The following is a 144,179-nucleotide window of genomic DNA, read 5'->3' as shown; positions in this document are numbered from 1 at the left end:
CATTATCGTAATGGGAAAGTTAGAGTTGCTGAGACGATGCCCTGAAGCCTGCACGCTGATTGGGGTGTGATTGCTATCTGTATTTATATGTAGAAAGCAAAGTTCACTCTCAGTTCAAGATGGTGGCGCCTGCTTCCCTTCATGCTACATAATTCTTTTGCAGGGAGAAGGCAAGAAGAGAGAGGAAACATGTGAGTGCCTAACCAGCCGTGTGTGTGTGTGTGTGTGTGTGTGTGTGAGAGAGAGAGAGAGAGAGAGAGAGAGAGAGAGAGAGAGAGAGAATTTCCAGAGTGCACAGCAAACCCCTCCCTTTCCTTCCCCCCTCAACCATTCCTCCCCAGCCACCCCAGTTCAGGTATACTTGCCTTGATACGCACCCACCCCAAGGAACTACAGGAGAATGGTAGTGCAGATCATCCTTCAAGGCAGCTGATGGTAGAGGAACGCTGGAGAGAGAAGAGCAAAATCATTATACAGCCATTTCTGGAGAGGTGTTTGGACACATTACATAGCTAGATGCAACTCTGAGGCAAGATGCAAGTCGTCTACCCTTGATACTTTCTCCAACAAGAGGGTCCTGCTCAAACTTCCACAAGGGACATTTTCGCAAATCAATATACACTGGAGACTTCATAGAGCCTTCTCTGCCCTCCCCTAAAAGTCATCCATAGGTGTAAAATTCCATACTGGCCACTTCTGAAACCAAGAACTGTCACCTGAAGCTAAGAGGCAGGAGAAGCAGCTCTGTTTTCTGTCCAGAAGAGGGCACTGTGGCACTAGGTAGCCAGGGTGTGGCCATATAAGAATAGCCCCTCACACAGAGGTGACAAAAGACTGACTGGCATCACAAGGTTTGTATGTGATGGAATTGAGAATGTGGTCTCTTGCTTAGGCTAGGACTTGCAGTACTGGTATTCCCCACAATACCGCTTTTGTTACCTTCAATTTCAGGTAACATGCTGACCAGCATTTGTCCACCACTAAACACACCACTGCTGCCTATTCCCACTTGTTAAAGGAATGCAAGGACAGGGGGAACACAAGTATGATGGAAATCGGCCCAGGTTCATTTTCCTGCTGCTCCGGAGAAGACCCAAACCAATGGCTTCAAATGGCAAGAAAGGAGTTTCTGTCCAAACATTAGGAAAGACTTTCTGATGGTAAGAGTTGCTGGACAGTGGTAACAAACTGCCTTGGAAGGTGGTGGGCTCTCCTTCATTGGAGGTTTTTAAGGAGAGGTTGGGTGGCCATATGTCATGGATTATTTAGCTGTGATTCCTGCATTGCAGGCGGTTGAATTACATGACCTTTGGGGTCTCTTCCAGCTCCACGATTCTATAGGTCTTGCACGAGGCAGAAACATTTCCCCCAGAAAAGAATCCATATAGCCTCCTTGCAGTACGCCTAACGCCACACCTTAGTGGTGAGGAAGGCAGCACCCGGCATCTGTACCCACAAACACCAGCTCTTTCACCAGCTGGGTTTCTCACCCCTTGATAGTGCAGGTGCAGGGAGCCTGCAAACAACCACCCACATGGGCCCCTCCAGGTGTCTATTTCTGTGGTGTAGCCATAATGATTTGTGCTCATGTTGTCCTAAGCAATGGGTAGTCCTAAGCAATGCCACTTTCAATATCGTTTGTGCCTGCAAAAGTTTCAGGGTGGACTTTCATGGGGGTATTTCATGCTAAGTCACCTCTTTTGTGTGCAACCCATTTATGCCATTGTTGGGAGGGAGGAGCCCTGAGCAAGTACAGGATCTCCAGATAAGAACATAAACAGAGCCCTGCTGAGAGCTAGTGTGGTGTAGTGGTTAAGAGCGGTGGACTCATAATCTGGTGAACCGGGTTCGCGTCTCCGCTCCTCCACATGCAGCTGCTGGGTGACCTTGGGCCAGTCCCACTCCTTTGAAGTCTCTCAGCCCCACTCACCTCAGAGTGTTTGTTGTGGGGGAGGAAGGGAAAGGAGAATGTTAGCTGCTTTGAGACTCCTTAGGGTAGTGATAAAGCGGGATATCAAATCCAAACTCCTCCTCCTCCTCCTCCTCCTCCTCTTCTTCTTCTTCTTTTTCTTCTTCTTCTTCTTCTGGGTCAGACCAAAGGCCCATCTAGTCCAGCATCCTGTTCTCACAGTGGCCATCCAAAGGCCTATGTGGAGTTTGCAAGAGGGACCTGAACACAACAGCTCTGTCTCCTCGTGTGCTTTCCAGCAATTGGTTTATAGAGGTCTACAGGCACCAACAGTGGAGGCAGAACATAATCTTCATGGCTAGTGGCCATGGATAGCCCTGTTTTTCCATGAATTTGTCTAACCTCCTTTTGAAGCCATTCAAGTTGCCAGCAGTCACGCCTCTTATGGGAGCAATTTCCATGGTTGCCCTGGGTGGAGAAGTACTTTCTTTCGTGTGTCCTGAATCTTCCAACATTCAGCTTCATTGGGTGGCCCCAGGTTCTAGTATTAGGAGAGAGGGAGAAAAAACTCACTTTCTAGACTTTTATAGTCCTAAAATGAGAGTGCTGATGACTTAGCTTTTACAGTGAAAGCTGCTCCTATAGACACCACCTTGGGCATGTTATCCATTTCCGCAGTGGTGCTTTTCACACGGGCTGAATCCAGGTCCTGGAATCAGTTCGCTTTTGCACCAGCCGGTGGTAAATTTGTATCAGAACAAGCCAGGTGGGCAGTGTGCATTATGGCACAGGCAACCATGGGAAATCTGCATGACTGAACACATGGAAATGCATGCAAATTAGACATGGCTAAATACTTCCTCTCATTCCTCTCCCTCCCTCCCTGTAGGGTGGCAACCCTAGCTGTGTGCAGATGGGGGATAAATGTGGATAATGATTAACCCTGTCTGTGCTGGAATGTGTTAGCTCATATTAGTGCCTTGAGGTCTGCATTCTGTTAAAGCCTATTATCACATCTCCCTATCATAGACTACTTTAGCCATCGATCATGGACTTTTACTAACTTGCTCCTGAGCGCTCCATGCAATGTCTCTTTCTGATGGTTTCAGTCACATGGTCAAAGTTCTACCAATTCATCTTCAAACCTTACTCTGCCCTATGGTATGCAAGCAAGCAAGCAAGCAAGCAAGCAAGCAAAGAGAGACATGTGGCTGGTTATATTGGCCACCACAGTATTGAACAGTGTAGCAAAAAGCAGGGCATCCTGAACCAGTCCCTTGGTATCCCAAAAGTGCGGAGGCAAAGAATGGAGGAGAACATGGTGTAGCTCCAGTGGCTGGCTTCTTCTCCTGCTGTCAAGGAGAAGTAGGGTTGAAGCAGCCTCCCGCTGATGGCAGCACCGGAGGAGGCAGAGCAGGAGCCAATGAAGCCATGTGGCCACCGCCCCAGGCTCTGCCCCTGGCTCCTTCCAACATCCTGATATGCACACGATGTTGTGCACAACATAGCCCTTGCAAGCTGGTGCCTCTAGCACTCATTATACAGTGACCAAACATTAGAGGGACCATGTGAAAGTAAAAGGCAGATAAGACAGATGATGGAGAAATGAGAATGCAAGAAGTACAAAGCTATCGGAGGGAAACTGGTAGTCAGAGGAGAGCATGATGAAACTATACTGGTTTGTTTCACCAGAAAAACCAAGGATCCCCAATGAATGGTGCCAGCTTTCTCATGCCAGTGAGACACAGGTTTGCTATCCTTGAACACTAGGGCTAGGGTCGCCATATTTCAAAAAGTAACAATCAGGACACCCCAAAACAGGCATCCCCAAATTCAGCCCTCCAGATGTTTTGGGACTACAACTCCCATCATACCCAGCTAACAGGACCTGTGGTCAGGGATGATGGGAGTTGTAGTCCTAAAACATCTGGAGGGCCGAGTTTGGAGGTGCCTGCCCCAAATGTTGGTGAGCTTTTTTCTTTCTTTCTTTTCACCCTGTGATTTTTCGATTGATCCAGGATCCAGGACAAAGTGCTGCCTTTTGGAAATTCCTCACAGCCATCAATTTCACCTTTGAAATCCTGGCCATGTCCTGGAAAATCCAGACGTATGGCAGTCGTGGCTCAGGCTGCATCTACAGTAGACACATCAAAGAAGCATTTCACATTTTTTTTTTTTTTTAATAATATTTATTAAAGTTTTCCAATTAATTACAAATTAATAAAACATCCAATTTCAAATCTTTTTCCAATTACATCCTTTCAGGACTTCCCCTTCCCTCCCCCCCTTGTATTCCCAATCTCTCAAATGATCTCAACAAGTTCTTCTCCTCAATTCAAACTTGTTATCCTTAACCCAAATTTTTTTTTTTTTAAAAAAACATTATTTTCCATTCCCCTAAAATCGGCTTATTCCCACCACGAGTTCCCCCCTTTAGAATACCATGTAGATGTATATAGCCTAAATAAAACGTAGTTTACGCCTTTAAGGATTCCACATTTCCCACCCCCCTTTTTCCCGGTTGCGTTCCCAATGTTCCTCAATGTCCGATATTTCCACGTCTCTCTAAATCATAGTCCTTTGCCAGTCCTCTTTTAGTTTCGAATGTCCAATCATGGAAGGATTCTGTCTCAAAGAGAGGCCCATTTTTTCCATCCAGATTTTTATATCCAGGAGTGAAAAACTCCAAATTATAATCCTTAAGCTTGTCAAATCTGGATGTCCCAAATGTCCCCACTTTTAACTTGGTCCAATTCTTGTTATTTTGTTGTTCTTATTGATCACACTCCTCTTTCTATTTCTTTCTGTCCCTGTTTTCCTGCACAAATGTCCTAATTCCAAAAGTTAGTTCCTTTACAGAGGCTTGTTATTCAGAAACAAAACATTACGTCAAGTTCCTTTCATTCCACAACAGATGATTCCATTGTCTTCTTCGGTGTAGTGGCCTCTGTAGTCATAATAATGTTCCATTTCTGCAGTTTCCCAGGAGATAAACAGTTCAGTTCCAATTTCCAGCTAAAACTTGTAATGTCCCTCGGCTCCTCTAGGTGGATTGCAAAAGCTGAGTTCTCTTCCAGATCGCATCCATTAGCCCTAGTAACTTTGTAATCCTTATTTAAAACAATTTGTATCCAATTTATAACAAATATAACCAGCAAAGTCCTTGTAACATAGTCTCTATCTTATTTTCCGCTTTGACAGCTCTTTGACAGCTGTCAAAACTTGCCTTTCTCCTCTCCAAACTCCGTCATCGATCGCTCCCGGGGTTCCAGGGGGGGTTGTTTTTAAGTCCGAATTCTACTTTCCTCCTCCAGCTCAATCTCATATTCTTCACTCGTGAGGTTAAAAACTTGCCAAAATGATGTTACTCCGATCTTAGTTATCAGATCCTTTGCTTTGACCCTTCTACAATGGAGGGGGTGGCTGACTTCCTTTTTTGCGCCTCCCCCGCTCGCTCCGAAATTTTTAAAATTTTTGTCCCTCTTTTTAATCCAAGTTCCAATTACTTACAGGTTGTTCTTTTAGGTCCGAATTTTCAAAGGAAGAAGCCAGCGCTCTCCGCCGAATGGCATGCGGCTTCGCACGGCAGGGATAGCAGAGGACTCAAAACACCACGCTTCTCCCCGGCACCCGATCCGTAGCCTTTAAAAAGGCTCCTTCACGAGTCGGGAGGGCGCTAACGGTGTCAGCCGAGTCTCCATGTCCACGGCCCCCGTGGCCGTGGTTTTTAAGGGTCCCCGCATCGCCGGTGCGGTAGGACCCAGCCCCTGCCGTGCAGGCTCCCTCCGGAGCTCGGAGGGAGTCCGCCATTCGGCGATGGCGCCGACCCGGAAGTCACGAAGCATTTCACATTTTAAACTTTGTACGAGAAATCGCATTAGCAAAAACAGAACTCCATAGCTCCATCTAGTGTCACAGTGTTATAATGCATATACAACCCATGTAAAACACTTTTTCTTTACCAATCTAGCTGAGTCCTAGGACTCTCTGAGTGGAAGCAGTTTGAGAACGGGGCTCAAATGATTGACTAAGTTAATGTGTCTCCTATGGTGGGAGGTAGTTCCATGCATAAGGAGCAAGGCAAGAGAAAGGGCAGAACCTGGAGGAAGAGGTCTTCAGATAGTTCAGGCTGGCAGGGAAAGATGAGTGGAAGCCATAGGGAGAGGATGTGTTAGGACTGACCAATGCTGCTTAGAAGTGTATTATGGCATTAAGCCGTAAATAAATAGAGTGGAGAGTTAAGGCAAGTAAAGATGAGAAGCTTGTTCAGGACCTGGGGATACGAAGCCAGGGTAGTGATTTAAGATTGCAGTACATATTATATACAGGAATAGAAAAAGAAAATACCTAGTTATGCATCATTTCAGCGAGGGCCCATTTCACCATGCTACAATGGAGGAATTAAACTTGTGCTTGTACACATTACACTTTACATATGTATACCATGCTAATTCACATACAAAGTTAACAAAGAAGCAAAAGAAAATAGGAGTAGAGAGAGGAATGGAAAAGAAAAACAAAACAAAACTCCAATCAGCTCACATTAAAAATACAATAACCACCAATACAGCCCTTTTAATTCAAATATATAAGTTGATATAAGCCACCCACATGTCCCTATAGGTATCTTCACAAGCTTGATGTTTATATGTTCAAATATAGCAAGGGTGTTAGTACTTTGAACTATTGTGTAATAGGGGGCCACTAGGGGCGCATCAGAAGATGGCTGACAATAACATCTCTCCGACCCACACAAGGTAATTTGGAGGCTGTGATGGGAGTAAATAGCCTCCCTACCCCCCCAGGATTGTGGGGGGGGGGCGCCCTTGCCTGCTGTGCCCTATACCACCCCCGAATTTGTGAGGATGGGGGCACTAGGCAGAATGCCCTCCTGTGCATTTCGGCGCTCTTTGACGCTGCCTCTGATCTGCGCCTCTAGCTGCAAGAACTTCAAAAGAAATGATTAGGATGAAGCGAATGCACATATTTCAAGGAAGGAGGGGGAGTAAAGACTGCTAACAGAAGAGATCTCTCATAAACAAGACGAGTCGGAGGAACATGAATCAATCAGATGAAGATACACCAAGACTCGGTATGGCAAAGGGACTGGATGGGGGAGGGAAAAAAACTTTCCTTTCTTTCCTCTATGTGATTAAACAAGAATCCCCCCCCCCCTCACAAGTCAGAAATGTTGTTTGAAGGACTTAAGCTGTGGATTTACGTCTGTGTGGAGATAAACTTTCTAACCAAAGCATGTTTTAAGAAGAGCGTGGAATGTATAAGGGCTTTGGAATGACGCAGTTAAAAATACCGTCGCCATATTGGGAAGTTCTGTCAGAGGACTTAAGTCTGGGAGGAGAAATAGAGAAATAGAGCTGTTTTTATATTGTGGGTGAAACTCCTCAGAGGGACTTAAGAGCGACAGTTCTGTGATTAATGATGGAAAGAGCGATGTTATCTATGAATGCGATGATATATGGAAAGCATCTCGATTTGAGGATTGGACGAACGGAAAAATTCACACAGGATTATTATTGGTGTTTATCGGCTTAAGGAGATTATCAGAAGAGATCATAAAGAAAAAAGAGAAAATATACGAACAAGATGAGATGTGGAAACAGCAAGATAAGACTGGATAGAATTATGAACTTTGTTTGGACTGATTTGGACATTAACGCAGTAGCAAGAAGATGATCAGAATCCCCCTTCGGATCTTGAAATATGGGTCCCCTCAACAAAATTTAAAATTTGGCTTTGTAATTCGGAATTTATGTGATGTGATTTGATTTGATTTGATTGGCCGGTTAATAAAAAGTATTTTTTTTAAAAAAAAGAACTATTGTGTAATAGATGGTGCGTGTTTATCCTTCCTACCATGCTAATTCCTGCATGGATTATGTACCATCTGCATCTGTATTTTGTAATGTGCCAAGCTGCCCTCTGAACATATATCTTACTAAGCCCAAATACTACAGAAATATCCCAGCTATAACTGATTCAGAATAGGTGTTATGGTGAAGCAACAAGATGCACTGTAGCTCAGTGGCTCTGCCTTTCCCCAGCTTACCTTTCCGAACAGCCCATCCATAATGTTAAAGCAAAAACTGAAACAATTTACATGGAGTTTAAAAACCACAAAGCACTTTACGACCATTATCTCATCAGTCTTCACTCCTTTTGCCCCTTGGAGTATATAGTTGCCACCTGGCTGGTTTTAGGCTAGCCTGACTGAGTCTCTCCCCTCCCCTTTTTTGTAATTAGACTTATTTTTTTAAATCACTGTCTGACTGCTAGGCCATGGGCAATTTTAAATGTGCATATGTTTAAAGGAAGTAGCATATACAAATGAGTTTGCAACCCTATTAAAAGCAGACTCCGGGTGCTTCCAGACGACCTGTTTATTGAACATTCATCTGGATTTGTTTGCAGGGAGATTAAATGAAGTTGGCTATTTAAGGAGCATTCACTCTTGCAAACAAATCAGTCTGCAGGAAGGCTAGACAGCGTTGTGGCAAAGCAAGTGCTATATACCCTTGCTGCTTTCTAGTGTATTTTTCCTGTCATTTACCTTAACACAAAAAGTCCTGATATTTGGGAAAACAGGTTTGTTGCCAAAGAGGGATGGAATGCCTAACTTTCTCCCAGGAAGGGGATTCAATCAGCCCATGGTGCTTGTTTCCTTTGTCCCTGTGGCAACAATAAGATAGCAGTGTCTTCATGAACAAATGTGAGCACAAACTTCAGCCCACTTTCAGATCTGTTTAATTTTTTTCTAGGGAAGGGCCTATATCAGGGGTAGCCAATGTGGTGCCCTATAGATATTGTTCAACTCCCAACATCCTCAAGTCTATCGGCTTCACTGGTTGGGGCTGATGGAATTTGGAGTTCAACCACACCTGGAGAGCCCCACATTGGCTATTCCTGCTTATACATTCCAAATAGACTTGCTGCAAATATTTTTTATTTTTTGTCACCTTCTGCAACTTTTAGAGGAAGATTGCTGCCCGCATGGTCCAGTTGAGGCAAAATAAGGTAAAGGTAAAGGGCACATTGCACTTCTGTGCCACATTGCACTTATTTTTCAGACAACCTCACCCACGTTTCCAGTTTGCTACTGGAGCACTGAAAGACAAATTCCCCTGCAGATGTGCAACCGTGACGGCTTCAACTCAAGCCTCTGACTTTCCTCCGTCTTTTGCAGGGATCAACCAAACTCCCCTAGCTTAGCTCAGCGGGCACCCCCCTCCCCACTTCCCTTCTAACTTCATCCCTGGTTTCCATGGTGTAACCAGACTCAGCAGCTTCTTACACCTGCTGCTACCTGCTTCGCTGACTCCGCTGGAGCCCACAGATGTGCGCACGTGATTAAATGCGAGAAATGGAAGCTTAGTGGAGAAATGCCACTGAGGGGGCCCTTATGGTTGTGGAGCAAGCACTACAGCTGGAATGAGATTTCCCCCTGCTCTCCTCACTGATTTGCATGATCACTGGAGGGTTGGAGGAGGGAGGAGGGATATTAAAGAGGAAGATGCTAAGTCAACTTGGCATGAAAGAAAAAGACACAAACAAATGTTTTGCACTTTAGCAAAGGATGGCCTGAGTTATTCCAGGTCAGTGGAATATCCTGCAAGGAGTAGAACCTGGAAATTAAACTGGGGAAACTGTGCTGTGGTGGGAAAGAGCTGAAGTTAATAATTCCCAGGCTCACTCATTAGCAAGTAAGTCCTACTGAACGCAGTGGGACTTGACTTCTGCATAAACATGCTTATGATTGAGTTGCAACCAAAGGTTCCAAAAGAAATCTGCGCCCTGTTGTGGAACATTTGGCAGAGTGGGGATGGGGCTTTTAAAGACATTCTAAACTAAACTAAGGGGCTGTTGCCCCCCTGACTCTTGCAAGCTACACTACACTCATATACACAGTGACCTGCGAGTCCATCCCATTGAGCTCAATGGGAATGTACATCAGAGTAGACATACCTAGGATTGCACTGCAATTATGCTTAACATTTAATATTGCATTTAAGAACATTCACATTGCACCACATAAATTACCTTGGTGCAGTTTGTACAACAACCCAGTATCCTCCTCTTGCTCCTAATGCTCTCAGTTTGTACAACAACCCAGTATCCTCCTCTTGCTCCTAATGCTCTCAGAGAAGCTCACAAACAAGTAAAAGCAATAACATATATAAATCAATATAAAACTTAATATAAAGAGCACAACTGCAGCTGTTTTAATTTCTGAAGTTTTGTTTTTTTTTAAAAATAGGGGGGAAATCTAAAATGTCTGGGTGAATAGAAATGTCTTTGCATGGCACCAAAATGACATCCAATCTAGTGCATGACTAGCATCTCTGGAAAGTCAGGGCACTCAGTGGAAAAGAACCAGTCATCACCTGCCTCACCTCCAAAGACAGGTGCATTGGGGTAGGTTTGTGTGAACACCTTGCACATGGGAAGACAGAGGCTGAAAAAAGGTGTGTCTTACAAAAGACTTCATAAGCAAGCTCGTGACAGATACAGAATTCATACTGGAGACTTCCAGATTTGTACCTCAGCCTCTTAGGCTCAATGCTTCACCGTCTCTCTTAGCCACTGGCATCATTCTTTGTGACTGGTCCAATTGTGTTGCGCGGCACATGGTTCACCAGACAGCCAAAGAATGTGCTAAGCCTCAGCAATGTACATGGTGTGTCACAAGTAGGATGGAGCGCTGGTGGTGGTCAGAACCCATGTTTCTTCCGTGGGAAAGGTGATGGAAGGATGGAGAGGTAAGGGAGAGAGAAAGGTGCTAAAACAACAGAGAAGTGGGAGGAACAGGAGAAGCAAGGGTAACAAGGTAATTGCCGCCCGCAAGAGGACTGGATAGCCAGTGGCCGCCGCCAGCAGCCCCAGAGAGGAAGCAATAAATTGCAGAAATGATAAATAGTTTAATGTCCATATGTCTGTGAGCATATGGCTTCAGAATTCCCAATGCCACACACCTGCTCCCCCCCCCCAAGTCCTCTCCTTACCTCATTAGCAAAGGTTATGAGTGGGGGGTCAGGATTATGTATCAAAATTCAATAAGAGATTTTGAGGGTGGGGATTCAGACACGATCCCAGGCTCCCACACTCTTTCCCAACCACCTTGGGAAAGGCCATGAAACTGGCAGGTCCTCTATTAGGTTCATTCTGAGAGCCTCCCTCTCTTTCTTTTACTTTTATTTGGGAATGGTATGTGACATTCAGGTTCCCTTTTATTTCCACAATAATTAAAATGTCCATGTCATGTCATCACCTGACGAATATTTCAAAAACTGATTTGGTGATGATCTCTGTGCATGTACTTCTCCTCCAACATCACCCACGGTCCCTTCCGAAGAAAGTAAGCTAGGATCCTTTATAAGCAGCTGCCAATCTGTCATCTATCTGTATAAGTACTGTAGTGAGATGTTTTCTTCTAGTGGTTTCATCCTCTCTTTAATCCCTGCAAACGCCCACACAAAGTCCTTCAATTTCCACTAGCTTCAGGTGCCCTTCTGCTTACACCTTTTAGCATGAAAAGTTATTAAGCTCTCTAATCTGCCTCCTCCTCTCATCTCCTATGTCCTGCATCTTCCCACCCTACCATAAATCTTAATTGCATCTGTGATTTCCCCCCCTGCAGCATTAATTAATTATATTTAGGCCTTTTACCAGCTGTTGCTACAAACCAACCTCCCCCCAGCCCAAGGCAGGTGCCTATTACTTTGCATAAGCCCAATCAGTGTGTGTGTGTGGGGGGGTGTGCTCTCTCTCCCCCCCCCCACTAATTCATCCACCTTACTTGTTAACATGCTGTCTTCTCTGTCTTGAGATGGGTCCTCTACCTTCAGTCTGTTCACTCAGGATTTCAGCTCATTTGACCCATTTGGAAAACACAGCAGTGGAAACAATACCTTTGTCATAAGAGTAAGTGCTCCAAATGATGGAAGCAAGGTTTTGAGTGGCACAGAACTCCTCTTCAGGTGTTCAAAGCACATAAATAGGGCATGAGGGAAGGAGCTATCACATATTCAAACTAATGTTTACCTGGGTAAAGTGAAGGATTTAAAATGTTTTAATGTTTATAGCCAACGGAGTGCACAATCCATCTGGCTTTGCTGGAAGGAAAAGTTTACATCCTTTCACAAGGAAAGAAGGGAGCAAGCAATTTCAACAATAAAATAGCACGAAAACAACCAGTTGAAACAACCACATCTGCTGAGAGTGAAGGCAGAAAGATTCCCAAGACTATAGATCTGTGCTTTGTTCCCTTTTCCATATATCCAGCTGGAAATTATTACAGCCTTAAAACCAGCCTTCAAATGTGTGTTGCTGTGATTGCACTGCAAAATCTAATGACTCCAGAACCCTGTGAATATCTTTATTTCGGCCTGTAACTGTCCTGACTGTCCAGAAAGCCCTGAAACTACATGGTTGGTGCCTGCTAACATTGTAGTAACCAAAGAATGGGTAGTTGGGGGCAGCGGGGGCTTCAATAGTTGGAGAGTCTATCCTGATGACTCCAGTCCCTTGCAGCTATGATCCTCTGCTCCTGAATATTTGGTAAACTTATAACTGCACTGAGATGCTGAACAGAGGGAGCTATGAGTATTTGGGACTTTAAAAGGTAATGGAGGAAGGTGGGTTGAACAGATGGAAAAGCAATGTTCTTAAGCAAGGCTGGCCCACCCATGAGGCAAGGTAAGGCAACTGCCTCGGGCGGTAGGATCCACAGGGGTGGCAGTTCCAAGGAATGCATTGCCTACTGTCACCACATGCTCCTTGGAGGCTGGATCTTCCACCTCCACAGCATCCTCTCAGTGAATAGGAGGTGCTGCTGGTCTCACCCCACCCCTAGAGAATAAATGGTGGCGGCTGCCCTCTGAGGTCTCCTGGACTTGCCTTGCAGGATTCATAATGGGCACATTTCCCCCTGCAATGGCCTTTGATTCCCAGTTCAACCATTGGGTAAGGATGATTTGATTCCTTGCTTTTTCCTGATATAGATCTTCGCTTCCCCTTCTTCCCTGGCAAAAGGGGAGAGCTCCACTTTGTGGTTTGCCTCAGGTGCCAAAATGCATTGGGCCAGCTCTGTTCTTAAGTCACAACAACCTTTCTTTCCTGATTTGTAGTGTACCAATCCTTGGAAGAAATGATAAAGCCAAAGCTTTGGGGAAAATGAGAAAATCCAAGTTTGTCTACTGGGACAAAACTTAGGAACAAACAACATTGGCACAATTTATTTCGGTGACACAGTTTGTAGTTTCCGGCTGCCAAATGCAGAGGTTTGGACAAGGAATTTGACATCTAGTTAGAGATCTTCATATGAGTTTTCTGTGTACTAGACTCTTGTTGCATCCCTGGATTTAAATTCATAGCAATTCACTCTGAGGCAGGCATGATATCCTGAAATGCATCCTGTTTACACCCCCGTCTAGCTCAGTGCATAATCCTTCCTGCTCTTGGCTGCTAATATGCTATAAGATATTTGTAGCCTGCTGTCATATCCCGCACTGACTCATTGTTCCCATAAGCAGTACTTAAAAAATAAATAAGTCTATCTTTGTAAGTTATCCTCTCCAGCCCACTCATCCACTATATGATCTCTTCACTCCAGCATCTCTCACTGTGAAGGACACCAAACATTTGGCAAATCTGTGCCTACCCTAGAAATGTGGAGAGTTGAGAAGTGGGTTGTGTGGGTTGAGAGCTATCTGTGAGCAAAAGGGATTTTTGAAAGGTAATTAAGGAAGGTGATTAGAGCTGTCAAAAGGATGGACAATCAATGGATGCTTTCCCTCAAAGCGAGTGGAGCCAGCAGTAATGCGCTGGCATCTTTCTGGTAAACAGCATGGAATGCAACCCAACATTCTAAGTTTAGCAACAGGGAGGCTTAGGGAGAGGCTGGGGAAACCCAGCCAGATGGGCGGGGTATAAATAATAAAATTATTATTATTATTAAAACAGTGTTTGTAACATACGTGTGGAATAGAGCAGCTCTTGTGCACTGCCTCCCTGTGTTTTGCTTCAAACATAAAATGTTTTATGGCTACATAGCAAAATGTTTTATGTGGTTCTACAAAACTGTAACCCATGCGCGTGACAAAGGTCTGTTCCCCACATGCCACCACGAGAGGTGGCTCTTAAAAAGTACGAATTAACACTGGTTAGAAATTTGTTGCTTTAGCTAAAGGTCAGAGCATCAGAAAGCCAAAGAATACATGCTGCAAAATGCAAGATAGAAAGTACACAAATAGCAATAAGAGTCCTATCCATTAACGGTGGCTTGTTCTGTTCAATAGAGCTATTGAAGCTGTGAGTGCAGAGGAGGCAACATTAACATCATTTGGAAGGATAAAATACAAAGGCTGTTCACCAAGCGATGATTCACCATTCAAGCACTGAGGGCAGGAAGAGAAACAAATGGCTCCACTGCTTTCTTTGAGAGCGAAAAATGGATGAAAAACCTCTTTTATTATTTTTTCCAGCACTGGCATGTACTCTTAGACATATACTTCCATGAGCACAACACTCAAAAGAGGGATCCTGAGAAGCAGAGAGATTGGCAGCTGAGTTCTTGGCAAGTCTTGGTTCCAGGGCTTTTGGACTTTATAGAGTGCAAATGGGAGCTCTGTGGTTAAGGCAGAGTAGATTTTTAGCGTTCTAGCATTACAGTAGTTTGAGTAAGCTTATTCCCTACAAAATCAAAATGCTTTATTCTACCAGTATGAAATCAGATAAGATGGTGGCATTTATTTATTTATTGATCACTTGATGTATATACTGCATTTTAGTTGAACTCGAGCTATTAAAACATCAGCATTATATAACTACTCTACTGAGGTTTGGGGTCCCAGGGGAAGTGGCAATAATTGATTACAAAGACCTTGCCAAATCAGGACCTGGCATCTCCCGGTACCAGCTAGGTTAAGGGAGATGCTGTTCCATTTGGGGACCAGACTCATTTAAGGGTTTAAGCAGGCTGGCAGGGCCTTCTCTTCCAATGACTTCACCCCCTTAAAAGTCCTATAAGCAATACTTAAGGAGCCCATACCCTATTTTGCAGTAGCATGCGCCTGCACAGAAGTGGAGCAGGAGAGACTGAAGGGGACTCTGAAGATGATGGGGAAATTCTGTCTTCAGGCCAGGGCACCAGAGATGGTGATGCTAATGACTCCTCTCTTTAGTGCTGCAACTAGTGCATCATCTGAATGGGCTTTAAAGAAGACTGCAGTGCCTTCTGAAGATCAGTTTGGAGATGGAGACTACTCTGGGTTGCACCAGTATGAATTGATGGGAGGAGGATGCTGTGTCACTTGACTATTAAAGTTGAAGACGGTTTTCAACAGGTCTCTGAGCTTTAAATGAAGTGGATGTTCAGCCTGGAAGATGAATCTCATTTTTCAAGGTAGAAAGTGCCGTAATTTGAGTGTTGGGAAAATGCAGTATTCCTACGTATAAAGTGTGACCTCAAAGGATTGATGTGGGGATTATGTACAACAAATTGGTTGCAAGTGTTGTATAAAACGTCCCATGTGGAAAGGAGCCTGAGCAGGGAGCCCAGCGCCACGCAGCTTCCACTCCTGCTCAGGAGAAGCCAGCCCTTGAAACTGTGCCACACTTGGCCTCCTCCAGCCCCTCAACATTGAGGGGGCTTGGTCCCATGCCAGCAAATATTAAGGGGGGCCCTGCACCCCGAGGAGTTGGTGCGCCTAGTTCCCAGTAAACTCAGACTGGGCTGGGAGAGTATCCTGTTGAGCCTCTCCCAATCTGTGCAGACAGTACTAAGCTAGATGGTCAAGCGGTCTGACTCTGTACAAGGCAGCTTACTAGGTTTCCTATGCAAGTGTGGTCAGGACTGCAGCCATGGCTGTCTTGTTTTTTTTTTTTGTGTGTGTGTTTTGGAATATTTTATTAGTTGAATATAAGAACAACATATAATCAAATACATGCAATCAAATAAAGTTTTCCCCTACCCCCCCCAAAAAACAGCCCCAGCTGTCTTGTTTTTAACTGTTTAACCAGCTAATTAAAATATTACAGCAGTTAAGCCAATTTGACATTCTGAGGCTGTTAAATAAAGGCTGCAGTTTCTCTTCACTACGTGACACATAAATTAGTTGTGTGAACAACCATCTTAAACTGCGTTGCCTGACTCAAGGTGCGAACCTAGTTTGTTTGTTTGTATACTACTGTGTCTGAATGGAAAAACTTTTATAGGGGGCAAGTTCAATTAGAACCTGAATAAAACTGGTATTTTAAATTTGTGGTGAGTGTGTTTAATCAATAAATATCACTAGTGAACAAATAATTCGAGAAAGGTTCTGTCAGTTTCCATCCATATGACAGATAGCTCTTCAATGCTGCTTGTGATAAAATATCCTGTTTCACATTATTCAAAGCATGCTGGCTATGATGACTATGCAACAATATCAAATGCAGAACTTGGTGGGTACAAAACACCCAGGATAGGTTCTAAAGATGTGACAAACCAGAGTATCAATATCAACGCAGCTGCCATTTTTGGATGAACTCTGAGGAACCAAGTCTGTTTGGCAAAGAGTTTTCAAGCCTACTTTGCTGGCAGAAGACAAAAGTCAATGATCACACCCACCCACACCCCTTGCCTATTGTTTTTTTTTGTGAAAGTATAGCTATATTCTGGTCCTAATGTAGCTGTCATGTGTAGACATGGTTCATCTCTCCTAGAAACCTACAAATCACTGTCCTTGAATTCACCCTGAGGCAGTGAATCCTTTTAGCTAATTAACACAGAGTCTGAGAAAGTAAAACCTGCTAATTCACTTCATTTTTGTACAGAGATCTGCTCCTCAAAGAGCAGGGATCAATGGTTTTTGTTATGACCAGATACTCTTGAGTGTTTTTAGGCACAAGAACAGCAGAGAACAGGATGGGCCATTGAACTGATCCAGCAGGTGCTTCTAATGTCCGTATATTCTTAAGGAGAAGTTTGGGTCAGTAGGTGCTGTGGAGAAGGGACTCAGCCTGGATCTGTGCCAAGGGACTGGAGTTTTAGGGGAGTGTTGAATCCCTGCTTATGGACACTGGAAGTACGGCCAGAAGCAGTCCCTTAGTCTACTGCCCCACCTTTAGCAGATTCTACATTTTCAGCTTGTTTCCTTCAACCAAAAGAATGAAAGCAAGACATTCCTGCCTCTCTGAAGTGCACTACGCTCTGTGGTTGGAAGATTGATTCCGTGTTTCACGATGTGATTGCGCCAACATTTATTTCTAGATTTCCCTGCCAATAGTATCTTGAGGACAGGGCGATGTACAGATGGAATGGTGGCGGGGTGACTGATGACCTTCCCGACTTGACTTGTACCACTGTGGGCAAAAAGACAGGTGTGATGACAGGGAGCTTAGATGAGAGGGTGGCAGGGCTGCTGCAAAGGGCAGGGACATCAGAAAGGTAGGAGATGATAGACGCTGGTGTCATCACCAACTTTTCCTCTTAGCCTCTTGCTGAACCCAATTACCTTAACTGAAAGGAACGTGTTGTAATATGACAGAGTTTTCACTTTGATTAAAGACCTCCAGCCTCTTTTGCAGGTGGCACATCTCATAATTCATGGTAGAGATGGCTGAATTCTATAACCAATGAAAGGCTGGGTTTGTTCTCCTCTCATTCCCTCCCTCCTTCCCTCCCTCCCTCCCTTTCCCCTCCTTCATCCACTTTCCAGTCAAGACCAAACTGGGTTTAACTAGGCCTGAATAATTTAAGAGAGTTATTATGCTCCTGTGTTTTTCCCTTACTGTCAACTGTAAAATCCATACAGTAGCTTCAGGAAATGGGGGTAATTTGAATTGATAATAGGAAGCTCTAGAAAAAGTCATCTATTGCCGCGCAATGGTGGAGCAGATGCGTGCTAAATCTTGTATAATGAAAGAATATGCCGATGTCAATTATGTAAGAAAACGACTTTACAGTGGTTTGAGGCAATGGGTTAGCATTCTGCCTGATATTATCACATAAAGAAACACCCATCAAAACCTCTCATAAATATGGAACGGCAAGTAAGATTACATTATAAATTTGAATGTTATGAATGTGTATGAGCAAGACAGATAGAGGCAAGGAAGGAAGCCCACCTCACAACTGAATAATAAAGGAGGGCTGTATTTCAGAATTTACATAGAGGCATTAAGAAGAGCACAGAGGAGACAGCAAAAACTCCAGTACTGCAATCTTCCAGCGTTGCCAAAATACATTGCTTAAAGTTGGCGTCTTTAAATAGACTGAAGTCGCACCTTGGTGGCACGTGAGCAAAAAGTAGCGGGAAATTAACCTGGTGAGCACCATTGCTCAATTAGACGGATGTCTGAATCTGACTTCCACTGCTGGTGTTCCCTTTCTTTCATTTTAAAATGCTCTGACATCGCCTTTCATCACATTGGCAAATCGCTGAGGAACTTCTCTGTTGGTAGAACCAATCTTTCACTGCAGGAAGTTACTTTCCAGGAGGGAGAGGGACTGTGTACTGCTTGACGTAATGGCTGAATGTTAAACTGATGCTCTCGCAGTGCAATGCTGTGTAGGTTTTCCTGGGAAGTCAGTCCCACTGCATCCAATGAGGATTATTCCCTGGTAAATTTACATAGCACTGCAGCTTTAGGTTGCTGCAGTATACCCTCTTACCCAAGAGTAAAACCCACTGAACTCAACTCAACTCAACTCAACTTAATTTTGAATAGACATGTGTAGGATTTGCTGCCAGAGTATTAGGAGAAGGTAAAGCCTAGGTATCTGAAGAAGTGTGCATGCACACGAAAGCTCATACCTAGAACTAACTTAGTTGGTCTTTAAGGTGCTACTGGAAGGAATTTTTTTTATTTTGTTTTGACCTAGGTGAAATGTTTTGGAAAATTGTTTGTTTGTTTGCATTAATAGCCAACGTCTTTCTCCAAGGAGCTCACGGTGGCATGTACATGGCCCTCCCCCACCTCATTCAATCCCCACAACTCTGTGAGGTAGGTTAGGCTGAGAGGCAGGGATTAGCCCAAGGTTGCTTGGTGAGCTTTATGGCTGAGTGGGGATTTCAACTCAGTTCTCCCCAGTCTTAGTCCAACACACTAAGCAGTACACTACACTGTGAACAAAAGATGGCAATTCCAGGCAAAACGGTTTGTGTAGAAGCAACCTTAGTCAGCCACCCAATCATATAGTTGTACAATCAGGTGTTATCTAGGGCAATAGCTAAAATCAAATTCGAGGGGAAAGCAAGTTTCTCTAGCAAGTACTTGCCTTCTGCTCTAGGCAGCCACACAAGCTGCAATCAGAGGGTCTCAGGTCACATGAACTAGATCAGGGTTAGCCCTTCAGTGGTTGTTGGTTTTTAACTCCCGTTATTCCTCACCTTTGGCCACGCTGATGGGATTTGGAGTCCAGAAATATCTGGAGGGCAGCACGTTGGCTAGCCCTGATTTAGACACACTGAATTCTTGTGCCCTTCTAATGGCTGCAGTTTAAGGATTTTGCAATTGTAAATCTGGGAGTGTGAGATGACGGTACAACCTGACAGCTCGTCACACCTTTGAATGTTTTATGGCTTCAAATTGCAGCTGCCTTTATGAAGATAGGGGGAGCATGGGGTGGGAGGAAGCTGTTTGCATCACAGCAGAAGGATATTTAGGGCTCTTCATACCTGGTTCTTAAACTGTGTACACAGCATCTATTCAATGCACCCCCAAGAATCCTGGGAACTATGGTTTGTTACGGATGCAGGGAATTGTACTGCTATAAGGGATAAACTACAGCTGCCAGAATCCTTTTGGTGGGAGTGGGGAGAAATGTGCTTTTATTGTATGGCGTGTGTCCAACCTTAGGTTCATTACAATAACAGTGTTTTCAGCTGCAATCCTAATTCCACTTACCTGGGAGTAAGACCCACCGAATTCAATGTGCGGCTTGGTTAGGATTGCAGCCTTAGAGTGAGTTAAAGAGTTCACTGAGAAATAATTTAGTTCAGTTCTCTTTTACTTTGGTTATAGACAGTTTGCCATAGGAGATTTCAGGCCTATCATCACAACAGGGGACTCATTGCTTATTAGTAAGTCCAGTGTGAGCAAGCACTTTAAGCCTTAAACCTAACTACTCAAAAGAGAAGACCATTAGTCTATAGCTCTACAGACACTAAAGGTGGCAAAGGAAGTAGGACACAGGGGTGAGTTATTCTCTCGCTTGCACACAAGTCTTCTGTCTGCTGTGGGACAGTGAGTCCTTAGGGTGCTTTCATACATTTTAAAGCCAAACACAGCAGTGACCTGGTCTAGAATATGTTGGATGGAACTGGTTACATGGCTCTCCTGAGCACACTACTCCATAAGCTGCTATCAGCAGTGACACTGACCCAGGTTGCTTTTAGGTTGGTTAAAGGTAACGCGATAACAAGATCCGAGCCAGGAATTAGTCTGTGAGACTGCTTCAAATGCCAGGACTCATTGCAGGGTAAAAATTTAATATTAAAGCTGGTTCCCGTCATTCTGTCCCACCTTGTCAGCGGCATGTCATGGCATGACCAAGAAACAGCACCCAGGAGATGCAGGAGGGGGGCAAACTGAACATGAAAAATTAGAATCGGAAAAATTAGAATCGGAAAAATTAGAATCGGAGAGAAACTGAAATTGCCTGATCTTTCCATTCTTAATGTAGAAGAGGGGACAGGACTGATGCTCAGGGAAGTCTAAGAGAGATCACCAAGCACCTCCCTAGAAGCCACCAGCTTCAGATGGGGGCACATGGAGCAGGGGGTGGAATATAATTTTGCAATTTTTGTATGCTGCTATGGGCTGCTTTTGTGAGGAAAGCAACAAAGAAATAATAGGATAGATGATAGATAGATGATAGATAGATAGATAGATAGAGAGATAGAGAGATAGAGAGATAGATGATAGATAGATATAGCTAGATGAGATGAGATGAGATGAGAAGAGAAGCTTCACAACTGGTAACTTTGAATTAAAGTATAGAGGGCTGGAGGGCAGAAGGGAGGAGGAGGGGATTGCTTTGAACTCCCAGCCAGGTTTTGTAATGCAGATTAATCTTCTGCTTGCTACCTGTTTTGGTAAATTCATTGTCTGTATCCCAGTCAAGATAATGCTGGCAGTGCTGCACAATGAGTGACCTGCTTATGTTGTACTGATAGGCCAGCTTCTCTGTTTTGCTGCATTCGGGTTACCATGAGGTCTGTCTGGCCCTGCAGCCTTCTTCTTTATTCCATGAGGGGCAAACATAGGACATTCTATATAAAGACATTTTGGACTGACTTGGGAGATACCAAACATCATGTGGACTGCTATCATTAAATGGGAATGCAAACAGCTGTAAACACACAGTAAACTCTGGTGTGGAAAAGCCTGTGCAAGATAAATGTATGGCATTTCTTTTGGCACTGCTTTTGGGAATTGGCAGTTGTTGCACAACAGAGGATTGACAAAATGTGGTACTGATGCAGCCCAGCTGTGCCCAATACAAAGTATCCAAAATCAACAAGAAACTCGAAATTTGGAACATGCATTTCCCAAGTCTTCCTGCTTTTACGTCTTCTACGTCATTTACATAACGGTTGGGCTCTTCCGATGCAAAAGTTAACTGTCTCCCGTGATAAGTCCTCAGAATGAGCATCATTTCCTGGCTCCTGGAACCATGCAGCTTGTTTATGGGCTGAGTTTGCACATCTTCAGTAGCCACCCGTTCAAAGCAGGAGCCCTCCATTTCTCAGCAAGAGCCACCAGCTCTTCCAAGACCCAGCACCGGCCTGATTTGCAAGGCTGGCAAACTGTGGGGGACTTTAATCTTGGCTGTGACAAATGCAATAAAGGGAGCCATTTGATGATCAAACACAAGGAAGACACATTTACCAACCTGCAGCGGAAGGAAGGTTGGATGAGACTGTCAGAACGGCCGTGATTTGTGCCAGCGATTGGAAGGGGAAGAAAGACAGCTCTGGCTCCCTCTGGTCCTCTCTGGTCCCATGTCTCTCTCTTTTCTCAGATAAAACAAAGATGTTGGCTCTTAAATGTAGCTAACTTAGACGGAGAATGACAGCTTATCTGTCAGGCTAACATACGACCTTGTGTAGCAGTTATTGCCGGCAGCACAAAGCTGGATAATTTAATATTCTAATAGAATTCGAACGGCCCTTAAACTAACAGGGATAACAACTCTATTAGCTGGTACACTGAAAGGAGGGGAACAGCAAAAAGGCACTGGGAAATAACCAAGGATGCATCAAACTCTGACTTTGATCAAGGGGCTCCCCATCACTAAGTTTGTCCCCAGCTCCTTTTCGCCAGTACTGTACCTGCAATCTATTCCTGGGAGAAAGGACAACCTTAATGAGTAAGTGCCACAACACAGTTGCAAAATCAAGAGTCAATATTCTGGCTCCCTGAGGCAAAATGCAGATGTGGTGTAATACTGGTGAAACTTTTCTGACTTCAATTAAGTGGATGTTCTGAGCCCCACAATCCCAACTGTTCTGAGTTGGCAGCTGCTGTCTGATGATGAGGAAGGTGTGGAGGATGACAAAGATGAGGAGCCTGAGAGGGAGGGAGGGGTTCCCATACCTTTCCTTTGGAGATCAGGGAAGGGAAGACAGTCGCACAGGCTTTCTGTCCTACCCCATCACCTAACTCAGTGGTTCCCAATTAGCTAATTACTGAGGACACCCTATCTTTCAAAAGCCAAGCCACGGACCCCCTACCTTTGAAAGTTTTGATAACTCTATGGTAGTTACCTCTGCAAAGCAGTTTTTTGAACAAAATGTGGGGTAGGCCCTAAGAAGCAAAGGATTTTAGGTATACTGTACTGAAAAACAGACTAGGGTTGAATGATCTCTGGTTTTCAACACCGTGCTATATCAGCGGCTAAATATCGTGATATTCTGATATATCACAATGTCTGAAATTGGAGATTGGGCATGGGGATGAGGGAAGGAGCAGCTGTGGAGATCGGGCAGGTGGGGTAGGAAGAGGAAACAGCATGGTTTGAGTGGGAGGGGATGGGGGATGGATCAAGCCACTGTCAGCAGGGCAGCCAGTTGTGGCAGCCAGTGAAGATGCGCATCCACTCTGGCTGCTGCTGCTTTCCTGCTGACTGAGAAAAGCTGCTCTGTCTCAGGGCCAGGAGAAGGTAGTGCCATGGTGCCTTGAAATGAGGGCGATCAGCTCCCCTGGTCTCCCTCAGCATGAGGGAAGGCAGCTCAGAGCAGCAGCATTATCGGCTGAGATCCTCGTGTGATATTGGCAGTGCCTTGAAATTGGCTGCCCTGCTCTTCCTCACGTGTATTGCTGTGTGTTGCTGGGTCAAAATTGTTATCATGGTCTGATTTCAGAACCAGTTTTGGCCAGTATATTGAAAAACTGCACAACGCTAAAACAGACCATAAAATTTGTAACAATACCATGCAAAAATGGCAAAAATTACTTGGGGGAGGAGGCAAAGGATGGGGCCGCAGGCCCCCTGGGTGCATTCTGCAGAACCCCCAGGGGTCCCGGACCCCCAATTGGGAACCACTGCCTTAACCAATAGGGGAGAATATTAAACAGCCAGGAGAGGCAGCTGGACTGATGGAGGATGAGGAGCCAGAGGAGCTCACCCCTTTCTTGCTGCTGAGAACTCAGAGCTGTTGGCAGAAGACCATACCCCTCAGAGAAGCATGTGCCTCCAAGAACACCAATCTCACAGGGAGAGAGAGTCTCTTGTTTGTGTGTGCCTGTCCCACCTTTAAAAGCTGGTGGGAGGGGGCATGACTCATCATTGAGGCATCTTTCATCTGGTTTTGGACCCCGGATATTGTTCTTGAACTCAATAGCCATGCCTTAGTTTAGGGTTTCCCAAAGTTGGATCTCCAGCTGTTTTTGGACCACAGTTTCCATCACCCCTGACCACTGGTCCTGCTAGCCAGGCATCATAGGTGCTGTAGTCCAATGGCTGGAGACCCAAATTTTTGGAAACCCTGCCTCAGATGATCAGTACGTGTCATCTGACCCATACTGTTGCAAGCCTTGGATAAAGTGCAAGTGCACGTGTGTGAGGGCGCGCGCGCGCGCACACACACACACACACACACACACACAGGCCTCTGTCAGTGCTTTGGGATGGGAGTCTGAAGAGTGCTCCTTCTCAATAATACAGTAGCAGCAGAGGAGCAACCTGGGGAGCAGGTGGACAGGTGAGCGGGCTCCTAGCCACTCTAAGTCAAAGTGGAGAGGCACAATTTTTGCACATGCACACATGAGCCTGTACCCTTGGCAGGGGCCAACTTAGCCAACCCTAGGCCAGCTCCTGCAGCCAATGCATAGCAAGATGGACCAAGGGTCTGATTCAGTATAAGGCAGCTTCCTGCATTCCTATGATCACTATCTGGATGGCAGATCACATGCTGAATGCTTTGCCCTGTCTAGAGGAAAAAGCATGGTGTAGGGTTCTTACAGATGGAGACTTAATATTGGGAATTGGTTGCTGAGGTATTGCAAGTGGCTTGTTGGCAACAGGTTTCTTTAATGTACTGGATTTTCTCCAGAAAGGGGAAATTCAGATTAAATGGGGTAGTGGTAGTGGAATACAAACTGGAATTTTTATAACAACATTGTGTGGATTCTGCGAACAAACAAACTTTGCATGCACAAGGAGCACTGCTCCACAATTGAACTCCCATCTCAAAGCACCCATAATAAATAAACAAACATACGGTATTTGTAATATTTCATATTTTGCCACGGAAGCATGAAATGTGCTGTCGAAGTTCTCTGGTGAGTCTTCCTCTCTCCTCTTTCCATCCTTCCCTAGTTTTCACATTGTCAAAGAGAGAAAACAGAGACGGCATTTACTCACATTCCCCTCTGTATCACATGCTTCCATGCAAAAAGGAAGACTAGAAGTCCACATTGTATGGGAAACCCAATCAAAGAAGGAGCAGCATAAACCATACAAAATATAATTTTGCATAATATTCTTTTGAACCATGAATTTGGATTTATGGGTCACAGAATTTGGATTGGAGGTGGGGCTGTGGGCTGTCATTATGGAGGAAGAGGTGAATTAAAAGCTCTTTGCACCTGAATTTGCAAAGCAGGATGCTGCTGACAATATACTGTAAAGATGTGGTGTTCTTTCGCATAAAGAATAAAATTGTTAGCAATGTTAGCCACAGCGTCATAATCTCTGAGCATCTGTATTAACCCTATTATGGAGATGAATGGAGCAGCTTATGCCCAGAGATATTGCAACAGACTCTTTGAGGACACACACATTCTAGGTCAAGCCCATTAAACTAAATCACCTCTTTTAGCTTTGGTTTGCAAGGTGCAAGTGATGGAGAATCTATTCCCTTGGCTGTGCCAACAGTTAATCAGTGTCCCTGAAAAAGAGAGACAGGAAGAAGAGTAGCCCATGCCATTTATTTGGCCAAATTCTCTTGGTGATGTTTTTTTTTCTTCCTAGTGCTTGGAATTTCACCAGACTTCATGGGAGTATTGTCAGACTCACACTGAGTTTCAATTAAAATCTATCCGCTTTAACTTCCAGATCTTACTTCCTTCTATTTCAGTCCTCTATACCAGATGGTTGCCCCACCCCCACTAAGGCTGGATCTAGACATATAAAAAAAAAAGTTTCAGGAAAACGCATTATAAAGCTCATAATGGGAAATCACGTTGCCAAAGGATTGAACTCTACAGCGCCATCTGGTGTCATGCTGTTATAACAAATTTAAAATGCTTAAAAAACACACAAGGGACGCGGGTGGCGCTGTGATCTAAACCACAGGGACTAGGGCTTGCCAGTCAGAAGGTCGGCAGTTTGAATCCCTGCGACAGGGTGAGCTTCTGTTGCTCAGTCCCAGCTTCTGCCCACCTAGCAATTCGAAAGCACGTCAAAGTGCAAGTAGATAAATAGGTACCGCTCAGGCGGGAAGGTAAACAGCGTTTTTATGCGCTGCTCTGTTTCGCCAGAAGCAGTTTAGTCATACTGGCTACATGACCCAGAAGCTGTACGCTGGCTCCCTCGGTCAGTAAAGCGAGATGAGCACCACAACCCCAGAGTTGTTCACGACTGGACCTAACGGTCAGGGGTCCCTTTACCTTTATCTAAAAACAAAAACAAATACATAATATAGCTGAGTCCTAAGTCATAAAATCATGTTTGAGTTTGGTCGTGCTTTTTCAGCTGCTCTTCAGCCTTCACGTCATTCCTATATTCAAGGAGTAGGGAATCTTTGGCTCTCCAGATGTTGCTGAACTACAATTCCCATCACCCTTGGCCATTGGGCATGCACATTGAGGCTGATGGGAACCGTAGCTTTGCATCAGGGCCCAGGGTTCCCCTCCCATTATATTTTCCTTGCCCCCTCTCCAAATGTTCACAAAATACTATTCAAAAAACAGAACAAAATACTAACTGAGGAAACTATTCAATAGACTCTTACTGGTGCTATATGTAGAAGAGTCACTTCTTCTATGAATTCCTAGAATTATATTAGACCTCTCTGCTGTATTCTTTCACTAAGGCTTTGTGTTTGGCAGTCCACCTATTAGAATACCAATCAAACAATCTTTATTGCGGTCAAATGCCCTAAGACAGGGATGGGGAAACCTGTGACCCTCCAACTGTTGTTGAACTCCAAGTCCCATCAGCCCCAGCCAGCATGGCAAATGGTTAGGGATGATGGGAGTTGTAGTCCAACAAGATCTGGAGGGCTACAGGCACCCCATCTTCACCCTAATGCCTTTTCAGGATCAGTGGGTTCTTAGATACAGCAGTTTCAGTTGTTTCACTCCGGGTTAATTTTTTTGTACTTAAATCCCAATTATGGGAACTAAAAAACTCGCTAGAGTTCCCTAATGGACAGTGCAAAAAACAGAATTTTTAAAGAACTAGGAGGCAAGTGGTTCTTCATTGAGACCATACAGCTTTGGAAGTCTTTGTCTTCATGGTCTGTTTGTATCCTGATCTTCTTGACCTTCAGAAGAATGTCAAAAGCTTTCTTAGAGTAGCTTGCACTATATAGTAGGGCAGGGAACCTGAGGCCCAAGGGGGTAGGCAGCCCTCTAGTCCTCTCCATCTGGCCCTCCCCATCCCTCCCCAGGGGCACCCCCTGCTGCCCTACATCACATCTTCCTTAAGTGCTTTTGCCTGACTAAAATGTGTCTTTGAACTCTGATAATGCCTCTTGCATACCTGTCAACTGTCCTGGAAAAACCAGGACATCCCCTTTCCCCACCACGAGAGCACAGTGGCCATTTTGGGTGCTGCAATCTCACACAATTTTGCACTGGAATCTTGGTCCAAAAAGTGTTTTTTGGGGAGTCGTGATCTCTCATGGGTCATGCGATTCACACAGGAGTGCAGCCCCAGAAGATAGCATCCTGTGTTTTGTTGCAACATGTTGAAGGGTATGCTTCTGGATCCCTGGCTGGAAGATGCAGAGAAGTGTGTGAGTGTATGTAGAAACTAGACTACTCTACAAAGAAAACATTTCCATTAATTGCTCCTCCCACTTTTCTTCTACATCCCCACCCACCATTGGCATGTGGCCCCCGGAAGATTGCCCAGAAGGGACTGTGGAAAGCATTCCCCACCCCTGCTGTAAGGGCTGGAGCTCTGTCATGAAGGTCATCTCTGATTTTCCATTATGCCATCAAAAGGGTGCATGCATGAGAGATGGTGGAGGCAGCGGCAGTAACATCCATGGCCAAAAGAATCCTCTGAGCACAGCACAGGGTAGATAAATAACTGAAATAACCTAATTGAAACCACATGACTTTGGATTATGAATCAAAGCAGCTACAGCAGAAGCAGCAAGTGAAGGTGAACAAGGTCCCCCAGCAGGTAGGTGGCAGAGCCAGGAAGAGAATCCAGTTGCTTAGTGTCAGAACCTCCTGTGCTGTTAATTGGACACCCACGGAGCTCCTCTTTGCTCCTTTACAGGCACAGCGAGTGCTTCTGCCTGCAGTTTGCATTGCTGAAAACGCGAGATGCCGGCTGAGGGTTAGAAGGATGCAAACCTGCACACAGACGGATCTCTAGGTGTGTGCACAGCACCCATAAATAAGGGGAATGCCACTGGATGTGATCATTGTTGTGCCCCAGGGAGGGAACGGCTATTAGAGCACTTACTGACATAGCAGTGTGTTACCTTGATAAGCCTGCTGGAGCTAGCGGTGGCTACAAGAACCAGAAAATTGCTGATTACTTCCTTCCCGCTGGGGCTGTTTGGAATTACCTGCCAATGCATCCTTGCAGTGCAGAGGGAGCGCTGCTCTGCATGGGGAAGGAGAGGTGTGGTGGAAGGAAAGTGTCTCACCACTCCTGTACTCCCGTGATGAATTGCAGGCGAAGATTCTCCCTTGCTAATACTTCTGTTGGCACCGTGGCGTCGCTTCCCCCTATAGGGCCATTGCAGCCCACCAGCTTTGGAGGAAAGGAGCGTGTCAGTGCTCACCTGAGGGGAGATGGGTGGGATCTTCCTAAGGGGCTTTCCTCATGATTACAAAAGAAAAAGACAAAAAGAAGGCCCAGCCAGGTGCTATTCCTAGTGTGATACTCCTGCAGGCCCCAATCTAGCAAAAATAGTACAATATCCTAGCCCCGTGTAATAGATGGAGAGAGCAAAACTAATTACTCTGGGAGCTCAAATTCAATAAGTAGCTTTCAAGGAAAACATGCTTTCCAAAACCATTTCCTTGGTATGTGGATGTCTGATGGGGGTGGAAGAAGGATGTGCCATTGGTGTGGGTTACTGAGAAGTTCCTCCTAATTGATGGCACCCATTTTTACAGGCTCCTTTGACACAAGGCCAGAACTAGATGTTGTGATACTTACATAGCTGCTTCCCCACAGAGCACGTGGTTCTTTTCCCCCTTTGTAATGTCACAAGGAGCTTAGCCATGTCCTGATCTCTGGTTATTGTGTGTTTCCCCACACCCCACATGTCATTGCTGAGGGTGCAAAGCAGGCCACTCCTGAGGGGTTGCTGAGACTGCATGCATCTGCCACAACAGCAGCAAGAATACTTATTGCAAAGTACTGGAAGACACAAGATTTACCCACCCGGGAAGAATGGCAGATGAAGGTGATGGACTACATGGAACTGGCGGAAATGACTGGCAGAATCCGAGACCAAGGAGAAGAGTTGGTGGAAGAAGATTGGAAGAAATTTAAAGTTTATCTACAGAAACATTGTAAAATTAAGGAATGTTAGAAGGATGTTGGAATGAAGTAATGTGGTTTTAGCAGAAATGATATAAAGGATTAAGTAAAAATGGATTGTTAATTGGTGAAAGAACAGAATGTAAAATTATAGTATAGTAAGATAAATCATCAGGATAGAAATAAAGATGGAAAGGATTTGCTGAAATATCTAATTGAATTAGAATACAAAAAAGGGAGGTGTGAGGAGGTCAAGGAAATAAGCAAAGGAAAGAAAGTTATGTAAAGGATTGATTTGTTTTTTTTCTTTAATTATCTGCATTTTTTCTGTTTTTTTTTCCCTTTGTTCTTGTATTGTTCTGCATTTTTATTTCTGTTTAAATATGTTCTTTATTTTTTCTTTTCGTAACCTTTAAAATCTCAATAAAAATCTATTGGAAAAAAAAGAGAGAGACTGCATGCATCACCACCAACACATACATAAGTGTCAGCTTGTACTTCAACACTGCTGTTAGAACAGCATCCGCCACGACACTGGAGAGCAGCAAGCTAGCTTAGGAGTTGCAGAACAAGCATCAAGAGAACTTGGGAACAAAGGCAGTGGCCTTACATTGAGCCACAGCAATGGTCCATCTAGCTCAGTATTGTCTACACTGACTGTAGTGGAGGCTGGTTTGTTAAGGCAGATGAGGTATGGCCCCACTAACTTCAGGCTGCCTTTAGCCAGTCATGCACTTGCCTGCTTTCTTACAGCACCAGCCTCCTCATTAAAAGCAGCCAGTTCCCAAAAGCCTATTGCCACTTCCCGCATCTGCCTCCTGTGGAGACCACTTCCCTCTTCCTAATGGTAAGGCCAAACCTGGTACAAGAAAGCCCATAACTGCTTGACATCTGGAAATGGGTAAGTTGTAGTAGACGTTATTGAAAGCGAAGGGGAATGAGAAATATGGGCTTTGTTTTGATGGCAGCTGTACATATATATCATAGCATCTACTTGCAGCCTAAGTCTTTTTGAAATTCGCCCTGTCTCGGTGAACAAAATACTCTTGAGTGGGCCCTGCAGATACAAGACATAAGTTTTATGAACAGACAGGAGATAGCACAGGAGAAGGCGGAAAAATATTTCATTACTGCTTCATCTTGATACTACTGTATCCTGACAGACGGTCGGGGGAAGAGTTTGCTGCAAGGGCTAAGAAGAATGTACCAGCTGGGTCAGAAGGGAGTTTAGATTTGCCTGCCCATAGCTCAGAACTGAATGAACAGGTTCTCAGCAGGACACCTGGAAAGCAAAAAGTGTGCATGGTGGCAACAGAAACACCCTTGGAAGCAGGCTGCAGGTGAACAAATAGCTGGGCAGGGAAGCTGGTCTCAGTTTTGGAACTGGTATCCACAGGATAATAGATCTTGATGTGTAGCATGGTCCCCTCCAGATGTTGCACTACAACTCCCATCAGCCCTGGTCTTTGGCCATGCTAGCTGGGTCTGATAGGAGTTGAAGCCCAGCATCACTTGGGGGACATCACACTGGTTTCTCCCATATAGAGTGATGGGCTGGGACCTGGGAGACCATGGTTCAATCCCCACTCACCATGCTACTCCACTGGGTGATCTTGGGCCACTCACTGTCCCTCAGCCTAACCTACTTCACAGGGTTGTTGTAATCATGGGGAGAAGAAGAATCCTGGATGCCAGCTTGAGCTGCTTGGAGAACAGGTGGAATATAAATGTAACAACAACAACAACAACAACCATGATTAATAATATAGGGAATATTTACTGGTAAGCCTTGAAAGCTGCCCATAAAGGCCAAGGGAAATGATGGAAAGGCCGTTCCGTGTACAGGTGCAGAGAACTCCCCTCCCCTCCCTATCCACTGATAGAGCCAAGTGTCACTTTACAGGCTGCCTAATCCCTTTGGTCATGCTGCTCAAGTCAGGGGCCACTTGGGCCAAGACCAAGGTTTTGACAGCTCCTTGAACGTCATGCACTGTGTGCATCAACCCCAGGGATGCCTGATTGACAGGAGCTTGGGGCACCTGCACCTGGGACCTTGCACCTGGGAGTCTCTGAGTCCTGCCTCCTCTTTTCCAGATGGACGTTTTGATTTCTCTGTGTGGGTCACCCTCCACATTTCTCCTTCTTCCTTGTTCTGGGAAGGATAGCCTGATTTTTTCCTGAACATCTTGCACCCTGACAGGTGTCATTCTCAGGTCCAGAGAGATTTTTTTGTCCATGTGGGTGGCTTGTAAAAATAAAATATGCCCTGCCAAGTAAGCTCTTCTTTCTGTGGTTTTTGTTTTTTGTTTTGCCTCCACGCGTAAGCCATAATGTAGTTTGCTCCTTCCTTGTCTCTGGTACCACTCCTTGATCTGGCCCCTGACAGTGAGGGACAGCAGCTGCTCACATTTACCTATAGGAGGTAAAATCCAGCAGGAAATGCCATCGCACCAAGCCTTTATTGGGGACTTTACTAAACTGCTGCACCCCGCAGCGACCAACGTAATACTGGCTTCACTTTCCCAGAGCCCAGCTGCGTGCTGTTGCCTAAGAACAGCCTCATTGCCCTATACGGAAGAACCTGGACCGCCAACCAGGCACGCTCAGAAATAGAAGCTTGTCTGGGTGGAGAGATTGAGTGACAGGCATCATTCTTGGCAGCTTGGGCAGCTGGTACCCCCAACTGCGCGGCGGCCGCCAGTCACATGCCTGCACATGATTCCCATAGAATTGGAGCTGGGCGGCAGGTTGCCATATGACACAAAACTTGTTTGACCTTGGTAGAAGAAAACAGAGCAAGAGTCACAGGTACTGGGCTGGAATGGATCCTCAAAGTAGCTGCCTCTTTCCAATAGGCATGCTAACGTCAGGAAAGAAGAGAGGTCAAAAGTTATAAATGTGATATAGGGGATGCCTGGGAAGGACACAGTGTTTAGTAGCACTGCAGTGAAGAGTCCACCATGTTGGAAGTTCAGCAGAAGGTTGGAGTTGGTCACAAACTGAACACAACCTAATGCTGTTCTGGAGTGGAACCAAAGAGAGCACTGCATGAGTGGCTGCAGTGCATCATTTCAGTGGCTCTACTTTCATCAGCCATGGGTAAGCTTCTGCCACACTTTCTGGGTCTTGGGCCCTGCCATTTGAAGAAGCTGGGCTTTCAAGGGTCTACTTCAGAAGATGGTCCCAATGAACATGCACTGTGTGTGGCAGCTGACCTCTCCTCCTTCAAGCTCCCATGTGAAGGCAACATTCACAAAGTGTGTCTGTTTAAAAGGGAAATGGAAAGTCTCAATTTTGTTAATACCAGGTAGCGGCCACAGTCTGTTCTTAATCCATGCCTTTCTCCATTTCTCGTGGCACAGAAGATCACAGCCTGGATCCCAAAGGTAGACACTGAAATCCACGGGACTCATGTTTTTTGTTATTGTTCCTGATAGTGATTCACAAATTAGAATCGATAATTTATTGCAAAGTTTCAGGAAAGCTATGGAGTGAGTCCATCATCTGACCCGCACAGCCTGCTATGATGACCCTGTTTTATCATAAGAAGAGCCTGCTGCATCAGTCCAGTGGCCCATCTAGCCTGAGAAAAAGAAGAGTCTAGGCTTGCTCCCATTGGTGAATATGGTGAAATATGTGGAACTACGCATGGATCCACAGTCTTGTAGGGAGAGGTGAATTTTAACTGGGTGGCATACAATAGCTTAGCTATTTATTTAAAAGCACTTGTAAACTGCTTAGTGTTCAAAAAAAAATCTCCAAGTAGTGTGCAAGATAACAATAAACAATATCATTAAAATAGAAAGGGAAGCCTAAAGCCAGTATAACAGAAGTATAAAATCATAGTTAAAAACAAATAAAAACAGGGCATGATCTTATGGCTCCAAAAAGCCAGGGCAAAAAATAAAAAGTTTTCACAACACAGCTGAAGCAATGGATACTTTCTGCTTTATGAATGACAGAGGAAAGGGCATTGCATAGTATAGGGGCAATAATGCAAAATGCCCATTTGGGGGTCAACCACCACCATTGTTTCTGTACAGTGCATGAGTAGAATTTCTCCAGATGATCTGAGAGGACAGCTTTTCAGTATGAAGTGGGGAATGCATGTTGAGCCAGCAACTGCTGTGGAAAAACTGAAGCCATGATCAGTTCTCCCAAATACATACAGTCCAGTTCATACCGACCTGCATTTCTATGCTGCCATCTATACAACCATGTGGAGGAATTTAGCAGTGTGAACCAGCCCTCCGGAGCCATTTCTTTCCTCCAACTAAAGCTGCTCAAGGAGGAGTCTTTGAATGTAGTAAAATTCTGATAATGTCAGGGAACTTGTCCAGTAGACCTCAAATGGAAAACATTAAGTTTTGCTGCTTGGTGTTGTTTTAAAACCTCACTCTTTCTTTCCCTTCCTAAGCAAAAGCTGCTATTTAGTGCCCAACGCTGCCCTTGGTCTCTCTGCATTCCATCTGGAGTCATCACGGATTGTTAGGGGACCTCTCCTGCCTGCCTGTGCCTCCAGCTCCAGCCCTTCCAGAATTCCTGCCCTCTGACCTTCAGTGTCAATTGATCTCACAGCTGCCCAACATGGAAAATGTCAATTGTTTTTCCTGACCTGCTTTAAGCCTTCGGTGGAGAGATTGGAAGAAATTAATGAGCACAGACGTGAACTTTGCCAGGCGTAGATTGCTGAAGGACTGAACGAGCGAAAGCAAACAACAGGAGATGGGATGAAAGTCAGCTTCGTTCTCTTTGGAAGCCCTCCCTAGGTCTGGTACATGAGAGAAGCAGTTTTGGTAATCCCAGGAGCTTTTTGGAGATTCTGAATGCTCTTTTGAGGTTCTTCGTCTTTCACCTCCCAGCTAGAGTGACTGTACGACATTTCCTGTGTGGCCCCTTCCAAGAAATTATGGAGACACTGCAGGATCAGGCCAATGGCTCTTCTAGCCTGACATCTTGGATCAAGATCCAGTATTCAGCCATGTGCACATCCCATAACTACCTCCATTGGCCTCCCACCACAAGCACCTACATAACTCTCAATTCCTCCTCCATACAACTCAGATCCTTTCTAGTATGCCTGCATTGATTGAGGAGACATGCCCCACGCCATCTCCTCTATGCTTACAATAAGTGTCAGATCCAGGCCTTTGGGCAGGATACATTTTGTGCACCCCAGCTCTCTCAGTCAGTCCATTTCTCCAATGCAACAAGTCCAGGGAGGTCTTATCAATGGGGCCTCTCCTAGGATGTGTGGGCTTTGGGCAGATGCCCAGTACTGCAGAATCCTTGATGCCTGCCCTGCTTAGGCCTTGGTGTTTTATTTATTTAAAGCATGCATTTATCAGCCTTCCAGCCTAGGGATGTTGAGCAGAGCTGAACAGGCACATGGACCTATCTGGGGCAACAGTGTTATTTTAAGTATGTGCCTCCACTACCTCCCCAACATGAATATCTTTAAAACATTTTTAGAGGTTTTAAATGCTTTTAGATCATTTTTTTTTTAAAAAAATATGTTAAATATGTTTCTGTTTTATTTTAAATTGTATTGATTTAACATGTTGATGCTTACCACTTTGGGCTTCTTTCTGATGATGAGCAGGATTCATAGTTAATGGATAAATACGTAAGTGTCTTAAGAAGTCAACATTCTGTTCCAGACGTTTTGTGCTATGGGAGAGAAATGCAGGGGCCTTCTCTGTTTAGGATTGTGAGCAACTGTGAAGAGCGTTTCTTAGTGGACGTGGGAAAGGATTGACAGTGGGAAAGGAGAGAACAGGGCAAGACAGACTGCTTTTGTTCCGTTCAAAAATTTTCAGAAAACTCATTGACAAAGGATTGATTTAAGATTGAACAGTTTCAAATATGGGGCAGCAAGAAAATGAAAAATTAAGGCTGCAGTTCCATACACTTACCTGTGAGAAAGCCCTGTTGAAAAGAGGAGGAATTACTTCTGAGTAAGCACACAAAGGGTTGTGCTGTCATCAAATTCTTAGTTGCTAGTGCATAACTCTGTGCTTAAGATCGGTAATCACCCCCGTGCCTATTGACTTTGCAAGAAACTACTTCCTGGTATGAATTATAAAGCCTTATTAATATATTTTAGATCTCGCAGTTTCTCCTAACTATCAGATTTTGTCGCAAGCTTTGTACTGTTGCACCACTTAAGCAAGCTTGTTTCCCGTACTGAAGACGGTGCAGCTCTGATTCCTTCCAGGAGGTGGCAGCAGTGGCATACTAAGACCTCCCAATGAGTCTGCATTGTGCCCCACAGTATGATACCTATGCCATCACAGTACCACCTTGTGGCAAGGCGATGAACTCACTAAGAATGCCTCCATGGTTTTTGTGTTCCACTGCGTTCAAGTAACACCAAAAGAGCTCCCACTGTGTTTGCAAATAGACAGAAGTGCATTATGAAAGCCGGCTGCATTCTGAAAAGCTGCTGTAGTACAAGTCAATAAAGGAAAAGGGTAAGACAGAAAATGAGGGAGAGGCAGAAAGCGACCCTAATGGAGCCTCAACACTAGAATCTGCCTCTTCCAAGGACCCGGCACAACGTTTGAACCACTGGTGCTAAGCTAAACATAAATTGCACCATCCAAACGTGTTTTAGCTGCAAGTAAAAGACCAGTTCACACGTCTTCCTGGCATGTAGGTTATACATATGACAGTGTATAGGAGCAGACCTCTGGGGTCATGCATTTCATGTATGTAACCTTCAATGTGAACTAAACTCTGCATGTAGAAGTGTTTGTTACCTCCTGCAAAAATAGTGGGCAAGACCCTGCAAACAGACAGCCTAGGAACATAAGGAAGCTGCTTCCTGTTTGGATGTGAATAGATGCTAGGAGAGGATATATCTATTAGATTTTATCCTTCTTTCCTCATGCATGTGAGTTCAGCAGAGTGCCATCCCTCTGCAGCTTAAAGGGAAGCTTAGATAGGCTAGTTTTAGCCTTTTAGTTTAAGTAATCCAGGATGCTTTAAGGCAGACTGGATTCTTCTGGTATTTCCCTGTTTTCTCCCACTTAATAATCACACAAGCAGTCTTGTAAAAGGGGGAAAAATTTTTTTTACTCACTTTTACTTTACTTGTTGACGACCAGCAGATACAGCAGCTTTGTTCAGGCAGACTTAAAATGGTTACAAAGACATACTTAGGTCTAGTTTGAAATGGCTTCTGAGCTTGGAGCTCAGACTTTGCAGATGTTCTCAAATTGCTGACAGAGCAGAAAGAGATGGAAAGAAGAGAGAACATGCCTTGGCAGGTAAGAGGATATATAGCTGCACAGTGGGAGTGTCTCTCACAGAGTCCTCTCTAGCAAGTTTACAGGAAAATTCTGCGAGCTTTAGCTCCTTTCAGGTGCCTGTCTAGCAAAACACGAATTGTTGGTTTGACTGTGCTTTAAATATCCCACACTTCATACCAATTCAAACTATTAGTTCATCCAGATCAGTATTGTATACTTTGACTCAGTGGCGAAGCTGCATGCTCCTGCATCAGGGGCGGAGAGCAGGCGGGGGTGTGGCTGGCGCATGTCCCGGGGGGGGGGCGTGGTGCGCATCCTGGGGGCATGGAACATCGCCCATGGGAGCATGCCGTGCGTCCTGGGGATGTGGAGCGCCAACTGCGGTGGTGTGGCACCCGGCGCAGGGGGGGGGGCTACGTGTGTTGGGGGGCAGCCGCAATGGTACCCCCTCCCCGATGGTGCTGGGGGCAGTGCGCTCCCCCTGCCCCCGATCCTCCACCAGCGCCTTGACTGTCAGTAGTTTTCCAGGCAGAGGTGTTCCATATCACCTACAACTGGGTCCTTTTAATGGGAAAGATCAGCAACTGGCTTAAATCTGGGGACCTACTGCTTTGGCTGCCCCCTCATCTGAACAGGCGCTGTTGTGTGTAGCTGGTTTGTGTGATGCAGTGATTCACATTTTTCCAGGGCTATGAAAGCATTCAGTTCTGGAGGATGGGCAAATAAATAGACAGTAACATCTGCTGTACACATCTGTGATGACCCAGTTAGATACAAGCATAGGCCTGCGGGTAGTGAGTACTGTATGTGTGGGGAAAATATTCTGTAGAGCTTAGAAGTGGAATGGCCAATGCATGCACCCACCAACACCTTCCTTGGGACCTAAAGTGTCTCCTCCTTTCCCTGTACCACTCCTACATTTAGGGTAAGGTTACCAGATTTTTTTTCAATGAATCTGGGGACAAAATAAATAAATAAATAAATAAATAAATAAATAAATAAATAAATAAATTCTACACATTCAGGACATTGATGCTGCAGCGATGGCGGTGGCAGAGGGGTGGCTGCCACCTTGACCTCAACCCCCATGTTTCCCCTTCCTCCAAGGCTTCTATCTCCTTTATCTATGAGCCTGGGCAGCCCCTGAGTTGCTGGTTCTTTGGTGGTGGCGGCAGGGAAGCGGTGCGCGGTGGGTCAGGCATGGAAGGTGGAGAAAGAGGGCCGAGAGTGGCGGTGGCAGCGAGGCTCAGGCAGCGCAATGCCTCCCTTCCCATTGGAGCAGCTCCAATCCCATTCCTACTTGCGTGCAAGCAGGAAGGGACGGGGATCCACCAGCTGGGAAGGGAGGCTTCCCGTTGCCTAACTGAGAGATCCCTGCCCCCTCCTGCTTGCATGCAAGCTCTGATAGGCAGTGTGAAGCCTCCCTTCACAACTGAGAGATCCCTGCCCCACTCCTGCTTGCACGTAAGTAGGAGTTGGGAGGCTGCTCCGATAGGCAGCTTGAAGCCTCCCTTCACAGCTTAGTTGCTGGGGTCAGGGAAGGTGGAGGCAGCATCTTAGAGCCCCTGCACCACCATCGTATGGGGACTTCCGAGCAGCTCCTGAAGCCAGCCAGCGCCAACTGCTTTGGGCTGCTGAGACTGCCATTGTTTCCCGGGGACATTAGATGAAATCCGGGGACATTCCGGGGATGGAATATCCAGGGATATTCACAAATCTGGGGACTGTCCCCAGGAAACAGGGATGTCTGGTAACCCTAATTTAGGGGGCTGGGGTTGGGGGGAATTCTTCTGTTGGGTGCATCACCCCACCCAAGGCAATCAGATTTGAAAACTGACTCCAATAGAAGAGTTTTTTTCCAAGATTAATTGTTGCAGGGTGTGTGCTATACAGGGTAATTGCAAGTTAACTTTTCCCTACCTAGCTGCACTCTCTAGGAAGTTCATATTCCCCACTCCACAATTAAGCTTTAAAAAACCACATTTTTGAAGCCTAATTCTTGAGGTGGGTGGAGAGTGAGCCTGTTGCATATATGCATGGCAGCAGCACATGCATGGTTGTGGTGCATGCATGTGGTGCCCACAGCAGTTTCTCAGGTTCCCACATGTGCCCACTGCTCCAAAAAGGCTGGAGAGCCTTGGGACCATCATGCACACCCTTGTATTCTACTCTGATTTCTCTGAAATAACCTCCACCTTCTAAAGTGGAAACTGGGGCCTTCCAGATGTTGTTGGACTCCATCTCCCATCAGCCCCAACCAGCACGGCCAATGATCAGGGATGATGGAAGCTGTAGTCCAGCAACATCTGTGGTATAGAGATGAGAACCCCCATATCATGCATAAGCAGGCATAGAAGGTCTAGGAAACATCCAGTCACCATTTAACTCCCTTGGTTGTGGGCAAAACAAAATGGGGATGCTGCCAATTTCATCTGAATTTGAAGTAGACTGGTGTGGATTTAAGGCAGACGGACTTGGGTTTGAACCAGGAGCAGGCCTAACCAAAATGCTTCCGCAGAAGATCTAACATGTTCCACTCTGGGAGCCCAGCTAGGCCTCTCTGCATGTATGCAGAAGCACCTGGCACATAACCTTGCACAATGACTTCATTACACCGTGTGCATGCATTGTTGAGGTGATGACTCTGCACATGCACAGATGATTGTAGTAAGCCATGTAGTCAAAGACATCCTTCATGAGCAATGCACGGGAAGCATGTCCATAAAAAGGCCTCTGTCTATTCCAGGGTCTGTTTCTGAGTCTGCATTCTCATTCGAGAGTTCCCAGGTTCTACTGATTCAAGATGTGACAGGATAAAAACCCAGCTCCATCTAAACATTTCCTGCATGGAACCCAGTAGTTCCATTCATAAAAAATTTTGAGCAAGGACTTTGAAGACCCCTGGAATCAGGCCTCAGTCTAAGCATCATCCCATGAAGGCTGTGTGTGTATGTGTGTGGGTGCCATGAGGCCTGCTTTACAGCCCAAGTCCAGTTTAAATATAAAGAACCATAAGAAGGGTGAGCAAGGCTTCAAGCTGTCCATCAGCAGTTAGCACCCAGAGAGAAGACTGAGCTGACACACTGGTCACCTTTATGTAGATCTATCCATATTAATTAATATACGTGAATATGGATTCTCTTTTGTCCCGGTGGTGCATTTCTTCTTTTTTGGTGATGCTTAAGTGGCTACTCTGTGCGTGAGTGTGTGAATGGGCCAAAATGAGTGTGCTTCTGTGAATATTTCCATGCCCCTTGAAGAACGCCCCTCAGTTTTGGTGATTTTTTAGGGGAGTACTTGAAAAGGTGCAAAGGTGTCCATAGGTGAGAGAGGGAGTGCGTTTCTGTTGTGTTTGGTCAACTGGGCTGATGCTCCTTGTTTTGCTATGCAAAATAGTGCAGTGAAACAACTGCAGCACAATGCAGCAAGGCAAAACAGAGAGCATCAGCTTGGATGCACATCTGAGTGTATTATCTATCTATACCATGGGTAGGCAAACTAGGCCGGGGGCCGGATCCAGCCCAATCACCTTCTAAATCTGGCCCACGGATGGTCCAGGAATCAGAGTGTTTTTACATGAGTAGAATGTGTCCTTTTATTTAAAATGCATCTCTGGGTTATTTGTGGGGCCTGCCTGGTGTTTTTACATGAGTGGACTGCGTGCTTTTACCGTATTTAAAATGCATCTCTGGGTTCATTCATTCATTATTTTTTCCAAAATATAGTCCATTCCCCCACAAGGTCTGAGGGACAGTGGACCGGCCCCCAGCTGAAAAAGTTTGCTGACTCCTGATCTATACCATCCTCTGCCAAAATGGCACCCTCCAGATATTTTGGACTACAACTCCCATCAGCCCCAGCTGATGCGAGTGAAGGCTGATCTGCACTATATTGTTGTCAATGGAATGTGTGTTTGAATGCACATTGTGCTGAACATCTAAATATGCATATATCTTAATGAAACCACATCTGATTGGCTTTATGACCAATGATGTCATCACAATCACTATGGATTGACGGGGATCTTGTAGTGAAGGAAAATGTACTGTTCAGGTTTCAAAATGAAACAGCAGCAAATTGAGGGATCAATGCCTGTAAGCAGGTAGATTTGAGGGAGGGGGTGTGTTTGTAACATACTCCTCACCTTGAAAATATTAAAAGGTGAACATTCAGCAGAGTTCTGTCACATAGCTCACATCTACACTGCCCACTTCAGGCACCTGATGAAGTTGGCTGCGAAACCTCATGACACAATCAGTGTGTTAAGTTTTCAAGGGTTCTGCAAGACACTGTGTTTTTCGCTGCCACAGTCTTAACACAACTCTTTACCTGGAAGCGTGGTTGTTGCGTGTGCCTTGTTCTTATTTCATTTATACCGATCTTTGCTTTTTGCCATGGACTAGCTGGAGAGTGGTGAGAGTCACCTAGAGACAGTCTCTTCACATGAGGCCAAGGCTGCCACGGTGCATGTCAGAGATGATTTAATCAGCAAGAAAGTGATACGGGAGCCTCCAGAGCTGACATTAGGGGACAGGTAGAGGAGAATGAAAAAAGGGAGCGAAGAGAAGTCAAGGTTTACACCCAGGCAGCGGGTTGAGAACTGTGTTGAGGGGGACACAGCACCAGAGGTCTGCAACTGCACAAGCAAGGGTGTGAAGAGGGGCTCAAATCTAGGACAGGCCACCTGAATCCATGCTAGTTTACTTATTTATTTTATTATTTACAGGCCACTTTTAGGTTATTCCATCTAACACGGCTCACCATATATTAAAACCCAAATTATGGCAAACCATAAAATCATATAGAACACATTCTGGTTGCACTCAGAAGCCTACATCTATTTCATTTAAAATGAGTCTCAGAAATCTTTCCTCCCATTATATACAGTAATCTAGACACGTAAACATCATGAAAACTATGCATATATACAGCTGGATTATATGCATGATTGTCCCAACTCAGGAAAGGAAACTAAGGCGCCAATCCTACACTCACTAACTGGGATTAAGCCCTACTATACCCAGTGGGATTTATGATCAAGTAAACATGAACAGGATTGCACCTCTGAGAGTCATGAAAAACATCATCTCAAGGCTTTTCATGACATAGTTATTAGCAGCCAAAATGGAATGCCAGCTACTTTTTTGAAAAAGAAGAAAATATGGTATATAGATCACATCATAATATCAATCAATCACTCCTTTTATTTGTATTCCACTTTTCCAAAGTTAAAACCATGCTCAAGGTGGCTTACAACCTATAAAAAATTTACATAACTACAAACGTAACAGAAGTAGTCATAAACAGTACACAAAATGTCAAAAAGTACACAACCAAACAGAACAATTTCCACATAAATAATAGGATCCAAAATAAAGATGCAAAAAACACACACGTAAACAACAGCAATATACCCCCCACAAGAAAAACCCCTAACCAATACCCCAATCCAAGAGTCTGTTCAGCATCCTCATCTTTTGTAGCTGGAGTCGGTCAGGGCCCCACCCTCACAGGCCAGGTTTGGTGGGGAAGGCCAGCAAGGCAGGGAGCAGGTCTTCCAGGACTCATAGTCAAGATGGTCTCCCTGATCTATACACCAATAGATCTATTAACTGACAAATGCACAGAGGCAAAGTTTGAAAAGGACTCTTAGCTGCTGCCATGCAGGTGCACTTTGAGACTCCTTCCAGAAGCCTGTATGTTTATGAGGCAGTAGCAGCGGTAGCAGGGCCTGTGGGTGGGTGGTGAGGCAAACAAATGGAGGGAGGAGGTAGTAGCATAACATGGGGGCCACAGGGCCGGTTGCCCGGGGCGCAAAATTGTTAGGGGCACAAAATTCCAACACCTGGTGCTGGCTCAATATAACTGCGCATTTCCATTGCTGGCCTCCGTTGAAAATGACTTCTCCATGCAAACTCTCCAGACAACAGAACGACTCTTCCTTTCTTATCCCTGCAGCTGATATCTCCTGGGTGATATGGAGGCCATTAGGCAGTTGAATGTCACGAGCTAATGGCTAGATGGCCAAGACATTGGTCCTGTACTGAGGATAGACCTGAACATCTGTGTGGAAACAATGGTCAAGAGTTGAAGCTTTCTGTTTGTGATATGGTCTGTTATTTACTTCTTTTCCATCTTCATCATGGTCACTCCTCCATTTATATCCCCCCTGTAGGAGGTTCAATAGTGGACGAGGTGGTCCGTTGGTTTATCCCAGCAAGATCTGTTAAAACACAGAAGGCCTGTGGCCTAATCTTCTGGCTGGTGGGACAGCAGAGAAAAACAGAGAGAAGAAATATGTCCAGAGCCCATTTGATGGGGGCTCTACGCTTCCTCCTTTATTTTCTCTCCCCCTCCCACCTTTTGTTATTTCCTCCGGGAATGGGATCCCCACCCCAACCCCCACCCTTCCATTTCTTTTTTATTCCAAGGGCAGGCTTAGTTGTGCGGCCTTGAGGAAGTTAACCTCCTTTAGCCTCCGATTTCTTTCTTTCTGTTTCTTTTTTTAAAAGCCGTGCGCGCACACAATGCACAACAAACCAGAAATCCCCTGGAGGGCTGGCAGCGGGTGTATTAATCTCACCCAGGTGCACCCGGGCGCGCTCACACGCGCAGGCTGCCTCTCTGTCAAGTCCCTTTTGTGCAGCTCTCACTCATCCTTACACCTCTTCTCTGTCTCCTTGCCTTTATTTATACTAAAACTGCTGCCAGAATAAAACATCCATGTAAAATCCAATTTCCTCTGAATCTCTCTCGGAGACGAAGCCTTCAGACTGAGTAGGTAACCTCTACAGTAATTGCCTGAACCACTCCTGTTTGCTGGAAAGGTGAGATCCATTTTTCAATTATCTATCTGCTGTGACAGCAGCCAGCCACCCAGCTAAGAAGAAAGGGAGAGAGAGCGAATCCAGCCAAACAAGAGCCGTCTGTGTCAATCCCAGCAAACGGGAGGTAGGATAGATGCGGTCACAGCTCCCACCATCAATATCCTCTAATATAAATGTCAGCGATGCCATTTTACCCACACTCATTTCCCACACTGCTGATTACATTATCGTCTAATAGAGGGGGCGCCAGTCTCACTGCTTTCTCTCCTAACCCTCCTCGCGGTAATGTGTCAATAGCCTGCCTCCATGAAACAAGTCAATTTTCTGCAGGCTTGGCAGAGGAATAAATCTGACGGATATCTGGAGAGCTGGAGATATTTATACACGCCTGCCTCTTGCTCCCTGTCTCTCTCTTTTTCTCCCCCACCACACACACCTCCATGTGTGTGTGTGTGTTTGCAAACGCATATCTGTGTCCTCAGCAGAATTGAATGATTTTCAGCCCAGACTCAATAAGAAGAGAATTTAAAGCAGTCCCACAGCTTGGCTTCCAGTAACAGCCGTACACGTTTATTTTCTTTCGCTTAACAGGAAAGAGAGAATTATGGTGGGATTTATATGACAAGGGCGACGCTACCCAAACGCTTTTATCTGAGCGTTGCAGGAAAGGTGGGTGGGAAGGAGAGAGCCAGGAATGTATCGGACAGAGGGCAGCCAAGGAGGGTGGGCAGGGAACAGGGTAGGGAGGTGAAAGAATGTGTGTGTGTGTGTGTGTGTGTGTGTGTGTGTTGTGTTATTTTTGAAAAACAGATGTTTGCAAAAACATAGGGTGGAGAGGAGAGTGTGTGCCTTGTGATGAAACAAAAGCTAGTAGCAAACCCAATGCAAGTTATGGATTATAGCCTTGACAAGGGCTTGATACATTCACAGGTTTTTATAGCTGGATGAGGTCAGAGATAATCTAGTTTAAAGCTGCAATGTGAAGATAGCTTTAAATCACACCATGTGGCATCTGTTATCGTGTGTGTGTGTGTGTGTGTGTGTGTGTGTGAGTGAAGTGGTGGTTTGTGTGCAGTTTGAATGCCAGGACAGTTGGAGAGATTTTTCTCTATGCAAGCACCAACATTTCAGTTTCTAAAGGTTTGCTCGTGGAGAAAATTGTCCTTCTGACTGGGTGTTGGGTGGTGACACAGGGAGGTTTATCATAGCAGCAATGTGGAACAACTTAGAGAGGCCTTCACATGGATGAATCCACTGACCCTAACTTTTCATCTGGCTTGTACATTCAGGAATCTTCCTCTTCTTACCGGAAGAAGCTTATAAGCAAGTTGTGCCAAACTAGATTTGCCTTCTAGCTGGTTAACTGTAACACACTGTACAACTGAAACACGTAACTTCCCTTAAAGAGCTGGGAAACTGCAATTTATCCCTCACAGAGCTGCAATTCCCAGCACCCTTAACAAACTAAAGTTCCCAGAGTTCTTTGAGGGAAGCCATGTGTTTTAAATGTATGGTTTTTATACAGCACCAGGCAACTGGATCCTGGAGTTCAACTAGTTCCAAATTGATCAGTGCAGCTTTTCCTTGTGGAGGGATTGTTCACTGGGGCTGATGGGAGTTGTAGTTCAGCAAGATTGGAAGAGCCAAAGGTTCCTCATACCTGTTTTAAGTGAAGATGCCAGCGATTGATGCCTGGGATCTTTGGCGTGTAAACCTGTGCTGTCCCATCGGTTATGGCCGTTCATCTGCGCACATCCTTGATACCATCTTATCAGCATTTGTTAGTCTGTGGCCCAGACTAGAGGGATCAACTTGGGGCTGGTCTTTTTTCAAGGATGTCGGCAAGACAGGGTAAATGTTGTTAAGATATGTGCTGATAAAGTTGTAAGCTATATCTTTGAAATGAGCAGGTACAGGCCACATGGACAATCAAGACAGAAGTGCACAAACTAGAGGGGTATAATCCTTGAATGTCATCACTGGGTCTCAGCCTGCAGGATGAATGCATTCTAATGAGGCTGGTGGAGTTTCTAGCCAAGTGACACCCCAGTAAGGGATGACAAAAGAGCTGGTCAGTGGAGCATGTTGATATGGTATGCATGTGCAGTCGTGGCTTGCAAGCATGCAGCTGTATTCTAAGCCTCTGCTCTGCATCTAACTCATAGATCTGCTCACAAACAAGCCTGATGGTGGAAAAATACTAAGATGGATCATGTGTAACCAGCAAACTTCTGTTGTCATGGGTGTTTTCATATCTCCATTTTTAAAAATAATTTTGTATTTTTATAAAATTAAAAAAGATTTCCCCGATGCAGCTTTTTAAAGAAAAGGAAAGCAAAACCAGAGAAAGCAAGGAGAGTACCTGCTTTTAGAATATTTCTTCACTGAATTTTTTTTGGGGGGCCTTGTTTTCCACACATGCATTTCAATGACCTGCATTGAATATTGTTGTGATTACAGAAAGGAAGAAGCAATTGACCTCCCCACCGATAATGTCCAGGTCAAAGATGGCCAACTTTTGCCTCCTGCTCTGCAGTACCTTGTCACGCACAGAAAAAATGAGCCTAAAAGGCTCGTGGCAAAGATAAAAGGATAAATGCATACAAAGTGGCATGTGAAAGCAATAAGCTATCAATTAACAGTGATTGATCTCCCTAATCATAGATAAATATTAGCAAAGCTTGGCTGCCTAGTAATTCTGTGTTTATGTTTGTTCTGCTATGCTAGCAGAGAGCAGGCACTGTTTTAGCCAAGTGCTGACAAGCTGCCATTACATAAATCGGATTTCTCTTGACGTGGGAGCAACCGGCACAATGCAATGAGAGAACATGTGGCGAACGAGCAGTTGTGAAATAAGAAGAGATGTTTTCTTGCTTTCAGAAACATCTATTAGCTGCCGTTGGCACCATAGGGTAGGCTAGTAAGTTGGTGGTGGTGAAGGCATTCGTCCAATTTTTCAAAGGGTATCCGTTCCCGACATGGAACCTCAAGGCCGCTTCGTTCTTTGCTTTCTATTTTCACCGTATATGGAGATAATCTTTGTGTAGGAGAAGTCATGCGCTTCATCAAGTGTGAATTGGGGTGGGAGTATTTGCTTCACTGTCACAATATGGACCGGACAGCTGGTGCTGATCAGCTTTTTGGAGGGAAACTGCAGTGTAGGAAGAAGCCTATGCAGATCAGCTTTTCAGAGCCATCCAGGACTACAGTTTGCATCAGCTTCCAGATTATGTGCACCACAATAAGGAAGCAAGTGTGAAGATCCACCACTGGCCTCTGCAGGGCAGAATCAGAGGTACCTAAGGATGTACCATAGCCTTCTTCACTCCAAGGGTTGTTTCGCCTATCACAGTGGGGGAAACAGCATACACTGTCCTGTGAAGGTGCCCTCAGAATTTATGCAGAGGAAAGCAACATCTGACCACTTCAGAGATGTCATGAATGGCCCTCCATTTCAGTCTGCTAAAGATTTTGAGATTTTGATCTACAGAGATCACTCAGGTGGCTACCTGAGTCTTGTTCTAAATGATCTGGGTTATTCTGATAGCATTGGGGATCAAGAAACAATTTTCTAGCACACCAGGCTGAGATTCTTCAAACTCCCCTATGAAATATAGCACGCTTAGCTACATGTGGCATGTTTTGATTATTTGCAGTGTCTTGTAGCTACAGATCTCAGTCTCCCCTGCTCTCTTTTACTGCCCCACCACAATCCACATGGATCACAGATTACTTTCTCCATGGTTTGCACTGTATGGAACTAACTAGACTCACGAACCCTACAAAAGAGGTTCCTCATGAGGCCGGAGGAACATTGCCTGGCTGTGAAGCGTCAAGGCCGCTCCCTGCAAGGCTCTTTCCACCTGCCCTAGGGGGCAGGGTCCACACTCACCAGCTCTACAGAAGAGGCTTCTCATGAAGACAGAGGAACATTGCCCAGCAATTGTTTTATTTGTTTTAATATGCTGTACACCACTTTGAGATTTTTATTAAAAATATAAAGCAGTATAGAAATAAAAAAATTTTTTTCCACCAACAGGCATCGAGATATGAGGATCTCAGTTCCATGATTAAACAGTTCTTCCAACGTGTCTCTCTCTCTCTCTCTCTCTCTCTCTCTCTCTGTGTGTGTGTAAGTTGCCTCAGAAAACAAATTTATAGGCCTACCTTTCTTCCTAGGCAGTTATATAACAACCTCAGAACAGGAATACATAATTGCATAAGTCAAGTCAGCAACTACAGTTTGAACACCCAGCCATAGGTAGGTTACAGACATGACTTTTCCCCATTTTATGTCCCCATTGCAAAGCTATGCATATTACCCTTCTGTGGTTCAACTGACTGAGTCATGTGAATTTCCTGCAGTTCAGCTGATCACCTGACAAGTCACATGATACTCTTCTAGATCATGACTAGCCTGATCAAATGCAAAAGAAGTCAAAACCCTTGCACCTTTAATTGTTGCATAGGGAGGAGGGCATTTCAGCAGGTGTAACTTGCCTAGCAATTGTGTCAAGCAGAGATAGTCAATGTGGGGTCCTCCAGAGGTCTTTGGACCCTGATGCCCATCACCACCAATGGGTGGGGAGTTATTGGAATTTTAAGTCCAACAGATTCTCCAGGGCACTGTGTTGGCTACTCCTAACCGTTCAAGAACCCTGTTCTCTTTTTTAACCAGACCAATCTAGTGCCGAGCAGCTTTGTATCTGCATTATCACATGAATGTACATTTGAAAATTGCACAGGTTTATTTTCCGTCTTCCCATGAGGCATAGTGGCCCCACTAAGGATAAAGTTGTGTCCTCATGTTTCCTTTCTTTATCTACATAGGGACCAAGCTGAGAAAAATCTTTTAACTGCATATTTGCCCTCTCACCTAAACGGGTGCAAAAAGGCAAGGAACCTGCGCCCAACCTGGGATTCGAGGGTTTCCTTACTCATTTATTCCATCCCCAGTATAGTATATTGCTTAAGGGCAGATATGGGGAATGAGCGTTTGGCCTGTCATTCATTCCACACACCTTGGCTGTGTCCACAGTGGCCAAAGGTGTGTTTGCAGTGGCTGAAATGGCATGGCATGTTTATGGCAGCCCCAGCTGCTGTGGCAAGGATGAGTGCTTTTGTGCTGGATGGATCCTGGTAGCGTTGCTCCTTCTGAAAGACCAGGTGCTGGAGCTTCTCTGGGAGCCAGGGCAGTGGGCTTGCTGGCCCCCAGGCCGGTCTGGTCTGATCTGGTCTCTGTGTAGGAAGACAAGATTTTGAGCATTAAGGCAGAAGGCAACGATGACAGGAATCTGCCAGCTCCCCTTCCCTTGCCTCCCAGCACACAGAATGCTGACATCCCCTTTTTGTTTAGGCTGACAGCAAGCACCTGGCATGCTGTGTGCAATATTGCTGCTGCGGCTGCTGCGGCTGCTATTCTCCCCCCACCGCCCCCCCTCACCCAGCACACGCACACACATACACACAGGCGCACACACTTCCCCCGCAGGTTTAAATAAATGCAAACATATGCTGCCATTAATGGGAGAATCACTCCTGTAAACACGAGTTCCTTTTTATTCATGGCTTCCTCTGCTCTCCCCTGCCAACTCCTAGGGGAAAAGAGAGGTCAAGTAGGGACTATTCTCATCCTTTTATTTAAACCCTCCCTCCCCCTTCTCCGGCTCAGAACAGGCAAGAGGAAAAATGAATTAAGCTAATTGGTGCGAGGGGGAGCTGGGACAATAGCCGGCCGAGTCCTACTGGGGATTCTTTGGCTTTCAGGGGCTGCATCGATTCAGACACACACAGGATTTCAGTCTCGCTTCCCTTTCCTTGACTGATTCTTTGAATTGCCTTCTGGATCTAAGGGATAAAGGGTAACAATCCACTGGGAAGTGCTCTAGCACAAGCACCATTAAAGGAAGTGGAATTGTGTGAGACCACTGTCTGGCTCTCTCTGCGTGTGTTTGTTTGTTTGTTTGTTTGTTTGTTTGTTTGTGTCTTGCTCAATTACCAGAAGCATTTGGTCATTGTATAAATGAACTTTCTGAACTGGATCCCCATTGCCTCCCTACCCCTACCCCTAATTCCTTGTGTTGCTGGATCACTCAATATTGCAGCAGGAAGTATAAAGAAATTGAGGGAATTTAAGCTGAGATTCACCGGTTCTGCTGAACTTTGCATAGTGAACATTGTATAGAGCTGAGTGGTTTTCTAGCACTTTTGATGCTGGAATGGATGTGGAGACCCATTACAGTGGTATGTAAATGCCAAGAATTAATCTAGTTACTGATATGCTCAAGTCAAATCAGATGCCAGAAAATGCTACCTGGCATGCCAGGTCTAAATCTGCCAAGCTAAAGATACTGCTGGCACCTTGACCATTGAGCCAAAGGATTCCCAACAGCCACTTGCTAATCGTATCTGGGGTTGCTAGTGAAATGTGAAATTGCCATAATTCAGAAGCATGTTCTGGAGGCCATCCCTTGTGGACTTGTATGGGGAACCTTGAAAGGTTGTTATGGGTTTGGGGCCGGGGATGAGGATGACGGGGGAGAACCAAGGCCCCCTGCAAAAAACTTAACTATGCATGCACCCAGGTTAAAGGATGTGCTGATAGCCTCATGAACCCACTCCTCACAAGGCAAAGTCATTGTCATAATTGCCCTCTCCTTCTTGACAACAGTTAGAGCTCAAGGATCACCCGGGTAAAGCTTATTGCTGTGTGTGCCAATGCGAATTTGTTCTTTGTCAGATCTGGATCCAAGCCTAGCAAGGTCCAGCACATCACTGCCGCTTTCCCTTTGCTTCAGCACACTCACGGCCTTGCCTTTTGTCCTGTATTCACCTCCTTCACATGACAGTACCTAGGTCAGGCACCCACCCATCATCTCCCCTCTGTAGTAGTGGTGACAGGGACAACACCCTCACTAGACCTGAGTCTAGGCCTGGAGCTTTCAACAATGCAGGCTTTGTCTGGAAACAGGGTAACTCTAGATCACTAGAGAAATGCCGGTTGGTGGAAGGTATTCAGGTCGGAGCGAAACAGTATAAACTTAAAGCATTTGCAGATGACCTAGTATTGACTTTACAGGAGCCAGAGCCTAGTACCAAAAGGGTATTGCAACTGATTTATGAGTTTGGTCGAGTGGCGGGATTTAAACTTAATAAGCAAAAAACCAAGGTTTTGGAAAAAAACTTGACTTCTGTAGAATCAGAAAGGTTTCAGAAAGAGACAGAATTAAATGTGGTTAAAAAAGTAAGGTACCTAGGGGTAAACATAACAGCGAAGAACATGAATTTATACAAAGATAATTATGAAAAATGCTGGTCTGAAATCAAAAGGGATTTAGATGTTTGGTCAAGACTGAAACTTTCCTTGTCAGGACGTATTGCTGCTATTAAGATGAATGTATTGCCAAAAATGCTGTTTTTGTTTCAAACTTTGCAGATTGTGGATAAAATGGAGTGTTTTGGGAGGTGGCAGAGAGACATCTCTAAATTTGTCTGGCAGGGCAAAAAGCCCAGAATTAAGTTTAAGATATTAACTGATGCTAAAGAAAGAGGGGGCTTTGCCCTGCCAGACTTAAAGTTGTACTATGAATCAGCAGCTTTCTGCTGGTTGAAAGATTGGCTACTTCTTGAAAACACTGATGTTTTAGATTTGGAAGGATTTAATAATGCTTTTGGTTGGCATGCATATCTGTGGTATGACAAGGTTAAAATACATAAGGCTTTCAAGAACCATGTTGTCAGAAAAGCAGTGTTCAATGTCTGGTCAAAATATAAAGACTTACTGGAAAATAAGACCCCAAGGTGGCTATCACCAATGGAGGCTAAGGCCCCGAAAAGACTCAATATGGAGGCCAAATGGCCGAAGTATTGGGAAATAATAGAAAAAGATGGAGACAACTGGAGGCTGCAGAGTATGGAGAAACTAAAGGGGAAAGTGCGAGATTGGTTTCATTATGCTCAGATTAAAGAAGCTTTTAAGTCAGATAAAAAGTTAGGATTCCAGGTGGAAAAATCAAAGTTAGAAACAGAACTGTTAGAATCCAGCTCTAAGATACTTTCAAGAATGTATAACTTGTTGCTAAAATGGAATACACAGGATGAAACGGTCAAATCAACTATGATAAAATGGGCACAGGACATAGGGTACAACATCATGTTTGCTGACTGGGAAAAGTTATGGACCACAGGTATGAGATTTACGGCATGTAATGCCTTGAAAGAAAATATTATGAAAATGATATATAGGTAGTACATGACTCCAGTCAAGCTTGCAAAGATATACCATTTGTCTGACAATAAATGTTGGAAGTGTAAAGAAGCTGAAGGAACATTCTTTCACCTCTGGTGGACTTGCCCTAGAGTGAAGGCTTTCTGGGAAATGATATACAATGAGCTGAAAAAGGTATTTAAGTATACCTTCCCTAAGAAACCAGAGGCCTTTCTTTTAGGCATTGTCGGCCAGAGTGTGCAAAAGAAGGATCGAACTTTTTTTATGTATGCTACAACAGCAGCAAGGATACTCATCGCCAAATGCTGGAAAACCCAAGATTTGCCCACACTGGAAGAATGGCAGATGCAACTGATTGACTATATGGAACTGGCGGAGATGACTGGCAGAATCCGAGACCTGGGAGAAGAACTGGTGGAGGAAGACTGGAAGAAATTCAAGGACTATCTACAAAAATATTGTAAATTGTATGAATGTTAAGAAAGATGTAAGATTAGCAATAGTTTGGCTCCAACAAATTAGTTATAAGGAATACAAATCTAAATGCAATTGAAAGAATAGACAAATTTTGGATAAATAGTATGTTATAATTAAGTCTCCAAAAGAGTGATTTAAATTTTAAAATTTGAGATTTAATATTGGAAAACTACATTATATGAATTGAAACAAGTTAATAATTTGCTAGCAAAATCTATGAGTTTAGAATGCAGGAACAAGAGATGTGAGGAAGTCCAAAGATGAGATTGAAATGTGGATATTGGAAAATACTATGTTAATATGCATGTTTTTTTATTGTTTAAACAAAAATTTAATAAATATCATTATAAAAAAAAATAGATCACTAGAGAAATGTTGGTGATTAGATACAATGGTGAGAGGTAAAAAAATATGGTTGGTTGGAAGATGAAATTGTCAATTTCTGTTTCTCTCGGGTTGTTGTTTTTCAATTTTCTAGTCTTAAGTCAAGTTTGCCACACTTTCATATCAGTTTGTGATTCTTTGTTTGAAAAATCTTCATAAATTCTTCTTTTTTTAGTGTGCATTTCCCCTAATATAGGTACGTAGTCTCGTATGCAATTCTGCCTGTTATACACTTGCATGAAAATTTCTCTAATACAATGTATTTTTGTATATTGTTTTCACTATTATTAAAAAATATATGCATTTCCCCAATATATACTTTTTGTACACATTTGTCAACTGGAGGAGTCATTGCAAACTTTGGAGAAGTGTGAATTTTGAAGAATCACTGAATTTTGGTTTGTATATTGATTGAAGAAATGCAAATCAGGTAAGCTTGCATTAGAAAACAAACCGAAACTTAATTCCTCTCTTCTTCCTACTGGAATATTTGGGGTGGTATTCAACATGGTTGAGATAGGTTTATTTATTTCGGTGGTTCCACTTTGAGTAAAACTTAGTTGCATCTGACCTAAGATGTTAGTCAAATATTTGGAAAAAATATAATGCAGGTCCCTGCACCAAAATACAAAGCCATTCTCACTATTAAACATCTCTGAGCCAAAGAGTTCATGATAAATATATATTTATAAAGTCCTCGGTAAGAAAAAGTATACTACTGACCAGTATGTATGTTAATTGGTAACTTACATACCTAAGCATGTTAATTGGTAAGTGATCCCCATAGTAACCCTTACTGCTGAGAGTCTGCTAAGAAGATACTTCTCTGTACCCTTTGACACCTGAGATGTATATTTTCAGAACCCCCCCTGCTTTTGGTGATTGCATTTTTTGGTAATGGTATGTTTTTAAAAGGGGACGCGGGTGGCGCTGTGGGTAAAACCTCAGCGCCTAGGACTTGCCAATCGCATGGTCGGCAGTTCGAATCCCCGTGGCGGGGTGTGCTCCTGTCGTTCGGTCCCAGCGCCTGCCAACCTAGCAGTTTGAAAGCACCTCTGGGTGCAAGTAGATAAATAGGGACCGCTTACTAGCGGGAAGGTAAACGGCGTTCAGTGTGCTGCGCTGGCTCACCAGATGCAGCTTGTCACGCTGGCCACGTGACCCGGAGGTGTCTGCGGACAGCTCTGGCTCCCGGCCTATAGAGTGAGATGAGCGCACAACCCTAGAGTCTGGCAAGACTGGCCCGTACGGGCAGGGGTACCTTTACCTTTACCTTTACCTTTTATGTTTTTAAAAGCATTTTTAGTGTTGTATTTTAAATTGTTTTAATGCTCCCAGAGACCTTCAGGTGAAGGGTGTGTAAATAATAATAATAATAATAATAATAATAATAATAATAATAATAATGTTTCTCTCATTTTCTAATTTTTCCAACCTTAAGGTAAGTTCTTCAAATATCCACATCAGTTCATATATATATATATACACACACACACCAGCATTTTATTGTGAATTTCTCCCTAATAAACATGTTTTTGTATGCCATTCCATTCTGCCTATTCTTGTTTGCAAATGAATTTTCTGTAACTTAATTTATTTTTGCGTCTTGTTTTTACAAATTTATGTGTTTTTTGCACACATTTCTTAGCTGGAGAGCCGCACTGCAAAATTCAGAGGAGTGTGAATTTCAATGAATGGCAGTGTCTTGGTTCACAAATTGTTCCTGAAAGTGGGATTTGCATTTAAATATGAAGTGAATTGCATTTCTCCCCCTTCCTTACTCCCAAGTAAGTCTGCATAGGATTGTAGCATTAGGCTGGAGTTAGTGGGACAAGTATGGAGAAGTGTGTTGAACTGCGGCATTCATTAACGGCCGCTGATATTCCCGCCTTCATAAATCTGTCTGGTCTTTTACTTAACCCAGTTATACAGCTGGCCATCACGTCATCCTATGGAAGTGAGCTCCAGAGAACAATGCTGGACTGTGCAAAGAAATGTTTGTTCATTTCAAAACTTGTTAGTATGTTAATTTTACCAGGTGCCTTCCTATGAGAGGTTCATGGGAAGCAAATGTTCCTCATTTGCTTTTTCTCAGCTAGTGGAGAGAAGTATCCTCAGCTATTGTATTCCTCTGAAATTTTAATGTCTGCTCTTAGCTGCTCCTAGTTTATGTGCCTTTCACAACAGAATGGTGTGGTGGAAAGGGGTAGAGAATCAGTTAATTAATCCCACACTTTCTGCCCAAAAAAGGGCAGAGCCATACACACCAAATCTATGCTGTGATAGCAGCTGCCAGAAGTGGAGCCAGAGAGAAGCTGTGGCCTCTTTCAAATACAGTTCTTGCCACTGTCAAGAGCCCTCCTAGTTCAGATTGACCATTCATCTAGTTCCAACATACAGTTTCTAACAGTGGCTGGCCAGATAACTCATGACAAGCAGGGCAACAGCCACCACCCAACATATAGTCCCACCACTGAGTGTAACTGAAGGCTCTGTGTCAAGTTGAAATGATCTGTTGGTGTCATTTTTGGACAGGACTGCTGTTCTTTCTCAGTCTCCAAATATTTGCTAACTAGTAAACACATGAAATTTGTTTTAGCTTGTGCAGCCGCAAAACCTGGGAAACAGTTTGCAAAAGCGGATTCTCTTTTATAATTCTGGTGTGCCCTTTTATGTTGTTTTTGCATCAACCTATGTTGATAGCAATTTATAAAATTGTGCCTTGACATCTGCAAACAAACAAACTCCAATAAACCTCAGAGCATGCTGGCTAGTTCATTTCAGCAAGGTAAGTGAGCCCTGCAGTGGCCAAAATGGTACACTTCTTCTGTCATGTACCAACATGCAGACCTTTGCTTGCTTGGTCATTCTCATTTAGGGAACATTTGAGTGATGGGACAGGATAAAGGGGGTGGCCGGGATATGAGGTAGTGAATGTGAACACAGGGGTAAGTGCATGGAAAATATTTTCAGCCCCGCAATATAGGGATCCCATGCCCTTTAATCTGGCCCTGATGCACCCTCAGACTTCTGTATCATATCAAAGATGGCTGAAATACGTCCCCAAGCCTGGGATCATCGACATACAGCCTGGATGTGATGGAGAGGAAATGCCACTTCTCCTTTTGGGGAATGTGGTGTTTGCTTCCACACACTGCTGTTTACTGCTACTTTTAAGCAGACTCTCACCCCCCTCCTTTCATCCTCCGCTGAGAGCCCTCCTTTAGTCTCTCATCTCCAGACCTGCAGGTCTGTCAGCCTGCGATGCCTAACTCCAGCTGTGAGCATTTGGAAGGGCAGCCTATCAGAGGGCGCTCAGATGCATAACTCCAGATCCTAAATGACACTTTGGCACCATTTCCCTGATGTTCTGCCTTCTCCTTCCCTGGGTTCTTATAATGTGCCTTTGCTCTACTCGTTGCTGGTAATGAGGCCCCGCCTAATTGCCATTCAGTAAACTCCAGTTAAATTAACAGCTTCATCAGATGAGTGTCAACAGCTGCTCTGTGACAGCCACAGCTCTCCCTGATCTCCCAGTCCTAATGCCCATGACATTCAAGTCATTGACTGACAGCCAACAAATCAAAATCTGGTGCTGCTCTCTATGGCCTGAACTGTCACCCAATGGCCAGTGCGTCCCTGTGTCCATGCATATAAATATACATGCAAGTACATGCATGTGGGGGGGGGAGGAGAGAAAGATTGTAGGTGCATTTTAAGGTGACTGCATGAATGCCAGTAGAATGGAAGATAGGCTATGGGAAACACAGCACAGGTGTGCAGGTGGAAAGCATGTAACTTTAAAAAATAATAATTATATGATACAGTTGATGGAATTGTTTTCCATGACATATCTCAAAGCCATTTTGCAATAAAAACATCGACAATAGAAACAATTACTATTCTATATGAAAAACAGTAATAACAATTCAGTCTGTAAAAACAGCTAAAAACAATTTTGTACATAACTAATTTTACATCTAATGCAGGTACAGAGCAGAATAAAGATCTCCACTTAAAAGGCTTGTTGATGAAGGTATTCCATAGGTGCCGAAAAGACAATAGATACACACACACACACACATACTGTAAGGGAACTGTCACCTTACAAAAGACCCAATTCCTACATCATATGGAACAGATCTCCTGATAAGATGGTATCTGAAAGATGCCTGCAGATACCTTTTTCTGGAATGCATTGATTGGGTATATAAAGGGTGACATTATTCTGGTTCCAAGCTGATTATGGTTTAGTACACCACAACCAATGCCTTGATCTTAGCTTGGTGGTGCAATTCCTTCAGCAGTGGCATAATATGGTGGTGATACTTGCTCCCCTAAGCAGTTGAGCCACTGCATTTCGCACTAGCTGAAGCTTCTGGGCTGACTTCAAGGGCAGCCCTACATAGAGTGCATTGAAGTAATCCAACCTGGAGATATCCAGATTTATATAAGATCAATCACCTGTAGATTTCCCCCAGTGATTTCCCTTTAACAACAACATCATCAAAAGCAACCCAAAAGAAGCCTGTAACGACTGCAATTCTGTGGGAAGGGGAAGTTTGAAGGGTCAGCAGCAAGGGCCTATGATCTTTTTAGCTCACAATCACCACCACCCCTCTCAGGTGGTATCTTTCCCGCAGAGAAAAATGTGGATAAGTTCTACCACCCCACAGGTAGAAAAGTAGCAGAGTGAGTAATTTCCAGCAGAAAAAGGCAGGACTAGAAAGGGTTAGGCAACACCCCCATCTCTGTTTCTCTGTGCAAAATAACAGCTTCATCAGACTGCATTTATACTTTTTTTTCAATGTGGTAAGGAAGATGAAATGTTTTAATGCCACATCTCATTAGAGCATTAATGACATCACCTGGCATCCTTTGGCTGCCGCAAGTGCCTCAGCACCCTGGCACAGCCCACTGGCAATGGCCCCTATCCAAGGCTGTGGGTTTTTCTGATGGCAGCAGTGTCCCGTTGGGGGCAGCCATTTTAATTTCCCACAAAGCAATGCTATTTCAGGCTGTAGGTAGGGAGGTCAACAGTAGGTGGAGCCAGAGGCAATGATAGGCAAAGTCAACTACCGTAGTTATAATATTTTCCCAGTCCTCCTCCCACAAGGGCTATAACACTGAGGGCTTATCCATGGAGAAAGCCACTCTTTAGCACTCAGTTGGAGCAAAGGGCAATTCAGGCTTTCTGTGAATTGCCATCTGTTCCGGTTTAGAGCTAAAGAGCAGGTTTTCCCTGGGAAAAGAGTGGGGCAAGGGGGAAAACACTCAGACCCATGCTTTCTAGGTATGGAACAAGAGGAAGTGTAGACAAGCCCTGAGACTAAGGAGGAAGCTGACAGCCCACCCCATGGACAGGTTGCAAGTACGAAGGAAGGCAGGTGGAGCCTGGCTGAAGGCAGACTGAGCTTGCTGGGGCAGTTGCCCATTGGTTGCATTGGGCCAGCCACCACTGCCTGCTGCTGTCTTTCCTCCAGGAGGAATATTCCCACTCTCAAGCCATGTGGGAATATTCTAGAGCTTGAATGAGAAACAAAAGGAAATCAAGCCCGACACAAAACTGCAACCTAAGGAACAACCAAGTTGGGATCTGCAATATTCAAGAAATAGGAGGCTGCATATATGACTAATACACCATAAAGATTACTGTAATACATTTCAGAACGACAAAATAAAAACAAGCAGCCTAATGAATGGTCACTCGGAGACAGGTTTACAGATATCATTTCTTATAAAACCTACAACCACAAACAGCCCTCTCAGGGCAAATTAACACAGGTCACTTCTATATAACAAACAACCAAATGTGCTTTTACCATATGCTTTTCTTCTGCTGTTTAATAAGGTCTTAATAATCCCAATTCTCCCATAAGCTAAAAACCAATAAGACCTTGCCTTTCAGCCCCGCATTTGCCAAAAACAATAAAGCAACATTAGTATCTTGGTTCTGTGCCACCTACAAAATAGACAAAAATTAATTATAAAAATCATTATAATTCTTAAAAGTTCAGTTCCCTCCCCGTAAAATACCCCAGACTCACCACTTGAGAAACAACTTCCGATCCTTAACAAGGGCAAGAGGAAAAAGCAAGCAGAAACCTGTCCCTAGGAGAAAAGGTAAAAGCAAAAGAAATGATGGCCACAATGAATTGTATGCCCAAGGATAGTTGGGACTGTGCCATTAGAGAAACCTTGCATGAGCTGGTCCTCAGTGCTGCATTCCCCATCCCTCAGAACATGAAAAGTGGAACACTTTAATTGCAATGGCACGTTCCACATATTGGTAAATAAACTCTAGCTAATATTAAGAGAGAGCTTTGTGCATGGGAAGGCCACCGCAAGCCATTTGAAAAGGTCACCTACATTATCAACTCCAAATCTAATTAGTTAATGCTTATCTGTAATGAAGGCTTCTTCCCACAGAGCAATCTGGAAGGCTAGAGTGTTGTGAATCGCCGTGAAAGGAGTTTCCTGAAGTCCAGGAAGAAAGCCGAATTGGATTCTGCAATTCCAAAAGCCGATCTTTACAGAAGAGCTCTTTTTTCAGAAGCAGGGACTTCTTCTGTATTTATTCAGTTGCATATTTAAGCCTTTTTCTTCCTTCCTTTTTAAAAAAAGGATAAACTTAATTTGGCTTTTAGCCAAACAATTAGCATATGACAACTGTCCTTTTCAGCAGCAGCCAGCTTGTACTCACAATCTGAAAGTTTCAGGTCGCAATCTTAACTATACTTACCCAAATGTCCAGCTGAACTCGGGGAGAAATCTTTTTCCGCAACCTGCAAATACAAAAGCACAGTTATTCCTACAGATATGTAAATACTTGTCTTTTTATTCTTCTTATTCTTCTTTCTGCATTGAAAACTTGCCATGAGAAAAACAAATCAAATACTGTGGCATGTTTGATGGGGCTCTGATCTTCAGGAGGATGCAGCAAATCACACGAATGTTGAAGTGGGTGAGGGGGTGATTGACAAAAGAGAGGCAGGCATGTCTGGGACCACCCAGGGAGCTCTGTGGCTCAGTGGGGGTTTGGACTCAGTCCAAGGCATTGCTTAGCCGAGCAGAGTGTTTTCAGCACTATAAGTACCAACTGTGAAGCCATGGGAAGCAGGACAGAAGGAAAAGCCTTTACTGAGAGCAAACAAAATCAACACTGCAGCTGGGATATGACCATCGTAGGGAGAAAGGACAATTTCATTCCAGCATCTCTCCCTTAGGGTGGCCCTATGCTCTTCTTAGCAGAGGACAGCCATCTAACTGATGCTGTCCTCTGTTTGAAGGACTGCCACGTCTGGTTCAAAGATCTGAAAAAGAGAAAGTAGGAGCTGGAAGATGCTCTGCAAAAGTTATCACCTGGGTGGCAGCAGAGTTTTTCCAAGAAGACATTTCACCTGTACAACTTCCCTCTCAGGCACCCCACTCTAAAGAACCCCCCACCAAAAAAGCCCCCTGAATGAAGCAAGTGCCATGTTACTTGCTTATCAGAGGCAGTTTCTCCATGGGAATCTGTAGTTCTTATTGGCTGTACAGTGATGATTCATTTATGAATCTGCCTTAGTTAAGAAACTTACAGGCACAAAACTAGAAGTGCTTGAAGAGTATTTACAAGGATGCAATGAAGCCTTACTTGCCCAAAATGAAGGTAAAGAGGAGGAGGTTCCAGCCAAAATGAAGGGGCTTTAATATGTTTTGGGCGGTTTGCTTTAAGCATAGAAACCAAGCACATTCTTCCCTGATTTACGGTAATTTATGTGCATGCTGTCCCTGCCATTGCCTGATGTTTAAGTCCTTAATTAATACTTGCCCCTTATATACCTATGGTGAGATACATTGTATAATCTCTGTTTAAATTGTAGTAACAATGTTCCAACTTCTATCCATACATATAAATTACCATATTCAAGTTTTATGTCCAAATCTGTGTCTTCTTTGGGGTGGTGGTGGTTGTGCCTAAGTGGCCACCCTACTCCCAATTTACAAATACAGCACTGCTCTGTGTGCCCGAAGGCCTTTCTCCCCTGGCCTACAGTCTAGGGCTAAATACACACCATACATTTAAAGCACCTTCCCAAAGAATCCTGGGAATTGTAGTTTTTAAGTATGTTGGCAATTAAAGCTTTGTGAAGGGCAAACAACAATTTCTGGGATTTTTGCTTTAAATTTATGGTGTGTAAAGCATCTTTGGATTCTCAAGACAGTTGAACTGCAACCTTCAGACTCCTACTAGTTACCGTATTTTTCTGTGTATAAGGTGATGCTTTTTGCTAAAAAAAACTAGGCAAAAATTGGATGTCGTCTTATACACGGATAGTGAATGTGGGGGACGGCGACGTGTGATTAACGACAGCAGCAAGCAGGAGATTGGCAGCGGAGATTGGGTGGGTGATTGGTGGCTGTAGCAAGGCCTGCTGGCGATTGGCTGTGGCAATTGGGCAGGCGATTGGCAGCTGCGGCGAGTGGGCGAGTGGGCTGTTGGTGGCAGCGAGCAGGCAGAAAATTGGTGGCTGTGGTGAGGTGTGTGATCAGCAGTGGCTGTGGCAAGCGATCGGCAGTGGTGGGCAGGCAGGTGAGCAATTGGCGGAAGTGACCTTCCCCACCCCCCAAAAAGCTAAACTACTTAATTTCTTAATTTGGTGTTAAAAAAAAATGGGGGTTGTCTTATACATGGGGCCATCTTATACATGAAAAAATGTGGTATACTGATCTCTCCTCCTATCTGGTCAGCTCATGCTGCCCAGTAACAACAGGAGGCAAAATAAACATTTTCCATACTTAGACGCACACACACCCTGACTCTGCCCCATACTCTCCCTTGTCCCCTCCCCCCCCCACTTCAGTGGGTGAAAGGGGGGACACCTCCCCATTTTCAGTCCTCCTCCTCAGTGGGATAATTTACGATACAGGTTAAATTCTCTTAGTGAGCTCACGCGCCAAACTCCCCTGTTCTTTGTTTCCCATAGCAGGTGGCATTACCACGAACAGGGAACATGCTTCAGTCTCTCACATGGTGTTTTACAATCTCCCATCTGTGGCAAGACACAGGTGGACAGCTTTGCGATAACGTGCTGTGCAGCCCTATGGATTTTCACAGCAATCCATTTCTCTGTATTCCAAAAGGCTGCAATGGGATTTTTGCTTGTAGCATCTGCCTTCAAGAAAGGAAGGATACACTTTCCGAAGCATGCCCATCAATCCTCAGAGCTGCCGGTTCACCTGGGAGCAGCTGGGAGAGATTCACTTTCTGTATTAGAAGGGGAGCATGAGCAGGATAAGGGGGAAGGTAGGAGGGGATGAGTTTGCTTGCCTGATGTGACAGCTTAGGGACATTCATCCTTGGAAGCTGCCTTAGACTTGGGGCTCATCCTGGCCCTGCTGCTTTCCCCTGGGGAAATGCGCGGTTCAGTGCTAAATCAAAACAAACAGCAATCGGATTTTCTGTGGATTGCCGTTTGTTCCTATTTAGTGCTAAATAGCAGGTTTTCCAGGGGAAAGCAGTTGGGCAAAAGCAAAACCGTTTGGGCCCATGCCTTGAAAGCATGGGACAAGCAGAAAACCACTAGTCCCCATGCTTTCTAGGCTCTGGACAAGTGGGAGTATGGGCAAGCCCTAGATCAGATTGTTTGGCCATGGAATCCAGCATTGTCTTCTTTGACTGGCAATAGTTCTACATGGTCCCAGGCAGAGGTCTTTCCCATCATCTGCTGCTTGATCTTGTTCACTGGGGATGACCCAGACTGAACCTGGGACCTTCTACATGCAAAGCATGGGCTCTGCCAGTGAGCTATAGCAGTGCACATTTTGCCTCAGAGATCTTGGGTTCTAAGCACCTTGACCTGGGCAGGGAGGGAGAACCATTTACTGATTTTCCTTGGTCAGCACAGTATCTTGAGCCAGCCCTGCAGGCAAAAGAAAGAAAGAAAAAGAAATCTCATGCTCAATGTAATATCCATTCTGGATGTTATTCAAACTTCATGCACGCTCAGCAACAGAAATGAAATGAATAACTGTGTCCAATTTGTCTTTCTGCACAAAATATTTCCTTTTCAAAGTATATTTATGTGTGTGAGAGTATTTCTTGATTCTCACACTTCTCTTTGCACTTTGAATCTTCTAAGAAAGTGGGACTAAATTTGTTGGTCCTTTTAGAAAGTTTTGAAAACAAAAATTTGCATTATTTTTTTAAAAAGTCTAATTTAAAAGTGGGGTCTTGCATTCCCTTACTCATTCTTTCTAAAAGAAAAAAAAATCACTCCTCTTCCTCCTTCAGTTTACTTGTGCTTGAATGGCGAGTGGAGGAGAGCCAGAGTCACCCCTTTTGGGCCAACCCAATGCCAAAGCACAGCCATGAAGCATTTTCACTTGTAAAACAAGAGACAGAGGAGGCAGTGTTGGTAAATAGCCCATTAACACACTGTGTCACTCCATTAACTTCAAAGAGTAAACATCTCCTTTATTTTCCCTCCCACTCTCAGAGTGGAGATTGTGAGATTCTGTAGTGTCCAGGGCCAGTCATGATGGCTTGCAGAGGAGTAGAAATAAAATCCGCATCTCAGGATTTCAAAATTTAAGGCCCTCTTTATGCCACATGAAATTCAAGGCCCCAAATTTTCAAGTAAAACCCAACATTTGTAGTCCATTAAGTTGGAATGCTTGAATCTGAAATTGGTTTCTCTCACTCCAATGCACAACACCAACGCACATGCAGGCACTGCCAAAGCGCCACGCTGACTAATATTATTATAAATAATAATTGTTTGTTTATTACCCACCCTTCACCCTAAGGTCCCAGGGTGGGTTACAGCATTAACAAAAATATTAAAAACAATTTTAAACAACTTACTAGCTTTGTGGGCAATTCCACTAAAATGCTTTCTTGAGCTGTTCTTGACCTAACCACTGCAGGTGGCTATCAGGTATATATAGTTGATGTATGTATGTATGTATGTATGTATGTATGTATGTATGTATGTATTTATTTATAGAGGTATTTAATATCTACTAGCCTATGTAAAAATATCAAGTTGGCATACAATATACATTAGTATATGATAAAAGATGAAACACCGGGGGGGGGGGGTAGCTTTTAAAAAAATCATTAAAATGACTGGCTAATTGAAACAATTTAAATAGCTGAATAGGTTAATAGTGAGCATATCTGCTGGAAGAGTGTTCCTCAGCATGGAACCAGCAACTTGACTTCTTGTTTGTTTGTTTGTTTGTTTGTTTAATTGGTATACCACCCCTCATCCGTAGATCTCAGGGTGGTTCAAAACAAAAAATTCCGATATAAAACACAAAATAAAAAATAAAAAAGATTTTAAAAAAACCAATAAGCCAATAAACACCCTCTCTGCTCCCAGCTCCCATTACGAAATTTTATTTCATAAAATTTGTGCTTGGTTTTTTTAAAAAACCCCACTGAAAGTGGCAGTTGAGGCCTCTGTAACACAGTGGACAAAGAACTGTGCTCCACCAGATAATCTCCAGGTGATCTGGATGATGTATGCTGGAAGTAGCTGAAGAACTATTCTTTCAAACCACTCAGCCACAGAATGAGATTTCCCATCCGTCCTACAAATCCTGCACTCATTCTCCTGACACTAGTTTGGATTAGATAGTAAGGCTCCATGCCAACCATCCACATAGTTTCTGCTAGGCTACACTATATACACATGCCCGTGACAGAACTCAACACTCTTCTTTGAGTGTCTTTCTTCAGGACTGGCTTTATTTCATTCATTTCTTGTGTGTTCTGCTTTTCCCCTACGGAACTCCTAGAATGTTTACATAGGGTTTCCAGGCAGCCTCCTATCCAGCCATTGACTGCAGCCAGACCTGCTTAGCTTCAGCAAGATGACTGCATTATGCGCTTTCAGCCTGTGCCATGAGGCTTTGAGAATTATCAACTCGGGCAGCACTCTGGAGCGCCATCCGAGCCTGAGAGCAAAGAATGGCAGCAGCTCATTGTGGCAGCCCTCTCATCCAAACCACCGCACTCAGCACCCTCTGTGGCAGTGGGACAGCTGCGGAAGATGGAGTCTAGACTGCCCAACTCCGTTCACCTGGATGGCTCGGTTACAAATGGCAATTGAGCAGAAGCCATGATGCTGTACCACAGTCAAAGAGGGAAGGAGATGTTGCGAACATCTCATTTTACAAAAAATTGCACTATCCTCACAGCTTCTCCTTTGCCAGTGACATCTGGCTGCGTCTCCAGGCTAAGCTCCTCTCCCATACAGCTGGAAAGTCTAACATTTGCAGAAATGACAGAACGTGGAATCAGGCGCATGGGCTTGGATGCAGAAAGACCTGCTGTTGGACTTGGAGAAGCAGAGAGGAAAGAAACATGTCTTTGATGTGAACAATACAAGCTCTTAATTGTGATTCCTTTGAAACAGCAAAAAGGGCTGCATTCCACACTGTCCATGACAGGACATAAAACACCATCCCTGATTTCTTTCTCTTTTATTTCTTGTGCAAAGTGTTTGAGAACCTGATCTGAGGCTTCGGTTTCATGACTTCCCTCAGCAAACGTGACTTTTCACAGGGAAAGTGGCAAAATCCCACTTCCCCTTTGTTTCTGTGGGAATTGGCTCATGCTCGCAGCCTCTCTCACGCCTTATGCCTGTTATCGGATCCGACACGAATGCCTGCAGCTCGACCATTTGATCCCTTCCTATATGGCTAATTTCTCCACCCCTGCCTCCCTCTGCTTGGTCAAATTCACAGGTTGTGACTGTTTTATTAAAACTTTGAATGTTAGACCACAGTGGAAGTATAGTTAGAAGTCATCAGTCTGAGTCAAAATAAAATTGTGGAGGGTTCAGAATATAGAACCCATTAAAAAAGTGGAAGTCAAGAGGAAAAGAACAGAAGTCAGACATGCTGTTATTCAAGGGGTGGGGAACATATGAACAAGAGATACATGAAAGCAATTCTCAGATCCATAGCTGTCAATGTTTCCCTTTTTTTAAGGGAAAGTCCCATATTACGAATAGGATTCCTCCCAAGAAAAGGGAAAAGTTGACAGTTATGCTCAGATCTATAGATAAAATTTTCAGGTTTTTCCCGTGAACCTTGATATTTTGTTGATAATGCTCTCAGAATCATCACACCAAAGCTCAGAATAGGATATATCTTTTTTATATATATAAAAAAAATTTTATTAAGAGTTTTGTTAATACAATAAAGAAAAAAAGACAGAATAAACAGAAAACAAACAGAGAATAAAACAAACATAAAATTTTACATCTTGTAATAACCATCTTTTCTTCATTTTTTTTCTTTTTGGACTTCCTCACGTCTCTCACTCCTACATTCCAAGTTTATAAAACTTTAGCCAGCAACTTATCACCTTATTTTCATTCTTATCGTACACAATTTCAGTATTTTATCCCTAACTTTGAATATTTTTATCAAAATCTTAAATATCTAGTTTTAACATGATATTTGTTCAAAATTTGTCTTTCTCATGAAATTCACTCATTCTCATAATCTTTTCAGCTAACTTTATGGTGCCCTGTTATTTTCAAATCTCTCATCCTTCTTAACACTCATACAATTTACAGTGTTTTTGAAGATAGTCCTTAAATTTCTTCCAATCCTCCTCCATTGCTTCTTCTCCCAGGTCTCGGATTCTGCCGGTCATTTCTGCTAGCTCCATGTAGTCCATCAGTTGCATCTGCCATTCTTCCAGCTCAGAATAGGATATATCAACCAGGTCCACACTTAATTTAAGGGGTGGGGAACATATGAACAAGAGATACATGAAAGCAACTCTCAGATTCATAGCTGTCAACATTTCCCTTTTTTAAAGGGAAATTCCCTTATTCTGAATAGGATTCCTCGCAAGAAAAGGGAAAAGTTGACAGCTATGCTCAGATCTATAGATAAAACTTTCAGGTTTTTCCCGTGAACCTTGACATTTTGTTTATGATGCTCTCAGAATCATCACACCGAAGCTCAGACGAGGTCCCCAAACATGGTATTAATTATGGGCTCATGCACACTTACATTTCCTTTGCTCTTTCCAGGCACAGTCCATGATTTAAAGCTCTTTGTTCAAGCACCCCCTTTTTTATTTTTTGCTTCAGAACTTTCCCTGAGAAAACTCGCTCTTTAAAGCTCAATCGGAGCAAACACCATTCCATGGAATACCCGAATTGACTCAAATTGGTATTTGTTCTTATTCAACAAAAACTAAAAACCCAGGGTCAGATGATGAGCATATTAGCCCTGCTTTGCTTCTACAGTTTACCTGAAAGGTCTTATATTTGGTTCCTTTGGATTGGCAGGACTCCCCAGGCCTAACCACCCACCACAGATGTTTATCCAGTCTGCTTTCATTCAGATTAGCTGATGTCCTCCTTTTCACTGCGAACCTTATGTTGGATTATGAAAAATGCAGCTGAGACGAAATATACCTTTGAAAGCAAGTGGGGACGAACTCGGTGATCACAACAATCAAGTGTAAAGGCACAGCTGCTTTTATTCATGAGTGTTAATAAGTTGAGAAAACAGGCAGAGGTGGAAGGCAAGCTATGAGATCACAGGAGTGTGACTATGCTGAGACATCTCAAGAGCTCTTGATAGGAATTAGGAGGATGCTGACTCCCAGCAGTCCTGTATCCTGAGGTGGTTTGGAGGATACATCTTCTTGCCCTACCTCTTCAATCAAAAGCTGAGGATCCTTTCTCCTCCTGGTTTTCTGATGGAGTGTTGCTCTAAAATTAGGAGACAAAATGCAGCTGTCAGAACAAAGAGCTCAAGCGATGATGGATGGGCACCAAGATGACTCTGGCTGCTCGTTATCCCCTGCCCTGCCTTGGCGCGCGACAAGGGGATGATGCAGTGGATTGCTACGAGCCACGGAGGCGGATACCAGGGAGAGAGACAACAGGAGCAACGCACACTGGTCGAAAACGTTTGCTTGACAATCTAAACAGAGGAATTCACTTTTAAATTCTCCAAGTCCTAAGGGGCACAGGGGATCAGGCAGTGTTTGCATGGGAGGCACTCTGCACAAGAGGTAACTCAGAAAGGTTCCAAAGCATTTGGCAAAAATCCTTAGATCTTTATGCAGAGCAGACACTAATGTCCTGCTCCAAACTTCTTTGCACAGGTCTGTTTTAGAAATGGCACATCGTTCCAGTGGGTGAGCTAAGATTAACCTGTGTCCTGGCACCTTTGTGGTTGCTGGATGGATAGAATTGCAATACAAAATTTCTGCTTTGACTGGCAAAGCAGCCAGCCTAGTACTTTTCTACATACACTTGATGTCATACACACATAATAACTATGTGTGATGTTTATTTTAGCTTACTTTGAGCCTTGGAGATGTGCTGTGGCTGGATTTGGTTAAAATAAGGATAGGCATTTTTGTGCCTTAGGTCCAGTATGGTGCAAATAGTTGCAGAATGTAGACTCTTGCTGTTGTAAGGATACCACAAAGCTCTAGATTGCAACTTTATTCTAGATAACAAACAGGAACTTTCATTTTTTCGTTCTGGCCTCCAAAAAAGTGCTATTCTTTCCCCAGTGCACCAACGGAGAGTTCTTTTGGTGTCTAAGCATGAATAGTATTTCCCCCACCCCACCACAAGGCAAGATCTTCCCCCAGACAGAAGAGTTATGTTGTGCAGTCCTCATTGCTGTTGAACCCAATAAACATTCATACTATATGCATCAAAACAGGTGCCTTTGCTTGCAGTTAGTCATTTCTCAAGGTTGCCTTCTAGCACATGAGTTCACATTTTGATAAAGATTTGAGCAGAATAATCTCCAACTATGCATGTCATATACCTACAACATGAATGGTTGCTTCTTTCGTCAAGTACAGTACTGACAGGCTAAATTCTCAAGACAAATGGACAGGTGCAAAAAGGTGCAAGGGAGAAACTGTGATTCAGGTGTTACAGTTCTGATAAACTGGTCGATGCCCCCTTCCTAGATGGTCCAAGAAATAATAATAACAACAACAACAACAACAACAACAACAACAACAACAACCACCACCTTTAGGAATATAAACTCCCCTCTTGTTTTTTGATGTCTCTCTTTTTTAAAAAAATAAATTTTATTAGAGTTTATAAAGAAAAATACAAAGATTATTGTCAAATATATTTTTTGGGTCCAAACTAAAACATTAATCCAGAGGCAAAAAGGAGAAAGAAAGAAAGAAAGAAAGAAAGAAAGAAAGAAAGAAAGAGGAAGAGAGAAAGAAAAAGAAAAAGGAATAGAAAAGGAATTAAAAGAGAGAAAGTGAAAAGAGAGACAGAAAAGAGAAAAGAGAGCGAGAAAAAGTTAAGAAGCTAAGGAACCTATTCTTCATCTGGTACCTCAGGTTACATACGCTTCAGGTTACATATGCTTCAGGTTACAGACTCCACTAACCCAGAAATAGTGCTTCAGGTTAAGAACTTTGCTTCAGGATGAGAACAGAAATCGTGCTCCAGCGGCGCAGCAGTAGCAGGAGGCCCCATTAGCTAAAGTGGTGCTTCAGGTTAAGAACAGTTTCAGGTTAAGAACGGACCTCCGGAACAAATTAAGTACTTAACCTGAGGTATCACTGTATAAACATTATTCACTTCATCCACTTCAGTATTACACCTAATAAAGCCATTGTTTTTTGATGTGTCATATTGAAAAGAACTCGAAAATCAGAAGAATCTAGAAGATCTGGGGAAAATATTCTCTTAAAATGGGTTGTGTCTTGAAAGTGGCATTACTACCTATGTTCTCTGTGACTGCAGAAGCATAGAATCAGAAGCCATGTGTATTTCAGATATTTCTAGGAAATCCTTAGCAATTATTTGGTTCCTTGAGCCCATCTGCAAGAAGCAATGTCTTCAAAGAAGAAATGGGTGCCATAGGGAGCAAGAGTAGGCCCATATTTGCAATCTGTCCGCTTTTCAAATAAGAGGAGCAATGCCCCTATGCCCTGGTGTGACAACTGAAGGGCATTCTGTGCCCTATTACTCTGCACTCTGCAATAAGGCTGGGCTACCTTGCTGGCAGTGTCCCAACCTAGCCTGCCTTGCTGATTATTACTAACTGAGTGGCAGCACAGCAGGAGATCTGTGCAGCAGGAAAGTTTGTCTCTTGAGCTATCAAACATCTCATGTGTGGAAGTCCTGGCATCCTGGACACCTTCCAGATTGGGAAATTACCTTCTGCCTCCCTGACTACCCCCTGCAGTTTAAATGGGAAACAGTCTTCTCCCTTCTGCCTCTTCCAATTGCTCCAGAGGGTTTTTGTGAACTGTAAAACAGCTGCTGTCAGAGGTGGGAAAGGCAATGAGTTGCTGGGGCCATAGGACTGACTTAGTGAAGACTTAGATGACTGTCACCTGTTGACTTGTCAACACCATTCCCCATAACGCCTTGGCACAGGATGCCTTCCAGGGTTAATATTGACCTGGTCTGGCAAATGCATTCAGATCTGCTGGGATCAAGGCGTACAGACCAATGTTCAGTCATATTAGATGTGCAGAGTAAATGGGTTGTCTTCTGTCCTCTGTTTCGTTATAATAGTTTCAGCTTTCAAGCAAAATTGCCTCCTCAGTAGAGCAGAAAAAATATGGCAAATATCATATTCATGTTGGATAAGAACATTTACTGAGGGAGCAGGATGGTAGATTTTAATGTCCTACTCAATGTGATGTCAACAAAATCACTGCTGAATATTACCAGTGCAGACTTAGTGCATGTTTACACAGAAGTAAGTCGCACTATACGGTTCACAATGTTCAGTGGCGCTTACGCCCTAGTAAATGGGCTTAGGATTTCAGCCTCACTGTTGACCACTGTATACCCAGGATCTTGAAAACTGGAGAAGATGCAGTGAAGAGCTACAAGCATGAATTAGTGGATGGAGGACAAGCACGACCAACAGATGCTAAAGAATATTGACCTGTTTATCACTAAAAATATGATGAGATTGTTGAAGTGTCTTCCCAATAGATCTTTGCTTGAGTTTTCTGCTGTGTTCCCTGATAGGTAAGAGGGTGGAAATTAAATGGTGGCTCATACCCAACCATTGCTCTCGTAGAATGACTTCCTGGAGTGCAATGGAACTTCTGGGTTTTCCCTGAACCTTCCAGAGAAGATATGGGGGAAGAACAGGGCTTGGGGGGAAAGAGACATTATGTTGGACTTGTGGAAGTTGTTCTGTGTGTGCAACGATTTAGTTGGGTGCAACCCAATGTGTGGGAATAAAAATTAAAACAAAAGCGTATCTTTTATGCATATCTCTAAGTGATTGGGCACTCAGATGATATTCCCAGTTGAATTCTTAAACAATTTGCATAACCCGAAGAGTGACTCTGGCAAGAATGTTCCTTACTTGCGTTAAAATTTTGTTTTAATGGTCTGGTTTTGTTATAACTGGGGGAAAGTTAATTTGGCTAGTGCTATGTTGACTCTGGGGTCACGCTACAATTTCTCAGAGACTCATTTTGATGTTCAAATGAGATGCTATGCTACTTTGCAGGCATGGGCAAGGAACTGCAGAGACTGGGCTGCTGTAGTATCATTTTTTGGTGGCAATGCACATGGGAATGTTTACTCAGAGGTATGACCCACAGTATTCAGTGATGCTCACGCCCAAGTAAATGCATGTAGGATTTCAGCTTAAGAAGAGGATCAACAATTCTTCAGTGTCTACGGAGAAGGGGTAAAAAAAGAGTTCTTTCATTATCCAGTGAGTAAATGAGTTCCAATCAATGGGGCCCTCAATTTAAACCACATGAACTTGTTGGAATATACAATCTAGGTTCCTTCATCTTTTTTTTGTAAACCAGAAAAAGTATCTGTATTGGAGTAAATTATTGGGAGTTATTGGTTTGTTGTCTGTGTTTTAGCTATTTATTTGTGCTTTGGTCTTGTGTTTTTATCTTGTGAACCACCCAGAGTTCTTTTGATGAAGGGCAGTATATAAATCTAATAAAATAAAATAAAATAAAAACAAATAACATTAAGAAAAAGGACTGTAAAGTATTTAAAACATTATACACCTTCCACTGCCAGTAGTTTAGTGATGGTCAGAAATTTGCAGTCTCTGGCCCTCTTTGATGCACTTATCCTCACTGATTTTGAGCCCATTTATATTATAAAAGCCAGAATGACTAATATTAAGCTACTGGAAAATTTTGTAATGGAAATTAAACCTTCTGCCAACATTTTCCAACATCCGAATGACAGATTTGAGCTGAATGTTGCAAGAGAGGAGAGGAACAGAAGAAACCTACTGTTGATACTATAGGGGTCCGGCAAACAGCCTTGAGTCTTTGGGAGCTTCCAGAACATCACTATTTTAAGGTGGGATTCAGTTACAACCTTGGCAAATTCAGGCTGTGTAATGATAGTTGATCAGGAAGTCTGGCACAACAATCCTGCTTCCCCAAAAGATCAGACTTTCTGCAATAAGGAACATGATGGGGGACTTCATTGGATTGTGTGGGGTGGCACTTGCTTTCTCCAGTCCACCTGAATTTACAGATGGGGCCGTACCACTACCTGAGCTATGATGATGCCTCTGGGACTCCCCTGCATTTTTCATCTGTAGCACAAGGTGTGTCAGAGAACCCAGGTGAGTCTTTACTGTCTCCCTTGGGATTATGAATACTGATATATTGATTGACTGGGGTGGGGGGGGTGGGGAATGGACAATGCATGTGACTCTGTTGCACCAGAGGGTATGAACCTAATTCAAATTATAAGACATTTGGCCCACAAGGCCAATCCTGTTAAGGAAAGGTTCCCTACTCCTGTGTTAGAGGTTTTTTTAACAGATGCTGGATGGCATAGGAGCCAACTCCAAGGGGCCAAGGTCCCTTAGGTGCCCCCAATAAAATATTTGAGGAGGCCACCCCCCTCAAGTTGATTCTTGGTAGTGGCAACCGCCCTGTGGAACGCCCTCCCACCAGATGTCAAAGAGAAAAACAACTGCCAGACTTTTAGAAGACATCTGTTTAGGGAAGCTTTTAATGTTTGACAGACTATTTTATTTTAATATTTTGTTGGAAGCTGCCCAGAGTGGCTGGGGAAACCCAGCCAGATGGGCGGGGTATAAATAATAAATTATTATAATATTATTCAAATGGTGTTCATGTGCTGCATCTTGTGATTGATTATGTAGCGCAGGGCTTTATTGTTGCCCCCCCCCCCAATATTTTATTCAATATGGGCAAGTTGGCAACCCTGCTGCATGGCCGTTCGTAGCAGCAGATATCTGGCATTGGCCAGAGAGTTGGACCAGATAACCTTTGAAAGTTGGAGCACCATGGGTGCGTAAGTAATCAAGGGGTCTGCTAAACATGGCAGGTTTGATGTGGTAGGCTACCCTTTTCTTAGCAATAGGAACAAAAGTGAGAAACTTCATTGGCCTCCAAACAAGGAAGGAGGGGATAGTTGTACTTTTGAACACAAGGTTGCTGCTGCTCTCATTGCGTATGGACCTGGCCATACTCAGTGCCTCCATACCTTCTTGAGTTTATTATCTGTTATTTGTTGAAAAACCAATAAAAATATTTCATGGGGGGAAATAATCATGGGGTATTCCCTCTCTCTCTCCCCAGCACATCTTTGCCCCTTTTGGGGGCACAAAGTTTGGGGATCACAAGCCAAGGCATCCAGCCCAGGAGGAACCTCTTTCATAGCCAATCATTGCTGAGATGGTGACTATGTAGGAATTAGGTTCTTTCCATGCTATCAAGAGCAAGCAAGCTACAAGCCAAAACGAATAAGCCTTTCCACTACATAGAGAATTGTGCTCTTGTCTCCCCTGTGCTGGCAGAACAATGCAGCCACCAGCCTGACATTCCGCTATGACACGTGAGCCAAAATGGAAAGGCAGACCATTGACTGGGAGTGATTTGTGGGTGATGTGTATTCTAAAACAAGAGAGAGCACATTGTCTGGTTTTATTGAAGTTATATTTGGGGTAGAGTAAGAAATAAAAAGGGGAATGCGGGTGGCGCTGTGGTCTAAACCATAAAGCCTAGGTAGGGCTTGCCGATCCAAAGGTCAGCAGTTTGAATCCCCACGACGGGGTGAGCTCCTGTTGTTTGGTCCCAGCTCCTGCCCACCTAGCAGTTCGAAAGCACATCAAGTGCAAGTAGATAAATAGGTACCGCTCTGGCGGGTAGGTAAACGGCATTTCCGTGCACTGCTCTGGTTTGCCAGAAGCAGCTTAGTCATGCTGGCCACATGACGCAGAGGTCTGCGGACAAACACCGGCTCCCTCAGCCAGTAAAGTGAGATGAGCACCGCAACCCCAGAGTCGTCCACGACTGGACCTAATGGTCAGGGGTACCTTTACCTTTAAGGGGAAAAAAATCATGATTGGTTTATTACTACTACTACTACTACTACTAAAAACATTTTTATGATCAATAAAAATGCAACCACAACAAGCACTTTCTAAAACCAAAAACAAAATACAACCGGCGCTTTAAAACTAAGCAAATTACAAACCTAGTAGTAGCAAGAATTTTTTAAAAAACAAACAAACTGTGCAGTAAAACTAGCAACAGTGGATCTAGATGTTACACATGAAAAGCCTGGTGAGATAAAAGTTTCTTAGATTTCTAGCAAAAGACACAGGAAGATCAAGGGTGATCTGGAATGGCATCACCAAAACAGAGAAGCCCCTATCTCTTGTGCTCCCTCACCAAATCTCCTTGCACTTAGAGCAAGGCTTCTGACATTGATCTTCATTTCTGGGCAGACCAGTGGGATAAGTGGTCCCCAATAGTAGTGACTGGTGGTCAGTGGACCTGGCAGGGTTGCTAGTGAATCATGGGACCCTGGCCAATGAAGTCACAGGGATGTGGACCATTGTCGTTTTCTCCCCATCCTCCTCCCTTGCAAAGATGCTGTGGAAACTTTAACAAATGCTTAGCACCTTAAGTGTCTTATTGTGGTTCAGAAGGGGTCCCTGCTGCCAAGTGGTGGCTGGAAGGGCAGAGGTCAGAGAGGCCAACAGTAAGTGGAGGAAGAGCCAGCTAATTCTACATTTGTCTCTATCTTCTTCCCTGTTGAGTAGTACAAGGGCAATACTGACATGAAGCAGAAGGAAGCTGACAGCCAGTGGCACACTTTGGACTGGATGCAAGTAAGATGGCAGGCAGGTGGCAGCTGGAGGCAGGCCGAGACTGGTGGGGCAATGGACCAGTCTCCACTGCATCCAGACTGAAAGTAACCGAAGCATGATGACTGAAGCCAAGTCCACTTTCTCCAGGTAAGCCAAAGCTTGTAAAAGTCACTCCTCCTAGCAACTGAGGTCATCTGAGCATCTAGAGAAAGTGATGGATCATTGAATACTCTGGAGCTTAAATACCACCTACCTGAAGAGCAGTGCAACCTCATCCAGGTTGAACCACCTCACCTAGATCAGCAGTGTTCTTGACTCACAGTTCCTCTGTTTTGTCTGGATTTATCTGCAGTTTCGTAAGCTCCATATTCTACTCCTGAACTGACCTCAGATTGCTTGCCTTGAAAACAGAGAAAACTTCATTTCGCTTCTTCCTCCTCAAAAATTGTACTTCCTCTGCATACTGTCAGGTTATACTCTATCTTCTCTCAACGAATCATCACAGACAGATGAGGATCAGTGCAGATGTCAAACGCAGCTCTGGCACAGCCTCTGTGTTTGGATTTGCTCCCTTCTCCCTGTTCTTCTTCCCTCTCTCCCTCTGCTGCAGGATGACACTCATCCATCATCAGCATTTTAAATACAAGCATATCACTGAGTTTCTCATCCCCCTTCCCCTCCCCCTGCTCATTGCAGGGCTTGGCCTCACTCAACCGCCTCCTCACTTTCCACTGCCTGCTGAAGTTGTGTAATCCTCTATTTGGTTTAGTTCCATATGACTTCCTTGTGCATGGATGAAAGAATCCAATGGGAGACGAGTAAATTACACTAAATAATAACAGGCGGTTTGCTCTAATAATTTTCATAATGGCACAGGCATACACCCAGACTCACATGCATTTATTCATAAATACGCATCCATCTGAACAGTTACAAGCACCAGATGTAAAACTGGAGCAGACCCATAGAAAACAGTAAACCATTGTGATTTTTACTGGCAGGCGGCGAATCTTAAGAAATTGATCACTATAAATACGTATGTATTCAGATTATCAGATCACTATTTTCCAAAGGTAGCCCATTCCATTCCTTGTCTTGTTCATCTTCACAGCAATCCTGTTTAAAATGACACAATTTGCCAAGGGAAAAATGAGTCATATGACACCACACATTTAAAACACATGGATTCTCCCCCAATAATCCAGGGAGCTGTAGTTTGTGAAGGGTTTGGGAATTGTAGCTCTGTAAGGGGTAACCTACAATTCCCAGGATTCCTTGGGGGGAGCCATGTGTGGCGGGGATGTGGCATTAGCAACAGCAGCTTGCCCATGGTCAGCCTATGAATTCATGGCTGAAGTGGGACCAGTCTAGCACTTCAGCCACTGAATCGCTCTAGTCTAGTGGATTCTGGTCTGCATATCAGAACATGAGCACTTAGGCTGGTTCTAATTATGAAGGATCATAGCTTGGTGGTAGAGCACATACATTGCAATCAGAATGCCCCAGGTTCAATCCTTAGCATCTCTAGGTGAGGATAGGAAAGATTTCAGTCTGAGACCCTGGAGATTGTTTCCAGTCAGTGCAAATGAAGACTTGATGGACCAGTAATCTGGCTCAGCATCAGGCAGATTCCTATGTTCCTGTGACCTGAGCCCATTGGAATGGACTCCCAGGTTCTAATCTCAGTCAAACTAGGGGTAAGCAAAGAGGAAAAACCAACGGAAACTGTTTGGTTTACATTAGGAGCAATTTTTGGCTGTGGTTCTACCATATATTTAGTGGTTGTTGATGTTTTTGGGTGATGCCATGACCTCTTGCTAGTGCAACAAAAGTTTATGATAATGACAACTTGGAACAATCAGACTAAGAGAACCTGAGACACAGACTTTAATCTGCTACAAGCTATGCTAGGTCTAGACCCATTGATCTAAAAGGGACCTGACACTCAGATTCTGTTCTCCAACACGCCAGGCCTCGTTTTAGAGTGACCTCCCTTTTGAAAGCTCTAGTCCTGGATCTCAGATTCCAAATCCTCATTACACCAGGTGTAAATCCAAAATAACTCCACTGACTCCTTTGGAATCACCCTGGATTTATGAGGGGTGAAACCGAGCTTGCTATCTGTCCTGACTGATTTACGGGTGTAACTGATCTCTGAAATCCTGGCCCAGTATCTTTCCTAGCTGCATATGGAGAATGGCAGGCGAAGAGAGGGTTGTTTCGGAAAGTTGGAGCAGAATGCCAGGGACAAGTCATGTCATTGCCTCACTATCCATTTACCAAGGGAGCAGCATTTTGTTGAGCTCCATCGATATTTCATCTCGTCAAATAACTGCGGCTCCATGTCAAAGGAGTTCTTCAGAAAATAAATGGCGGGGGCTGAGGGAAAGAAAGGGAAATGGACATCTCTTATCCAGGAATCTCTTCCCCATAACCTTTCTAGCCTCGCTACCCATATCACTTGTTGGAGGGGAACTCTCCCTTCCTTGAAATAGCTTGATACTTGTTAAAAGAAAGAAAAGAAACCTTGCTGTGGTGGTGGTGGGGACATACTAGATTTTATCATCAAAGCAAAATGAGCTGGAGCACAGCCTCTGTTGCACACATGACTCCTAACTTCTGATATGTCATGCATGGCTGCTCAGATTTAAACAGAGTGGCTTATTTTAGCTGCAGTTTATCTTCTCTGCGTGCCCTGTTCAAGAGAAAAGGGAGGGAGAGGGTTATTTAAAGGGAAGCCCCTGAAGTGGCAGACCTGAACACTACTAATTATAGAAAGCAGAAGGTGCATTGAAGCTAAAGGAGGGAAACTGTTTTTCTCAGCTAGTGGTCGGGATTGGCATTCTGCGTAGGCAGTGCCTCATTTAAGCTACATGAGGCCTAATGGAAAAGGAGAGGATTGGCCATGTTGGGATAGAAGTCAGGCCTATGGAGAATCATCCTTAACCGCTGGCAGGATGGCAGATCCATGGAGGGCCTGAGGCCTTGGGCTGAGGAGAGCCAGTCAGTTATGTAAATTGAAGCTAATGAAATCCAACCCAGGTGGCATCATTAATTAGAGTAAATCAGCCTGTGTTGCCCTGGTGCCAAAAGACGGAAGAGATAGTGGGGAGAGTGGGCGGGGGGTGGGCACGGGACAGGAGGACTGAAGAGAAAAGCTTCAAGGAAGCCTGTGTGCCAGCATGCTGTGAGCCTACGGGTATCCATTCAAAATTTAATAGACGTGGTGGTTGTTTCAGGGAATTCTATGGAGCTGCTTTCCGGAAATAAAGGGTGCCCATTACATTTTATGAAACACTGATGTTCTAAAATATAGGACATCTCTTAAAACAAGGGACATCAGGCAACTCAACAGGGGTTGGATTGGGGAGATGCCAGCATTAGGTTCATCCAAGGCCTGGATAGGAGTAGAGGGGGCAGAATGAAGGGCTTTGATAGGCCAAAGGGAAGGGAAGTAGAGCACTCGGCTTGGCCAAGACTGTTCAGCAGCTCTGCTGAAGCCTTGGTAGGAGAGGACGAGGGGGCAGTGGAGGGCATGGGCAAGTCCCTGTTTGCCTCTGAAGCTCACTGGATGGCCTGGGCAAGATGTTATCATTCACCAACAGGTCGCTTTGAGACTAAAAAGCTAACATAAATCAGAAATGCCTGGTGTGTTTTTTTAAGGGGAGAAAGATAAATCGATGAAATTGTTGCACAGTCATAGTTCTGGAAAGAAGCTATTTTAATTTCAGCAGACATGTGAGTTTTGTGTCATTTTGGAAAATAAGTTTTTATTTTATGGTTTATTTTTTTTAAAAAATATTTTTATTAAGTTTATAAAATACAGAAAAAAAGAATAAAAGATAGATATAGAAAATAAAGTAAAGAAGTTACAAATTTCCATAATCCTTTTTTTCAGCCAATCCAATGGACTTCCCCGCATCTTCCTAACCCTGCGTTCTCTGTGATACAAAACATCAGCAATTTGTTAACTTATTTCAAAACTTATTGTATCTTTCATTTTATCATGTTATCTAATTTCCAAAATGTTGTAACCGACATCTTATACGTTTTAGCTTGAACATAATAAAGTTATTTCATTATTCCACCTCTGACTTCTTGTACCTTAATTTTCATTTCATTAATTTACAATTGCTGAAGCTAGAATTTCCTCAAAAGTGCATTTTTTAACATTCATACAACTTATGATGTTTTTTCAAATAGTCTTTAAATTTTTCCCAGTCTTCCTCGATTGTTTCTTCCCCCGAGTCTCGGATTCTGCCAGTCATTTCGGCCAGTTCCATGTAGTCCATCAACTGCGTCTGCCATTCCTCCAGCGTGGGTAAATCTTGTGTCTTCCAATGCTTAGCAATCAGGATCCTTGCTTTTTATTTTATGGTTTAGTATTCTTTTTATTTTGAATGACATATGGGGGGGGAAACATAATTTTTTCAGAGTTTAGGGCCTCTAATGTTCTTAATCTAGCCCAGTTGATTAAGCATTGACACACAGCTGATGCAAAAGGGATCCTCAGCACAGATACTATGCAGTGGCCGCGCATCAGTGATGAGCCACTATGAAAGAAGCTGGTGGACATGCACCTATAGAGCTATAGTTCTTCAAGAGGTTTCTCCATCCTGTTTTTGCTCTTCATAGTTTCTTCCCCAAAATTAAGGCTGTCATACATTCGGATTTTCCAAAACTTTACCGGGATTTCAAAGGCAGGTTTAAAAAAAAACACACAAAAAAACCACACACACTAAAAAAACCCACAACTCAGCTATTTCAGTGGTTTCCTAAACCCTATCGAAATGAGAATCCATGAGCTATAGGCTTCACCTGCTAATGTCCATAATAGCCACTGGAGGCTCTGGTGGTAAATGCCAAACTGAAGATAGATTCTAGTTTCTCCAAGACAGATGGAGAAAATGGTGGTGGCTGCATCTACAGAGGTGGGTGAAGAAGAACAGACTCTTTTTCTCCTGGTATGGTACAGAGCTGGTAGCCATTTGCTCCCTCCCTCCCTCCTGTGTTCCCAGTTCCCCACAGCTTTTACATATCTCCAGTCTTCCTTGTTTTACTCTCAGGACTATTATATGTCACTTACTTTGAAGAAATGTCCTTATTTCAGAACCCTCGAGCTCCACGGAGACTCATAAAGCAAATACCCCCTCTCACACAGAGCAGCAAAAGTGTCTTATGTTTGGGGGATTTCTGCCTGCTAAATCTCGCTTGCTCTCCTCCCTCTCCGCCCACCCAATGCGGCTGGATAGGCTTGCATATGCTGACACTGGCCAAACAGATGGAGGGGGGAGCTAATGTGTGTGTACATCAGCTGCATCCAGCCCAGACGCTGATCTATAAACTAATCCCACCCTGATCTATAGCCTAATTCACCTAAAACACAATTACAATCTGGAGGAGAAAAATATTGATTTCAAAATTGCTTTGCAGCTGGTGGAATGGAATGGAGGGTGGGGGCACAGAATGGCAGGGGAAAGGGAACGACAGGCAAACAGCAAAGACCCAGGAGACTGCAAACGCTCTGGATGAAGAACAAATTTGTGAGGTAGAGCCATGGCTGTCTAGCCTAAGGAACAACGAGGAGAGTAAGATGGGTGTTGTTTCCTCAGGAATCAACAGCTGGAGGTCCCTGGGCCAAAACTGGTCATTGTGTGTGGAGGGAATGAGAGACTCATCATGAGAGCACCAGATGGATCAATGAACCCCTTTTCCAGCTATGGTCCAAGTTGGCCAAGGACAAATAGTTATAGCTTGGTGTGATGATGAGCTGGAAGCAACAATGCTTCCGAGTACCAGTTGCTGGAAATCACAGGAGGGGAGAGTGTTCTTGTGCTCATGTTCTTCTCCCCTGTTTCCCACAGGCATTTGGTTGTTCTCTGTGAGGAAAGAATGCTGGGCTAGAGGGGACATGAGCCTGTTCCAGCAGGCTATTCTTAAATTCTTACGAGAGGAGGCTGCCGATAAGAAGAGAAGAACTGCCGTGAGTTGCGATCAAAAGGTAGAGTGGCAGTTCATGCAGATGGAGGCTCAGCTGGTTGCTTTGAAGGCAGGGACTTCGGGAGGATGACTCTCGTACATTCTGGAGATCCGTCAGTTGGTAGAGCATGTGACTCTTATTCTCAGGGTCGTGGGTTCAAGCCCCATGTTGGGTGAAAGTTTCCTGCACTGCAGGAGATTAGACTAGATTATCATTGTGGCCCCTTCCAACTCTATGATTCAGAGGGAGGGGGCGTTGCTAAATCTGGGGTGCATCCATTGCAGCGCCAAATTCTACTCATTGCAAGCGGACCAAGTAGCCATTTTTTACTCATTCTGATAATTTGCTAGGGGCCTTGGTAAAGGTCATTACTTCACTATGTCCCCCTGATACACAGCCCCAGATCTGAATCATGTGCAAAGGAACGTAACAAAGGTGCCAAGAGATACAACAGAGCCAACATATGCTTTAAAGTGAGAAGCAGAACTGAGGTCAGACTGAGACAAATCATGGGTCTGACTTATTTAATCACCCCAAATTTGATTGTTTAAAACAGGCATAGGCAAACTCCAGCCCTCCAGATGTTTGGGACTACAATTCTCATCATCCCTAGCTAACAGGACCAGTGGTCAGGGATGATGGGAATTGTAATCCCAAACATCTGGAGGGCCAGAGTATGCCTATGCCTGGTTTAAAACCATGCAATCTTCACACAGTGCAACTTTGTGTACATTTTTCTCTGAATGAAGTTCCAAATTGTTCGATTGAGCTTCCTCCTTAGTTCAGTACTGCAGCCTTAGACTCTTGCTCATTCCTCTGTAAGGCTACATCAGCTATAACTTTACCTGGTATATATGGAGGGTGCTATGATGACACATATATTTATAAATTCCCCATTTCCCCATAGATTTTCTTCACGTTTGTGTGGCTCAATGGATCTCACCAAGACCAAAAAACAAACAAAAATGGGAATGCATGTATACTAACATTTACAGTAATGAGGCTTGCCTTAAATTGGAGTAGGCTTAGGTTTTAGTACTGCCATAGTCTTCCACAGTTGTACCACCAGGGGCACAGGAGGTCCCTAAATGCAGCCAGTCTGGCTTACTACAGGTTGAAAGAAATGAAGTAAAGACCATCTAAAGAGCGCAGCACACACAAACACATACACTATTGCAGGACAGCTGCATGGAGCATAATATCCCCCACATACTTCCAAATCTTTCTGACCCTGCTCCGTTGGGTAATCCATCTTGGTGTGCAATTTATAAGTGACTTATTCAAAGATTTCTAATAATGTGGAATCTAAAACAAAAAACAACAACCTTGTGCTTTATGTATTGCTGCTAGATTCTGTCAACAAGGACATCATTATCATTAACAAATCAAGTTATTTTGCAAGACTTGAAAGCTGCTCTGCTGTCAGCCAACTCCAGGCTGAGTCCTCTTTCCTGGCAGCAGCGTTTGAAAGGATGATATATGGCACGCACAGGGAGGAAGGATATGTTTAATGGCAGATGGAAGTGTTCTATTGATTACACAGACAAGACATGAAATACTGACATAGGTGGCCTGTTATAGAATTTACTAAACATTTATGGAGAGCAGTGGAACACTCAGTGGCTCAACACTCAAAATGCTTTCTCTCTCCCAAGGAAGGCACTGAGCATGAAGACTTTCCTTCTTGTTCCAGACTGCTTGGCACAGTTCAGCTTCTGATTTGTCCAGCCTGGGTATTAGAGGGCTGCACTATAGCCAGGGATAAAATGCTGTTCCTATCCCCACCTCAAACGTTCTTCACCTGCACATTTCCTTTCAAGCTTCAGAAATCTTTTCCAAGTTCCAAACACCAGATTTTTGTATTGCTTGCTCACTCTGGCATGCTAGCGGGTTTTAGTTTTATCATTTGTGTAATCATTTATGTAATATTTATTGTCAGTTCATAACAATATAATAAATATAATAAATATGAATCCCCAAGGATGTGCTCTACAAGGAGCTAGCTTCAGGCACAGGACTCATGGGTAGACCAACTCTGTGTTACAAAGATGTCTGCAAAGGTGACATGAAGGCTGGCAACATCAACCCCACTGTGTGGAAATCCCTTGCAGAAGATCACAGTACCTGGAGACAGTCAGGTCGCGCATCCATAGCAGTGAGCAGAGGAGAAATGACTGCTGGGAGCAGAGATGGATTATGGAGAATGCAACAAGTTCAATTGCACTGGGCACAGAGGCTTGGGGGCACCACAGGGGTGCCAGAACTATGATGTAGAATGGAAGGCGAGAGGTGAGTGGCACCAAATTATGGCATCACACAGGGCGCTGCTGAAATTTGAGACCCCAAGGTCCACCACTGCTGGGCGTAGCCACAGTACATCTGTATCAGCACAACCGGATGCCTTCATCTGCCCCAGCTGCATTAAAACATGTCACTCCCATATCAGTCCCTACAGCTACAGCGGGTGCTGTAACTCTCCAATGGTTTGACTTCACCCCCAAAGGCGCACTCCTTCATTTTCTCCCGAGACAGACGGATGCCAACAACTGAATAAATATGTTATACTAATTATCTGTGCAAGCATTTTATGAACTCTAGTTATTCTACCAATGTTCACAATGTGCCTTAATGTGCATTGAGTTCCACAGGACAACCACAAATCACATCTGTTGACTCCTTGGTATCTTGCTGCTAAATTCATCACAGAAGTCCTAATTCTTGCATTATGGAAGCAAGTAAATAACATAACCAGGATAACTTGGTTCATTCTATTTGTGATCTGATGTAGCATCATTTACTAAGTGAGACAGGCTCAGTAACCAACATATGCTGCCAGGTGAAGCTGCTGGTGGGTTTTATTTCTTATCATGCTTCTGGTTGTTTTAACCTTCTTATCATGCCCATCAGTGTGGTATCAGTTCATTTGGCACAGAGATTGAAATCTGGAGGAAAAAGTAGCACAAAGGTGGCAGCTGGTAAGACAACAGCATCAGATGCATATAATTTCTTTCAAAATTAGATTTATTGAAGTCCTGTCTAGTGGAAATCACTGTAGCATGGAACACTCAGCATATGGATTTGATCATTGACTTATGCCTGACTACATTTTTCATTAGGGGAAATATTGGCTGTGAATGTTTTGACCTCATAATCTCTGTATTTTAAACAATAACCAGTGGAAAACCAAACTAGAGCAGGGAGCTAGACATTTTGTCTCAAGTACTCTATTGTGCTTAGGAATGAGTACCTGTAAAAATAAAATAGAAACCAGACATTGCTTAAAGAAAGGAGTTCTTTCTCTGCCTTATCACTGACAAGTATAGAGAACAGGTGGCAATCCCATTTTCTTCAATGGCTAAATGAAGGATGCTCCTGCTTCCAAGTTGAATTTATATATATAAACTGCTTCATCAGAACAGTTTTGCAAAGGAGCTATAGGCCTCTGTGTGCATTGTGGAGGGACAGAATGGTATAAAGCATGGTTAGGGAGGCAGATTCCAAACCCCACCCTCAAATGGCAAATAAATGATCATTGGGACATGTTTTCAATGCCTGTGGAGATGAAACTACCGAAAGGCCACATAAAAAAGGGCAGTCTGAGGTCTGCCATGTCTTACCCTCGGAGAGGGATTTAAGATGGTGAGGCCACCAGGAACACAGCCAAAGGATTTGAAGTCCAAGCACTGAACACACCAGGGGATTTGATTGATTTGATTGTGGGCGACTCATATTTAATCCTGACAAAGATCTGAGGGTCTTTCACTGAACTTGTAGTACCAGCTGAAGAAAAGACCAAGGTCAACATTTCTGGTTCAGGGCCCAAATGACCATGACTGAATGCCACCATTTTTATAGCATCAGGAGGAAGTGAGATAAAGATCACGCACTTCATTTTGCCACACCCAAACATGTAGCAGACAGTTTTATAGCAATGGCACTAGACTTAATAAAACTTGCTTTGTATCATTTTAGAACTTTCTTTGTGAGCATTCATTTTCTAGCGCTGGAAGGAATCCTCAACCTGCATCTCACTTTTGGACAATTTTGATTTGATTTCCAGGTTTTGACATAGCCATTAGTTATTAAGAGAAATTATTTCTATTGTTGTTGTTGGATCATTTTTTAAAAATTAGCTCCAGGCAGCATCACAGAACAAAGAAACAGAATACCCGTGAACAGAGTTAATAACAAATGGCTAATTATTTCACCCCATCTCTCCCTCCCGAAATCATGAAATATTATCCCCATGAAAAAAGGAAAAGGTATCTTCACTCATTATCTCTTCATGGATTTTATGCACCTAATTCATCAAACTAGAAACACTTCCTGCTTGTCTCCTATCAGTTTTGGAATAAAGCTGGTGACCCCACGGATTCTAACTGCTGGAGGTGACGCTTCTAATTTATATCTCCCAGGAAATGCCCCAAACTTATAGTCCTTCCAGCTGTGGACAGAACTTTGTGGAACATTCCCCAATTGAGGCGCATGTTAACATTGCCAGTTTGAATGATTTTCTGTGAGAACAAAGGCATTTAGCTTTGAAAGGTGTTGCTGTGTCTTTAACAACTGCACGGCAGCACAATCTTTGCTTAGACGAGGGATGCTACCTCTGCCACATTCTTCACCAGCTAAGAAACAATTCAAAAACAAAGAAATGTAGGACCCAAGAGTGCACTACAAGTTCATCATGTCCTCATTTCTGAATGGAATTGTTTCTACAAACATGAAATAGTCAGCAGAATTCTTAGTTTCCTCAAACTTTGGTGATTCTTGTCACAATGTGTTAAGAAGACGCTGCTGGATCAGACCAAAGATTTGTCCTGTTCTCACAGTGGCCAACCAGAGGTCTGTGGAGAGCTTGCAAGCAGCCCTGGACCACAAGAGCACTCTTCCCTCCTGCAGTTTTCAGCCATTTATTTATTGCGTTTATATCCCATCTTTGCATCCAAGGAGCCTTAAGATGGCATGTACATTGTTCTCCCCCTTCCTAATTTAAGCCCTACAACAACAATGTGAGGTACGGTAGGTTACGCTGAAAGGCAGTGACTGGCCTAGTGGGGGTTTGAACCCTGGTCTCTCCCAGTTGCTATTCTGACACTCTGACCAAAGGGGCTCTCAGATTAATTTTCTGCAGGAATAACCAATCAGCAAACACACAGGGAGCTGTTTTGTTCTGAGTCAAACCAATGGTCTATGTTGTTCAGTATTTTCTTCTACACTTATATCAGGTCAAGCAATTTGTTCATTCAAGCCAGTACTGTCTATTGCGACCGACAACAGCTCTCCAGGGCCTTAGTCCTTCCCATTACCTGGCTGCCACCAGATTTCTTGAGATATCACCCTTTCCCTTAGATAACCAGTAGGTCACGGTGTTTTGCAGCAGAATTTCTCGTTGGAGTTCCTAAAACATAAGAAGCCCTCTCCAGAGCAACTCAGAGCGGGGCTTTTGGTGGGGCTGCCTCTGTTTTCTGGAACAACATTCCTGTTGATATACAGAATTCCTAAAAGTGCCCACTATCTGTACTTTCTGGAAAGAAGTGAGGACATTTTTGTTTTGACAAGCTTTACCAGCTGGTCTCTGCCTTGGATCCTTATTTTGCTTTGTTTTCAAACTCATTTTTAGGTTTTTTTTATACAGTTTTAAAATTACAGTGGTACCTCGGGTTACAGACACTTCAGGTTACTCACGCTTCAGGTTACAGACTTCGGTAACCCAGAAATAGTACCTCGGGTTAAGAACTTGGCTTCAGGGTGAGAACAGAAATCGTGCTCCAGCAGTGCGGCAGCAGTGGGAGGCCCCATTAGCTAGAGTGGTACCTCAGGTTAAGAACAGTTTCAGGTTAAGAATGGACCTCTAGAACGAATTAAGTTCTTAACCTGAGGTACCACTGTATATGTGTGCATGTGGATAGAAAATGCTAATAATGATAATGATAACAATAATAATTTTATTATTTCTACCCCATCCACTCTGGGTGGCTTCCAACACATACAAAAGCATAAGACAGATAGAAAATAGATAGAATGTATGTACATTGCCTTGAGGCTCATGTGAAAAGTAATTAATTAATAATACATTGTTGTTGTTTTTTAAAATGGGGATTGAACCTGGGACCTTCTGCATGGGTATAGCCAAGGGGGGCAGGGGGGCAGCTGCCCCCTCTAAATCAAGTAAATCAGTACAAAATACTTAACTAACTGAGGTTCTGTCCCACTAACATAAAGCCTGGCTACCCCCATGGCTTTGGTTCCTCCCACACATACAGTGGTACCTCGGGTTACATACGCTTCAGGTTGCATACGCTTCAGGTTACAGACTCCGCTAACCCAGAAATAGTGCTTCAGGTTAAGAACTTTAGTCCAGGATGAGAACAGAAATTGTGCTCCGGCGGCACGGCAGCAGCAGGAGGCCCCATTATCTAAAGTGGTGCTTCAGGTTAAGAACAGTTTCAGGTTAAGTACGGACCTCCGGAACGAATTAAGTACTTAACCCGAGGTACCGCTGTATAGCATTATAATATTGAGTTGAATTCTGAACGAGGTTCTGGTTAAGCAAACACTTGAGTATGATGACCATGTACCAAAGTCTTGGGAGACACATGCTAAACTCTGTGTAATCCACTTTGCAAAGAAGCTCAGTGTGACTCAGTCTTTTGTCTCAATCCCAGCTACTGAAGTAAAGGCAGAAATCCTGAACTTGGAGCAAAATCACACACTGAACATAAAAAACCCTGGATCCAAACACAGCCCAGCATACTGTTTCCACTGAGCTGTGTGATGGCCCTGGGCAGACTTGTAAGCAGAGCATGAAGAGGACAGCTTTTTCCTGTTGTGTTGTTTATCTCAGTTATCTAATACTAAGAGGTATGCTGTCTCTGTATATGGGGATGTGATTTAACAGTATGGATTGACTGCCCAATCCTCTATGAATTGTCTAATTTTCATTTAAAAGACCCAACTAAGCTGAGAACCACCAACATTTTCTTTGCAAAAAATTCTATACCGCCAACATTAAGGGGGGAAAACTATCATGATGGTAAGCAGGATAAAACCAGCAATAAAATTACATCCGTCGAAGAAATACAAATCACAAATTGCTACCATCCGTGTGGTAGCAAACTCCATGAATTCATTTTTTAAAAGTTAGTCAAACTGTTAGATCACCTTGGACACTTTGTGGCAGCAACACAATTAATAACATTAGTTAGCTGAATGTGTGTTGTCTTCAGAAATATGGCTATCCAACACTCTGAAAGGGAGAGGGGTTAGGGTTACAAGGGGGAGTGCCAAGCTTTGTGTAAGCCAAAATCATGACATCACATCAAAATGATGCTTGGAGAATAAATGTTTTAAAAGGAAGCGCCAATATAGAAAGGTTTACTGCAGGAAATTTAGCAAGCCTGGCAAAGAGCTACAGCCCAGGAAACGAGCACTAGAATGTCAATACAGTGGCATTTTAACAGCTTTTATTAATGTTTGAAAGCAAACAGCAGGTGTGGAATGGGCCAGGAAAAGCAATTGTATCAACAGAATCATAGCTTGTCATCTGCATACCTATAACCCAACTGACCTTTGGGGTTTCTTTCTGCATTCAGGAGTCATGTTCTCATTTATTTGTTCCATTCTGCATTCAAAACGTGGTCTTAAAAGGGGAGGGGAGAGAATCCAGTCTCATGAAAACTTGTGGGGCAGAGTCCTGCCGGATTTCAGAGCGAAACCTTGTTATATATTGCTTCCAGCACAAGCCTTTTCCGTAAAAAAGCAAATGCAAAAGGGGACCATCTGGGGGAATGAAAACACATTTGAATCAATAGGATAAAGTTAACAGAATAAAAATAAAATAAAATAGAATGAACCAAATGGGATAAAAATTCCTGTGGATATATTAACACTGAATACCAGATTTCAGGGCAGCTGTGAAATCGTAATATTGGGCCAAAACCTCTTATGGTGTAACCCTGTACAGCTTTCATCAATGATGCGTTGCACCTGGTTGGATTTTGAAGAGCTTTTTAAGGAGATAGTTAAAAATTGGGATAATGTAAGCCTCCAAGTCCTTCCCGGGTCTTGACGGTGGGGGAAGGACTCAGGCCCAATCCTGGCTGAAAGTTATCCTTGCCCTCCAGTGCAGAAGAACCCATAGTACTAAAATTACTGGAGACATGTTTATATCCTGGCTGGCTGCTTTGGGATGAGATGGGAGAATGTGGGACTCCTGGGGAATTTTGGGGAGCCAATAAGATGGAGTATTCCAGTCAATGCAAGCATGAAAACCTGCACTTTCCAGTTCATGTGCCCCAAATGTAACTGTGTTAGTTCCCTGCTCTGTTCTGAAGTTCAGGCACAAACATAACATTAACTACCAAAAGCCAGGAGCTCAGTTTGACACCCTCCCTTAAGTGTTCCCAGTGGTTAGGAAATAAAGAGCTTCTGTCAAATCAGATGTGCCATGGGAGTTCTATGAATGGATTTCACAATTTATTTATTTTTTTCAATTTGCAAAACCAGTTGTAGAGACTTGGATTTGGGCTGCAAGGAGCTTAACCTTCCCCAGCCGACACACATGATTTCCCTGTTGAAAATCACACCGACACACCACAAAGCTGCTATTTAGAAGAACACAGTCAGCACACAGTGTTATGCCTGCAAGTTTTGTCCAATTGAGGCTAATAGCATCTTCAGAGAAATGATTCTCCGTGGAAAAAGATAGCAGGGGCAAACCTCACACACAGCCCTGACCTAGGCACAGGGAGAGGGCTTGCAGCTCCTTCAGACCCTGACCAAAATGGTCATTAGCAAAGGTGGGTGGCACCCTGTGGGGCTTGTAGGGTGAAATACAGGAAGGTCAGCAGTAGATAGAGCCAGAGCCAATGGCTGGCAGCATGGGCATAGCCTGGGGGGCAGGGGGGCAGCTGCCCCCTTAAATAAATCAATAAATTGATAAAAAAACTAACTGTGATTCTGCCTGCCCCTCTCCCCCCCCAACAGCAAAAATCCTGGCTACACCCATGGCTGGCAGAGCTCATCTTCCTCTTTCCATCTTCTGGGTGGCAACAATGAGCAGGGCCTTTTTAGCTATAGCACCTCACCGCTACACCACTCTTCTCCCTCCTCCCTTCATTCACCAAATCCCATCCCTAATTATCTTTAGAATGAGACTGAAAGCATTCTCCTCAGCTCCTAATGCAGTTTAATTTTCCTGCCGTGTTTTTTTGCCAGATTTAATTTTTGACTTTGTTCTAAGTACTTTCATTTTATCCTTTCATAGTGATGTTTACCTTGACATCTGCCTCATGAATCAGTATGATTAATAGGCAGGTGCTGTATTCTATTAACCATAGGCTTGTGTTTTAAGAATTTTGTCCTGAGCAGGACCCAGTAGCTGAAGAGAGAGGGGGCAAGAGGAAAATAATAGAAGCAGAAAACATTTTTTTAATTCAAATACCGTAAATACTGAGAATGTGATTGGATGTTCTGAATAAGAATCTCCTTAAAAATCATTAGAATCTCTTTCTGGTGGATAAAGGAGTAAATAGAAAAGGAGGGAATACATATTTCCAATAGATACATAAATAAATGAGGCAGAAGTTAAGAATAGCAAGAACAGAATATTTGAACCAGAAGCATAGGGGACTCTTACTAATCCACAGTCCCATTTCCTGCTGCCCTGAGGGTGTTCCCACCCTAATACTGACCTGAGAACATGACCACTTAGTTTAAGAGACAGGCTTGGTAGAATGGCTGCCAGCCATCAGCTAAAATACTTACTTGTCAGCATCTCCTTTGTCCAGAAAATACTTTGACATACTACACTGCAACAGCTTCAATGGGGATATTTTTATACAATGATTTGATAGCTGATGTGTGATATTTCCTTTTACCTGCCCTCACTTCTTTCCTTCCTAGACGTTGTCCAGAGCTGAAAGCACTCACCAGTTAATCCATATGATTAAATGACAGACTTGATAATCACAGCCATTTAAATATTAAAAGGTGAATTTTAAATCAGGCTTCAATAGGACTTCTTCTGTCTATGTGCGAGGGATCAGGATGGAAGGCGTTGTTGTAAACAATTGATCGCATTTACTCATTCAGAGAATGACTTGCCTGACAATCATTTGCCAGACAATGAATGACTTGCCTGTGGAACTATTTCCATCAAAGATCTTGAGATGATATCACGTTCACTGAAATGCTGTATCAAATTTTTCAAATAATAAGTCAAAATCAGGACTATTAATTGACCCAGATCCTTCATTTGGGTGACACCTCTGGTATTCTGTTTGTCTTCACCTTGCAATTCTCCCTGCTTTCTCCCCCAATGCCCAATGACAATGATGTTTGTTCCCCCCAATGACAATGATGTCCCCCCAATAACAATGATGTTAACAATCTCTCAAAATAGTAGCTGCGCCAACGAGAATCTACATTTCCGCCATTCGCATGCCATGAAAACTTAAATGCTGCTATTTTCCACAGCACATCAAAGGAATGGAGCAGCTTTGGGGATAATATGGATTAACATAAACTCCCTCGGATCACATGCCTTGCTGGGCTTGCAAAGTGGGATTCCATAATCAGATTTCAGTTGGGCTTGCTCTCAGAGAGAGGGTGCTGAGTTCCATTGTATAGAAATGGATACTGTATTGGGCAACAGCGTGTAGATGTGTTGACTGAGCAGTTGACTGGGGAAATCTCTCCTGTAGGGCCTAGATATCCAGCAAATTTATACCTATTGTATAATATCTGAGGTGGCTTCCTCCAAAGAATCCTGGGAGCTGTAGGTTGGTATGGATGCTGGGGAGCCTCTCTCAGAGTTCCCCAGCCCCCCTCATAAAACTACAACTCCCAGCATCCCCTGGAGAGGTGGAATGACCAAGTGGTTTTGTCTGCAGGGTAGATGATCACATGCCCCTTGTCTTCTTTCTAGATAGTTCAACAGCAACTTTGTTTTCAACCACAAGAGAGGGAGGCCATATTTTCAGGTGATGGGGAGGACATGCTTCCATAGAGCTTGCCCATCATCTATCTGGGTCTGTGTTTCTCCAACTGTTGGGAAAGCATCCCAAGGTGGATGTTGGCAGTTGCTAAGGGGGACACAACTCTGTCTTCACTGATTCTCCCCTATCCCATATTTTATGTCTGCCTTGCCTGGGCCTGAAGGCAGAATGTTGGCTGGCACTTTCTCCCCGCAACCCAATCAGTGTAGCACAAGTGGTTGTGTGCTGTATTAGCTGGGAAAGAGAAGACATTTTGCCTTAGGTCAGAGAGACAAGCATGCCTTGGCTGTTCTCACTTTCCCTGCCTGGCAAGCAGCACAGTGAGCTCTCTTGGGCCATCTGGAAGTGTCTTCACCAAATGCATTTCTTGCCTTTCAAATGCTTCTGACCTTGGTCATGTCATCAGTCCCTATGCCCCTTCCTCCCCTTCTGGTCTATGGCACACCATACAATCTCCATATACTCAGATATTGTATGTGTATCCATGTGCACATGATTTTCATGGGTGGGCAGTGGTGGAGCAGCAACACACTCACTACACTTTGGGTGGGCATGCAAAGTTTCAGATCAGATAAATCCTGTTTTTTCCTGTTTGCAGCCAAAGAGCAGTGCTGGTTGGTAGCCCTTTGACAATCTTGAAGCCACCTCCCCTTCCCTTGGAGAAGTTACCTAAAACATTTAGTGTTATTTTTATACTACTAATAATAGGCCAGACAAATGCTTAATCAGACAAACAGACAAAGCACTTTGGGGCAGGGGAAACCATTAGAAAGGCAGACTGCTGTCCCAGTGGAAGAGTGGCAAAGAGGAGAAGAAAGAAATCAGCCTTGGATGAAGCAAGTCTGTGTTATCAAAGAGCCATGTTGGAAGAAAGGTAAGCTCACACCATGGAAGAAAATAACCCAAAGTGACATCTGTGCACAGGGAGCCTGAATGCAGCCACTGAAGCTTCATTTATCTGCTATCTGTTAATTGCTTTGAGATATTTTCATAGGAGGCAATTCATAAATTAAATAAATGTATCCATAAGTTAAATGCATAAATCTGAACTAATATTTTAGAAATATTTGGAAATGGCATGTCCTACCATCGAATGTAGCCATAATATGTAAGAAATGACCCATATCTTTCAAATCCATTATTTTGATGAAACAATCCCACATTGGTTATGGGTACTGTATATTATTCAATACTAGATATTGTTAAATGGCATATTGGCAAGTTTTATTTAAATATGTACTGTATATATTTCAGTGATATATATTGCAGCAATATATAATGTCTCCAAGCACAATTCAAAGTGTTGGTGCTGACGTTTAAAGCCATAAACAGCCTTGGCCCAGTATACCTGAAGGAGCGTCTTCTCCCCCATCATTCAGCCCGGACACTGAGGTCCAGCACCGAGGGCCATCTGGCGGTTCCCTCACTGCGAGAAGTGAGGTTTACAGGGAACCAGACAGAGGGCCTTTTCAGTAGTGGCGCCTTCCCTGTGGAACACCCTCCTGTCAGATGTCAAGGAAATAAACAACTATCCGACTTTTAGAAGACATCTGAAGGCATCCCCATTTAGGGAAGTTTTTAATGCTTGATGTTTTATTCTGTTTTTAATGTTCTGTTGAAAGCTGCCCAGAGTGGCTGGGGAAATCTAGCCAGATGGGCGAGGTAGAAATAATAAGTTGTTGTTGTTGTTGTTTTAATATTATAATTTTATTACATATTATGGCTACTGTACTATTATCATATTTATTCATTTTCTGTAAACCACTTTGAGTGCAATGTCTTTGTGGTAAAGACAGCATGCAAACAAACTGGCTGTAAGGTTTGTGCTACTGCAGCTGAAGTGTACTGGGTAAGTAACAGAGGAACTATCCAACTCTGCTCAGTTGCCTGATTAAACCAGCCTTGACTGCACAAACTCCGGGGTAAAGGAATGTGTCCACAATCCTCCACAATGGCCTCTCCAAAGTCAATGAAACATCCTTCTTCCTCACCACAGCAAACACTTCCATGACTGGGGCTGCAGAGCTGGGAGTCTCTGTGATTAGAATTGAACTGAAATGAATTTTCGTGAAAGTATGTCCTATTGATATTCGTTTAATACGAAGGTCCAAACAGACATGCTATGAGAGAATGGCGATTGGCTCTTCTGACCTTCTCAATTGGCAGGGGATCCCGTTCTGAACGGAACAGAGTCACTGTAGGGAGGTGGAGGGATATGCTTAATCCTTTCCCTAAAAAAAGAGTCAGAAACAATGCAGTCTTTCCTTCCACCAGGGGTAATATCACCTTTCAATCCTTGTTTGCATGATCTTGAATGGGGAAACGTTGCAGGCAGAATTGGCTTCAAATACCCCCACCTCCCAGAAATCTTGTTCCAATCTAAATCAGAGAGCCCCACAATGGCTTTATTTTTTATTTATTTTTAAATGAGGAGATCTAATCAACATCGTGTTCGTTTTGGTCCTTAGTTCCAGGTCCTTCTCTTACTTTGGTCCTTCTCAGTCCTATAACTCTATTAAATGAGTTAAACCAACAAGGTAAGTGTAACCTGGAACTTAGGAACTGGGATTGCATAAATCCTTCTGCTTTTGCTCCTCACTTCTCTCCCCACGTCTCATCCCTCCAAGAGGAGCACCAGCAGGCTGTGTTCATTGCCCAAAATGTCAGCGAGTCCCTGTCCTTCCAGTTAGAGGTGAATTGTTACTCTGAAAATATTTCATCCTTAATGCCTGCTGCATGAGCCGGAGCATGCATCTCCGTGGGGTTATGCTCTTTCTAATTTATCTGCTGTCCCAGTGTCCAGGTCAGATGTCTCCATTGCTCTCCACCCCCTGCCCTCCTCTCAGTTTTCAGAGACACTCCGTCTCCACTTACGCTCTCTCTCTTTTCTTTTCTCTCCCATCAGCAGAACATTACTCAGCCGATTGATAAATGAGGTCAGAAGTGGCCTGACAGCCATGTTGAATTTGGAAGCCTAATCTAGGCAGAAACTTGAAAATTGGGGGGCATGCTTCTCAAATGATCTTCAACTCAATGGGATGACAGTCCGTCATGTGCCAGTGCTCCCCTGCCCCACTCCCCTATTTTAAGAATGGGGCCGTGTTGCTTAAAGGGCTGAAAAGTACCAAATCAAGAATCATGCAAGTGGGATTACTGTGTGTGCCCACAACAGTTTTATGTACATACGGTTTTTAAATGTCTCTGGGTTTGATATTATTTGAGACAGTGAGATCCAGCACTTAAGAATTTAGCTGTTGATATATGTGTGTTAATACACATTAGACATGCTGCCTTAATCAGGTGTGTTTTTAATTTGCGAGTAGAAATCCGGAAGTGGTTCTGGAGCCATTGTAAAACTGGAAAAACTGGGAGGGGGATGTCATCAGCAAGGTAGGATGATTAAGAAACCAAACATTGTGCATTTAATACGCCTAATGCCCCTAAATAGAGACATATCCGTTCATTTGAATAGTCTGTATGGGTCTTGTCACGCCATCTTAAAGAAGATATAATGAAACTTTTTTTAAGTACTAAAAAGAGGAATGAAAATGAGTAGTGACAGTGAAAGGGGTTCCTTATGGTGGGAGATTTAAAAGGCTTATAGCGCAGTCCACAAATCAATTAAGACAGACTTTAAACTGATGGGAGCCCCACTGTAATTAGTTGAAACTGATTTAAGGCAATTTACATCTGCTCAATTACCTTGTGGACCAATCTTTATTTGTTCACTTTTTAAACTGTGTACATCGGTTACGATCCCAAGGCAGTTTACACTCAGTCTTTGATGCTGATGGTCACTGAGATATTGTATATTTTCATTACTGCTACTGTTATTCTTACTATCCACCCTTCACCAGCAGATCTCAGGGTGGGTTACAACAATTTTGAAAATCTGAATTAAAAACAGTTGCAGTGTTACATACATATCTCAGGTGTCAAAGGGCAGTGTAAAGAGGTGCACCTTTAGCATTTACTGTGCGGACAGAATTCCACAACTTGGGGCTGCCACAGAGAATCCTCTCTCCCAAGCCACCCCACGGAAAACCTCTGAGGAAGGTGTAAGTACCAAGTGAGTCCCCTCAGGGTGATCTGAAGGAAAGGAAGCGGTCTTTCAGATACTTGGCTGCCAAAACCACATAACACCAGTCCTGAAAGACCTACATTGGCTCCCAATATGTTTCCAAGCGCAATTCAAAGTGTTGGTGCTGACCTTTAAAGCCCTAAACAGCCTCGGTCCAGTATACCTGAAGGAACATCTCCACCCCCATCATTCAGCCCAGACACTGAGGTCCAACTTTGAGGGCCTTCTGGCAGTTCCCTCCCTACGAGAAGTGAAGTTACAGAGAACCTGGCAAAGGGCCTTCTCGGTAGTGGCACCCACCCTGTGGAAGACCCTCCCATCAGATGTCAAGGAAATACACAACTATCTGACATTTGTTTATGGAAGTTTTTAATGTTTTATGTTTTATTGTATTTTTAAATATTTTGTTGGAAGCCGCCCAGAGTGGCTGGGGAAACCCAGCCAGATGGGTGGGGTATAAACAATAAATCATTATTGTTGTTGTTGTTGTTGTTGCCTAAGCCGTTTAGGGCTTTGAATATGAGCAGCTTGAATTGGGTCTGGAAACAAACCTGGTAAGCAATGCAGGGGTTTCAGAATGGGTGTTATATGAGTTCTAAGAGCAACCCAAGCCGGTAATCTTTTCTGCAAGTGCCCACTAAAGGACAAAATCAGAATGTCTCTTGATGTCTGAAAATACAGCAAAATTAGATATTAAGTATGATGCTGGGCCAAGTCAGAATTCTGGTGAAAGGTGTATAACAATTTCAACCTACCTGATAACAGCATAAGCAAGGAGCAACCCAGTTGCACCATAGATTGATACCAGCATTGTCTAGAAGTTGATATTATTCAAATTAGTTACTTCCTGCTGAGAAGAGCTCCTAACCAATAAAGCTTAATCTGATGCCAACAGTTGCTCAGGAAAGGAGAATTTCTCATGTTTCATATGAAGCCTGATTATGTTTTTTTGGCACAAGAGAAACCAAGGATCTTGCGCATTATCTTTTGACACGCTCCTTTCACATATCAGTTAGAATCAAATTTCTTCCCCAGCTGTTGACAGATAAGGAAAATTGGTCAGATCTTCAAAAGACAGACTTTCTATTAGCAAATAGATGTTAGGGACTATTACATAACCAGCCATTTATTCCTTCGAATTATCTAAATCTCATGCTGCTTTTGTTGTGAATGGCTCGCATGATCATTGTAATGACAATTAATTGTAGTTGACCTACCTCTTGCCATTTGTAATCATTCGTAAGATATGAGTCCTATCGTTAAACGTTTTATATATTGTAGCTTGCATTTATTTAATGACCTGTGGTCAACATGGAAATAAAACTGGGGAGAACTACACTAAACTGAAAATCAGAACAAGCGAGTGAACACTGGTGATCTTTCCAGAACTGTCCTGTTTCTTGGATATTTCCTCTGTAGCATCTGATTAGGCATAAGCAATTCTATCAATTTTGATTTCACTCAATTTCTCATTTTTCCAATCTTAAATTCAATTCTCCATTTTTCTGTGTTAGTTTGTAGATGATGCATTAGTTGATGAAAATTCATCAACATTTTAATGCAAATTTCTCTTAATATATATATGTGTTTGTCCTAACATATGCATTTTTGAAAAACAAATTTCCCAAATATAACACATTTTTTGCATGTTAATTTCACTAGTATTTGCATGTTTAGGCACACTAAATCCAACCTAGGATATATATTTTTGTATGCATTTCTTGGCTGAAGAACTGCCTTGCAAAATTCAGAGAAGTGCAAGTGTCAAAGAACGGTTGTGTTTCAGTTCATGTTTGTTTCAGAGAGTGCAAATTTGGTAAGTTTGCCTTTAAATGCCAACAGAATCAAATTTCTCCCACTTCTCTGCATCTGATTTAAGTAATAGCTGAAGACAAGATGCTGGGATGGAGCCTGGATAGCTCAGTTGGTTAGAGCATAGTGCTGATAACGCCAAGGTTGAGGGTTCAATCCCCATATGGGACAGCTGCATAGGAGTTGGACTAGATGATAGGAGGATTCTATGATATACCATAGGCATGATATGTGAATTTTTATATCAAGTTTTCATTACATACGAGTTGCGGTTGATTTATGGAGACATAAGAATGCAGTTGTTTCCCCATGTAGTGACAACAGGGATTCCACCTCCATCAACAAGGACAGTTCCAGGTTTGAGCAACATGCTTTCTGGTTGGCTCCTTCCTATGTCGGTGCCCCCTCTGGTGGGTTTACCTGGTGCAGCTGCAACATCAGGTGGCAGCATTCAGCAAACAGTGTTGGGCACCTGGGTCTCTGAATTGCCCTTTTAATTTCCCATAATTCCCCCGAGTGACACTGCTGCAGAGGCATTGTGGGAAATGCAGATGGTGGCTCCAAGACCCAGCTGCCAGGCACTAACCGAAGCACAGTTCTGGAAAGCAACTTGTTTAAAGGGCAGCCCAGGGCAAACATCTGTATTGAGCTCTGCTGGTGCCCAGGGCCCTAGCTAAGGATGCTGGATGCTGGCGCTGGGTCTGTCTGGCAACAGGCAGTGCAGGTTGCTTCTAAGGAGATGGTAGGGGGAAATGACTCACTTATGGGTTACATCATCTCTTAACAGATTCCAGCAATTCCAAGGAATATTATTTCAGACCTGCCTAACTCTTTATCATATCCGGCAAGAACCAGTGATGACAACAGACAAATATAAAAAGGAAGGGCAGTTAAATGGTTAGGTTAGACTGCAAAAGCAGCCCTGTAATGATAGTAGGAATCAAAGTGTTGCAGAAGTAAGTGCCCTGTACATGGGGGAACTCTAGCAGAGGAATGAAACCCAGGGCAGTTGCAAGTTGCACAACTGTTGTAGTAAGAATTGCTGGGTTAAGTAAAGTTTGTTTGTTCCACGCTACAGAATTTGCAAACTGAAAGTGAAACTATGATGCAAAACAAAACAAAACTCCAGGAAATGTTGCCGAGAACTGGTAAAGACTATTTGATTTGTACTAAGAGTGGACCAGGTAAGAAAGATGGGTGACTTCATCATGCAGCACTGATTCTTCATGTGGCAGAGGACGAATGCAAAGAAGTATTTTAATATTTTCTAGTTTGTTAACAATGCAGATAGTATAGGGGAAATCAAGTTTCAGTTGATAAGTTTGAAGCTATGCATTCTTCACTTAAACTCAGATAGAAGGAGGATTTATATAGCCCCATAAGTGACTGATTTAAGGCTGTTGGCATGATCATGAGAATGTGGGGTGCTGTGTCAATTACATATTAAAGATCACATAGCAAGAGGCATAAACTTTGACACTGATTGCTTGAGAGTCATGTTACTGAGAGGCCCTCTGCATGCTGCTGGCCTCAGCTTCCAGCTCAAGCAACTCAACTCTGAAACTAGATGTGGCCTCCGACAACTGAGCCTGACCATGTCACATGTTCAATTCATGACCCACCAAGCCAAAGGCAGTCTAGCCACAGGGCTGGTTGAGAAATTCAGTTTCTATGAATTCCAGCATGAACTGACTTGATCTGGACTAATGTGCAGAGCAGACAGTACTATCCTTTAGATTTTGCTCTTTGTTGAATTTTGCAATACACTTTTTGGTTCAATTTTTTTTGCCAGAATTCATTGATTTTAGAATAAAATAAAATTCATTTAGAAATGTGTAAATTGAAATAAAATACATATTTAAGCAGGCATTTTTATGCAGAGATTTAAAAAATGAATTACAAAACCAGAATAAGATAGACTTATGAATGAGCACATGCAAAATTTGCATGGGGTAGAAATAGACTGGCCTGTTTCTTCCTTCCTACCAGTTAACTACTAGGGCCTTTGAAGCCTGGTGATAAATCCCTCTTCTCCATTTTTTAAATCCCAAGCAATCAATCTCTTGGTGTTCTGCTTGTGGGTCAGAACCTGGAAAGCCCATATAAACCTTTACTAATTTCTGGCTCATCGTTACTTGCCTTTCTCCACCAACTCCGTCTGCATCAAGACTGTCCAGTCCTCCATAGGCTTTTCATGCAATTTAAAACTCACAAGTCATGCTGATGAAAACATTTCATTGGTGCAGCATTTATAAAGAAGAAAAAGAATAAGCTTTCCCCAAATCGAGGGGGGGGGGGTAGAGAGAACTACCCATTGATGCTCAGGGCATCTGCTGAAAGATCTGAATGAATTTGACCCAGTTCCAAAAAGTTATGATCTTGCAGACAGGCAGACAAAGAGATGTGGAGGGGAGGGCCCTGTTTTGCTCTGCCAATTCACAGGGAAGGCTGGCTCCAGCAGCCCTGTGCAGATGCTTAAGCATTTAAAAGGCCAAGACAACCTGCTACAGCCATTTTGTGCAACATCAAATTTTTACTCCTCTATTGGCAACTCTCTTCTCATAAAGTAGTTAATTTCCCTTCCCCTTATGCCTGCCAGTTTAAAATGATCGGGTGTTAATGGTACAGGCCAAAGCACATTTTTTAATTTTCCAAATTGTGCCTGCTCTCCCCTCTCTTCCCAGCCATTATTCCTGACCAAAGCCCAGCATGAGGTTGTTTGCGTTGATGTATTTTTAATCCCATCCTCCTCGTTTCCCCAGTTTCACATGGCAGCCGACCACATTAGCCTGTGTAAAAGCTTTTCCTCTGGATTGCTGGCAGCCAGACTTCCAAGCCCAGCTTGCAGTTTTCCCCCAGAGTGGCTGGATTGATTGGCTACAGGCAGAATGGGCACGGTTCTCCACTGCTTGGACTGAAACGGAACCATCTGTTACACCTCTAGTTAAAAGTACATAAAGTTGAGCATTTGCGTGTAGACAATACCACCCCTGATACACTCCCCACCGCACATCTCACTCGCACTTTGGCAGAATCTCACACCATGATGGGGCCCAGTACAGGAAATCCGGCACTTCAGCTCTGCTGGAATGAGGCAGAGCAGAGACTCAAGTGCATAAATCAAGCCTTGCTTGTTTCATTACGTTCCTTGCCGCTGACAGGCCCACTGAATAGGGAGTGGGTACGGGTTTGGTATCAGTTGAGTGGAGCCCATTGATTGGTTGAACTCTGCGCCATGGCACTTAGCCAATCGCAGTTGTATTCCCAGGCTGGTTTTGGATGCATAAATGGAGCCATGTTGAAGCATTCTTTCAACTTTCATTTGCGTTGCTTAGGTTGGCCCTATATCTGCTCCTGAGAGCCACTATGCAAGTCTTGTTTATTAAATAATTGTGCAATAACTATCTAAACTTATCTTTTAAGTTCCACTGAAAAAGATTAAGAAAGTGCTAAAAACTCTCTCATTGAAATCAGTTGGACTTCTTTGCCAGGCTGATGCCCACTGGTTTTTTAAGGCAAAAAAAAAAAAAAGGTGCTCCTGGGATCATCTAGATGAGTAGCATTTCAATAGTGGCTCATATTCCTATGGTATGTCTTGGATCACATAGGTGCTGTCCATCTTTGTCCAGTCTTAGTTATGCTAGTTTCAACAAGACTGCAAGTTACTTTTATGTCAACAAATGATTGGGCGCTGTTGTCTATACACTGCACAATTATTGTTTTCTTAAATCAACACCTAGCAGAAAAGTAACCCAAATTCTGAAGGAAGAACTGCTCAGTTATAATCAGTCTACATAATGTCAATAAATTACATCATTTAACTACAGGTGTCATTAAAATTGTACGTGTACGTGCTTAGTTTTCATAATTTATTCTGTTTCAGACAACCATTTGGAAGAATGAAAGGTGTGGGTCACTGGAGCTTAGCCTTGGGACTACTGGAAATCCTACTGAGCCCCAGCCTTGGCTTCAGAGGCACTGCCTTCACATTCTCAAGGCTCTCTTTGACCCAGTCAGGAGATTTGTATTAATTTGGGTGATGTAAAACATTTTTAAATCAAATTAGTTTCAATGGGAGAGATTTAAATAAGTGCTTAAATCTATGAGATGAGGCAAAGAATCTTGTACTCCAGGTCCAGAGATCACTGCCATATACTGGCAAAATGGTTCCTGAATTCTATACATCAGCCTCCAACTGTGGCCTTACAGATGTTTTGAACTAGAATCTCCACAAGCCCTAGGCAGCATAGCCTCTTTTTGGGCAGGGATGATGCCCAAAACATCTGGAGGGCATCACATTGAGGAAGACTGCTGCACATGCTCAAGCCAGGAAGGAGAACAATTAAAATCAATGGAAACAAAATACAAAAACATGAGAAAATGACAGACACATGCCATCCACCCATGGAGTCAGCCAATGAGTTCGTGACAATTGGGACATGCCCTCTGCAGAACCCCTGCATCTCCACACACACACACACACACACACACATGGCACAGTGATGCCAGAGTACTCCCTCAGCCCCAGCTGCACAGCTAGCAACAATCCCAGTGCTGTCGGTCCCCAGGCATTGTGATGGCCTTGTGCTCTTCACAACCACCGTTTCAGAGAACAAGATGAAAAAGCAAGGCAAGAGAAGACATACAACACGGTGCCCACATAGCACCCCAGACCCACAAATACAATAGGCACATGCACACAGCCCTCTCTGGGATAAGGGTTGAAGATATATCATCTAGGGATTGGAAAGCATGAACAGAGCATGAATACCTCATCCCCAGAATTGAGACCCATACCCACCATGTCAGCAAATCAACACCAGTAATAAACCTGGAGGGAATCCACAAAGAGGAGGAGGAAGTGCTAGGCTGTAAGCTAGAGGCCTGCCTCTTTAAGGCCAAGATCCCAATGAATGATCTAGACCTCCAGGCATAAAAGGTCCCAGTCCTGTCCCAGACACTCTTAGAGCAAAATGCTCACTAGGGAGCTGTCCTTGGTGCTGACTGCCCTTGCTCTATTGTGCGCTGTGGTTTCCTCATTGGGACTAACCCCTGAGCCAATCAGGAGGAGTACTGCATGGGCCAACCCACCCTTTTGGCCCATCTCCTGGCAACCCATGTGACCAATCTACCCCCCCCCCCGCTTTTTTGTCTGAAAGTGAAACCCTACTAGGTAGCATGGCAGCTGGAGTATCAGGGTCCCTTGCGACACTACAATGCAAGAGCAAATAATAGTGCAGGGAAGCAATGAGAACCTCCTTCTTTGCTCAGGAATTGCAGAAGTCCTCGCAGGTTTGAAACCATCTCTGTGAGTGCAAATCATTTTTGAGGCATTGATATAATACCATCAGCCCCCAATTTCCTCTTTGAATATGAGCTTTTATCTCTCGGTTCTATACAACACACATCTGCCCGGCTAGGCCACGAACCCAACCAATGTGTGAGTCCAAGGCTAATTGCTTTCTTGTGGATGCTGACACATGTTCCCCCCATGATTGCTCTACTATTGTATCTGAGTGACAGCTACACACACTGGCCCAGGAACCTACAGTAGGATTTCAATCTCACCTTTTTGCTTTCCAAACACTGTGATTTCTTTGAGCCGCTTTGCTTTGGTTTCATATGTGCTGCTATAGGTCACAGGGAGGGGAGGTCATGGGCTTGAATTTTAGTAAGCATCAATGGCACTTGCTTCTTTCTCCTTGCATTGTGTCCTAGACAGCTCATCCCTTTCTCTTGAACAAAGCCACCGTTCAAGCTTTACACACACGTTTTTCCATTTGCACTCTGCACATTTACCAAAGAGGATAGAATTTTATTACAGTTCCTGGAGTTTTGTCTGGTCATTCCTTGTTCTTATGCCAGCTGCTATGCCAGTGGGCACCATTTCTGATTGGGACTCTTTGTGTTCTGCTGTTTACAGCTCCATTTCCCCCCCTGATGTGTTCAGTGCTTTCTGTTGTATGTTCTATGCTATTGCTTGCAGCAGGCATGTATATCTGACATATGTCCCTGGCTTAGTTCTGTTTTAGGAGACTTGTATGACATATTCAGATGGTACAGGATGCATATTTACAGTGTGATCCAGCAGACAGCATTTTGGATATGGACCCGAAAACCTAAGCTATGAATTCATAAGGAAGTCTTGGGCAAGCATTATGCCACCATCTCAGTTCCACCGTGGTAAAACAGAATTATCTTCATCAAAGAGTTGTAAAAAGAAAGAAGAATATCCTTATATGGTAAAAGCATAATAGATGTGATATTTCTCTTTAAACTGAAAAATATGTTTTCTGCTTCTGGTAACTGGAAATAAATGTGCAGATATCAGCCGAGCATTGTGGGATCTGCTTCCTATGGATAGTCTTTAACTGATGAACATTGGACCTGTGTGATTTGCATGGAACTGCATTACAGCAAGATTGTACACTTTCTTTGCAGTGCTGTGAACACTCAGGACTACTATCCCTAGTTAATTATTACCTGGCTGCCCTGTTTAACCAGTTGCACTTCAGAACTCTGACAGATAGTGACATGCATTTGTTTTTCCTGCTTCCATACAGGTGGGAGTATGATGAATGTGCCCTGCAGATAAGACCTAAGTTTTCCAAATGCAATAAGCATTAGCTTAGGCCATGTCTGCAAGTGCATACATGTTCTTCCCCAACTCTCTTGCAGCAGGAAGTGGGAGGACCAATTATGGAGTGAGCAGACTTGAAGCTTGTGCGATCAATTTTTATTTTTAGTAGAACTCCAAGATCAACTGACCACAGCCTGTTGCAAAAGACATACTCTTAGCATTAAGTAATTATGAGCCCAGGAATTTGTTTTGACAATCAGAACTGAACGGAGCTCACAGTCCTTCCACACAAAATTCCACCCCTGGTTAGCCTAAGCTTTCTTTATTTCAGCACTATAATTTTGGGCAGCAGAGGGGTTGCTGCTATTGTTAAACAATGGGACATCAGCCAACTCACTGGTGATTACCCTGATCTGCCAGTAGCTTCATATCAACTTTCTTCATACCCCTGTACCTGGTGGGTTGGCAGAAGATGACCCTGGCTGTAACATCAACCATATGCACCAGGGTATCATCACCATTTCAGTGAGCCTACCAAGCTATTATTTAGACATTCCAACTCAGACCTGCAGGTAATGTGTACCGTACGGAGTGCTGAAAAGGACAGGTATTTATTTCATTTGGTAGGCTGAACTTCAAGTCCCATCATCCCTGGCCACTGGTCATCCTTGTTAGAGGTGATGGCAGTTGTAGTTCAACAACATCTGGAGGACCAAAGATCCCTCACTCCTGCCTTAATTTGCCTAGTCCTTTTTGGACCTGCTCTTTTGTTATCTGTGTCACCATGGGGCATGGTAGCATAAAGAGATGTGCAATCTTTTTTTAAAAAGGTAACTTTAAGATTTCTCTTCCCATCCAAGGATCACTCTTGAGCACCAAAATAGCCAAGGGGAAGAGCAGCAGAGATAGTCATCTGCACCAGCAGAGCTTCTGCCTAAGACTAAGTTAATGGTTTTAATCATAAGGCATCAGAAAATCTATAATATGCTGCACATGCCCTTATTTATCAGCATGGCTCTTTTTCTGACCCATGCTAGCTTTGGCCAGTGCAGCCACAAGCCATTTTTAATAGGAACATTCACTTAAGAATACCCCCATCCATCCTCCCTCTCCCCACCCCCCTTTCTTTTTTCTTTCTGTTTTCTTCTCCCCCTAATGCCTCAACAAATGAAACGGATTTGTAAAAACGTTACATGGAAGAAGAAGAAGAAGAAAAAAAAAAAGAGGCACTACACTTCTGTAAAACAAGAAAATCCTTAATAAAAAATATTTTTTTTAAAAAAAAGAATAGCTAACTGTACTGCTCCTGGCTGAGGGGAAGCAGCATTTTATTAAATGCTTCACACAGATTTTTTTCCCTTTGCATAATAAAGATGAATATATTATATCCTCCTCCTTTCCAAGAGTGAAACAATAATAGGAATGTAAAATAAAAACACCCACCCACAAACAAACAAACAAACAAACAAACAATAAAGTGAAGCATAAATAGAACATAATGGCTGTAGTGGTGAACTGAGCTGACGATATAACATCTGCCTTGTGAACGTAAGCATGAGTTCCTGCAAAGAAGAATGTTTATTAGCCTAACTTTTCTCCTTTACCCCCACAGAAAACAATCAGTATTGGTACCCTAACGAGTCTGTTTTTGAGTACAAAGGATGACTTGCAAAGTATTTCTGTAGAACCCATTCCATTTCCCATTATCTTAATTTGCTGAGTCATTGTCACAGGCAGTTGCCAGCTTTTTCTTTTCTTTTTTGCCTGTCTCCCAGTGTTTGGATCCTTGCCACAGCCCGCACATCAGTAGCAAGGAACCTTTGGCCATCCAGATGTCCTTGAACTCCTATTCCCATCAGCCCTGTCCAGCATGTCCAATAGTCAGGGATGATGGGAGCTGTAGTCCAGCATTGTTTTGGAAAGCCAGACTTTCTCCACTCTACCATACATATAACTTTTAGCATGGCCTGTGGGCAGTAAATTACCCAGAATGCATAGGGCTGTTGTGCTGGAAGGTGTCATATGCAGAGAAGAAAGAGTGTGTAAGTAGCAGATGAGATGTCAAACTAGGACAGGGGAGACCCAGGTTCAAAACTCTGCTCGCCTATGAATCTTACTGAATGGTCTTCAAGCAACGGCTGTGCCTCAGCCTAATTGCACCTCACAGGGCTGTTGTTAAGAAGCAATGGAGGAAACCCCAGGTATGTTGTTTTGATATCCTTGAGAAGGGTGGAATATACATATAATTAAAACATATGCAGTAGCAGCTGGTGGAGCAGGGTGGGCTGGCATTTGTTACCTGGCTTCCCAGCGTGAAGGTCACTGCCGGTAACCAAAAGGCAGAGGGCAAGAAAGTGGTGAGGTTGGCATGGGCAAGGCAGTGGAGGCATTGGATTGGCTCCATCACTGTACCTGCAGTTGCTGGCAGTGACCTCCACACTGGGAGGGCAGGGAAGCAACACCACTCCACCCTGCTTTGCCCTTGCAGCCACCACTGATAATAGAAATGTGGGCAGTGGGGGTGGGGAGGAATCCATAAGACCAGATGGATTGTGTCTCTAGAATATGGCCAGTGGTCAGGGGTAATGGAAGTTGTAGTTCAGAAACATCAGGAGGGCCACAGGTTCCCCATTCTCTGCTTTGGCTTATCTGAGATGCAGGACCGACCCTACCATTGGGTACAGCCAGGCCTCAGGCAGATGATCTTAGGTGTAATGAAAGAGCAGGAAATTGTTAATGATTTAATTTATTATTCTCATGTGCATCTTGATATGGGGGTGGGGGAAGTGGGGTGCCATTAGAAAATGCTGGACTCAGGCAGCCAAAAAAAGAAAAGAAAAGAAAAGAAAAGAAAAGAAAAGAAAAGAAAAGAAAAGAAAAGAAAAGAAAAGAAAAAAGGAAAAGGAGGGGGAAAGGCATGGGACAGCCCTGAGTTGTGTTTTATAAAACGTGATCCCTGCCCGATAGGATCTCTGTGGTATTTGCACTTTCTGAGAATGGTCATTCCCTTTGACTGGCATCAGATAAACAATTTAACTTGTTGTTTGTTATTTCAGCCTTTCATAATATGTCACTGTGGTCATTAAATAGTTAGAAGCACTGCAGCCCATATCATATGGCCCAAGATTGTGCCATATCAACATTATCATCACAAGTTAGGAAGTTACAAATTAGTAGGACAATTAGTTTTGTAAGCCTAGCTCAGGATGGGCTGCTCCAGTGTCTACAATTTCACATTGCAAAATATTCCACAGATATTTCTCTCCAAAGCTTTTGCAATCTAATCAAGCAGCTCATCTGTGAGGGGCAATAGGCGTGTTCAAATTAGCTGGTGAGTTTCATATCATGGAGCTGAGTTGGTAGATCGCACCACTGCTCAAGGCAACATTAGATAGACAGGTTTTAGTATGAAATCTGAAGCTACCTCTTTGTTTCCAGATCATTCCCATCTCTAGCACCACTTTGCAGAATTGGATCCATGCCTTATGCATATAGGAAATGCATGGCAAGTGTTGGCAATCAAGTGAAGATGTTGCACTATGGCAGTGTTGTGCGCTAGTAGGGTCTAACTACAGTTTAGCAGTCAAAACCTGCATTATGAAGCAATCAGCCTTAACTGGACTTCATAAACCTAAAACCATCCCCATGTTGGTTTTGCAATAACAGTCCAGGTAGGGCCAATTGCCGTACAAAGTAGATTTTGACTACTTGGTTAGACCCACTTGGTTTTTATTGTGCAAATTAATTATACAGAGCTGGATTATTTGTCCTTAACCATTCGCTTAGGGGAACTGTCACCATTCTGTGGTGTTCTGTCAAGTTCTGAAAGACCCTCATTGTTCTGACACAATGGGTCTGGCTGTTAACCAGAAGGTTGGTAAATCGACCCCACCCAGGGATGGCTGTGGGCAGGATTCTGGCATTTCAAGGGTTTAGGCTAGATGACCCTTGGGGTCCCTTCCAACTCTACAGTTCTATGGATTTATGGCAGCTTCTCTGATTTGTCTTGTAACCCACATGTCTGCTAGTTGGTGGTAGAGATGCTACATATATACACTCTCTGAATTTAGTAAAGAGGGGGGCAGACTGGGGATTGGCTTTGGTGTGAAGATTGAAAATGCTTTAGTAAAATGCCTTTATCATAGGGATTTGACAACTGCTCACATTTTCACCTCCCTCATTTGTCATTTTCCTTGGGAACTCTTGATCCCTGCTTGTAGGTTTATTTGTGCAGTAAATTGTGCATATTGTTAATTAGATGTGTGAAGTCCCAAGGGGGTTTTGGCCATAGGGTGTCTAGTATTTATTATTCATTATTTCTTCTTATTAATTATTATTTATGATCATGATTAATTTTGCAAACAGCCCTCTGCCTGGAGTGATAGGGATACTGTTTTGAGGAGTACAGTTCCGAGGACAGAGCTCCCAGGGAAATCAGTGGGGCATGTTTTCTCCCTTTTTGAGTGACTGGAAATTAGTGGCTGAGCTGTTGGAGGCAGAATTCTGAAAAAGCAGTGATGTTCTGCAGAAGGCTCTAGCTGTAGTGGTGGCACTTGGGAACTCAATGAGTTGTCCCAAGGTGGCACTTGGGACCTCAGATCTTAGAATTTTCCATTAAGCAGTGAGTGGTTTGGGTCATGACTTCCAAAGGCCCTCTAGCATCACAGAGTACAGTGGTACCTCAAGTTACAAATGCTTCAGGTTACAGACTCTGCTAACCCAGAAATAGTACTTCAGGTTAAGAACTTTGCTTCAGGATGAGAACAGAAATTGCGCGGCAGCAGCAGGAGGCCCCATTAGCTAAAGTGGTTCTCAGGTTAAGAACAGTTTCAGGTTAAGAACGGACCTCCAGAATGAATTAAGTTCTTAACCCAAGGTACCACTGTACTAGAGTTTCTGATGGCACAGAAAATCTGACAATTGTAGGACCTATAGGCACTGTGTGTGTCCCTGCTTTCTGCCAGCAAGCTATGTGCATATATGAAAAAGACAGGAAGTTGAAACTGTGCAGGCAGTGTTTTCCTCATTGGTTGTTGCGTTGAATGATAGCGCTAGAGGCCAATGGGACACAGATTAACACACGCGTGAACCTTTCTATTCTCTGTTCCCAGATGCAGGATAAAAGCGATGGCTGCCAAATGAGCTCCCCATCTTTAATTTGTCTTTGTTATCCTTGGGGAAACTTGTATAGCTATCTCCACCCCCAAGAATGAGAACCTCTGTTTCAGTTTGTCTTCTGTTCTGCCATTAAACCAGAAAAGTATGAGAGTTTAACATAATACCAGTGGGAGAACGAAACTCTGCAAATTAAGGTCAAAGCTAAATCCTGCAGGTAATGAGATGTCAATATGAGGAGGACATGCTGCTGAGGGATGCAAGGCAGTCTTATTATTTGGCTGCTTAAAAGGAAATTAATAATAAGCCAAACATATACAAAGGAGAATAACCACAAAAGCCTATATCTTACTGTAAAGTAATGGTGCTTCTTAATCTATTATATCAAGTGGTGGAGAAGACAAAAGCAACACAAAATACAACACAGAGGCAGTGAAATACTGCTGAATGTGACTGTGTAGCTTCAAAATAATAATAATAAATATAGCAATTTATGTATTGAATTCTGTACTGCTTTGTCTTTCGAATAATTCAAAGCACTTTTCATCATGAAAAAGTTTGAGTCACATGCCAATACAAAAAAGTACAATCCTAAATATGTTTACTCAGAAGTCAGTGCCAGTGAGTCCAATGGGGCTTACTCCCTATTAAGTGTGCTTAGATTGCAGCCTTAATCCCCTAAAGATCACAAACATCATAATCACAGCTGTTATAAGAATCCAACACAGAGTTAAGCATGCTTGTTGATGTCAGAGTGTTTATGCACGTATAACCTTGTGTTGAAGTATGACTGATAAAATCTGCATCAGAAGTCTTCGTATAAAATAAACATACAGTACACATCTCACTTTACAAAGTAATGGGGATTCATTAAATATGTTCTGCTGTTTTCTGAAACTCACCAGGGTCACGGCATGTGAAATTTCAGTAGGGTTAGGGGAGGGATTAAAAGGGGCTGAGGCCACAACAGAGAATCCCCCCCGTTCCTACCCTCACTCCCACCCCATACCACAAAAATACATTCTTTGGAAAGGGGATCTAGAGCAAAACTCTGCAATGATCTCACTAGGTATAACAGCTCATATAGAGTGAAAGGGATATATTCCTTCTCAGCAAATCAGATCCTGGATCACCTAGGAAACTGGTCATTACAGTCTATTTTCAGTTGGCACAATGAAAGCCGTAGCAAAATAGTAGACAATGCATGCTTATTTAGAAGTAAGTTAAATTACATCAAATGGGATGTGGCCCAGGATTGCCTCTCTAGCAAAGCAACAGTATTAGTTACACTTGTTTTCAGCAGGGTGTTGAATCAGATGAGCTTTTATTTGTTTTATTTGTTAATGACTCACCCTTCATTACATGATCCCAGTACAATAAAAAAATAAAATGCAACCAACACAATTGCAGTATAGTTACAAGAGCAGGTAAAAACATCATAACAAAACTTTAAAATTATGATTCATTTTTTTAAAAAGGAAATTACCCACAGTCTCCTTCGTTGCAACCACACACTAATACTGTACTGAATTTCCATGAAATATGACCCCATCATTTTATGAAACATTAACTGTGCAATTGTAGAAATGCTTTTAATTGTTCTTAGTTGATCAAGACTGTGTAGTTTATTTTTTTCTTCTTATTTTATCTAATTTTACACCATTCCAATAGCTTTGTGATGTGAACGGTTTAGACATCTGCAGTATAAATAGAAATACCCAACCCAGGCAAACAGGTGGGTCTTGACCTTGTGCCAAAATGACAGTGGTATTGGCAATTGAATGGATGTCCTTGGAGAAAAGATAGGATTAAAAATGTGACAAATAAGGTAAGAATGCTAGAATATCCCTTCTGGATTAGACCAAAGGCCTACCTAGTCTCACATTCTGCTCCCACAGAAGCTAACCAGATGCCTATGGGAAGCCCAGAAGTAGGACAGCAGAACAATAGCACTCTCTCACTCACATTTTTCAGCAACTGGAGTCATATCCACACCATACATTTTAAGCACATAGCTTTCCCTAAAGAATTCTGGGAACTGTAGTTTGTTAAGGGTGCTGGAAATTATAGCAATGTGGGGGTGAACTACAGTTCCCAGGATCTTTTGGTTGGGGATCCATGTGCTTTAAATGTATGGTGTGGCTGAGACCTGGTGTTCAGAGGCATACTGTCTCTGATAGTGGATTGGAATGCAGAAACATCATGACTAGAAGCCATTGATCTCCATTAATTGTCTTGGATTATATTGCAGTAAACACCATGGCAAGACAGAATCAATCTACTCATAATTATCTACAAATACAGAAGTTCAAAGAATGACTTTAGCAATTACTATTTTGCTTCTTGGTATGAGTTTTGGGAGAAAAACAACAACCCTCAAAGTGTAAGAAAACTCAAAATCATTTTTTTGGGGGGGGGGCTAGAAATCTTACATGAACAACATAGGGCACCATAACAACCCCTGATATTGGTTTGCAGCTTTTGCTATCTGGGTTACAGCTCATAAGAAGATAAGAAGAGTCCTGCTGCATCTGAGCAAAGACCTATCTCCTAGAAGATCAGGCTTCCCACAATGTCCAACCAGATGCATAAACAGGACCTGGAGCCAATAGCCATGACTTGGTTTTCACATTTTCTGCCTTTAGGACACCCTTTCCACATCTATTTTCCTGCAATGGAACTCCTGCACCTTGGAAAAGTTTTTGGAGTATACATATTTTGAGGTGACACGAGATGCTGGTGAGGCCTCTTGATGCACCCAACATCCCCTTGCTTAGCTGAACCTTGTTGGGCGGAGGGAATAACAGTGCTTGTGGGCAATCTATCTTTCAGGGAATCTTGTCTGCTGTTTCTGATCTTCTCACTCAGGAGTCCCTGATTCCTCTCACACGGAGTGTTCTTTTTCTTCAGTTCATGAACAACATTGTCATCACTGCATTCTATCAACAAGTGGATCAAAAGGATCTTCCTAGCATGAGAAGAAACTGTCCGTAATGCTTAATCGCAGTTGGACTGCAGCTGAAATTTTTGCATGTCTGGCTGCTGGGGAAGATGCTTCAGATATAAAGTGCTTAGAAGGAAGCCACCCAGGGAATATTTATTGATGGGCAGGTATATACATAAAAATAAAAATAAAATGACCTCCCAAATAACTCACCTGGATTTTCCTTCATCACCTACCTGTGACGAAGCCTAAAACCTGGGCCTTTAAGGTTATCCTGCGATGGGTCTAGTTGTGAGGAGACCCATTTGCATGCATTCTTGTCTGACTGCCCTTCTTAACTCCAAATCTCTGTCAACATTATCTATGTCCAAAGTCAATAACAATTGACTCAGTCCTTCCAGAGGAGATTAGCAACAGCTGTATTTTTCTTTAAGGGGGTAACTTTATCAAAGGAGGGGGAAAGAGGTAAACTTCTCCACTAACTTTTTTAAAGGGAGAAACTAGACCCTTTCCTTAATTCCTGCACTCAGAAATATAGTCTGGCTTCTTTTTCATATAAAAACCTCAAGATGTGACTGTCTTTTCTCTGAACATTTAAGATAAAAGGAGAGAGATGCATAATTTTAAACCAATTGTTTAAAAGTATTTGTTTTATTCCTGCATTCGTTTGCATGTATAAACATAAGGGGTGATTTCATAAAATCTTGAAACAAGTGTGTTTTTTTAAATTGAGAAAACTAGCAGTGGTTCTAGAAAAACATGAACTCAGGATCCTGAATGTTCATGCAAAGTATACACAAAGTGTGTTCATTCAAAATATTTTTAAAACAGCAAAACTTAAGATTCTAAGAACTGCAGAATGTTAATTTATTCACAGGAATATGAGGGGTTACAAAAGATTTTACCTCCCAGATTTATATCAGAGATCTCTTTGCTCTTTCTTTTTCAGTTTAAAAATGGCAAATCAGGTGGATTTCAAATCCATCAGATCACATTATTTTAATGGTCCAGGATAAGTCTGAATAATTACCTTTTTGCATCTTATTTTGGAGATACTAGTCATAAATCTCTCTTTACTTTTTCATGAAGTGTGAGAGGCAAACTTAAATATGGGCACATATGCTTGTAGTTACCGTATATAATTATATAGATAATGCACACTCTTGAAGGTAGATGTTCAGAAGACATTTAGGGACCATATTTGTGTAAATAGCCACTGCATTTAATCATTAGAATTTTTATTCCTATCCTAAACACACTTACATCTAAGTAAATATTGTTAGGGCCCAGCTGCGCAAAATCTACATCATCTTATGTGATTCCCGTCATTACATTCACACTCCAGATATGTGGTGGATTTGAAGAATATTGTGGAATTGCAATGGAAAAGACAACCTCAGCACATTCCTAAAATGTAAAAGTGGTGAGACCCCCATTCAAGTGTGATTGTTCTCTTTTTTGGAGTAGAGAAGAGGGGAGGAATAGCTTCTATGCCAGCCTGGACTGCTGGCCACCTAAATGGAACACTGCTAGAGGATAAAGTGTGACTTATAATTGTGTTTATTCTCTCCCTTCAGTTGTGTGCTAATTACCAATCACCCAGCTTTTAATTATACACATATGTAAGTCCAGAGGCCTTCAGTGACATCTCCAGAAGAAAACTTAAGACCCCATTTAAATTATTTGTGATTAAATACTTGAGGTTCTAAATTTTTGAAACTTAATTTTAAATTTTGCTTATTGTATATTTTATTGTGGAGCGCTTCTTTGAAAAATTGTGAAATGTAGGATATAAATTTTTGAACGAAGGAATGACTATTTAGCCCAGCAAAAGTTTGTGTTTTGGAATGGGCTCCATGTGGTTTGGTAATTTTAGACACTGGACTTAATGGTCTCATGAGAATGGTGAAACTCTTTAGATGGAATTTCCTGTGCATATACTTCAATTTCCTTACTATGGTAAGCCAGCCCTCCTGCGTATGGGAGTTCTCCACCTACGCCTCCTGTAAGCACCTCCTTAAGAATCAATGCCAGCAACAGTGTAATCTTACTCAGAAGTAAGACCCACTGCAGTGGGAAGTATTCCCAGGTAAGTCGGTTTAGGAACTGCCACCTCAGCACACGGGGATTACTTGTGCCTAAGGGCTTTTGGAGAGCGAGACAGCCAAAGGGGGATAGCTTTGAACGGACTGTTTCTTCACTTGTCACGAAGTTGTTGCTTCGTCGCCAAATGCTTCTCAAGGAAGACATCTTGTCCGTGTTTTCGAGTTACTGTTTTACTGGTGATGATAATACCCTGTTCGGGGGAAAGCGGCTTTAATTGGTAATTTTTGGCAAACAATTATTATTTTTTTACAGCTGGCTTCAAAAATAGATTATCGGAGGAGCGGATGAAGAAAGAAGGAACGAGCAAGAAGGGGAACGATCCAAGTTCTCTTTTTCTTGGCCATAGAACCCAGAAAGTTTTATTATTATTATTATTAAATCCGGAGCAAATGTTGAGAGTTAATTCTATTTCCACCGCCTCGCTTCTATTTCAGCGAGAGGGGGGAAATATTACTTTTTAATTAATTTCATCACTGGAGTTCTTAGAACTGCAAAAAGAAAATTAGCGTGCAGGGGGGGCGGGAAGAACCTCGCCTTCCAAGTGAGCAATACCGAAACCTATTTGAAGCGAGAACGTTTTCCTAGGATAATTTATTGGAAGGTGAAATAAAATATTATTGCCCTGTCTGTCCGGATTGCCGCTGAAATGCATCAATTCTCATATTGCGATATAATCCAATGATTTGTTTATTTCGGAGTCTTGAATTATTAAAGCTAACTGTTTTATTATAAGAAGCTTTGGCGGGATTATTTCTTTGATTTCCTCCTCCCCCCTCCCCTGGTTATTAAGTTTCCATTGATTTCAAGCACATCTTCCTGCCCCCTAAAAGAGAAGGAAATGAATAAAAACCAGAGTATTCCGCAAACTCTTTAATTTCTTCAAGAAATGCTAGTTGCATTTGGCACCCGGAATAAATTATTCACGGGTGCACTCAGCCGCCCAAGGAAGCAGATATTAAAGGTCTCAGAAATGAAATGATCATTTTGCATTTCGATCTGTATTAGCATAACCATGCTGAAGCCAGCAGCATTCCCTCCCAGGGAAAATAAATGAATGATTTTTAAAAAAACAAAAACAAAACTGTCATCCTAGCACCCTTCAAACAACAGCAAGTCCGAGGTGGAAGCGCGATTCCTGTTCGCCCCAGGGTCAGGTCTAACTTCACTAGAATGGTATGTTCTTCCAGCGAGAAGAGATAAGCCTGCCGAGAGCATATTTGCAACTTTCAAAGTAAGTTACAGATAGGTAGCCGTGTTGGTCTGCCATAGTCAAAACAAAATAAAAAAATTCCTTCCAGTAGCACCTTAAAGACCAACTAAGTTAGTTCTTAGTTCTTAGAACTAACTAACTTAGTTGGTCTTTAAGGTGCTACTGGAAGGATTTTTTTTATTTTGTTTTTTCAAAGTAAGATCTCCGCTATTGCCCCATTGCCCACCCATGGCTTGCCTAGAGGACTCCCCCGCACGCACACCTTCCCACGAATAAGTTCACATGTTTATTGGTCTGATGATCTAAGGAAGAGTAAAAGCAAAATATTACATTTGGAACAACAATAACAACAACAAAATCACCAGGATTTCTGGCTGGCAACGTTTGTAAAGAGAAAGTTAAACTGGCCCGCCTTAGCTTTTCCGAGTTGGGTGGTTGGGAAGTCGTTAAAAAGGCGTTGGATGCGAGTCAACAAGCAGCCTCTAATCTGCTGAGATCAAGAAACTTATCCAGCTTGGAAGGAATATGACGACCCACTGAAATCTCCCTCCCTCTCTCTCTCTCTCTCTCTCTCTCTCTCTCTCTCTCTCTCACACACACACACACACACACACACACAGGCTGTGGGTGGGTGTTCCTCTCGCTGGAGGGTTGCTAACACTTTCCAAGTCCTGGCAAAACAAAGAACTAGCAGAATAGGCTTTTGCGCTGCGTTTTAGCATCCGTGCCCTAATGTGAATCTTTTTTCTCATTTTAACAAGGATTACTCAAAGTCCCAAAGCAGCCAAATTAATGGAGGAATAAATAAATGGCTAATTTATTAATACAGGCCACCGAACCACGATTGACAATTCAAAAGAAGGGCAAGGGCGTTAGCTTTTGCGTTCAGATTCGTAGCTTTAGATGTTTAGCTTCCACTTCAATATGCTTCAAACTAAAACAATATTTATACGGGAGTTTAGTGCCGCTGGAATCCTTAAGCAACCTAAGCTCCAATCGCAAACATAACTCATTGAGAAGTAAATTGCAATGAAATCACTGGGTTTTTTTGGGGGGGGGCGGCGGAGGAATATTTAACGTATTTAACAACTCAAAATAACTCAAAACATTCCCACATACATTGATGGGTTTTAAAGTTGTAGTACAATCAACTCAAAGACAAGGCCCATTGTGTGTGAGACACTCCGATGTAAATGAGTGTAAGATCGCAGTCTTAGGGTGTATTGTTTGCAAGAAAGTATTTCTAGAACAATGCAATTTAAGCAGAATATTCTGAAAAAGTTCCCCTGCACAAATCTATTCAAATGATGAGGAGTTGCACAAAATCGCTATGGGTTGCACCCTTTGACTCTTTGGGGTTAAGTTTAGGGGGACTAATTCGTTTGATTTGGAAATGTTGTGACACAGTGTTATGCGAGAAAGAGGAGGATGTGTCTTATGAATGTTGTTTTCTCATAATTTAGCAACATCCTTTCAATGGAAAATGATAGAAAAACCAGCTGTTCCACTAAGAAGTGATATCCAACTCAGAGTAGACCCCCTGAAATCAAAGCAGTTAAACTGCATATCGCTAACATTTGCCAATCACCCAACAATAATAATTGATTGTGTTTATTTTGATACCTTTTTTAAAAAAAAGTTTTCAGATTTCGGAAGCATTAAGTGCTATTCCATGGAAGTTAGCATATTTAAATTTCATTGCTCTCAACAGATGTGACTAAGGTGCTGGGCCCTTGTCAGGACTGTGCTCAAGGCTTTCAACACTAAACATTATGGAATGTTGGGTTCTACATCAAAAGCTTTATGTTGCAAATAAATATGGCTTCAGATCTGTCATGGGACTCCATCTATTAACTGATGAAGTGCCTTGCTTTTCACCCACTAGTCAAAGGATTCATGTTTCTAGTCAGAATCCAGTGTATTTCAAAACAGTTGATAAAGATGGCTTCAGTTTAAACTTTAATCTCCTTTTTTGCTTACCAAACTAGGTAACGAGCCATATGCCCTGTATGTATAACAGCATATTAATGGTTTTATGGCCGTGATTATTAATGATAATAATTAAAGTAAGTAACACACAAATAATTTATTGCCGAGAGAAAATTTTAAGCTCCTTCCTTGAATCAGTAAATGTAAGACAGCTGCTTATAGCTATGATGCCACGACTGGTATCAGAATGTCCAAATCCACCATTGCTCTGTCATAATAATAATAATAATAATAATAATAATAATAATAATAATAATAGTAATGTTTTTATTTATACCCCACCCTCCCCGGCCAGAGCTGGGCTCAGGGCAGCTAACACCAAATATAAATTACAATAAAACGTAATGGGGGGGGGGAGTTAATTAAAATATGGCTTAAAATACAGCTTAAAATGCAGCCTCATTTTAGTAGTAGCCCATAAATCAAGACCATAAAGGGAGGAAACATCAGATATTAACCCAAGCTGGCTATCCATGCTGGTCCTACATGGGCCAGCAAAAAAGCCAAGGGAAAATTTATATACCAAATCCCATATAAGGGGTCAGAGTGAGTCCAAGCCGAAGGCCAGGTGGAACAGCTCCATCTTGCAGGCCCTGCAGAAAGATGTCAAATCCCGCAGGGCCCTGGTCTCTTGTGACAGAGCATTCCACCAAGTCGGGGCCAGTGCTGAAAAGGCCCTGGCCCTAGTTGAGACCAATCTAACCTCCTTGAGGCTCAGGACCTCCAAAATGTTGTTATTTATGGACCTTAAGGCCCTCCGCTGTGCATACCAGGAGAGGCGGTCCCATAGGTATGAGGGTCCTAATTGCACCAATTAACCAGTGAAGACCACACCCTCACTGGTTTCAATTGGGCTTGCACATTGGAGAACTGTGGACTTCAATGCTCTCAGCTCTATAGCACATGTCAACAAACTTCAAAACTCTTAGCAAACTTTGGTTAAAATCTCTTAGGCAAACATTTAGCCTCCTAAGATATTAAGAGATGGGGTGGCTGGGAGCAGAAGAGCCTTCTTATGAGATAGATAATTTCAAGACTGGATCTACAAGTGCAAGTTTTAAAATGGGAGATAATATTTTCATAACAAAAGTGAAAAAACCAAAAATGAGGTAAAGTGCCTGCTGTTGCATCTTTGCTGAAAGACACACAACAAAACTCTGGGCATGTCTACTCAAAAGTAATTCACTTAATTCAATGGGTCTATTCCCAGGTAACAGTATACAGCAGGTGTGGGAAGCCTTTTTCAGTCTGAGGGCCACATTACTTTCTGGACAACTTTAAGGGAATCACAGGCCAGTGGCAAAAGTGAGGAGGGCAATAATGTCAATATTAAAGGTAAAGGGTAAAGGGACCCCTGACCATTAGGTCCAGTCATGGCCGACTCTGGGGTTGCTGCGCTCATCTCGCTCTATAGGCCGAGGGTTTGTCCACAGACAGCTTCCAGGTCATGTGGCCAGCATGACTAAGCCACTTCTGGCGAACCAGAGCAGCACACGGAAATACCGTTTACCTTCCCACCAGAGTGGTACCTATTTATCTACTTGCACTTTGACATGCCGTCGAACTGCTAGGTGGGCAGGGGCTGGGACCGAGCAATGGGAGCTCACCCCGTCACGGGGATTCAAACCACCGACCTTTTGATCAGCAAGTCCTAGGCTCTGTGGTTTAAGCCACAGCGGCACCCGTATACCTGGCTTCTATAAATGCTTACAGGCCCCTCTCTATCCTCCAGCCACACAAAAACATTCAAGGTGAGTGTGGAGCAAGACTAGTGAAGGGCTGTGATCTAGGGAAAACCTAAAGGGCCAGACAGAGAGGACTGAATGGCTGCATGTGGATGCTAACAAGTGTAATTGTGGCATAAGCTTTCATGGGCTTGAGCTTTCTCCATCAGATGTGCAATCTGAAATCCATGGCCAACATTTACCTAGATTTCAGCTACCTGGTACATAGCCTTGAAGCATGAGCTCAGAACTCCCAAGGAGCCTGGTAGCCTCAGTCTCTCCATCTGCAATATGTGGTTTGCTGGACTTACCTTACAAAATTGTTGTAAGAGTTAAAGCTAGATAATGCATGGGAAGAACTTTGAACAAATTTGCATTGATTTGTTCTTACAAGATGTTTAAGAATACTGTAACTGTGTTAATCTGCTGTATCAAAAACGGCAAGAAACTCATGGCAATCTGAAGTATAAAAAGTGGTATTTGTGACATAAGCTTTCGTGGGTTTGTGCCTTCTTCATCAGACGCAAACTCTGAAGTCCGTGGCAAACGTCTGTCTAGATTGCAGCTACCTAGCTTGGAAATCCCAATTTTAAGCATATCCCCACTGATTGAGTGTGTATACCTGGAGATAAAGTGTAGCATTGAGATATTTCTTTTCTTAGTGGTCCATCTTCAAGTTGCTTCGACTTTGCTTTGTCTTCTACACCCCCGGATCTTATCCCCCATTTCTTGGAAGAAGTGGGGCTTCGGTATCTTGACAGGCCCTTGCGCTGTTCATTGGGATTAAGCAGTACAGCACGGGAGTGGACCGATTTCTGAGTAAGCCGTGCCCGGGGGGGGGGGGGGTCAAGCAGCCCAGTAACAATGCGTCCAAGGCTAGAATACTGGCGTGTGAAATCAGAGCTTGGGATAAAAATTGCTGTTGTTTTGCATAGAGAGGAAAATCCAGAGCATTAATGACCAGGACGGGTTTTTAAGTTCCTACTGCAGAATTTCGTCAGTCATCCCGAAAACTGAGTCAAAACTTATGGGGAAAGACAAAGAGAAAAGTAAGTGGAGGAGCGGGGTGTCCTTCTTCCTCAGTACTCAGCCAAAAGCAAAACTTCAAGTTTGCTCTCTCTCTTGGCAATCCCGGATATCTCCCAACCCCGCTTTTCTTGGCCCCCGGAGGACTCGACATCGCTCACGTTTGTCCGCAGCTGCCTCCTGAAAAGTTGTCCTTCCAGTGGAAGCGAAGAGAAAGGCTACCAAGACGACCCGGTGGCGACCTGGAGGCGCGCTAAGAGAGGAAACCAGCTGCTGTTTCCAAGTCAGGACGCCGAGGAGTTTCTTCGCTGCTCCTTCGCCACTTGCGACGCTGCGTCGCTCCAACCAGATTCCTTCCTTCCTTCCTTCACTCCAAAATCCAAAAGCATCAGTTCATTTTTCTTTTCCCTGGATCACCACTGCGCGCCCAAGGGCCACGTTAGTTTTCCTAGCGTATAGAAAAGAAAGAGCCGGCATTACGAGAGAAAAAGGGGGAAGCGGATCACCTGGCGGTGCCTCTTCAACGGAGTTGGGCCCTTCGCTTGGGAAGGGCAAGCAAGGTCGAGGATGCTGCCACGTGCACGGCCTTTTTCTTTTCCCATAGCTGCATTTCTCTGCTTGCAATCGTCACCCCCCCCCCAATCCATGTAACTCAGGATAACTCTTCATGTATCTGATGCAAGTGGACTGCAGTCCAGGAAAGCTTGCGCCTTAGTAAAGTTGTTAGTATTTTAGTCGACGCCACTTGTTGGTTTTGCTGCAAGAGACTACCAGGGCTACTCCTCTCGGGGTTTCTTTTTAAAGTTACCTTCTCCCTCCCCACGGCTTCTTGAAGAAGCAGCTGAAGTATGTAAACTCCCCTTGAGACTATTCCTGGCGGCCTTCGTTGCAAGGGACAGGAGCTTGAGAACAGGAGTGCCCTTGGGAATAGTCGTAGTAGAAGTAACGATAATAGCAACCCAGATATAGGTGTGGTTGTTATTTCTCCGTGGCCCAGGGATATGTTTTATATCTACAGCGCAAAAGTGCATCCTTTCGCTTCCTTCGCACAAATTTCTCACGCCTTAAGAAATCTTGAGGAGATACACACTTGCCCAAGAAGATAAGACGCGTCTCGCCGAATCTGACCTAAATTCAACCAATCCGGATTTTTTTCAAGAAGCACAGATGCTGACACACACAGGAAATGGACCAGTGGTTCTCCGGGTCACCCTAGAAATAATGAAATAATAGAATGGCAAAAGAGACCCATTCTCCCGCTTCACAAATTTGGGAGGACATCCTGCTGCTTTCGGTGGGATTTATTTTCAAACAAGTGGCAAAGTGTGCGCTAGCGCGCTTAGGTAACCCTGAACACAACACCCCTGTAAACAGGCATTGAAAAGAGAGGGCTGGACAGAGACTTTGATTTGTGATTTTGTTCCAAAGAGGTGCTGCTTCTGGCGGGTTTGCCTTTGATCCCCACCCCCAATTTGGAGATGAAGAGCCCAGACAAAAGATTTTGGACAACTTTTAGTCTGTTTCAACTTTCTGCTAGATTCCAATCCTGCTATGCCTGTTCGGAACCCCACTCCCCAAGTGAACTATTTATGCAGTGTATACTGCTCCTATATGAACCGAATTAACTCTCCAGCGCAATGCTAACCATGCTTACTCAGAAATAAGTGCCCCCCCAAGTCCAGTGGGTCTTACTAACCTGTAGGTAGGTGGGTTTAGGATTGCAGCCAAACTCATTACTCCGTTGAACACCTAAGACTAAGTGCTTGCTTCACACTGATTTTAGTTGGACTTACTCCCAGGCAAGAGCACACTGCAATGCAATCCAGTGAACGCTTCCCTGGGAGTAAATCCCACTAAAATCTCTATTCGGTGTCTCTATCTTTCTCTGGAATGAACTCATGGACTAATGTCTGACGCCGATTATGGAAAATATCTGGGGAATAGGAAATTAAAGTAAATGCCTTTCCTATCTTTCTGCAGTTTGCAAACATAAGAGATACTTACAAAGGACAAGCGGGTGGTGGTGGTGCTTTTTTTACTTTCTCTTCCTGCCAGATGTTACTCATCCTCGGCTTTTGCAACTGTTTCCCCCCTCTCTTCTACATTGCTGTAGGAATGGGATTGTAAGGTTTATTACAAACCGTGTTGACGGAGAACTCAGTTGCGCGTTTGCACCGGTTGGCTTCCCTTGTATTTAAAGGACTTGTGCCGTCCAGCTGACATTGACAAAGATACCTCTGTTAGAGCCCATAAGTTTCGTTAAGAGTAAAACATTGTAGCCGTGAAAACCGGGCAGCTGAGCCGACGTAGTTCGGATAGACCTTTTTGAAAGTTGATATTTGGCCTAGCTAAAAATCGATCCTGGTCATTTGAAAAGGTCAAGATGTAAACATTTCTCCTGTACCCTGCTCTTGTTTTCTACAGCACAGAAATGTTTCGCTGGAAAAGGTGACTTAAGAAACAACAACAGTGCCGTTGTTCTGTTTTATTTTTAATCCATAGTGGAGTTGCCTTCTATACGATCCTGCGCAGGTCTCGTTGCGATGAAGGGGGGACGAAAATGTTTTTGTACAGTTTCCTTTCGTCTCAATGAGGCTTGGGCGGGAGAATGTATAGCTGAACTGGACTCCTTTCCATGTACGCTTCCTTAGGAACTGTAAGATCATATTATTTACACAACATTCTGCTTCCCAATGAATCTGCATTAGGTCTTTTGTAGTCTCTTTCATGGCAGGTATAAAGAAACGGGTTGCCTAGCTGTTGAAAAAGGAAACTATACTGATCAGAACTTTTAACCTCCTCTTACAAAACAGGCAAAAGTTGAAACATTACACGTTTTCTCCTTTTAAAATAAAGTGCTAAACATTATGAAGGAATAATTTGGAATACTCTGGAGTGATTCTTTTAAGCGGAGGAAACATCATTGTGGGCCCAAAGTACAGGAAAAGTATTATTCTGCTTTGCCTAAAGCTAAAAATCCTCTGCATGCTTACAGGGAAATATGCTCGACTACTGAATAAACATGCACAGGATTGTGCCCCACGACTGTAAGCCTTTGAGCACCTACTTGGGAGTAAGTCTTCACAGGGGGAGTCTTGGCATGAAATCCTAATTCAATTCACAGGAATACTGAGTGTGTCTAGGCAGACTTCCTTCTTTTGATTCCAGAGATCATAGAATTGTAGAATTGGAAGGGGCCATCAGGGTCATCTAAGTCCAACTCCATGCAATACAGTAATTTTTGCCCAAGGTGGGGCTCAAAACCACGACCCTGAGATTAAGAGTCTTGTGCTCTACCAACTGTGCTATCCATTGGTCTTAATTCTTGATTCTATGGGCCTAAATTTCGTAATTGATTTTACTGTGTTTTAATTGCCTTGCTGCATGCTACTACTACATTATGTGCAGAACGTTGGGACTTATTATTGTTATCGCGGCCACCACCACAATCACCACCATCTTATTCAGGGAAGGTATTTGGCCTACTCCGTTGTATGGTAACTCACTGAGAATCTCCACTGACGGAGCTGGTTTAGAAGGTTATATCTGGGTTTCCTCCGAAAATGAACCTCCAGAGATAGCCAAGGCAGTGTCCTTCAGAAGTGTTGCACTAAAACGCCACTCATCCCTGACCATTGGCCAAAACACCTGGCTACCTTCCCTAGAAGAAGCCAATCACACACACACACACCAACCCACTTCTGTGGCACATTCACGACCAACAGGTTTAATGCTGCATAAGGTTTGGTGCACAAGAACCCAGGTGGTTCTTAACAGGAATCACTGTTGAGAGGGAAAACGCAGAGGAGATGAATAAGATGGGGCAGGAAAAGATAGTTGATCAATTGATGGGTGGGAGAGAGGTGATTATTAGATCAAACCTATCCATTCTTATCAGATATGCAGATGACACAACCTCAATGGCAGAAAGTGAGGAGGAATTAAAGAATCTTTTAATGAGGGTGAAAGAGGAGAGCGCAAAATATGGTCTGAAGCTCAACATCAAAAAAACTAAGATCATGGCCACTGGGCCCATCACCTCCTGGCAAATAGAAGGGAAAGAAATGGAGACAATGAGAGATTTTACTTTCTTGGGTTCCATGATCACTGCAGATGGTGACAGCAGTTACGAAATTAAAAGACAACTGCTTCTTGGGAGAAAAGCCTAGACAGCATCTTAAAAGCAGAGACATCACCTTGCCAACAAAGGTCCGTATAGTAAAAGCTATGGTTTTCCCAGTAGTGATGTATGGAAGTGAGAGCTGGACCATAAAGAAGACTGATCTCCAAAGAATTGATGCTTTTGAACAGTGGTGCTGGAGGAGACTCTTGAGAGTCCCATGGACTGCAAGAAGATCAAAGCTATCCATTCTGAAGGAAATCAGCCCTGAGTGCTCACTGGAAGATCCTGAAGCTGAGGCTCCAAGACTTTGGCCACCTCATGAGAAGAGAAGACTCCCTGGAAAAGACCCTGATGTTGAGAAAGATTGAGGGCACAAGGAGAAGGGGGCGACAGAGAACGAGATGGTTGGACATGAGTTTGACTAAACTGCGGGAGGCAGTGTAAGACAGGAGTGCCTGGCGTGCTCTGGTCCATGGGGTCACGAAGAGTTGGACACGACTAAACAACTAAACAACAACAACATTTAGATTACTTCCCAACATTTAGATTACTTCCATCCCCATGATTTTGAAGAGGCAGGGAAGAGTTCACAAAGATGAGTAAAAATCTCAGAAAGTCGGTGAGTTTAAACGCACACAATACAGCGTATCAATCCACACTCTGGAATATACCATGCTGCATTTGTGCAAAGGGAAATGCCAGGACCTGAGCCTCCCTGGAGGCGACGCCTTCTGACCTGGACTCTTTGGCCCTGATCCCCTTTGAGAAAGGCTTGGTTGCCTGGTGGCGAGTGGGAGGCATTCTACGCATGGTCAAAAACACCTCTTCCTTGGTAGATCGTGATCACGTGCTTTAGCCACAGAGAATTAATTCCTGGGGAAGCTGAGACAGGCTAGTGGGGAATGACATCAAGGTGCTCTTTTTCTCCCCCACGCCTCTTCCTCGTGGCTCTGCCTTCTCTCTGCCTGTTATTTGTCCCCTTCTGGGACCGGCTGGCCTTTCTGGAAAACACAGGACAGGGATCTGCGTTTCTAAAGGTTTGATATTGCCGCTTGTCTCCGCGCTGTCCTCAGGAGAAGTCAAAACATGTTTGGGTGGCTCAACGAGGCAGACATAACTAACTGAGAGACAGGCAGGGATCAGCTATGCCGGGAAAAGGAGGTGTCACTTGTACGCAGTCACTTTGGTGATCAACGCTTGGATGATTTATGCCTTCGACTTTAATTATATTTCTGTGACAGGTGGCACTTCCCTGGACAAAAGTTAGCAGAGGTCAGCCAAGACGAAGTGTCCCTTTATCAGTCCTGAAATACAACGGAACGAGATGCAACGTCCAGGCAGACAGCCCACAACATTAACTTAGCCTCTTGGATACATGAAGTGACAGACAGTGGCCCAGGATCGGAGATGAGGAAGAGCAAGGTAAAATTTTGTCACACCTTTGAAAATAAATGCAATCTTTCTTCCTCCTTCCCGCTCCAACCCAGACCGGGTTCTTGCATGGTTACTAAGAGCTGAAATAACATGTCATTGACTCCCTTCAACAGAAAGACCTTGGGAATACAAAGCAAAACAAACATAACTTTGAGGGCTAACTGCTTGTTAGCTTCAGTTCAAGGAAAATAATCTGTTCTGCAGAAGAAGGCAGTGGGTGGGGGAGAAGTCAGTTCCTCAGGCTCTTTAAATTCAGATGACTTATAGTTGTCAACCTAATCTACGGTCCAGTTACTAAGGAAATTCATACATTTAATTTGAAGTCAATGGAGGAGAACTGAGACTTGGATCTAGGTATTTAAAACTACCCAGTAGGGCTTGGTGAACCTTAGCCAGTCCAGAGAGGACCATGGTATCTCCAACCCATTTAGTATCAATGCCATCAAAGACTTACCGTACTCTTCTTATACCTGACAGAGGGGTCTCTGAAAATCAGCAATTTGAAATGACATTTAAAAATGGAACAGAATCCACCCAAATTCCAAGTGGCTACTGGAAACTGCTCAGGACACACCATGTATTTAAAGAACAGGTGTTTTAAAATGTGTTTGTAAGTAATGTATTTGTTCTGTTGGGAACATGGCTTGTTCTTCCCTCCCACCTAGCCTAAGGTTACCAGATTTTTTTCAATGAATCCGGGGAAACTTATTGTTTGCTATGTACATGTGAATGCTGAGAAAGCTGTAAATCCAGGGACTGTCCCCAGGAAACGGGGACATCTGGTAACCTTAACCTAGCCTCAGTTTTCCTCCCACATTTCAGCTGCTTTGTCCTGCTTTCTTGGGGTTTATCTCACTTTCTTTGTACCATAAAGAGTGATCTGATCTCAAAAGTTATACACAGATGGAAACCTTCTTTGGGATGGGATATCATGGACAGCACACTCATTATTGTCATGACTCATTGAGGTCATTGGAGTGTTACGTGCAGGGCGCTTCTGATTCTTGGTGGTTGTGACCTTGACCTGTCATTTGTGGTGAGTAAGTTGACCTCTAGGCCAGGGCTGGGGAATCTGTGACCCTCCAGCTGTTATTGAACTCTCATCAACCCCAGCCAGCATGGCCAGTGGTCAGGAAAAGTGGGACTTGCAGCCCTGAAGCTTCTGGAGGCCTACCGGTTCCCTCAGCCTTGCTATAGGGCCTGGTGCACCCAGAAAAGAACTTTGTGGGCAAAAGTCAAGGATGCAAATCAGCAGAATGAGTCAGAGGGACTTGCATATTTACTATGATCTTTTAAAGAGATGATAGCATTTATGACCATTCAGTCTATAGTCCAAAATTGCATGACTGCACCATTGTCTCTAAGAAAAAAGATGTTAGGAGAACCAGGCAGAGGGCCTTCTTGGTAGTGACACCCACCCTGTGGAATGCCCTGCCATCAGATGTCAAGGAGATAAATAACTATATAACTTTAGAAGACATCTGAAGGCAACCCTGTATAGGGAAGCTTTTAACGTTTGGTGTGTTATTATGCTTTTATATTTGTTGGAAGCTGCCCAGAGTGGCTAGGGCAGGCTTCCTCAAACTCGGCCCTCCAGATGTTTTGAGACTACAATCCCCATCATCCCTGACCACTGGCCTTGCTAGCTAGGGATGATGGGAGTTGTAGGCCAAAAACATCTAGAGGCTGAGTCTGAGGAAGCCTGGGCTGGGGCAACCCAGTCAGATGAGTGGGGTATAATAATAATAATTATTAGCATTAGCATTAGCATTTCAACCATCAACCCCCCAGCAAAATGAAACTGATAGAAACAAGAAGAGCTTCCTTCCACATCAGGACCAGGAAAGTCAGATAGAAAGATTCTCAGGCGATTACATCCTGGATTTCAAGGTGCAATTGGCCAATGCACAATATACTTCTGGGTTTTCCTTGACTCAAAATCCCCCCCCCCCATATGCACGAAATGCCTTGAGATCCCAGCTCTTTGGACATCTTCTATTTTGCACCCAATTGATTCTACTCTTCTTGATTCCTGTGGTTTCCACTCCCTTATCTTTAATGGTCAGTACTGTAAGAAAGTATTGAAGTTCTGATCCATTATTTACTGGAATTTTGTCTTTGGCTTAAAGAGGAAGGAAGAGAATTGGCACCTCTAATTCCATGATATGTATTTATTTTGAAGTCCTATTGATTTCAGTAGAAGTTATCTCCAAGACATTGTTCTTGGTATGATTGTAAATACATTCCCACTGAGTTTACAAAGTTTTCTCTCAAGTACGTATGCATATGATATCCTCTTTAAATAGTGTCCCTGAGGCAGTTACTACAATCCAGGAGTTTACAATCAATGGATATTTTACCATTGGCTTCAATGGGATGCAGATTGAAGCAATAGGCTAGCTCATTTCCAAGGTGCTTTAGTGATACTTGTTTAGAATCAGTAATTTAATAGTACAACACTATCTATAAATTCATCCCAGTCCCAATATGCTTACTTAAAAGTAAGTTTCATTAATATCCTCTTTAAGTACACCACCCCTCCTTTTTTAACAACTGATTCCACTTTCGGGGAAACTCCAGAAGAAACTACATAATTCTGATGCACAATGACTTTAGAATTTAGCTGTTCGTGTTTCTCTTTTGCTTCGTTCTAAGCATAACACATGCTAAAAACAACAATATTCTGTCTATACCACAATCCCTTGCAGGCACAAATGCAGATGCTGGCATGACTGAAGGAGACTCTAGGTTGCGTTGGAAGATACTAAACATTAAATCAACCTCTGGCCCTTCCGACACTTTCAGAGCTCGTTCTTACACTTCCAAATCCCCATCTGTAGTTTCAAATCCCCATCTGTAGTTTCTGGATCACTCACTTGCCTTTACTTCGAATTAATGAACTCCAGATTAAAAGAGCAAACGTGAACGTTGTGTTCGCAAAGGCTTTTAAACAAAACCTCGGGACACCCGGAGTCTGGAGCAACTCCAGAGAGCCCACCTATCCCATTTCAACCACTTCTCTTTGCAGGACGCACCAGTCTCGCCTCCCAGCAAAAAGAGACTCCTGTAAGAACACAGCAGATTCCTTAGCCCCCGCAAGATCTCGATCCCCACCCTCCACACACACACACACACCCTTCAGACATTAAGGAGTTAAAATAAATGACGGAAGTGGTCAGCATGTGTTCTTCTTTTCCCGGAACTCCCAATATCGCCAGTATTTAAACTTAAGCTCTGAGTAGGGATCTGGCTGACCGGATGCTGGAGTAGCTAGGCCTTTGGTTTGCTCAACCAAGACTCCTATCATCATCATCATCATCATCATCATCATCTTCACTCCCCCACCCCATTTCTCCCTTCTTGACCATTTTGACCACTGGTTCAAGGCAACTATGGAGCTGGGAAACGAGTAAGGGGGGGCGGAAGTATAGTCCAAACAATTCCAGAACTTTAAAGGGTGGGAAATGTTTAAATGTTTAAATTCCTTGCCTTGCTCGGCTAATAGCAGGGCGTTGATACAGTGACGTAGTCAATAGTGCTTTCCCAGATAACAGTGGAGATGATCCACCAGGAGAGGAGAGTCGGGACCTACTTTATTTCGTGTGACTGCTCTTTTCAATCTTATTCTAAGGCGACTTCACCGGTGCGCACATTTCGCGCGCATGGGCGAGCTGTGGCGAGCCCTTGCAAAGAGGACTCGCGAGAATGAAACGCAAGCACGCTTATTAAGCAATATTCTAAACACGTGTTCAAATCTTTTAAGGGTCTGTGTGAGTGAAATGGTATGCTATCGTTTGTTTTCTTTTTCATTTATCTGGGTCGTTTTCTTTTAAGGGCAGGCCACCAGTATCCAAGGATTCCTATGAGGCGCGTGTAGAAAAAGTTGATCTATTTATTTCAAACGCAGGGGACAAAGCCAATTGCACGATCTGATCCTAAGCACGCTTAAGTTGAAGTAAATTGCTTAGATACGTCTGTTGTGAAAGGTCTCTAGCCCACTGAGCTGATGTGATTAAGGCGCAGCCCCAGCCCCAGCCCCAGCCCCAGCCGCCTCTAAGGTGCAGGGGGAAGGAGGATGTGAGTCTCCTCGACAGCTTCTCGGCTTGTCTTGGGAGGGACAGGCCTCCCCCGACGCCCTCTTCTTTTGAATTGGGGTGAGCTGCAGCGCGCTCAGTATACATTCCCCAACCCAAAGTGACTCCACACCGAGAGAGAACACAAGCCTGGACCGACGTTTTATGGGTGTACCTCACCCGACACCCCACCATTGTTGTCTCGGTTTAAAACCGAGTTTCCGAGACATCCTACCTCAAAGCTCTCAGGCTGATCAAATCTCGGCAGGCATCTCTTGATCTGCTCAAAGATGCCCGCTGAACCTCTGTGTCAAAGCACACTTGTTCCAAAGGAAACTGCCATTGATTACAACGAGCTACTGCTCCTCTCTCTGTGTGTGTCTCGTGATGGAGAGACTCCAATCATTTATCAAAGCAGGAAGCCAAAAGAAAGGAAACCACCCCTCTCGGCAAAGCCAAGGCAAGGAACCTAACGATTTAGATTCAGGGTAATTTCTCCCCTCCCCTAATCTCCTCGCAGTATTTGATATGATGAATAACCCAATATAGGCCTTTAAAAATAGGTCACTGCATAAAGAGACTCCCAGAGAGCAATAAAAAAGAGGGGGAAGGAGGGCGCTTTAAGGAGAGAAGCCCTTTGACTTTCTCTCGGTGTTTGTTGCCAGCATCCGCGCGCAGAGGACAAACAAACGGAGGCGCCTCTGGATGGGAGTCAAGGTGGGGGTGAGGTGAGCCTGTCCCCCGACTCCAGAGGTTCCCCTATGGTCTGAAGGAAGACCTGAGTGCTCATGTTGGGAGGTGGAGAAAGGCATTAAATCTCCCCTTCCCATATCCTGTCTATATGCGCAGGGCAGGGGAACTATCCACGGATCTAAGACGCCCTCTTTACACCGCGATACTTAATCCAGAATAAACGGCTCGTACCCAGAGTCCTCGACACACTCCCGCACCTTCGTCCACAGCCAGGAACGAGCTACAGGAGCATACATCTGTAGAGCTGGAAGGGAACCCAAAGGATCATCTAGCCCAACCCCGGCGACGAATAACGTTTTCGTTTTCGTCGCTTTTGTAACCGCTCTGTTTGCGAGGTTAAACGAAGCAAACTAATCCGCGTTAACGGCTTCTTTCTACCCGCGAGCCTTTGGATTTCACCGCAAACGCGGGTTGTTTCCTCTCTCTCACCCTCTTTTATTTTGTGTTTGTTTGTTCAGTTTCTTTGTTCCCCCTGGAACGATACCGTGGTTTATAGGAGTAGTTAAATATTTGCTCTTTCGGTGGTTGACTACAGAGCGGGGATCCGAACTCCCTTCTCCATAGGAGCGGCGGCGTTAAAATATGGTGCCTCTGGTTTTTGCTCGTGTTGGTAACGGGAGGCGTCGGAGAGATTTATGGAATTTTAGCTTTACAGACATGAAGTTTCGGGGACAGATAATAAATAAGAGGGGAGGGGATTGGGGAACGGTTTATTTCCTCTCACTGGAGCCTATGAGAGGAATATGGGGGGGCGAGGCAGTGGGAGGGGAGGCACGGTGATCCCAGGTAATCATTTGTGGAAAGGCTCACAAGAGCTCCTAGCGCTGGAAATGCAGGCGGAAGAGTCACGTCCCCAGTTCTCGGGGACTCTATTCCACCGGCTCATCCCGTCTCTATTTCCACAGCATCATCACCAACAACAACACTTGACTTTAACCGAGCCTAGAGCCAGCCTGGCTACACTGATTTCAGAGGAGGGGCGCGTGAGAAGGAGGGAGGGATCAGGATCCTAGTTTATGTAACTGGTTTCCACCGAAATAACTGGAGGGTTCCTCTGTTTATAAACAAAGGGCCTTCGGAAGGCTGCATCTCTCTCTCCACCCCCACCCCGCCTTCCTTTCCCTCGTTCTCCCCTCTTGAAAAGGGCTCGCTCCTTTCTACAGATCTCATAAAGGGCACGGGGATGTTGCAAGATCGCCTGCCGAATAATATCCTCATCATAACCGGAAACGTGATGCTGTAATCATATTTTCATCTCGTTCCAAAGGGAGAACCAAAATGGTTTCTTCTTTAACCGCCACTACTACCACCCCCTGGTTAAAACAAACAAACAAAAAACCCTCCTCAAGGACAAGGATCCTCAAAGATTCTCGGCGACCCTCTGCCCTGCTCCCAGTCACTCAGGGAGCCTTTCTGGGGCAGGGGGAGGAGAGGGCAAGAAATGCCTCCACCTCGCGGGTCCCCAAGCCTTTCAGCACCGTCACCACCAAAGAGCCGTATTTCTGCTCAGCTTTTGAGTGAAGCCATACGAGGGTGGTGTAGGGAAAGTGGGGAGGAGAAAAGAGAGGGTGGGGGAACCCTCCTTGTCAGAATCATCTGGAGTTTTTAAGGGAAATGAAATATATCCCTTCCGTCTTTGGTGGCCCTTTGCACTTGAATTATAGCAGAGAAGGATTTAGCTAGAACTATAGGGGGACTGAGCGCTCTCGTTCGCTCTCCCTCTGCTGTCCTCTAGGTATTACCAGCGATGATATATTTACCGAAAGTCTATTCACAGCTCTGTGATCGCACCACCTTCTTTGACATGTAGAGATGATGGTGATGATGATGATGATGATGATGATGATGATGATGATGATATAATAATAATAATAATAATAATAATAATAATAATAATAATAATAATAATAATATGCTTGAGCCCAATAAGATCACCCATATTACAAATACTGGAAAGAAACTAGTCTCAGCAGGAACTAACAACAGCTACTGCGTATTTGGTTATCCTGATCTCAAAGGCAGGAGGTCGCCATGTTACTTGGATCAAGGTGAAAACTCCTACACCAATACATCATACAATATGTCAATATTTTCTTTATTTTGTTTTTTAGAAAAACAGTAACCTGACATAAATGGTTACAGAATTAGTACAACAGCGCAAGCAAAGGCAGAGACGCTTTGCGTCCCCCTGTAGATAAATAGATAACACATAATAATTATTTCTTCCAAAGCATGCTGAAAGGAAAGGAAAAGCAGTACAAAAAGTTTATGTCGTAGGTCTTTGCCGCCTGCTAAGCAGACGGGTATTTATTTATTTTTTAAGACATCAGCCACAACCATTTAAGTACAGAATTAAAGGTACGGAATTACAACTTCGAAAAATAAAGTGCATATTATTTTGGGGAGGGGGGAGAGGAAACAAAAAAAAAAAAAAAAAAAAACGCAGAAAAGATTAGAATAAGCTTTTGAACGAAAGATTTCCCTTACCTGGTGATCTGTTCGTTCCTTCTGCCTCTGGTTAGAAATAATATTTAAAAAAAGAAAAAAGAAAAAAAAAGATTAATCATAATCATAATCGAAGTCGGGAGGGGGGAATCTGGAAAGGAACTATTGATGGGATTTTGGAGGGTTATTTAATTTTTCCTCCAAGCACACTGTATTATCCTGATGCAATAAAGCCTGGCTGTAATGTAATTTTAAAATACATACGTCCAAGCAAATAGTGGGGACAGAATATGACAAGTGTATTTCGACATTATAATTCAAGTGGGCTCCACCTACCATCCGCCTCCCAATTAATGGCCTAACCAAGTTGCAAGAGCCTGCATTGGCCAGACTTGAGAGAGGGAGCTAGAAAGAGACAGGCAGAGCGAGAGGGGGCGAAAAGTGTCATTGAGGCGAAGGGATCGCCTCCCAATCAACAATAACTTGTTAGCAAGAGTCAATTACCTCGCCTCTGCCTCTCGCCGTCTTTTTTTCTCCCCCCAGCCCGAGGAATAGAGGCTCTCCGGCGCCTCTCGCTCTCCCCTCGCTCTGGAGGAGCCCCCCCTCCGGATTTCGCTGGGGGAAGAGGGCGAGCTGGGGGGGCGAAAGACAGATCTGGGACGATTTGGGGGGTGTCTCCTAAAATAGCAGCTGGGAAGAGAAGCTAGAGGCGAGAGAAATAAAGTGGGACAGGAGCGCCTCGGCCACCTCTTTCCCAGCCAGGACTGCGGACCCTGCCTGGCCGTCCAAGGACGGCTTTCCACCGCCCTCCTTGGCCCCGTCCTCCCTCTTCTCTCTCCAGGGCCAGCAGACCTGCCTCCTGGTGGAGTTGAGGACCTGAAGTTTTGGGGAGTCTTTTTGGAGGGGGTGTTCTGTTTTAATTTTTCTCCTCGGTTTCTTTTTTTGCTCCCCGCCTCCTTTTCGGTTGCTCTGCGTTGGCGACTGCAGAAAAGCGAGGGAGGTCATTTCAGGCAAAGAGCGAGCGAGAGAGAGAGAGTAGGAAGGGGGCACAGGGGGTGCTGCGGTGGGGAAGGAGCCGGAATCCCCGACGCCCGCCAAGCATGACTTCCAAAGACGACGGCAAAGCCGCCTCGGTGGAGGAGCGCCGGAGAAGCCCGCTGGACCACTTGCCTCCGCCGGCCAACTCCAACAAGCCCCTGACGCCCTTCAGCATCGAGGACATCCTCAACAAGCCCTCGGTGCGGAGAAGTTACACCATCTGCGGGACTGCCCACCTGCTCTCGGCCGCCGAGAAGCACCCTCCGGCCGCCCTGCCGCTCTCCAGTCGGGCGCTGCTCTCGCAAACGTCGCCTCTGTGCGCCCTCGAGGAGCTGGCCAGCAAGACCTTCAAGGGGCTCGAAGTCAGCGTCCTGCAAGCCGCCGAAGGTAAGACCCGCCGCACGCAGCTCAGGCTGATCGGGGGCTCGCTGCCTGCCCCCTTTCCCTGCCTGCCTTCTAGCTGGGGGTGGGGGGGTGTTGTGAGGGGAGAGAGATGGTGGCGCGTTTGTGGAGAGCATCGGCGGAGAACTTGGCGCTTGGAGGATGGAGGCGCAGCGGGGGCTTAGGGAGGACCACAGATGCGGGTTCTGGTCTGGACAAGAAGGGGCAGCCCCATCTCTGGCCCCCACAGCCACGCTGGGCCGTTTTGAGAGGAATCCCGCAAACGCTCTGCGGTTTCTTGCCCTCCCCCCTCCCCCAGGCGCAAACTATGTCTTTAGAGAGGAGGCAGCCCACGCGTGAAATCTGTGTGACTACTGCAGCCTGGTTTGTGCACCCAGTCGGTTTCCGCTCCCCCTTCCACCTGTCCGCCCGCCCAAATTATCCTTCTTTCCTCCGGCCTCCATCAAGTCCCCATGGCCATTAAGATGTTGGGGGCGAATAGTAGAGGCCTACTTTCCTTCTTCTGGGCTGGAATTCGAGAGTCCTCCAGGCTGAATCGGTGGTTTGTTTTGTTTTTAAATTCCAATGCAATTCTTCCAATGCAGTTAAGGGAACCCCCAGAGTAAGCAGAGGGGAGGAGGAGGAAGATGGCAAGAGGGGCCTGCTGGTGTTTTTGGGAGTGCCGGATGGCTTCCTATGGCTTTGTGGCCTGGGAGAGAGCAAGCGAGAGAGAGAGAGAGAGAGAGAGAGACTGGATAAGTCTCGTTGGGCTGCCTGTGTGGGGGGTGAGCGTGAGACTGAAAAGCCTTATTCTGCCTATTTTCAGGAAGGGATGGGATGACTATATTTGGCCAGAGGCAAACCCCCAAGAAAAGGAGGAAGTCTAGGACGGCCTTTACAAACCACCAGATCTACGAACTGGAAAAGCGTTTTTTGTACCAGAAATACTTGTCCCCCGCGGACCGAGACCAGATAGCGCAGCAGCTGGGCTTGACCAATGCGCAGGTGATAACGTGGTTTCAGAATCGCAGGGCCAAGCTCAAGCGGGACCTGGAAGAGATGAAAGCAGACGTGGAGTCTGCCAAGAAACTGGGACCCAGCACCCAGGTGGATCTGGTAGCCATTGCCGAGCTGGAGTCGACCCCCGAAGGGAGAGCGAAGTCGCGCTCCCTTTCGCCTGCCCTCCCCAAGCATGGACTGGAAGGCAGCAACAGCCACCTCCAGCTCTCCCCCGGCTCTCCGCTCACGGACCAGCCGGGCAGCAGCAAGGACTGCTCGGAAGACGAAGACGTGGAAATTGACGTGGATGACTGAGGGGTGGTGGTGGTTGCTTCTTCTTCTTCCTCTTCTCCTCCTCCTCCTCTTCCTCCCCCTCTTCTCTCCCGCCCTCCTTTTGCCCCGCAAACAAAAACAAACGAAGAAAATGACAAATCTCTTCCTCCCCGCCTTCCTCCTCCTCGCGTTCCCTTCCACCAAGACACAAGGAGAGAAAGTGTCCGCTCCTGCGCCCTCCACATCACCCGGGGATAAAAAAATAAATAAACAGAACAGAACAAAAAAACAAACAAAAACAAAACCCACGCCGGACTTTGGGGGGAACTGCAAATCAGCTTCCTTGGCGACTCAGTAAAGGCGGTTTCTTTTCAACAAAAGCAATAAGCAATATAAAAGAATCACAATTATTGTTAATTATTATTATTAAAGTAGGAAACAATATCCCAACGGCTGCCAAACCAGGTAGCTATCACTTTTTTTTCTTTTCTTTTTTTGGAACGGTGCAATTATGGATAGCTTCTGTATAAATATTTAAGCATATCTATTGGGTATTTTCTTTTTTTGAGGGTTTGCCTTTTTTAAAAAAAAGAATAATAATAACGATATACTTTTTTGTTGTTTATAAAAGGACTCTTAACCTTGGAGTAAATGCCACCTCTTTGATGCTCGGTTAGACGGTTGTTTTGAAAGGTTTTCAAAATCCACTTTATGTGAGAATTAAGTTAAACCGTAGTTCCCTTTGCTCGCATGCTCCCTATATGCACGTTTCTCCCCCCCCCCCTTTTCTTTGGCTTTTTTGTTTGGTTCTTTAATTCTCAATTATTATTTTTTTTCTGGGATATCGTGGGGGTTTGGGTTCTATCGCAAGTTTAAAATATATACTTTCTTTCTCACCCCCAGCGCCTAGGACTCGGTCTCCAATGAGATTTCTGCCTCGTTTTACCAATTAAAAGCTATTTTTACCATTTACTGCTATTGTTGTGCTTTTATTAAAAAGGAAAAAGAAAGCTACCTTTCGTATTTTTATATGAAGGTAGTTTTAAGAAAAGAATCTAGACTTATTTTTTACTCTTTTTTAGAATTCTTTTGCATGCTACCGAAATAATAAGACTAATACCGCTGCTCAAAATGATAATATCAACAATAATGAAGAACAGATCCAGCCATCAACAGATGGGAATATTAACGCTATAAATACAAATGTACAGGTTTGAAATGTTTTTCTTTGATCTGTAAAAATAATTTTTTTAAGGCCTGCTTATTTAAGTTACAACAGGGACGGTGTTGCTTTATATCTTGTCTCTTAGAGTTGTACAGATAAGTCTTTTTCCGACACAATAAAACCTTTACAATTTTAATATACACTTTTTAAGGTTTTCTTTGGGAATGAAAGTCTTTAGATATACCCTTTATCCGTTGTTATATATAAAAAAATGTTCCTTTCGTCACTTTGGGGAGTGATACAAATGTGTTATAGCTTTGGGTGTCACCAAGTTGCCAGCATTTTGAGGTGGCTGAACTGACAGCAGGAAATCTGCATTTCATACAGGCTACACGTAGAAATCTACTTTGAACTGAAACTGTATTTCTTTTTTTGGGTGGGGGCGTTATCTTAAAGTAATAAGGCTGGTGAGGCATGTAAGTCACCAAATCCAGAAGCATCCGTAGATATAAAACTAATGGCTTATAAAGCCGTGTGTGTGTGTGTGTGTGTGTGTGTGTGTGTCTCCACACATACACCATACACTTCCATTCCAAAATATAGTCTATATAGAAAACACGGTTAAGCAGCAATACATCCGTGTTTTGCATATATACGCATTTCATACGTAGCACACATAGATAAGAGCCCTTCCCTCGGTTTGCATCTAACAACATTAAAAAACAAACAAACACCATAATTGAGAACTATCCCTAAATCATGGCGGAATCGTCCAGTGTTCATAAAGACAATTAAAGTAACATGTTAGAATCGCTTGTTTTAAGGGGGCGCGGGCGGGGACTGCAAAGGGAAACGGGGGATTAAAGAGAAAACGGGGATTAATTTTTTTCTGCAGAGCTGCCAAAACAAAAACAAACAAACAAAAAACCTTCAGGTAAATTTTGCTTTCTTTACTATCGCGTATGTACCAAATGCTAATTTAATTTACAGCTCCCCTTTATGTCTTTCTAAACGTATATCTCCCTTTCCCCCCAAATACCGCGCCCTGCCTTTTTGACCCACCAACGTGGTGTTTCCCTATTCTTGGTAAAATTTATGTGAGAAGCACAAATCTGGTGTACATAGTGGCCTAGTTAAAAGAGGGGGGGGGTCGGGAGAAGGAACTGGGTTCCGGCGACGAGAGGGGGGACAGCGTGGCTTGGAGGGGAGGGGAGAGAGAAGAGCGTTTTTGGGGGGCCAGTTTCTCCGAGGCGAAATCAATCTTTCTCCTCTTTGAAAATGGATGGCGTTGTAATTTTTAGCGTAAAGCATGAAAACTGGGGACAAATGAGGCCTCTTCTGTGAAGTGACAAGCGACAATGGAGCATGCTCTGCCTCCTGCGGCTCGCCATGCTGAAACAAGCGTGCGCCTCCGTCGCGAAAAGGACCGAACCGCTTGGAGACCATATGGTTTTTGAATTTTCCTCACAATTTCCAGACAATTTGATGGATTAGGTTAACCCTCCCTTCCACTGTTTAACTCCACAATAATGGGAGTGGAGCTCCCCTTCCTCCCTCCGCCCCCCACTTCCATCGCCCCCTCCTCCCCTGCGCTGGGGCATCTGCGCCTTTAGACGGGCCGCCCATTCTTCTCCTTTCTCTCTTGGCATTTGGAACAAGTCTATGAATTACAATGAAAGGCACTTTCTTTAGTATTATTTGGGAGAGCACTTGTCTCCCGCCCCCACCCCCCTTTTCCCTTTAAAGGGGGATGAGGGGGTCTGTTTGCAATGGATTTGTTTGACTTCTGTCCAGATATCACGCGAAGCCTTCAATCTTGTCCTTAAGTGTTTTTATGCTAAGCAGGCAAATCGTAAAAGGCTGAGAAACTGTGACATTTATGTGAAGATCTAGTTAAAGGGCTTTATTTGTTTTCTTTATTTGCTCTTACCCTCCCCTCCCCCTCCGGATTCTCTTTCTCTTCTCTCCCCCCCCCCCCCGCCCCACCTCCCAAGCTTTTTATCCTTTTGTCTTCGAATAGATTTAATGAGGCTGCAAAAACCGATGCAAGTCAATGTAAGCAAGGAAATGTGGTTTTGTTTTGTTTTCGAATAGAGAGATTGAGGGCTGAAGAGGGGAGAGGAGAGAGAGAGAGAGAGAGGGAGAGAGGAGGTGTGGGGTTGGGGAGAGGGTAGGATAACACCGGAGTTCATTTGGACTTGTGAGCTATTGACTCCAGTGTTCAAACGCAAGAGATGGATGGAGACAGAGAAGCACCACACAAGTTTGCCACACGTGGCATTACAAGCCAGAGAGCTGCTTTCTTTAGCTTGGGGTTTTCCCCCCTCCCCTTTCTTGCAGCATGTTAATTTCGCCAGAAAAGACGGGGCCGATTGTTGACTGCAGATCGCTTTGCTGGGTTTGTCAACAACCTTTCAAAGCGCGACACACGAGCCCCCGGAAGCCCCACCGCGTCCAGTGGGGGACAGATTCCCGCCTGACCAGGTTAGGGGTCGAGAGAGGGAAGAGCCCGGGCAAGGCTCTCCATTCTTTTCTCGCGAATGGGTCTTTCAAGCTTCCTGGTTTTCAGACTGTTATTCCTAGCTTAGATGGAATAAGACTTTTCAGAGCACAGACGGTTAGAGCAAGGGATTGATCTTCTTGCTATATGGTATTTTTCACCCCGCGTTCTGCTTTTAATGGAAAGGGCTGATTAAAAAATGATGATGATGGGGGGACACGATGGTTAAATACATGCCGAATTTGAATCGATGCCACTTCGGATCAAACCGGTCGTCGTGGCCCTTGGGTGGAAAGGGAGCGCTGCCTGCTCTCTCTTGTCTCCTCGCAGTTGTTAATCTTGAGACTTAACCCCGCAAACCGGGGGGGGGGGGAATTATAACCAGACAAAAGCGATACATGTTTCCTTCTCAGGGTATATTGTATCTCTCTTTCTCTCCGGTAGCCCCAACTTGGAGCTTGATAGGTTGTATATTTTCCGAGACAGACGGAGTTTTGTGGAAAGGGGTGTTCCAGGCGAAACAAGAGACATCTTGACACCCAGACGTGCCAAAGCTGAGTGGACATTTGATGAAATCACCACTCGACACAAAAGCCCCGAGCAAGGGAGACTGTTATCTCTCGCCAAAAGAGGGACGGCGGAGAAAGAGGGCGGTGGGGGGGGGGGGAGAGACGAGCGGCGGGGCGATCCGGCATTAAAAACAAACCCAAAACAAAACCCGGTCATATTTTGCTGGATGTCTGTTTTTAGAAAGAATTTGTACACGTCTAACGGAATAGGTATCTCTCTGATTAAGAAGAGCGGAAGCCGGGTTTCACTATTAGCACGAATAAAACTTGGCAGTCTTGGAATTGCAGAGAGACCCAATGTCTTCCTCTTCTTCTAATAGGACATTCTCAGAAATGAGAGACTCCGTTGTGCGGGCGGAGGGAGAGGTGAGTTTTAGGCTGGATCCCTTTGGGCGATTACTAGGGAGTAAGCCCCATTCGGGTAAGTTGAGCAGACTTCTGAATGATCAGGGCTGGGGTGCTTTTTGATGGCACCTCTCCGTGGAATAAAGTATTTAAAACCAAGCAAGTCTGACACCAGGACCCTAAACCTTCCAAGTGTCTGCCTGGTGCTGCAATCTTGCAAGCTGGCTCCTTTGTGTCTTCACTCAGAACTAACTTAGCCCGACTTTGTCCAAAGGAGGACTTGCTACGCGACGGTGCAAACGGCTGAATCCTTAAAGTCATACGCAACTCTACTTCCTATGCAATGTTGCATAGCCAGGAGCAACTATTATTTGCAGGAAAAATAAGCCTGTCAAAAAATTAATTCCGGAGGGGCGCAACTGTGTTGCTGGGACCTCCCTCCCTCCTTAATTCCCTCCCCCTTTACCGCCCCCCTGTTATCCCTATGCCATTGATCCTACTGTAATTTCTCTGAAGTTTCCAGAACGCTGGGTCTGAGCTAGTCTCCCTCTAGCTGTCTGTTTGTCATGTAAATTCCCCCACCCCGATTTTTTTATTTTAGGGGCGCTGTCCTGTCCTGAGCCCTGGGGGGCGCGAGGCGGGACAAGAGGCCTGCTGCGCGAGTGTCATCTGGATCCGCGCTTTCCCCCTTGCGTCGCGCCGCTCGGCGAAGCGGCAGGCTGGGGGGTCATTTGCGCTTGTAGGACGCGCTAGATTAGCTGCCGATTCCGTGTTGGGAGCGCGTGTTTAGCCAACGGAATCCGCGTTGGGTGTTGTTTGTCACCAGCAGGTGCGCTTTTCCGAGCTGGCGCCGGGTTCGCACTCCTCCCTTGGTGGGAGTGTGGGAGATGGGGCGGCGGTGCTGGGTGCGAATCCGGACATGCCTCGGGCGCATCCGGAGAGATAATCAAACAAAGAAAGCTTCCAGCTGGACCCCAACACCAGTTTTATTCTGACCCCTTTCCATAACCTATGAGAATCGCGTGCCTTCCCATAATTATTCTTCCGCCATCACCAACATTTTGCCTGGTTCTTTAAACTCGCTCGTGTGTGCGCTCGCACGTGGGGCGACAAATGTTTGCCGGAAACGCCCCCGTGTTTTGCTGACACTGTCCAATCCCCTCCTGGCCCCGGAAATGTGCAAATCTGATCCCACTGCAGCTGGGCTCGTTCCCTTATTTTTTTGCAGGGGGAGATGCGCTGGACCGCCCCGCCCCTCACCTCCCTTACACACACACACCTCAGCCTTAATTTAGGACCATCCTTAGCCCCCCCCCTTCCTGCACTTTGGGAGCCGAGGGAAGACCCGAATTTGCCTCCTGCTGTCTTAAAGGCTCGCCTTTGTTGGTTGGCTTCGCATTGGGCTCCCAAAGGTAACAGTGAGGACCCCCCCCTCACTTCTCCCCGCGTTCCTCCCTTCTGGCGGGGCTGAGGGAGACGGTTGAGTCAGTGAAATTCAGTTCCTTATTTTATGAGGTGTCAGGGTTGATGTCAGACGTGGCAACGATAACTAATACTACCGTCTGAGAGACCAGAACGTGGTAATTAATCCCAAAGACTTAAGTGTATTTTAGTTCAGGAGGAAAAAAAAATCACTAATTCAATCGTCCGGAAAATTGAAGTTTGATGCATGAGTCCCTGTTGAAAGGGAAGGCGCTTTTTTTCTTCTTCTTCTCCTTCCCTCATTCGGATTCTGGGGTTGAAGCTGAAGTCGCATCTCTCCTCTTTCCTGTTGTAGTTCTGCACACACACACACACACAGAGAGAGAGAGAGAGAGAGAGAGAGAGAGAGAGAGAGAGAGAGAGAGAGAGAGACCCTATCTAAATCACACACTGTTTAATTCACACCTAGGTAGCTGGATCAGTAGCAAAGGCATAAACGTTGCACTCCTACGCATATTTAGGTTCCCACCACTCCAAATGTACTTCGGAGTTAAGATCATTTAGAGATTCGCTGCAGGGCTGCAATCCTATGGAAATATCTCCAGATGAATTTGAATGGGATTGTGCAGATAGCTGTGCCCGCAGGCATGTGTGCGAGATATGCGCACACACTCTCACACACATATATGTACACGTGTGTGTGTGTGTGTGTGTGTGTGCATACATCCACTGTTACAAACATTATATACATGCATTACATCCAAGTGGTAGGACTTAGTGCGCATCTCACTCAGAACCCGCGCCGCCCACTTTCAGAAATACATAGCTGTAGCCGCACCGTTAGAAAATAGTGTCACAATACATGCCGACCCACAATAAATCCCCTATTACGGTACCTACGTACCATTACGCACGTGGCCTGCGCACCAACGTTTGCACACAGCTTCATGGAAGACAATGTTACCACACACCCCACGCTGCCAGCACCCACAATCTCAAGACCCTCCTAGGGAGCACCTGCAGCGGTCCTTAGAAAACCACGCCACGCTTGTGGGGTAGAGCCACACATACTTTTACACCCCCACGGTCGCGCTTCCAAAGCGGTCCTCATGGCCAGTATTGGACGCTTCCTTTGGGTCGTTACATAATCTAACCCCTGACCCCTCCCCCCTTAATGGCTGATGCCTGTAAGCAGATGCACAGGTTCCACGGCGTAACCTTTTACATCTGTTTCAGTACATCAAAGGTATCATTTTTTGAGATGGAGATATTTGGCGTGCCTGCTGTTGCTATTTGGGCTGCCGAAGCAAGAGTAGATGGAGAGGGGGAATCAAGTTACTTAGGGCTCCTTAATCCTTGCCTTCTCTCTCCTTCTTTGATAGATGGGCTCGGTTGTTTGTGCTTTGGACGCGCGGGGCAAGTGTGCGTCTCCGCCGGAATGCCTTTTGTGTCTGGAGAGGGAGGCGCCCCGGCCGCACGGAAATATACCAGGCAGGTAAAAGTCAACTAAGCACGCAAGGGCCACGTGCCTTGGAACGGCGGCGTTTTTGGTCTAGTCAATCCGGTTCAATCAGCGGGAGACAGCAGTTCGGATCCTGCCTCTGCCATGGATTTATTGGGCAGCTTGGAACAATTTCCAGAAGGGTGGGTCGTCTTAGTCTGTTGTAGCAAAAACAAACAGAAAACAGTACAGAGTCTTGTAGCGAAAGCTTTTTGCGGACAACAGTACACGTCTAAGTTTCCAAAACAAGCGTTGGGCAACACACTCCCCGCCCCCAAGGCTCAGTTCCACAATCAGCAGTATCATGTGAAATAGCTTTCCCTGGTCAGGGCTGTACCACTTCACCTGGATGCTGGCATATTTGCATGCTCGCAAAGGCATGGCTTCTCCTACTCCTTGGGAGGGAAGTGATGATGGCTTTTCATCCACCTTCTCGACTCTTCAGAGGTAGATGGAAGGAAGGTATTAGAAAACACATAACAAGAGAGACTGGAGAACCTTATTGTTTTTTTGATGAAGGAGCATTCAAGTGCGTGAGCGCCCACTTGCAGTCTGAAGTGGTACAGCCTCAACACAGATTTGCCATCTCAGTGAGAGCCTAGTCTAGATTGAATCAGCTCGTGGATTGCGGTGAGCATGAACTGAAAGGGCAATAAAGATAAACAAGGATTACATGGGAGTAGAACGCGACTATGCCTTACCATAGCCTTCCACAAACGCTGATAAACTGAGCGGGGTTGGCTGACCGCGTTTTGAAGGGAGTGAAGTAATGCCTAAAACCATTAAGCCCAGATTCGTACAGATTCTAAAATGACCCAACTGAACCAATGAAGGATTTTGTTTACACCTGTGACAACACCGATAGATCATTCCTATGATTAGCTAATATATCACCGACAGACAGACAGATTTTTAAAAACGAAGTTGTTTAGTTGTAAATAATCTCTCTCTCGGTACTTTTATAAGGAAGCTTTTCCCTATGAACACGTGATATGCCCGTACCGTTTAGACCAGCGGTCCTTATCTTCGCCGCTGAGATCCTAGGGTATTTTAATCGGTCAGTGAAATGGCTCATCTTCTAAAAAATATTAGATCACTTGTCAACCCTACTCAGATTTTATCTGAAGCTTCTAAAGATCACCCCTCACCGCCTCTCAACTTCTTCTCAACGCTTCTCAATCATTAGCGAATTTCTAGTAGCAGTGTTTAAGCAAATCTTCTCCATCACTGAG

The 144,179-nt window shown here is 44.0% G+C and overlaps 1 protein-coding gene and 1 long non-coding RNA gene across 3 annotated transcripts; one reads left to right on the top strand and one right to left on the bottom strand.

The window, feature by feature from the left end:
- Nucleotides 1-66,817: 66,817 nt before the first annotated feature.
- On the bottom strand, nucleotides 66,818-132,922 carry LOC309342996. Its single transcript, XR_014157058.1, has 3 exons — nucleotides 132,797-132,922; nucleotides 87,910-88,121; nucleotides 66,818-66,990 (listed from the first exon to the last, which is right to left on the bottom strand). It is a non-coding gene; the product is annotated as an uncharacterized lncRNA (long non-coding RNA).
- Nucleotides 125,315-136,766, top strand: LBX1 (ladybird homeobox 1). 2 transcript variants are annotated; one of them, XM_081864016.1, is made up of 3 exons: nucleotides 125,315-125,471; nucleotides 133,742-134,179; nucleotides 135,000-136,766. In XM_081864016.1, exons 2-3 carry the CDS (start codon nucleotides 133,855-133,857, stop codon nucleotides 135,485-135,487), a joined length of 813 nt encoding a protein of 270 aa, XP_081720142.1. In that variant the 5' UTR covers nucleotides 125,315-125,471; nucleotides 133,742-133,854; the 3' UTR covers nucleotides 135,488-136,766. The 2 variants fall into 2 exon arrangements, 1 of the variants encoding a protein (XP_081720142.1); XR_014157049.1 differs by lacking the exon at nucleotides 125,315-125,471 and having other exon boundaries at nucleotides 133,175-134,179; nucleotides 135,000-135,910; nucleotides 136,349-136,766.
- The last annotated feature ends 7,413 nt before the right edge of the window (nucleotides 136,767-144,179 follow it).

This window comes from Podarcis erhardii, assembly GCF_964252035.2.
Source record: "Podarcis erhardii genome assembly, chromosome: 5".
NCBI classification, from domain to species: domain Eukaryota; kingdom Metazoa; phylum Chordata; class Lepidosauria; order Squamata; family Lacertidae; genus Podarcis; species Podarcis erhardii.
Note: the sequence above shows the minus strand (reverse complement) of the source record. Positions and strands in the feature narration are given on the sequence as shown.

Coding starts and splice junctions, on each gene's coding strand:
- LBX1 (XM_081864016.1), top strand. CDS start 133,855: ATGACTTCCAAAGACGACGGCAAAGCCGCCTCGGTGGAGGAGCGCCGG. Junction 134,180..134,999: donor CGTCCTGCAAGCCGCCGAAG/GTAAGACCCGCC, acceptor GCCTATTTTCAG/GAAGGGATGGGATGACTATA.